The following is a 119,380-nucleotide window of genomic DNA, read 5'->3' as shown; positions in this document are numbered from 1 at the left end:
TTCGAAAGGTGTTTAGTCATGTCAGTTGTAACTAAGCCTCTAACTTCGGAATGTCGGCCCTCTAAGATTTTAAGGTATGTGTCTAATCCAGCCGTATTCTGTTACGATGTTGTGAATCATTTTTCAGAACATATTTATTTTACACTAGAATTATTCATACTTTTACAGTGCATGGTCCCGTGGAAGGGCCGTATTGCGTACAATCGTCGTCGTCCGAGGTTTTTATCGTGGTGCTATGCTGACTGAGGTCATTGTAATAATGGTTGAAATTTACTTTGTGTTAGCGGATTTTGACCCCCTGGACTCCCTTGAACTATGACTGGTGATTTTGAATGCCTGGTCTGATATTTTGAATACCTGGTCTGATATTTTGAATGCCTGGTCTGATATTTTGAATGCCTGGTCTAATATGTATCGTTGAAGAATGGTTTGGAAGAAATTGACCAGTCAGTGAAAAATATCAAGAGATTGTGGAATGTAAGCCGAAAGGCTGAACGAATTTGTTAACTTCGGTAAAGAGGGAATAGAATAATGAAAGACGCTGGTATGACAAAAAGACTTGTGAAAGTTATAGTGAGATCCAAATTCCCGAAAGGTCTGGAGTCAATGTCAATGTAGTTTTGGGAAGACAAGATTGTCGGACCGTAATTAGATCTCTTCTGTTAAGTATACGCTCATTTTTGACACTAGGTCATATAATTGACGCATTTTTAATTTAAATTTACTTTCGGGACATATGTAAAGCATATGATTTGAAGGGGGTGTTAACGGTAGGCTTCACAGTGAATATTGCGTTTGCAACGGAATGACCATGAAAACATCAAATTTTGTAAGTTTCCGATCGTTTCGTGGTACTTGACTATCTGGCATCATGATGGAATTACAATTACTGTATTGTAATCAGATTACACTCTCTAAATAAAGTGTGATAATAAAAAATGATAACAACACAAGTATGCTTTGGTTGTTGTACTTTTGTTGTTTAAATCACTTATATATTGCTAAATTATTCCATGGACTACAGTATTATTAAAAAAAATTGCGATTCGTCTGTTCAAGAAGAAGAAGAAACCGAATTGATATGCTGAATAGCAACATATATTGGAATCTTTTTAACAAAAATTATCCTGTTTTTGAAGGAATAAAAGAGATAGAACAATAGAACAAATGAAAAAAGCGAATGCAACGTTATCAATATTATAAGTCTGGGAGACACAGTTCAATGTAGGTGTGTATAATATATTCATGGAAACGAACAATATAACTGCAAGACCATACAGTGACGTATTTCCCGAGAGGTACAAGCTTTATGCTGAGAATCTCTGGCATATTTCTCACAAATCGAGATGGGTTACTCAATACAAACCATCTTACTTACAAAGTCTATCAAAGGAAGCCCAAGAACTGATGCATGGCGTGCTTCGTATTCACATGACCCGCCTGGACCAATAATAGCTTGGTGATCATCTCGCCAATATTTCGTAATCGTTTGTATTCCTTTATTGGTACGAGCATAGGTATCTTGCCAGTCGTATTCAACATGATAACCTGTAGTGAAACAATCATACTTCATAATGTTTGTAAACTAGCAGGTAAGATACCATAAGTTGTAAGATAAAATGTTCTGTATTATATTGTGAACAAGAACTTTGAGTAAAATTTTATCTTAATTTTCTGATTTTTCCAATGTTCAAGATCTCCTCTTTGTTCAGACGCTTGGTCCCAAGGCATATGTCGCTAAATTTATCAAAAATATTTATTCCTATATGTGATCGGCAACGTCATCTTTTGAAGACAAAATTCGTTCAATTCTCCCCTTGTTCGTTCTCTATAGACTTTTCGACGTCCGTCCATGCCATTCTTACCGTCAACAAATCCCATTTCATTGGCCCGTTCTATAGCCATATCAAATGCCCCAGCTATTGAATTTCCGATGACATCAGTGGTGACACTGAACGGATCCGACATAGGTATCAGAAATCCAATGCGTATCACTTCGTCGTCGTCGTTGCCTGCATTTGTCGCTACCGTTGAAGTAAGTAAACATGATAAGATTAATGCAAATTGCACAGCAAATTTAAGCCATAAAATTTTCCCCATGGTTGATATTTGGGGAAAACTAGATTGGCCAAGACGTGCAAATTATTCCACAATGATACACTGTTTAAAACATTTCTGTAGAGGCATAGCGGCACGTGATATGCGACGCGCGGCAATGCGCGTTCTCGATGAAATTGCCGCGGCAAGTTCTTCGAGAACGCGCATTGTCGGCACATATCACGTGACGCAACATTCCTCTTCAAGCCTCCGCGCCCTCGAGAGAAACACGCCTGCGCGCACACCTCCACTAACCTGAGATTTTTTACTATGTCAGGTATACTAGTCTCAGGTTTTTATCACTATTTCTTTCAGATATAATGCATGTATATTGAAGAATACTGCGATATCCCTTTAATTTAAATATGTTTTCACGTATTCGTTGGTCCATGTTGTCGCCAGGAATCTGTGTACTCTACCGACTCAAAAATTATGTCCCGTCACAAACAACCACACTATGCACGTAGGTTTAGATTGAAGTAGAAAATGATTTTACTAAAACTTTAAATTCTGGGTTCTAATTCAAGATTTTCCACCTTTTGAGTTCTAGAAGTAGTATGTTGACTTATTTTTGCTCATTTCTGCTCATTTACATAGCAAGGGAGGATGCACTAAATTATGAGGAGTAGGGCATGCAGGACTTGAATAAATAGTATTACCGTGACTAGGATTTTTAGCTCGTGTGTTCATTCGAATGAGCTATTGTGGTACTGATGTTTTTAATTCTCTGAGTATGTCTGTATTTGTGTTTGTCTGTTTGTTTGTCTGTTTAAGAATTATGACAATGTTGATGTTACTGTTTGTTTGTATACCGTATGTAATGAACTTTCTTCATTACAGATATACATCTGGATTGACCAGAACAAAGTTGACAAAACTCGCTATATAAATTGAAAATACTCTGATATAACATAAGTGAAAATTATTTAGCCTTTTTGCAAACCTAATAAGTAACTAAGGTATTTCAGAGACTTCTAATTTGGAATATATATCTGTATAGACCACCAAAGTTGACCAAATGCCATGTAGGCTACATTGACGATTCTATGATACAACACTAATATGGTCATGTAACAGTTTTAAATCTGCATTTTGGTAGTTTGCATATTCAATTGTATACCAATTAGGGACAAAAAGGAATGAAGGAAGAATATGACAAGGTTTAAGAATTTTGCTATTTTGGTTATATGATTACGTATCGTGGTGAAAGACATTTAGCATTGTGATATCACCTATATTTGCCGATTTGCACATATAACTACCTTAACTGGAAGGACTGTTATGGTAGAAGTGAAAGAAGTGATCGTGAAATTGAAGCAATACACTTCGGCAGTTTTTCCTGTACAGGGCGTGCAATAAACGTGAAACAAACATTTTGGCAAACCTGCTACATGTAGCAGCAACCGCGTACGCAAAACAAATTCCTTTAAAAGCTGTGTAGTCGAAATCAAAACTGCGACAACGGTGAAAATATTGCATCTTATATGAAACCGCGAGCAGCAAAATAGAGGCTTAGAGAAACTGTTTTAACTCTTTTAACAACTCTAAAATATTTGAAACATAGGGCCAAAGTCCCTGAAGCTACTGTAGACATGGATACAAAATTAAGTATTTCCTGACAGTATGAAATTATCTCACTAAGGTCATCCTAGGGACCTTTAAACCAAATATTAAAGCTGTCTGACCAGCGGTTTTGAAAAAACAAGCGACCCAACAGTTGACACAGCTCTGCTTTATTATGTAGAGAATAACTTTTTGAGACACACGTATTGATGAAGAAGGTGGATATCTTTGATAGCTCATTTCAGGATGGCCTGACCAAAAATGGCAAAATTAGCTGCAAAAATACAAAATTGATGATTTCATACCAAATATCAAAGCTATCAGATGAGTAACTTTTGAGAAACAAATATTTTGACCAAAAATGGCAAAAATTTACCCCAAAATACAAAAGTTGAAGATTTCATCAAATTTCAATATATCACATTAAGACAACCCCTAGGAACCTGTATACCAAATATCAAAGGCATCAGACAAGTAGTTTTTTGAGAAACACATTTTTTGACCAAAAATGGCAAAAATTGCACCAAAAATACAAAATTGCAGATTTCGTCATATATTCAATATATCATATTTAGTTTATCTGTAGGAACCTGTATACCAAATATCAAAGCTGTCATACAAGCTGTTTTGATGAAATAAAGTTTTGACCAAAAATGATAAAAAAATTCCTTAAAAATACAGATTTGCATATTTCATCACAATTTGAAGAAATCTAAGTTGGCTTATCCCTAGGGACTTGTATACCAAATAACAAATCTGTCTAACCAGCGGTTGTGAAGAAGATTTTTTACCAAAAACGCCTTTTTTGACACTTATTTGCATATTTTCAACAATATCAAAAATTTAAAAAAAATGGTTTCTCAAAATCATATTTTTCATCTATACAAAAAATATCAAATCAGTAAGTACTGCGGTTCTCAAGATATTTGAGTGGACGGACGCCTCACAAACGGACATACATACATACATACATACATACAAACAGACTGACGACGGACACCGGACGGATACCCATCCCAATAGCTTCTATAGACTATATTCTATAGTAGCTAACAATAAATGTTCTCATTATGCTGAATGATTACTTGTGTAATAATTTATTCGTAGATAACCAGTCAGGTTTCAAGGAAAAAATCATACTTATCAAACAGCTTTTATAAATGATCTTATTGCACAATATTAATGACGGTTATTGAAATAGTGTCGTCTAACTAACACTTTGGAGGTATTTAACATTGTAAATTGAGATTCTTTTGAAGATACTATTAATTTATAATTTTTCTAACGCATGTATTCGTCGGTTTAAATCTTCCCTTACAGATCGTCAGCAAATTGTTAACTATATTGGTATGGTACGGTATGTCAGGGAAAACTTACGTTAATGCAGGAGTTCCACAATGATCTATTTGAGGTGTCCTCAAATTCTACGTGACACTGTCCAAATGTCAAGAAAACAAAGGGTATTCTAATCACTCCTCCTTACAGGTTGAATTGTACAAACAAGAACTATGAATCATCAATTGATATCAATGAAACTTGTATTCCACAAGTTGTCTTGTCAAAGTTCTAGATGTAACTGTCCATGGATGTCTATCTTGGAATGAACATATTGATTGCATTTATTCAACAGTAAGCAAATGAATTTTTCTAATATCCACACTTTGTTCCATACCAAATGCTTGTTGTATTATTTTGGACCATTGCCTTATTAAAAGTACATGAAATAAGTGCTGCGTTGTTTGGGGAAATACCATGCACAGCAAAAATCTGGATGAACTTTTCATTCTGCAGGAAAGTTTGTTTGTACTCTTTGAGCTATCTATGTTTCATCCAGTTGACTTATTCTCTTCTACTTACTGTTATTTAAACAAGACAAAGAATGTATTACTTTCTTGTAATTTTAGCTTTCACTGGGATCACTTGGCAGTAACTGTCAAAGTACAATTCATCAGTAGAAAACACCTTCTACATGCCCAATAATAGAAATAAGGACTGCACTATTCCAAATCTCAGCTTATGTACTGACCAGAGAAGATTTAGGCCTGGATATTGTTCTACAAAGATATAAAAGAGAATGCACTGACCTTTTGTATGTTTTCTTAAGTTTTTTTCCTTGCCAAGTAATGTAATTTCCTCTATAATTCAGGGTGCATTTTAGCCTCGGTGAAAATCATTCTTCCGAGTAACTCTGCCGTTCATTAAAAATGTACATAAATAGCGTAAAAAGAAGTTTTGTGAATCTGTTTTTTGAATAACAGCTAGAATAAATGCTACCAGGTCTGTGGTTAACATCTATCTTGTAGGTGTGGTTTGCCTGACTTCAGTCACAGCATAACATAACTGTCATTCCCATTACAATTGTAAAAGCTGCTCTAAGACAAGTTATTGAGAAAATGTGTTAGTTGATATTCACACCATAGTGTATAGACTTCAGAGGATAAGAACTTGCACCAATAGTGTTATTTCCAAGACTATTTTCATACACTGAAACAAGGCTTTCTTGACAACCAACTTTTGAAAACTAAGTGACCTATGCAAAGAAACATGACCCCTTCACAGTTTTCCTACATTGTATTTCAGATGCACTCCCCCAACCCCAACCCCTCTCTGGAATTTGCTGGTGAAACAACCACCAAGAACATATGTCATAAAGTAACTTTTTTATATTAATTCCACTTTGTGTATCATCAATATGAAAACCTATCAATGTATGAGGCAATCTCATGACACTGATGACATGTGATAACAGTCAAGGTCTCTTCTAAGCCTACAGAATACTGAATGACACATAAAATTAGCCTTTGAATTTATGTATGTATTTATTCTTCTTGATCCTTTCACTGTACTGTATTACAGTATATGACAATGTTTGACTGAGTAACATTAATTATAGAAACTAGTGATCATCCTTAAATGACTGAACAGTTTGTTTGAAAACAACTGTACTGAGATCACTCTTTACAATTTGCACAGGAAAATACTTCACACACACACACACCCACGCCTGTCAGAGCTAAACCCAGCAATTGGGATTGGTCACACACACCCATGCCTGTCAGAGCTATTAAATCCAGCAATTGGGATTGGATCAGCCATGATTAGTGGTTGCAATAAGTATCTCTGGGTTGATAAGATCTAGCTACTCTTGCTTCTCAACCTATTCAATTTACACAACATAGTCACTGATTGACTAAGATGTTGATGGAACTATATCACTTATGAATATAAATATCTTGGATTGCAGGCCAAACCTTCCTCCTCCCTGCTACATCTTTCACTCTCAATTCCTCACAGTGTTAAGGTAGTATGCACCTCGAAAGTGAAAGACTTAAACTTTTGCTCTAACTTTCCTCAAGGAATCTTTCAATCATTCTCTTTCAAAATCAAGAATAAAAATATGGGGTTACCTCGCAAATTTTGGTCCTAGAGAAACAAATTACTAAAGATTTACCGATATTAGAAATTCAAAATGGCCGCCATCCCTGTGTTAACTCTATGGAGAAAAATCAAAATTTTCAAATTTCAAAAAACTAAGCCAGTGAAAAGTTTTCTTTCACCAAGAGCTTTAAAATGAACCCCCATATGTGGTATATCAGAAGAGAATTGTAAAAGTTTGAGAGTTCCAATGTCTGTCCCTGAGGTGCGTTCTACCTTAACCATGATTATTGTGCCAGCAAAATGAAGAAGTCTGGAATATACAACTATGGTCTGCCTTGAACCACCATAAGTTGTGTAAACAGTAAAGGTATGCAACTATTTTGAAGTGTGTTGTGCCAGACTGTCTAATCAATTTTTGACAGAATGGCAGGTTTCTCTTGCATTTCATCTATTCTGACACAGTATTCTTGCTCTTTTTGTGAATTGGAGAATTACTCAATAATTCTACTCTATTCATTCCGTAATTTGAGTTGACACAATAAAAAAATCTTAACTTTAAAGTTTAATCAGTTCACCTCGATGCACAGTGTAACAAGGTCCAAAACTACAGATGACAACAATGAGTTTGGAGTAAACCATGTTATTGAAGGGTTACAGAAAACATCATTGACTGGTGAATACAGAATATTAAACTAGATCATTCATAAATATTGAATGTAAAGATCATCTGCTGGATTTTTATCATTTGTTTATCATTGAAATCTGATAACAAGATGAGATAACTCTATGAAAGAAATGTCCTTCGCATGTCAATGTACATCTTACATAAAGGGTGTCACATGAACACTGCATGTAATATTAGTGCAGTCTTTCCAAAGCTATTACTTAATTTGCACATAACTGAAGTACAGTACACTATTGTCAAACCTACAGGTTGTGACATTCCAGGTTGTTGTTCTTCTGTTTTTTGTTCTTTTATAATTTCACTTGTAAGAACAAAAAATACACAGTTTCTTTCTTTCTTGAATTTAATGACAAGAAAAGTTACACAAAACAACATTTTGTCAAGTAAATAACATTTTACAAAATATAAATTATAATTATTTATACATATATATTCATAGTACTCAGCTCTGATCAACCTGAAGAAATGCTGTCAACCTGTGTTTTAAACTTTTAATACACTCTGAACTTTGTCTTATGTCTGTGCTGTGTGTATTATTCCAGATAATAGCACTTTATCATTTTATATGAATGTAATATTCCAATATTAAATCTAGTTATCAATGCCTTGAAGATGAATCTAGAGTAAAGTAGTGTATTTGAAGTAAACTTGTCATTTCCATTGGTTACCATTTACAAGATGATATTGCCAGGTTTGAATGAATTAATTGACATCAGTTGATGTATCTACAATCCTGATTCACCTCTCTCATCAGTTCTTTCCTATTCCATCATTTTTGTTGTCTCCTTCCAACAATTCTTCGAAAATGGACTTGATGAAATTGGATCCATTGATAATTTTTGTTGTTGCTACAATGAAATCACCAGGGCCTGTAATGGAAATGAAAGAGTGCCCTGAAAAAATTCAATTCATCTTTTTGAGCAATTCCTACTTACTTTGAAGATGATATTTCAATGTCACTGACCTAGCATTTATTCAGTAGTTAAAGCCAGTTTGTGCTATTGGCAGCGCCAAACTCAATAAGACATACTTGTACACAGATATCACAGCAATATTACAGTCATCTTGGAGCTCTACAAGGATGCCTTTACCAACTCATAATTCTCATGTCTCATTTATTGATTGCATCAAGCAAACATAGATTTATAGTGTTATAAATCAAAATATTGCATTGACAAATCTCATTATTATAGTCTTTAATGACACTGTGAGTACATACTTGATTTGACACAGGGCTTAAGAAAAGCCTCATTTTGGAGATAGGCAAAGCATTATTAGCATCTGAGTGGTATTTTGGAGTATCAAAAACGGACAAGTGAGGGACCAAGTGTGGGACGTGCAAACTGCAATATATGGCACTTTGAGGGACATCCCACACTGTGTAAAGTATGGGACTCTAAGGGAATGTCCCACAGAGTGTTAAATATGGGACTCTGAGGGACTGGGTGCCCCCAACAGTGTGAATGGGCCATGGGCCAATCATCAAGTACATGTACAAAGACACTGGTAGTATGCGCTTACACATTACTTTACACATATTTTATATTTTACAAATATTCTATATTTCGTTTTTTAGCAAAATTATTTAAAGAAAAAATAGCGACAATATCACTGTTTGCTCCCATATTGTTATCAAAACAAGCCAACAATTGTATGAAACATGGACATACATACAGACAGACTGACATACACATATGCCGTTCATACACAGGCCATTGAAACGTCTCTGAAACGGTTCTGGGCCAATACTGACACAGAAAGTTATGTGTGGACACTCCGAAGTGGTTCTGAAGCGTTTCAGATTTGAGACGGTTTAGTCGGCCCGACCAGAGCCGTTGTAGGGATTAACTCTATCCGCAAATCGCTGTGTGGACAGACTGAGCCGCTTCAGAAGCGTTTCAAACGCCCTCACGCGACAGGTATTTGTAACATAAAACAAACAACAACCAATATACAATATTCACTTTCGCCATGGCTGCCGAACACAGTACTACATCTCGCGGTATACTGGTCCGACGAAGAGATAAGCTTGCTACCAAAAACCCTATCAATTCGACCAGAAAAAAATAATTACGATTTGAAAAACGTCGAATTAATCGGAAATTAAAACTGCCGAAATAATTTAGTGGTCGAATTTAATTTGGAACGACGAGGATGAAATTTAAGCGAGACATGTTTGCCATGTTGAGACTTCTTCAAAGCATGGACTGTGAAATTTTGTGAGGTCGACAAATTTCGTAACAAAAAAAACCTCAAACGCACGTTGGTGTCACATCAAAATCAAAGTGGCCGCGATTACAGACGGAACAATCTGTGACACTGCCACCGGCCGCTCGACGGACGACACGTAAGTTGACATCGTGTGCCAGCCCTTGGAAATATATTGTAACTCCTTGACAGGCAGATGAGATAGTCTTATAGCGTTTGATGCATTGAAAGTTTGTAAAAATAATAAAAAATGACATCACCGATCATGAGAAACGTGGTGTTGAAGATAATAGTTTTTAAAAGAAGACTGTGACGACCATATTTCTGTAAGTATTATCTAACTTTAGAAAACCAACATCTGAAGATTTACTTCAACCAACACTTTTGGATTTGTTCCACTCTTTACTATAAGATTAGTCGAATTTCTGGAAAGTAGGTGTACATTTTCGATGTCTGTGTATAGTCTACACCGAAGTCATATCCAAAAGAGTATAATCAGTTCGCGACAGCGTAAACCTCTCTCTCCCTCTTTCTCTCCAGTGTTTTATATTGTCGACATTTATATGTCAGTCTGAAGTTTCAGGTCACTGCTCATTACAAGTAGTTGATGTCAATTTTTCCGTATCGGGCATGGTCGCTATCGTCACTCTAATCGTTAGTGTTTTCATGTTATATTCCATATCAAACTCAAAACACAACGTGAACAACGCTGATAATATATTGCATCTTTCGTATCGAAAACCGGTAAAGTTCGTAACTGGTGACATGTCACGGCCTGGAGAAAGTTCATCACCATCGATCGAATGTCTGTGGCGCTTTTGCTTCCAAATAGACATATTGAAATGCACAGGGAACTTCGTGGTATGGCAATTATATGAATTTTACCGTGAAGAAAGTCTGTGACTTTAAACTGGCCGTACAACCAACAATAAACATGGCGGAGCAATGATACCGATTTCAGAGACTTCGATTTTTTTTTCATTGCGACCTCGACCGCTGGTGAGAGCGAGTCGTCTATTTTTTTCCCACTGGCTATTTAGCTTTGAATTTTCAATTGCCATCATGTGCTAAGTGAAAGCTAAAAACAAGACGGGCGTTCTCTGTAAATCAATAAGCCTTTTGAATATGAAAAAAATCGGACGTCTGAACCTCAACACGCAGCTTGAAAGTTGTTCTCCGAATCAGGACAGGGACATCGGCCCGGGACATTGGTGAGGCCGGATTTCACGTAGTAGCAATGGAAACCGACGGCTCGTTCGTTGTAAGAAACCATGCGATGTACGCTCCCTTGGGCCGTGGAATTTCGCCGTATCGCCTCTACAGACTACACCGTCTATTACCTAACCATGCTATTAAACAATCACACGATAGTTCAGTAACATATATCTTCATTAATCTACCGATCATCCACCGTCGAACACTTCGAAAACAATGGTCGCGGTCACGGATTCAAGGACGTTCACAAGAAGAAATTATCAATAAGTGGCGCGCAGAATTATTTTTACTGGTTTTGAGAACTTCTAAAATAACTTGTAATCTGTATATCTTCACACATCGAACCGATATTGTATACCTATCACCGTCGAAGTTTATGTCTTTCACTGTAGAGTTCTTTTTATCCAAAACACAAATTCAGAAGAGTCCCACAGAGCAGTCAAATGAAAGGATAATTGCTTCAAGCGAATGAAATTGCACGAAAGAATGAAAATCAACAGCACACCATGGACGTGATTTAAAACAATAGCGCTTGTGAATAGGACTATTCTATTTGAGTAAAAAGTGCCGTTTTTCTCGCAATTTTAGCAACTGTAACGACCCTTTATTCTTTAATACCTTTCCATAATTGAATTAAACTAGGTTTAGGGCTTATACACACAGTGTACACTGATGTACAGAACTTTAAAAAGTATTCTGCTGGTAACGAACAGGGGTTTACACTCTAATGGGCGCAGTAAAACAATGGTCACGTCCATAGGTTCAAGGACGTTCACGGGGAGACACGATGGCAAATAGTGCAGTGTCGTAAAATTGCTTAGACTAGTTTTAAGAATGGTACAATATCTGGTCATCGGTGTACCGCTACCTGTGAATCGAAACGACAAGTGTAGACCTATAGCTTCGAAATTTTATGGGAGAGACACCACGACTGAGACCGACAGTAGCATAACAAACTATTCCCAATTGTGCGTCCGTGTTTAATAGACATCTCTGTAGGTGATCCTGGTTTCTCTTGAATCAAAAGTCCGACAATGACAAAATTGACATAAAATAAGTCCGAAAAGTTATGTTTTATTCAACTAACTGATTCATCTCCTTTGATATCCCCTATTAGCAACATGTAAACAGTCCGGAAAGACTGACATCGATGTCTCCCGGGCCCCCATTTCTTCACCGTTTTGCAAAACATCTCATCAGCTGGACGCATGGGCAATGTCTTTGTACGTTGGTCAAAACTAATGACAGTATAGGTCAGGATGTAACATCGGTCAAAGTTATATTGAATATGGAAGACGAAAATGCTTTCATTGATTGACAAAAATGAGAGGGAACGAGTCAGTAAATATCGAACCAATAAGGGGAGATCGAGACTGCCATCCCCCATGATTAATCAACTGGGAACAAAATATATATTTCGATCAAAAGACTTACACAATGAGAGACAGCATTTTATTCAGCTTTAAAATAAGTCACCGCCTTTCCTATAATAACACCCTGTTTGCGTTTCGATCTACTCTGCTCTGTCCCCAATCGGTATGGCCGTCCGGGTTTCGCCTGCCGTACTGACTGATACATGGTTATTTCTTCACATATTTTTTCATCGTTTGGCATAAAATACAGCATCTCTTTGGTGCACAAAGCAAATCAACGTTTAGAAGGAAAGTCACAGGAGGTTAGGATATTATATACCGTAGGTGAAATTAGAATGGAATGTTGAAGATGAAAAGACTTTTATCAGTCGACAAAAATTGCCATAAACCGAGAATTGAGATTGTCTATGATTAATTAATTGGGAACAAAAATATTCGATTGAGTCATTAAGTTTGTGTTTGATTCGTTTCAAAAATGTGTTCCTACATTCTTATCCGATTGTTTGTGTTCATAAAAATGTTTGTTTCACCTCGGATATTTGTAGGGAAGTTTGGATTAGTGTGGACGGTAATGTTTTGTTTGTGTGAGGAAAGCTTATGGCGAGGCGAAACAAACATTTTTATTAACACAAACAATCGGTTTAGAATGTCGGAACACATTTTAGAAACGAATAAAACACAAACTCGACACAAAAACATTTTGGATAGTTAGGTGGGGAGCCTCTTTCACATTCTTTACAGCCAGTACGACGTCGTCCATTTCAGCCATCTTGTTACAAACAATGCTTGGCCATACACACCTTTTGAACTCGAGAGGGCGCATTAAGACGTCTTAAACATCAAAACAATGGCTTAATTTTGTGTATGTGGACGCAAGTGGACTCAATCTATTAATCCCCTGTGTTTACAAATCACAAATAGTGTTGCAGAAGCGTTTCAATTTTTCCCTGTCTGAACATAGTAACAGACTGGCACAGAGTGATGACATTGGCAGCCAAGTGTGCCTTGGCCCATGGAGAGTGATAAAGATATAACAAACAGCTGAATGTAATGATAAAATAGTTAAGTATAGGCCTACAGGCACGGAGGGTGAATATGTTACAGCAATTTGATTAGTTTCTTTTCCTTTTCTACTTCTTTGATAATTTTTAAGACAATCAATCTGCAAGGCAGTTTATGTATTGACAAATATGTTATCTTTCACAAGCACACAGCAAACTGTTCTTGATTTTTCATTTTAATATTTGACATAGATTGAAATACATAACATGCAACCAATGTTTACATTTTGCCCATACACTAGATACATGGAGAGATTTCAACATACAATCATTAACTCAGAAACCCTACAGGTAAAAGTAAACATAGTTTTCTTCCAGAACAGCAGGTGCATCCACATCTGGAACAACTTACAAACTCAACCAATTACACAAGGATGATGACACAAGAGATAAAGTTAAGAAACTTAACTGTGGTGAACTTGACTATTCCTTTCAAATTCCCAATCGTACTGAAACATCGTGATTTGTTACGTTTGATAACATGATTATGTGTTTTTACCATTCACATCGTTGGGGGCGCCCCGTTCCGCAGAGTCTCATATTGAAATCTCTGCGGGACGTTCCCTCAGAGTCCCATATTTTACACATAGAGTGCCATATATCGGTATGGCAGTTTGCGTGTCCCTTGCTTGGTCCCTCACTTGTCCATTTTTGATGATCGGAAATGTCGGAAATACCTGTTTCTGGAAGTGAACACAGCTACATGTATAACTACTGAACAGCTATGGGTGCTGGTCAGGGTCCCCTAACTATGGAAAAATTTTTCAATCAATCAATCAAATGGATTTCTAAAGCGCCCAACTCCAAAACGCAGTTGTGTTCAATGGTGCTCAACAGAGTCAGAGTTAGTTGTTCAGTATGCTCTTCTAAACAGGAAAGTTTTGATATTTTTTTAATTTTTTTAATGTATTGCACACTACGGTATGTCAGAGCATTTGCAATAAGTATAACCAAAGGAAGTCAAACTGCAGAACTGTAAGTTTGTTTGAAGTCTTGTTGTATTAATACTATCATTCTGATTTGAATACTTTGAACCATGTAATTTGTTTAACCTGGTCAATGCCCTGGTAGAGTAATTTACATGGTGGTGTTAAAACTAACTTTCAAGATTGTAAAGTTCTATAGACAACATCAAGGTGATATTGAAGATAGAATCAAATGCATTCTGGAGATAACGATGTATTACCGGGTAGAATGATTTCAGGGACACCCTCTGGATTTTGAAAAGTGTGTACTTACCATCTTCCTGTTGAGAAAGAAATCGTAATGCTGAAATTTCTGCATAAGTGACACCACCAAGAAAAAACACCAATGTCACCTTTGGGTTTTCACTGGCTCCTTCAGAGTTTTGTGATTCTGTGTTAGAAATAGAAATGTTTAAAAATGAAGGTATGTCCTAAAATGTGATAGAAGTACAAACAGTACACAATATCCTTACTCTGTGAGTGTATACATACAAACAGTACATAATATCCTTACTCTGTGAGTGTATACGTACAAACAGTACACAATATCCTTAACTCTGTGAGTGTATACGTACAAACAGTACACAATATCCTTAACTCTGTGAGTGTATACGTACAAACAGTACACAATATCCTTACTCTGTGAGTGTATACGTACAAACAGTACACAATATCCTTACTCTATGAGTGTATACGTACAAACAGTACACAATATCCTTACTCTGTGAGTGTATACGTACAAACAGTACACAATATCCTTACTCTGTGAGTGTATACGTACAAACAGTACATAATATCCTTACTCTGTGAGTGTATACGTACAAACAGTACACAATATCCTTACTCTGTGAGTGTATACGTACAAACAGTACACAATATTCTTACTCTGTGAGTGTATACGTATGTCCACAGTGTGTCACATGACATCATTTTATGAACCTTTGTGGAAAAATTGATCTTACAATCATTCTGATATTTTTGTAACACAGTGAGTCTTTGGAAGTTTAATATATTCACAACATAGGGTACATCATTTTTAACAACACATGTGATTAAGTTCAATGACTCCTGCATTTACACTTGAAACAAATGCACATTGCTACAGAGGATTTAAAAACACACAAAAATGCTTTTTTGACCCCTTTCATGGAAAGCTTCCAACATGTTGATGGTAAACAAATTTTTTAGGTGGCTTAACTATCACTTAGTGGATACAACACGTAGTGGACATATTTTAATGGAGCTTGATAAAATGTAACACAGTAAATACTTAGTGGATATACTTTAATGGAGCTAGATAAAATGTAACACAGTAAATACTTAGTGGATATACTTTAATGGAGCTAGATAAAATGTAACACAGTTAATACTTTGCATCTACCATAACTTACTTTTCTTTCTGAGGCCAACAGGTATTTGTTGAGTTTCCTGTACAGTGGGACCTGGCAGAAAACGCAACACCTCTTCAATACTTCTCCAGCCTGGTCTGGCCAAATACTGCGCTAGTCGTACTGTTAGTGGAGCATAGCCACTGTACACATACGACACATCAGTTGGATTCTAAAAAAACATGAATAGCAGAATAATTACAACTCAATTATTTGGCATTCAGTATTCATAGCCTAATTTATTTTTTTCATCTGCATTGTTACCCTTGTCAAAGGCATTTCCATGTGATACTAGTTTATATTAGTATTTCTCATATTTTGTTGAATTGTTTATTTGCAATTTTGTTTTTTTCTTTAGATTATGATTTTATCCATGTATGAGTCAAACAGAGCTGGTGTTAGACAAACAAAAACACAAATAGACATGATACAATCTTAAAAATGCCACTAAACTTTGTCAGCAAATACTGATAATGGCTCTAGACAAGAAAATTAATCATAACAAATGTTGTCTGTTAGCCTTGTTGGTGAGAACTTAATGACATTAACACATAATTACACATCCTTGGTTCAGTGTTGGTGATAGTGTTACATGGCTGGCTCTATCTTTGGTTCAGAATGGGTGATTTTGGGATACACTTTTTATGGTTATTAAAAAATATATACCAGTACTGGTATATAGATGGCACAAATATTGTGATCTGATTGGTTGAGACGTGAAAATAACTGTGCGATATATTAACAATATACAGCATAGTTGGAACAAGCAAGAGCTCTCAGCTAGAGAAAAATCCCCTTTTTTGAACTTTCACTCCAGAATTTCCATAAAATGTTGTCATATAATGGCAATAAACCACCTCAGCAATGGGTATACCACTCGATTTTGACCAGTTCACTTCATATATGCACTCGCCATTGCTAGTACACATACGTCATGAACTGGTCAAAATCTTGTGGTATACCGTCGCTGGGTGTGGTTTATTGCTTAATATCCACCTCACAAGTAAATAACAGCATATCTGGTGTACAACAATGACAAATATGGCATTCTTACCTGTTCATTAACATCTTCTACAGTCAATCTCAATGACTTTCGTATCATTGAATAAGTTTTATGTGAACTTGGCTTGAGAAGCCCAACTGTCTCCAAATTGTTGAGGGTTACCATGTGTTCAAATCCATATGTCTAGAAAAAGGGTTTTTACAAACTATAAGTATGGTACTACAGGGCTCAAAGTTTAACATTTTCAGTTGGTCGCATTTTGCCCCAAAGTCAAATTTTTAGGGGCAAACCTTTAAAAATTTAGGGGCATTTTGTATTGCCACAAAAACCTTAAAAAATAAAATATGACACGCTTTATTTAGACTGCTGTCACAAAGGAAATATCAACTCATATGTGGGAAAGAGTCATAAAAAACCAAGATGAAGAAAACTGTCATTTGTTTCCCTAATAAAGACTAAATTAATGTATGAGCTGTTGTCTTTATTTGTGTACAACCCATCTCTTTTTCTTTCCTTACGTTTGCCTCAACTGTCATTGCCAGTTGATCAACTGATGTTGTGATAAGATACATGTCCATGCATTGAAATATCTCACTGTATTTAGGATAAATAGACTTCAGCAATTCTAGTATCAGTCAAGACTGGCTTGATCGGTTTCCATAATTTGTTACGTACTGTGCGATCCAGTTTTAATGTCACAGAGTTTGCACCGCTCCTCATTCAATACAACTCTGTTCTGTAGATCACTCCAAAAATTTTCACAGTACTATTTCAGAGAAGGGGTGGGGGTGGGGGCAATTAAGCCGCTAGCACTAGATAACTATTTTTCAATAAAAACTCTGAATAGAAATGCAACAACCATCAACTTTTGATGGATTCTTTGTAGACAAGGCAACAAAACTCATGATGTATATGCAAATTAAATCCCAGTGTTTGTCGATCACCCAGGTCGATCACTGCGATAAGTCCATTCAAAATAATGGCAGTCACTACCTGGCAGATTCTAATAGTGTTATGATATTTCAATAAATTTGCTTGCTACATGTATTTAGATCTAGCTGATAACGGAAACATTTATAAAATGGGCTAATCCAGTTCAAGCTTGATAAAATCGATGCTTTGATCTACTTTAAATTCCAAAGGATGATATTCAGAAACAATCTACTAGCAGGCTTGGCATCTCACATGCTACTAATGCAAATATTCACTACGCACTTGAACGCATGTAACATTTTGCAGTTACACATTGATTGGCTTGTTTTCCCTCATCAGTTACATTTTGATGACAAGTTAAGCTGAGATTATGATTGGTTTAATTGAAAATGATGTGACAGCACTCAAACTGTTTCTGATACTTGATTGGATTGTAGTAAAATTTAACATTCAATTCATATGATATTTTGACAGATCAAGATAACATCAGCAGACACATTGGCAGTGCTGTGCAGTGAAAGGGAATGTGCTGAAAACTTTGAGTAACACCACTCAACAGTACTGCTTATTTAATGTGTATTTTGGGGTCACGGCCTTTGGGGCCATTGCTTTGTGAACACTGAGCGAATACATGTTGAATTTGATCACGTACGGAGAAATTTCTTGAAAAATGTTCAGTCGCAAAATGCGACTAACCTAAATCCTTTAGTTGTAATCTTGTAAAATTTGGTCACCTATGTGCAACTTTGAGCGATTCGCAACTTTGAGCCCTGTACTACATAAGACAAATACATAAAATGGTGACATTTACTGAATGAAAATATGAATAAATTGCATATCACAAAACAAAAAGTGCTGAATATGCGAAGTTGTAGGTCAAGAAGGGATATTCTCACTACGAGCAAAGTGACATATACATGGGAAACTTTTCTAAAATCAATTATAAATTCATATCCAAAGTACTGTACAGACAACAACAAAACAGATATATTACTTTCAATGTTCAGGTATGTAACGGTCTGAAATCACCAAATTGCACCTGCAAACTGAGCCGGTGCATTTCAAAGTGCGCCCCCATTTTGCGCCGGAATATTGCACTGCCTAACCTGCGCCCTAACTCTGCGCCAAAACACCTCCTCCAAGTCACAACAACATCGAGTACTCGCACTTGCATAGTAGGACGCTTCAGCAGTGTAGACTGAACATATTTAATAAACCCTGGTTCGAGACCGCCGCAATTACGCCGTTCACACAGTCATATCTGTGACAACGACTTTTCTGCGTGACCTGAATATGCTGTTCGAAAAATGATGTGAATTTGCAACAAGTTAATACTAGTTGTTTTGGGACTACGCACATACATGTATGTACGTGGACACATGGAGGTAGTTAGTGGACAGTACCATAAGTTACTTCTCAAACAGGAGCTTGCAGTAAAGAAATTTTTGATCAATGAGGTGTGGAAAAAAATCTTTCGCCAGCAAGATTTTTGACATATTTTCAGAATAGAGTCTTGCAGGTACGAGACCATGTTATGTTTGTATATGTCTATGCATTACCTCGGCTTTCTTTTCCCTTCATTTCTCATATCTCATATTACGGTAAATTATGGAAAATAAAGGTCAATAAAACAAATACTCTATATGTACGGTGTAAACATGACATCGTGACATACTACTCAGTTTTTCGAGTGTGTTACAATGCATGTAGTACTTACTATTCGAACAACGCCACTGCGTGATACTGAAGTTCAATAAAGGTAAGTCAGTCAGTTCTTACTTTACAATCGATTTAGCTGGTGCATTTATAACTCATATAACTCCCGTTTTTGACATAACTATGTAAATACCCATCGGGATTGAGTGTTCATGGCATCCCCTTTCACTTTGACCAGCACTTTGAATCAGTCTGTGGATCGTACGTCCGAGCCTAGTCAGTCTCTCACCGATTTTTAAAAACCTGGTAAATAAAGTTCTTTGCAGTCAGATATAATATTCTTTTCTCCATTATGTAAAGATGAATGTCTCATTTACATTTTTATTTAGACGAATATATCAACTTTTTGGTGTTTGGAAATAAGTGTGTTTCAATAATTTCCATCGGGAACTAAAATGATGAATTCACTCAGACGTTTGCTCATGATACACAGCACTGTACTTCCATGGAGATCGTATCACTGTTTTAGCAGTGATTTTGATCGTAAGTTTTCATTCGACCAAGGTATGAAATAAATGCTGACAAGCACTATCAATTAATGTACAGACTGAGTTCACTTCACATCCTCACTATCGCTCGCACTTTCAAAGTGAGCACGTACACTTCAAGCCCTCACATTCGATCTCCTAACTTTGGCCCTGCACTTGTCGATTTCCGGAACCCTTACATACCTTACGACAGGAAGTCAGACGCAAGAACGGTCGCATTTGCTGTTTCCACGTTAAATGAGAGTCTCAGACCCGGTCTCAAATTCACTCACAAATATACATCACAAAGTGAAATTGGAGTCTCAACTTCAGAGGCAAACGTGATCGCACTTTGACTCTTCTATGAATTGAGTCTGTCAGAATCAGTCGCATTCCTTATCATTTGGGGTCGTACCGGTATATGGTACTTCCATGAGTTGGAAGTAGCAATTATTGGACAATTCAAAGGTTGCAAAATTAGAGCAAGAATTACGGTCCACGAGGTTCCGATCAAACAAGGGAATGAGTATGGAGTGTCCGGTTTACAGCTGCACCGCCTATTCAGACACTGAGACAGGATACTCTCACCATATACTCAGTCGAGTTACCCAACGAAACGCATAATGGCAGTGATATTTGGCCATCGAAATAGTTTGAGAGTGTAAAATTTAGCGTCTTTTTTAACTGTGACTTCAAGAATTTACCGACAAGGTTCGGGTAGAAACTACAAACAGATTCAAAGGTCGCATTACAATTTACGATGCAAATGGCACTCGACTGGCCGAGTTACCATCCCTCTTGGGTGATGTTATTACATACTTCACATACGTGTCGGAAAAAAATACTCCCATCCTCCGCATTTAAGTGGCATATTTCACCATATTCCCCATGAAAAGCATGAATATTTCTTTGAGATCGCTTGACTAAACCAAAACAGACTATTAGTAGCGTGCTTGACATTGAAACCTTGTAATGGCACAGAGTAAGGTTGCAGTTTTGGCGGCGCAATATACCGGCGCAAAATGAAATTTGAAATGCGCCAGCGCAAAATGGGGGCACAATTCGCTGATTTAAGACTGCTTACATAGCTCCAATGTTCTTGGCTTGTGTGAGGAACTGTTTATCTAATCCTTACAACACTTCAAAGACCAGTTACTATGATACTTTTTGATGGCTGGAAGATAATTATGGATTTTCATAAATTGGCCATACCAGTACTTACCTGAAGTATCTCTCGTCTATAAAAATCTAGAACCTTGGGCTTCAAACCATTATTTGTTAAACATTGCATGCAAACCAATCTTAATACCTGCATGTAAACAAATATTATATTCAAAAAGTACGCAATGTGTACAAAAGAGCAATTTACTGTAACAAGTTCTGGACACAAGTGGGTGGCCAGTGGCAATCTTACAATGTTGTCTGTAATTGAGTCATTCCTTTGTAATTCTCGTAAAACAAATCTGTGAACTCCTACAATGAATATGTGAAAATCGCAGTACCAATTATAGCAAATCTATCAAAGTGCTGTTGGTCAGTCTAGAGTATGCTTTGTATAAATTTAGAAAATGAGTTACCATGTATGAGAACACAACTTGTAAATTCCTACAGTTTGTTGAGAACTACTAAGATGCTTTGGGAGAAGAAAAAGACTTTGCTATTGAAATACAAACAATAACAGTGAACAATTCCTAAAAGTTAAAGCTACTGACCCTTTAAAAAGTCTGTGATTACCATTCTTTTTAAATTGTGTCTGGCATTTAATATGATGACATGAGTATACTTTTCATCATCTGATAGATTTTTAGTTTTAAGTCTTTTTCTCTATGATGATAGTTTATCTGATTTGAAAACTCTGAACTGTTTGTGTCTTACTGTATCTCTAATTTACCTTTAATATTATCATTCTCAGATTCATTTATTGTCACATTTTTTCAAATTGCATACCTTGATCAGAGGTTCCTTTCTTGCAATGCAGTCTTCTATGTAATTGTTGACCTTTTCTGTCTCTATTCCATGCATGAATTCTACATTGGTATGACAATGATATCATAGAGTAAAATTATGATTGACACCATGATTGACATTTATGATTGACAATAATGATTGACAGTATGATTGACATTAATCATTGACACTATGATTGACATTAATGATTGACACTATTATTGACATTTATGACTGACACTATGATTGACATTAATGATTGACACTATTATTGACATTTATGATTGACACTATTATTGACATTTATGATTGACACTATGATTGGCATTAATTATAATGATTGACATTAATGATTGACATCACTACATGTATGTATCAGGGTATTATCTTCAATGACTTCATGCACGGTCCCTCTAACACATAGAGGGACTGTGCTTCATGATACAAATTTTTTTGATAGACAATTTAAGAAGGACATTAACAAAACACATTTGGTAAGTTTTTTACTCAAATGTCATATTTACAGGGAAGACACAACAAATTACCTGGCATAAACCATGACCAACACCAAGGCAGTTCAAACTGTCATTTCAATTCACAGACAGATTCAAATAACCTTTCAAATACCTTGTTGAACTTGTAATGAATCCATGAAATCATCTAATTCTACCACTTCTTTGATTAATTCTGCTATGGAAGTATCTGAAATGAAATGAAAGACAAGTCAACAATTTGATTTAAATAAATTTAGAACATTACCATAGTTCACTCAAGGGTGGCATATAAGGATAAGATGTGAATGAGAAAAATGTCACAACATGTGTCCCTCTTCTGAAACAAGAACATCTGAGTTGTCAGAATAACAATATGAAATTATCTACAATTAAATGCAACATGCCTTGAATCAAGCTATAGGATTTGTTAAAGCCAGATTTTATATTTTCCACTACAAGACTTCGGCTCAAAATGATACGAAAGTGATTCTACCCAGTGCCATTTCATTGGTTGTAACATGATGAAAATTGACATCTGCATAGCAATTGTCAACTATTGTGAAATTTGAAATTCTGTGAATTTAAAATTCACAGCTTTGGGTCGATTTAGATCAACTTCTTTCAACCTTGATAAATGAAGTACTGAAAAGTTTGTCCTCACAGATAAATACAAATAGAGCAACAGCAAGCATCACTGTCAGTGTGTGTAATATCAATAGAGCAACAGCAAGCATTGCTGTCAGTGTGTGTAATACCAATAGAGCAACAGCAAGCATCACTGTCAGTGTGTGTAATACCAATAAAGCAACAGCAAGCATTGCTGTCAGTGTGTGTAATACCAATAGAGCAAAAGCAAGCATCGCTGTCGGTGTGTGTAATACCAATAGAGCAAAAGCAAGTATCGCTGTCAGTGTGTGAAATACAAATAGAGCAACAGCAAGCATCGCTGTCAGTGTGTGTAATACCAATAGAGCAACAGCAAGCATCGCTGTCAGTGTGTGTAATACAAATAGAGCAACAGCAAGCATCGCTGTCAGTGTGTGTAATACCAATAGAGCAACAGCAAGCATCGCTGTCAGTGTGTGTAATACCAAAAGAGCAACAGCACGCATTGCTGTCAGTGTGTGTAATACCGATAGAGCAACAGCAAGCATTGCTGTCAGTGTGTGTAATACCAATAGAGCAACTGCAAGAATTGCTGTCAGTGTGTGTAATACCAATAGAGCAACAGCAAGCATTGCTGTCAGTGTGTGTAATACAAATAGAGCAACTGCAAGCATCGCTGTCAGTGTGTGTAATACCAATAGAGCAACAGCAAGCATCGCTGTCAGTGTGTGTAATACAAATAGAGCAACAGCAAGCATCGCTGTCAGTGTGTGTAATACCAATAGAGCAAAAGCAAGCATCGCTGTCAGTGTGTGTAATACCAATAGAGCAACAGCAAGCATTGCTGTCAGTGTGTGTAATACCGATAGAGCAACAGCAAGCATTGCTGTCAGTGTGTGTAATACCAATAGAGCAACAGCAAGCATCACTGTCAGTGTGTGTAATACCAATAGAGCAACAGCAAGCATCGCTGTCAGTGTGTGTAATACCAATAGAGCAAAAGCAAGCATCGCTGTCAGTGTGTGTAATACAAATAGAGCAACAGCAAGCATCGCTGTCAGTGTGTGTAATACAAATAGAGCAACAGCAAGCATCGCTGTCAGTGTGTGTAATACCAATAGAGCAAAAGCAAGCATCGCTGTCAGTGTGTGTAATACAAATAGAGCAACAGCAAGCATTGCTGTCAGTGTGAGTAATACCAATAGAGCAACAGCAAGCATCGCTGTCAGTGTGTGTAATACCAATAGAGCAACAGCAAGCATTACTGTCAGTGTGTGTAATACCGATAGAGCAACAGCAAGCATCACTGTCAGTGTGTGTAATACCAATAGAGCAACAGCAAGCATTGCTGTCAGTGTGTGTAATACTAATAGAGCAACAGCAAGCATTGTTGTCAGTGTGTGTAATACAAATAGAGCAACAGCAAGCATTGCTGTCAGTAGAGCAACAGCAAGCATCGTTGTCAATATGTGTAAAGAGTATTTGCATCAGAGGTTATTGTACGGTATGTTACCAAATTCTGGAATGTAGATAGGCCCTTGAACTTTCATGATGAATCCCTTCCCTCACATTGCAATTGAAATAACACAATAACAAACGCTGACCATGTTTTGTCGTATTACAATGAGCATATAGACCATACATGTAAGTGAGGATATAGACCATAAGTGAGGATATAGACCATAAGTGAGGATATAAACCATAAGTGAGGATATAGACCATAAGTGAGGATATAAACCATAAGTGATAATATAAACCATAAGTGAGGATATACACCATAAGTGAGGATAAAGACCATAAGTGAGGATATACACCATAAGTGAGGATATACACCGCCATAAGTGAGGATAAAGACCATAAGTGAGGATATAGACCATAAGTGAGGATATACCGGTACACCATAAGTGAGGATAAAGACCATAAGTGAGGATATAGACCATAAGTGACGTTATAAAACATATGTGACGATATCAACCATAAGTGAGGATATAATTCATAAGTGAGGATTTAAACCATAAGTGAGGATATAGACCATAAGTGAGGATATAGACCATAAGTGAGGATATAGACCATAAGTGAGGATATAGACCATAAATGACAATATTTGGCCATCAATGTACGACGCCTCTGAAGAAAAATAACATACAGAGAGTTAATCATCACTCTTTACTCAGGAACTGTTTCCCAATTCCCAATGATGCTAAATTTCCCTGAGAGAAATAGCTTATATCTTTTACAGAATACCCATTTTCTCTGTTTACAACCTCTAAATATTTCACATCTATTGATATATCCCATCTTTCTGTAACACTTGAGGCTTTATCTGAAAACAATAGAGTCACACACACAGCCTACTTACTTTTGACATTCTAATATACTCCTTCTAACCTCTTTTTTGTGTAACAATCAAAATGACAGAGTGCATAGAGTAGTTTTTTACTCTATTTTCTTGTATGCAAATAATAAAAGTAAACCAAAGCTACATGTAAGAATAAAAATTATGAACAACAAAGTCTCAGCATCAATATAATCAAAATTCAAAATTTGCTTACGAGTTGCTAATGACACTTTTGCTGCTTGTATATGAGGTAACTTTGAGACAAACTGTTTTATTTCACCCACAGTCTTTGCATCTTTGCGTTCCTGTAACAAAATGTAAATTGAAAGGAACAATTACTTCAAGCATATTGAAAATATGTCAAAACACTATATGATATTGTTTCTATCAACTGTCCCACACAGATTAAATGTAAAGTTACATCTTCCCATTGTCTAGTCACCTTACACAAAATGCATCAAGGGAGGTTTGAATAGTCTTTATAGGATTACACAGATATACTGGTATACAGTGTCTATTCTGTTCCTTGATAGCCTTGCAACACCATGAAAAATGAATGTATTGTAATATACTATACTACATATTGTTAATCCTAGACAAAACTTTTTTAAAACATTCTTTTCTCTAATTACCATCAACCCACAGAATTTTTGAAAAGGTTTTTAAAATAGTGTTATATGGTAGAAGACAGTGTATTCAGAAATGGCAGTTTAAGTAGAAGTATTTTGTTTACTTACATGTACAGATGTCATTCTCAATGAATATGGAATATACAATTATTTTTGTTCACACACTGTATGTCACGGTTACAGAATTTTTTCTAGGCTGAAGCCGTTTCACAGTCAAATGAGCAGTTTAATGACTTCAACAGAAAAGCAATGCATGGTGCTTGATATAACTTTTGAATAGAATCGCACCAAAGTGGCGGAGAGGTTCATGTCAAGCAAATGGTTGACTTTTGAAGCAAATTGGAACCTTTTCTCATGACTTGATCATAAATAAGTTTGGACAACTTTCATTCAAAATTATTGCAGACGACAATGCCTGCCTGCATATACATGTACCGTAGTTTTCATAGGCAGAGCACATCTGCCATTTTCACAAATGGAAATATTACATGTATGTACAATTACAAAGTCAAGTTAGGCTGGTCTCCATTTGTTTCAAAGTATCTCAACTATATTGCCCTTCTGATAATTTAAGAAGTTCAGAACCAAGTCATGATGGTAGCAACAGTTGCAGCGGACAAAGTGCCATCACTACCTACTAAAGATACAATGTATGCAATAGGCAGTGTTGTTCCTTTCTTTCTTTGAGTTTCATGGCACAACAATATTTTCTTGATCAGATAAAAAAATCAAAACATTGCCAACATCATACTAGTACAGTGATGTCAAGCATACATGCTCTGCCTGTTGTATAAATTTATAAAATTTACCTCAAACTGTGCAGATAGTAGTTTAGCTTTTTTACTCAATTCTGGACCAACTGCATTGAAATTTTTATCTCTGAGTGCAGAGTAGAGTTCATCACCGGAGTTGAGAACAAATTTCTTGGGTTCTGTCGGCATTTCTGCTGGCTCACCTTCTTTCTGATGAGTAAATTTTTCAGGTGGTAACTTAACATTTGCTGAAAATAGAAAAGACACAGAATATAGTACCTGAATTATGCAATGCAGTGTTTAGCCTCAACAACATCATGATTAGATTTGAAATTTATGAACAATTGACGCTCTCTCTGATTAAGAAATGTTGACTTTGCACCTGTCATTTACATCAAAGCCTTAAGATCATTAACTTCTCCAAATGACTGCTTGAATAAATGTGCATTAGTAACTATGAAGACTACAAATATCAAGTCAATGATGAAAGTCAATGTACGTGTGGATGGTTTCTTCAAATGTGTTGTCAGTTTTTAATGACATTGAAATTGAAGGGTTTCTGGAAAAGAAGTATAAAGGCTGTATAGAAAGAAGATTCTAATCCTGAAACTCCATGGAGCAATGGTTGCCTGGGAACAATGGTTGCCATGGAGCAGAGGTTGCCATGGAGTAGAGGTTGCCACATTTGTCTACATGACAACTGCAATGAACAGTTGATTAATACAAAGGGTTTACAGGAACTGATATTGTTGATATTGCCATTGTGTGAAAGAGACATAGCACTAGGGTATGTACTGGTATGTGCTCATCATTGTATTTAATGATGTGGGACCATGGATTAAACATGTCCATTTCAAGCAAACTTTTTACATGTTCATTGCTCTTATTAAGACATCTACGGTACCGGTATGTGGTAATGTTTTCAACAGCATTACCATGATTCATGTCAAGTGTCAAGTGTTTTTGTTAAGGCCGGTAAATGCTACCGGATTCCCCTTGGTATACAAATGCAATCAGATTTATGGAAAGCAGAAATATTATCAGGGTTCCCAGATCATTTACCAATGTTCCCAAACCTTAGCAAAAACACTGATGTCAATTGTAACAAAAAGTATGAAAGTTGACTAAACCCTACAGAAGTGTAATGATTACTGGAGTGACAGAGATTTGCAAAGACAGACATATTGTTCAATTTTTTAAAATTCCGAATGTCATCACCCCTGACAAAATTTGGCAATCATGGATTTTCTATGATACCAATCTGTAAAGCAATTATCTGCTATAATATGGGATTTTCTATGATACCAATCTGTAAAGCAATTATCTGCTATAATATGGGATTTTCTATGATACCAATCTGTAAAGCAATTATCTGCTATAATATGGGATTTTCTATGATACCAATTTGTAAAGCAATTATCTGCTATAATATGGAATTTTCTATGATACCAATTTGTAAAGCAATTATCTGCTGTAATATGGGATTTTCTATGATACCAATTTGTAAAGCAATTATCTGCTATAATATGGGATTTTCTATGATACCAATCTGTAAAGCAATTATCTGCTATAATATAGGATTTTCTATGATACCAATTTGTAAAGCAATTATCTGCTATAATATGGGATTTTCTATGATACCAATCTGTAAAGCAATTATCTGCTATAATATGGGATTTTCTATGATACCAATCTGTAAAGCAATTATCTGCTATAATATGGGATTTCCTATGATACCAATCTGTAAAGCAATTATCTGCTATAATATGGGATAATATGTAATATGTAATATGTACAGTATGATGAAATCAGTATATGTTAAGATTTACTCACTGTTTGATATGCCATAGATCTCATCAATAAGTCCTTCATAGGTCAGTTGTGATGCTAATGGTGTTAACAAATCAACATTGCGATCTAACAATAAAAGAGAATCAATTTGTGGTGGGATTTGATCCTCATGTCCAGCCATTTCACGTCTCATTCTTAGCATCATATCTGTTACATGCTGCAATGGAAATACATAAAATGTAAAAATACCGTCAAGGACAGTGTGCTCACATTCGGTTTGAATTGGTCCATTCAAGAAATATTTAAACCAGAAAAACAAAAATGACAAAAGCAAATAAGGTCTGCAACTTAGTTACTGGAGGTTATCTTTAGGAACATGCATACCAACTTCTATAGCAATGGGACAAGCAGATCCTACATACATAAGCAAATGTCAACAAAAAAATTAGCCAGAGAAGGCTTGACAAAAAGAAAAGGTTGGAAGAATGGGAAAAAATGTACAAGGGATCTGGTAAAAAGTTATGCTACCTCATCAATCTTCTAGCCCCTACCCCCTCCTGAATATCAAATGTTCCATCACTTTCTTGATCATGTTTACATAAGGCGAGATGGTAGGAAATACCGGTATATTAACAACCTTGGGATTTTTAATTAATGCTATGAGTGCTATCATTCAAATGTAAACAGCACTTAAATTTAGTTACAGATAGTGAAATGCCTTCCACTGTGGGGGTCATTACGACAGCTGGAATTATCCTGGATCCAAATTTCTCGTCAGTTCTTGTGTGTCTTACATGGAAATGTTGCAAAAATTGATCCGCAATGAAAAAATTTACCTCAGCTTTGTTTTCTGGATCAAATTTTACTACAAATTGATACCAAATATGACAAAATTATGTTCACAGCCTTCGAAACTGTCTCACACAACATATCCTGAGTTGGTGTAGGTCATTTAAGGTCACAAACTGACAAAATTACCTAAAATACAATTTTGGGGCTTCCCAACACTTAGAGCAGAAAATTTATATAATAACATCCCTTGGGACTTTTGTACCAAATAACAAAGCTATCAGACAAGCAATTTTGAGAACAAGTTTTTCTTGACCAAAAATGACAAAATTGTCTTAAAAATACAAATGTATATTTCAGGACAACTTCCACATATCTACCTATTGTCATCCCTAGACATCTGTACACCAAATATTAAAGCTGTCTGTCCAGGGGCTTTAAAAAAATATTTTTACAATTTTTGACCAAAAATGACATAAATTGCCCCAAAACAGTAATTTTTCCAATTTTGTCATAAATTCAACAAATTAGAAGGGTAACCCTTGCAAACATCCAACTTAAATTTGAGAGAAACTGGGCTAGAGGTTTCAGAGAAGAAGAATTTTTACTTAAAATGAAGAAAATAACCAAAAAATTCAGCAAAAATACAAAATTCAAGATATCTTCATGATATACATAAAACTGTATAAGGTCCACCTAAGGTACTTACACACTAATTTTCAAAGCAATCAAACCAGCAGTTCTTGAGTTATTGATTTTTGACCATTTTCACATTTTGTAAGCTCATTTGCATAATTTGGGCACTGCAAACTTCATTTGAACAAAATCCCATCTACAGCCCAGGATGCATCAACAGACCAAATACCGCACTAAAAATAGCAGCGGTTCATGAGTTTTTGAAGTTGACGGACATACTGTACGTACGTACATACATACCGGTATAAACATATATACCGGTACATACATACATACATACATACATACACATACACATACATACAGACGCCACCAACTTCAGCTTATATGATAATCTCACATTGGTATAATCAAATGTGAGCTAATAAGAGCTGTTGTGCTGTATGGATTCTTGAAACTTTTCAGAATAGAAAGGATTATAGAAAGATTACATTAAAATCAGCTCATGTGAAAGCTCTGTACTTTTTTCCTTCATATCACACAGTATCTACTATACATTGTACATCTACCTACAAAACTCATGTACCGGTATTCTGTTATTGTATATTCAGAAATGCAAAGTGAAATTCTAATTCACAAGTATTTTCTTAATTCTCAGCTTAATGCCCTAAATACATTTCATATTGATATACTCAATATTTTTATGTTGGAAGATATTTTACAGACATGTACCAGTATACCCTTGTCTTTCACTCTATTTGGGAATTTATAGAAAGTTTCTTACCTAAGTCCTCCCAGTGTAACAGTGCATGCAATAGCACTGATCACAAATTACATCATTTTTTCTCTCATTAACAAAACATGCATAAATAAATATTTGTCCGCAAAGTCACACTAAATCATATGAATTTATGGCTCAGACTGCTACAACACAGCTGCGCATGCAAAAACTAAGTTTTTTCTGAATATTAGGCAGCCTTGTCCAAGGTCGCGCACGTGCAGCTTTATTTAGTGACAAACCTGAAATTGCGATCAACACTATATGTACAAATGTACGATTGATGTTGGTGTGTCAGAGACAACTTTGAGGAATCAATGCTGTGATGATGTAACATTGCGGGCAAACTGATTAGTACACAGCAAAAAACCATGTATATATCAGTTTATATGTCCAAAAGGCAATAACATGTACAATGTAGTTAGAGTTAGCCCTGAGCTCAACGATACAAAACAGAACATTACTTGTCACCTTTCAAGTACAAATGTAGCCTGGCTCCCAGCTGTTGTTTTCAGAAACGTGACTAGGCTTGTGTGCCACACTCTATGGACATGATCATAAAACCACATCCTGGTCTTACATGCACAAATGTTTACAATTTTTGCAAATGAGTAGAATACATCAGTGGTATGACTGAGAAACTGTGTCCACTGGTGTCGACTCCATGACAAATTTTGAATTTGATACATTAGACACTATACAAAAGGTAAAAACTTAAAGTGACAAATTCTTGCAAAGTGGCACTAAAAATACCATGAAATGCTATTGTGAGGGTGATTTTCAAGGCTTGTTCATAATGTCATTATACCTCATGAATACTGAATACCAACAGAAGCTGTGCCCACATACATTACATGTTGCAGTAAAAACCACAGCCTGGTTAGTCTGGTACCATAACTGGGCTAGTCAAGTACCACAGCCACAGCTGGGTCAATCTACTACCACATTTGAGCCAGTCTACTACCACATGTGAGCCAGTCTAGTACCAGATTTGAGCCAGTCTAGTACCACATGTGAGTCAGTCTAGTACCACATGTGAGCCAGTCTAGTACCAAAACATAACCAGTCTATAGTACAACGGCTGGGTCGATCAGTGTAGAACCACAATGGGCCAGTCTAGTACCACTGCTTCATGGAATAATGCTTTCCATTTCATACTTGTCTCTGATTGTTTTGTACCCATGATTTGCCATCAGTGGGCACGCTCCCTGACAGACACTGCAGTGTAACGGTACCATTGTGCCCTCTAACTCTAAGCCAATGCGGCATGCCACAGTGCAAGCAAATTCCCTGTGATACAAGCAAGTCTTTTGGTTTACATGTAAAGGTAGTGGGCTGATGCAAAGAATTTTCAACAAGTCTTCAAATTGCCATAAAGAATCCCGAAACACATGTTTGTTAGAGGGCATGCTGACCAGTAAATCTAATTAGATCTTTAATACACTGCATCGATTTTAATTCAAAATTGGTCTACCAGGCTACTTTAATATTGACTGATACCGTTTGCCAACTGTATCTGCATGATATGTTTATATTGAAGGATATGAACAGGCACTCAGCAAGGCTCCAAAATGCAAGTTACTGTGCTACTTTTGGAAGGCAAAGTATTTGATGAAATTTCAGTTGAGACAGACACTGAGTACTCACCTTAGCATTGTGACCTTTGCCATGGATACGTGGTATAACTCCAAACAAAGCTTGTATGGTCATTAATGATTTGGCAGCATAATACATACTGGTCTTGTCATTGTATAGGAAACATTCCTGCAAAGATCAAAAGTTAAATGTCTATCATAATGATGTTTTATTGCTTGCTTGTAAATATAGGATTTACATCACATTTGTGGCAATAAAAGTGTGATACAAAAATAAGTTCAAATTTTTCTTCTATAAAGATAAAGTAATACAGTATAATAATAGTAGCTAATAATAAATGTAACTTGGTATTTCTTTGTTTATATAAAGTAAAAATATAATCTGCGAGTTGTTCATGAAAAGATAACTCTTGTTTTGTTAGTAGAGACATAAGCTGATTTTCTGGTGTATCATTTGGGAAATTGATTTTACTAAAAAAGTTCTTTCTTTGGACTTTGTATTTCTGACAGACTAATAAAAAGTGTGTTTCATCTTCAATACAGTTGGTGTTACACTGACTGCAGTATCTTTTAGTAAATGGGGTTTTTGAAACAGTGTGTCTCCCTTTTTCAATTGCTAGATCATGATTGCTAATGCGAAGTTTGGTGAGTAATTTTCTTTTCTCACCTTGTAACTGTGTTAACTAGGGTTCTAATCTAAAATTATTTTTTTTTGGCGTACATTCTTAGTTTACTATTTTCATCAGTGATCAAATTTTTCCAAAAGCCTTCATAATTGTTTGTTAAATTTGTTTTCATTAATCCAGTTATAACTTTGTGGTGTTTAAGTGATGGAGCTTTATCAAGGAGAAAGTCCATTCCATTTTCTTTAATTAAAGGACTTAAACAGTTAAACCAGGATCTATTGTTAGTGTTGTTTACCATTTGCTCCAGAAAAGCTTCTTTAGCAACATTACAATGTGGAAGTTGTACAATATATAGCCAGTATTTAACAATATTGAGTTTGATCTCAAGTAGAAGTGGGAATTGTCCTAGTTCACCCCTCACAGAGGCATTACACGCTTGTCTACCGTATTACACTGTAAAATGTTCTTACAAAATTTGAGGTGAGCTTTTTCAACTGCTGATTTATCCCACTTCTTGTAATCCATGAAATCTTATCCCCAAATCTCTGAGCCATACAGTAAAACAGGTTTAATGAAAACATTGAATAAATGTAGGGGAAATTTTATCTTTTTGTTGTGCAATAAAACCCTTTTTAAACTATACAAAGATTTTGCTGCTTTATCAGCCAAATTTGTAATTGTGTCACTAAAACTACCATTTGATTTAATTGTCAGTCCTAAGTATGTATAGCTCTTAACAGATTTGATGCATGTACTACCATAGTTAAATAAGTGTTTATCTATCAAAGGAGATTTACTAAAATTAATTGCTTGGGTTTTCTGTAAATTAACATCGTTTCCAATTAGAGCAAAATGTGTGTAGTGTGTTTAACTCCACTGCAGACCTTCTTTTGAAGTAGAGATTAAGACTAGGTCATCAGCATAAAATAATGTGTTAACTGGGGTATTATTTAACTCTGGTGGTTGAGTATTTCTTTGTCTAGATTTGTTTTTGAGTCATTGACATATAAATTGAACAGACTAGGACTTAGAACACAGCCCTATTTTACTCCTTTTTCAACTTTCAGGCTGGGCGAGACAAAATTATTTGTTTTGATGTGTATTTTTGTGTTGGTGTACATGTGTTTTATATAAGGTCTGTATAGTTTGCCATTAATGTTATTTTTGAAGAGTTTATGAAAAAGACAAACTCTCCATACCGAGTCGAAAGCCTTGGCAAGGTCAACAAAACAAACATAAATGTTTTGCTTATTGTTAATATATTTGTGCATTATTGTTTTCAGGTTAAATATGTGATCTATTGTGCGATGGTTTTTGTGAAACCCAGCTTGATTATTATGTATAATATGATTGTCATATACAAAACTATTTAGCCTTTCATATAGTATGTAAGAGAGAACTTTACCTACACAGCTTCTGACAGAAACGCCCCTGTAATTTTTCAGGTCATATTTATCTCCCTTTTTAAATAAGTGTGTCATAATGCTTGTATTCCAGATGTCTGGAAAGTTGGATGTATCTAAAACTGCATTAAATAATATAGCTAAGGGTTTACATAGAAAGGAGGAACCATGTTTTAACAACTCTATACAAAACCCATAAATCCCAGCTGCTTTTTTACTTTTTAAATTTCTAATTGCTGATAACACTTCATTAGTTGTTATTGACTTATCCAGCTGCTGATTAGCCTGATTCTTAGTTTCTTCAGATGTTAAACTATCAATAATTTGCTGTTGGAAATCATTATACCTGTCATTTTCAATTACATTCATTGTCATGAACCATGTTACTGCTGAGACACAATCTCCAGTATTATTATCTTTATCATTATTGATCAATTTCCACATATCATGTGAATTGTTAGCATGTAGACTGTTTAGTTTGTGTAAGTTGTTTTGCCAGAATTGCAATTTCTTACTTTTAACAAGTTTTTAAACTTCTTTTTCTTTGTGTAATAGATAATTTTTAACTGACTGTTGTATGGAGCTTTATTGAATAGTTTAGCTGTTGCTATTACGGTAGGTCCCTTTTTGCTGCATCACAGCTTTTGTCAAACCATTTTGATTTCTTTCTCTTTAAATTTTTCTTTCTCTGTTTTTGTCTATTGAAAATTCTACTGAAGGCTTTATCTAAGATGTCATTAAATGCTTAGTGGCTGAGTTAATGTCAGATTTGTTATTACAAATATTTGTATTTAAACATAGGGCCAAAGTCCCTGAAGCTACTATAGACATGGATACAAAATTAAGTATTTCCTGACTGTATGAAATTATCTCACTAAGGTCATCCTAGGGACCTGTAAACCAAATATTAGAGCTGTCTGACCAGCGGTTTTGAAGAAGATTTTTTACCAAAAACGCCTTTTTTGGTGCTAATTTGCATATTTTCAACAATATCAAAAATTAATAAAAAGTTTCTCAAAATCATATATTTTATCCACACAACAAATATCAAATCAGTAAGTACTGCAGTTCTCAAGATATTTGAGTGGACGGACGCCTCACAAACGGACATACATACATACATACATACATACATACTGACAGTGCACGCCGGACAGATACCCATCCCAATAGCTTCTATAGACTATATTAGTCTATAGTAGCTAATAACCGAGAGTTAATTACATTCTGATTAAAGTAAACAAGACTTGCTTAAATCAAGATTTACGTCATAAAAAAAACAGCATATCTGTCAGGTTATAAAGAATCTTAAGCTTGTTATCTTTTTATCAGTATTTTCATCCTATTAACCAAGCACATTTTAACTTTCAAATTAACATTGTAAGTAAGTTCTGTTGAATAAGTTGAGACTGTACGTACTCAGAGAAAGCACACTGAAGAGAAAAATGTTTGAAACTTAAGAAGTTCAAGGTCATCAAAAGCATCATGTAACACTTTCATTGCACTGTTTACACAGATTGCATAACTGCTATAAATAGCACATGAGGAATCTTACAGCCCAGCTTTACCATAAAAACCCTATCACTTTGACCACTCTTTTAATTGACCACTCTAGTTTTTTCCTCAAAAAGTAATTTTATTTTATCCTTACCAAGTCAACCATAAATGGAAATTAGAACTTTCTCTATCTCTATTTATTTGACCACCCTATCATGACAAACTATTTTGAGCAATTTCTTTTAGATAACATACAGGGCACAATAAATGACGGTTCAGAATATGTCAAAGTTGGGATTCAGGAAAGTTGCCTTTACATGTTTTAATCCTCCAAGATGGTAAGCATTTCACTATGAACTGTCAAAAAAAGTTGAACTTTCTGATAATTCTACACTAAAATTATTTTGGCTTTGATGATTTCCTAATTAATTCAATTATTTAAAATCATATTAATTATTTTTTTCTGGGTGAATTGATAGGGTTTATACAGTACAAGAATTACATACAATGTAAGTCAAATTTTGATCAAAAATGACAAAAAAAATTCCTTAAAAATACAGATTTGCATATTTCATCACAATTTGAACAAATCTCAGTTTGGTTGTCCTTAGGGACCTGTATACCAAATAACAAAGCTGTCTGACCAGCGGTTATGAAGAAGAAGATTTTTTACAAAAAACGCCTTTTTTGGCATTAATTTGCCTATTTTCAACAATATCAAAAAATTAAAAAAAATGGTTTCTCAAAATCATATTTTTCATCTACACAACAAATATCAAATCGGTAAGTACTGCGGTTCTCAAGATATTTGAGTGGACGGACGCCTCACAAACGGACATACATACATACATACATACAGACTGACGCCGGACGCCGGACGGATACCCATCCCAATAGCTTCTATAGACCATAGTCTATAGTAGCTAAAAATTGTACAAAATCTTTCTGTAGCTCATCTGACGCTAATCTATCCGTGTAATTGAAAACAGATAACTTATCCCATTTCCATTTTGGGGCATTTGCAATAAATTCACAGTATCTTTAACACTGCTTGGATTAAAATTCGTTAGTTTAAGAAGAGTAGAAATTTGACAGTGATCTGAGAAAATTGTGAAATTGTGTATTTTAAAATACTCAAAGTTATCGATGATGTCTGTTGTTGCAAGACCATAATCTACTACACTGTTTCCATTCCAGTGGTAACATGTAAATTTTCCACAAATATCTCCAGGTAGTCTGCCGTTCATAATTCTTGTATTGCTGGTTGTACATAAATCTATGAGGTATCTACGGTACTTATTTTCAATCTTATCCATATTGCAGCGATTAAGGTGTGTATCGACAGAATATCCTGGTGGAACTGGTATATGATTTGAGAAATCATTGTTAATAAAATCGGGCAGTAATCCTACTCTGGCGTTAGAATCCCCTAAAATCATGACAGATCCAGAACAGCTACATTTTGTGATCAACTGTTCTAAACGTTCAAAAAATGATTCAGACTTAAATACATCCTGTTGAAATCTGAAAAATGCTTTTGAAAGTTTGCACCACACCATATCTTCCGGATCTGAATGAACCAATTTTACATCAAAAAAATGCAGATTCTCAAATAGTATTTTTTTCTAATTGTTTCAAATTGTTTAAATAAAACAGAATTTAAATCTTAACTAAAGTAAATAAAATAATAGACAATAAGGACTATAAAGACATGGTTCACGATCGCATTGAAGATCATGCAGAAAGACACAACATAAAAATAGCGCCAATGGCACTTGATCACAACTGGCACATTGTGAAACTACTCTATCTCTGGGTACACCTGTACATGAAATACTGAATGGGTAGGTGCTGCGGGTTTGGAGTTTGTCAGTAAATGCACACAGAAAACAAAGTCCCGAAGTAGCGAATTCCAGCCATTTTCAAACCACACTGTTTGTCAGTGGGGTAAGCAATATTCGCAAAAATCACATTTCCAGGCTAATAGACTATGTTTTACGAAATCACACGTCCTTATTACAAAATAAAAAGATCTTTGTCTTTAAATCAATGCGCCAGTAAACAGGTCCAGCAGCTAGTTATGTCATCAAGTCTGTAATGTTAAGGGTCATAACAAATGTGAGAAATCTAAAACATTAAATATGTTGTTTTTTATCAATTTTATTACCAAAAGCGCATGAAAATCTCTGATACTTTGAATCAGCCATCCTGCATATTTGTAACATTCATCAAAACCTCATTTCTGTTCCACAACTCATTAAATAGTCCACAATGCAGGATTGGTGTACATTCCAAAACTACATATATGAAAGACCCCTAAAATCAATTAGTTAAAGGGGGTTAGAAATTTCCCAAAACTATCTAACCGCTGCTCTGTTTGGCTCCATTTTTCGGAATCGGAACCTTGGAATTAGTCTGAATATCTCTACCAAATATCAATGCAGTCTGTTCAGCAGTACAGGTATGTTGGGGATCAGAAATCGACAGTCTGCGCCCCCAATCTGCGCTAGCTCATTTCAATCTGCGCTATTGGTCTGCGCTCCCATTCTGCGTTATCAATCTGCGCTCCCGTTCTGCTCTCTCATTCCATGAGTGTTTTGATTTTAGTCATTACGGTGGCATTTGTGACACTGCCGCGATATAGCCGCCTGCTAGATAATAAGACATGGCATGGTTTAGTGTTGAAATAGATTTGTATTTTTGTACACCATACCGACGAGTGTCAGGAAGACTGGTTATTGAGTAATGTACGATCGAATGCGTTTCCGAATCAAGCGCGACATACAGTTATAGTCTCATGGATCTTAGGGATATGAAGAAGACATTCGATGAATTTTCTTTCTCATATAAAAATGATCAAGTACATGTAGTAAGCGCAAAGTCAAGTACGCTTACAATTATGGTAGACCTTGCTACAAGTCGAGGACGACTTAAGACGACAGCCTAACAACGCACAGCAGAGGGAGTGGCAGGGCTTGCTACCAGCCACTGCAGCAACCTTGCGACATTGATTGAAGCAGTTTGTAGGATGGCCTACGGAAGCGCAAGTGGATACAAACTTTTGGTTTGGGTTACCGTCAATATTTAAAACCCTTTTTTACGATTTCTCTGTCGATATTGAGCATTTCTGTTCATGTTCAGAGAAACGTTTGAGCCCGACAATTCTGACGTTAGCCAGTTCGCAATGTCCGTGATGATGATTGACAAGTTACGTCCAGTGACGTCAAGCTAGCTGAATACACACGTTGTGAGTTTGACTCCGATTGAGGATTTAATGAATTTCTCAAATAAAGATGACATCACTAATCTGAGAGATGTGACATCGAAGAAACTGATACTATGACGGTGAAGATTAGGTAAGTTGATGCCATTATAACACATCGCAGAAGACAAGTAAAAACAATGATATATTTTCTTGAGATGTTTTCGATTTTTCAAGATTTGCACTTTATAACAGGAAGGCGATTTACATGTAGTCCTATCATGCAAGAAGTGAATGCCTGTGAACTTGGAACGCTCTGATTTGTACCAGTCATTACAACTTCAGTGGTTGGTTCGAACTGTAAATATTTTTTCAATTGTCCACAAGGACGACCACGACTAAAGCTACATAACTTTTGTAGCGCTTTCAATGCTGCTCCCTTGTTTTCATGTATGATCGTAGATGGCATTGATCAACAAATTATGACATCCGTTCTAGCTTTATGTTTATATCATGCAAGGAGGTCAGAAACGACAACGTACTCCCTTGTCACCGCATCAACCTGTCCCGATATAATCAAGGCAAGGTGGTGTCACGTCTGTAAAGATAATAAATTACGTACCATTATTCCATAGACGCACACTCACCCATAAATGTACGGCTGACTCGCAGCGTGTTTGCAAGGTTATATCTGATTGGTCGATTGTCACTATTCACAGCCACTTAGGGAGTCTATTTGTATTGTTTTCATTATATTGGTAAGATTCAGCCACCCAATTGGATAACAGCTTCGAAATCGCTGCGAGTCGGCCCTAAATGTATGTGTGTGCTCCTTCTCTTCCGATTGTTGAGACCATGTTCATACGGAACGATTGAACTAACAAGCACAAAAATTGCGATTGAAGTTCCGCTGTTGTAAACAATGGTCAGCCGTAAATCTTTCTCTAGTCACGATCCCTCATGAGCATGTCCCTTTAATTTTAATAATTTCACAAGCTGAGCATCTCTATCAGCTCATTTTCAACCCAACTATCACTATTACAGAAGCTAAACTAATAAAATAGTTAATTTGAGTGGTGAAAACTAAATAGATTCGTTTGAGATTACTGCAAACTTTGGTTATTTACTGTCCACTATCGAAGTTTGACGTCCCATATATTTCTGTTATCGATAGATATACATTTCTGTTATAGATAACAGACTTGGAATATATGTTGAGTCCCATATCAATACTAGACGTCACCACAACGAGGTACCTTGTATCTGGGCACGCTGGGTCTGCGTGATCGTCGATTATCCGATTTTTATCGGCGATGTTCGGACTCTAATACCGAGACTACACTTGTCAAAATCGCTGGAAATTCTATCTGATAAATATCAGAGATTTCACCCATGAATAGATCTGGCTCAGCCCGGCGTTGTCAGTCTAACTCTAACTTTGATACAAGCACTGTGCGAAAAATCACATTTGTCATATGCTTTACCTGGGTGATACTAGACTTGTCAAAACGCAGGTAAGTATATCCAATGTAAGTGCTACCGGAGATTTCGGGCTGCTTCAACCCGACGTCGTCAGTCTGATTTTATTTACAATACTAGACAATACTAAAGACTTGTCAAATCACGGGTAAATATCCGATATATCGGAGATTTCCCCTCTCCTCATACCTGACTTAACAATCCTCATTTCCTGAAAATATCCGATATCACATAAAAGTGCAATGTCGCAGTATCCTAGTGTCTACTGTCTATATCACTGAGCATGACGTCGTCGTCGTGTAAAATATGATTCCAGGTTTCGGCGGATGAAAGCATATACTGCTGCATATGCGGCTTTGTTTGACCAGGAAACATGACGAGATACATGTACGACAGTTCTAAATTACCATGAGGGATACCTCTTCTGTTTTTAGCTCCATGGTATTACGAAGCATCGTCTTTCCACAGTTTGTGGAGGGACAGTGTCAAAAGTTATGACAGAGGGACCATGATACAAAGCGTAAAAGTTCTCAGAAACTCATGTCGATGCGATTTGCAATGATGACCAGATACTTTTACAGACCCAGCAAGCTAAAGAATTAAATTCGGGACTATCTCTATTAGTTTTAGGCTACTGATCTTCAGAGCAACAAGCGTTCGTAGCCAAATGAAGAACGTCAAAAAATTTTGGGATAGACGTTAGTCGACGTAGTCTTCTCGTGAACGTCCTTGAACCAGAACTGCGACCTTTATTTTTGATGCGTTCCGTTGTGAAAGGATTCATATATGTATTGAAATATACATATTCACGTGACTGAACTAGTTTCGTGGTTGGTACAATTTAGCTATTCGAGGTTTTGGGGGTCAAAGATAAGCATTACGTAAATGATTCTATTTTGTGGAGATGGTGAAACATCACCTGCTGTACCTTCTGTTCTGAATGAACCGCCGGTTTCCATAGCGACCATGCGACGTCTGAGCTCTTGCCCGATTTTCCCATCGGGTTTCTAATACATGTAGTAACTGACTCTCTTGCTCCATTGCTAGTATTGTTGAAAAAGGGGATCAGATGTACGAATCTCTCTTTTATAAAATCATTCTTGACAAAGACTACCAGCTGCTTTCTTGTATGTACGTCTCACTTCGCAAACGGGCTCAATTTGAAAATTAAAAGCTAAACACCAAGGGTGTAAAACATTTTACTGGGCACTCTCGCCGTACTACCAGCGGTAGCGAAGACAAATTACACGGCGTCCTTGTATGATTGCCTCGTTACGTCGTGTGCACTGTTGACAGTACAGTGGTCATGACTTTCTCTACCGCGAGTTCCACATATTGTCCATTTATATGTAATATTTCACGCAGGAACCTGTCTGAAGGGGCTTCGCTACACTTCAGCGAGATTTTTCCAATCATAACTTAGTCAAAGGGGGTCTTTTTAAACCTCCATGTTTCGATCAAATTTGCCTTCAAGTTGCTCTCTATTTTCGAATTGAACGTGCCCTGTCGCGCAACCGTTTTCCTTGCTGTAAAGCTAATATTGGTAAAAAGACGTCGAGTGCAGCCGCAAAACGTAGAGTCATGTTTTGGCTAGAGTTGGATATTTCGTCTTCACATCTGTGGCAATATTTCAAAATTGTGCAAAGTCGCTCCTTCATGTGGAAATACCCGATCGGTTACGTTGTGCAGTTGACTTCCCCGATACTTTGGTGACTTATAAGTCATTTTGGAACTGGATTTTCAACATAATGACACGTCAACGATGACATTTAATTTAGTTTTTTGTTCCACAATGACAATTCTAGCTTTTCAGTGACCACAGTTTAGTCCCGCAGTGTTCTACCTTTCTGAACACAGTTCATGCGTACGTCTGTGCGAAGATATTTTTGAAAACAGACACGACAGTCAAATTCGGTCTTCGCGTGTCTCAGCAAGATGTTGTGCCGATTCGGAAAATTCGGAAACTGTTTAGTCCGATCTTTTTGACTGAGTTAAAGCAGATCTTAGTAAGAAATATAAGTTAGCCAGTGAAAACACTTGCATTCACCCATGCACTTTTATTTGGGGACATTAGGTTGACCTACAGTGCGGACACATATAACGCAACAAACCATCTACCACTAAGTTAACTATAGACAGTTTGAGCAAAGTCGTTCGGGAAAAAGTAATGGACAAAAATACAAGTTTTCAAAACAATAATGTAATATGTTGTCCTTTTTACCTTGGATATTCTTTGAATTCTACTCACTCCATGATCTGTACCCTGAGAGTTCGAGAGTGCAGAATGGGAGCGCAGATTGATAACGCAGAATTGGAGCGCAGATTGATAGCGCAGATTGAAATGCGCTAGCGCAGATTGGGGGCGCAGACTGTCGATTTCTGACCTCTCACATAGCTCATGACCTATGGTCATTATGTTAAAAAATACCGCCAATGGCGCTTGGACATAATGACCGCCTAGTATTATCGGCATTTATCAACAACCACACTCACTGTGAATTAGACAGACCACGAAGTCAATGAGCAACATATAGCTGACAGACTATTTTTCACATTGCGATTTTAAGCTCATTTTCATGAGAAAAGAGACATGTATATGTATATGGAGAAAAAGCAGAAGACATATTTGTAAATTGTTTGTTAGTGACAATCATATATGCATCTCTTGAAATTTTGTGGTTATAAGGTATAACAGTAGTGTAAGAATAATGAGGTAGAATAAGTTAGTAAAGCTAAGTGACAGTAATTAAGATTACAAAATTATACACTAAGCTGGGGAAATCTGATTGAAATAAATGTTGAAAAGTAGCAAAGTCATGGTCATCTTTTGTCTAATACCTTGTGTAAGTTCATGAACTTTACATAAATCTTGCCATAGATTTGTTGCTAATGGGCAATAACTGTGTTTCAGATCATTTGAGAGCAATCTATCCATGACAAGTTTAAATTGTAATATACTTCTATTTAAAGGAGAGAAACTTCTCAAATAATTTTTTTCCCTGTAATTTGATGTGAGAACACATGGACAGATGCTCAGGACTCTATGCTGGTGCTACCTTGATAACTAACCTACAACTTGTAACGTCATTGTCTAACCTGTTCACCCCAATTTCCTGTAGACAGGTCCACACTCTCCATTGATAACAATGGGTTTGGGCCATACCATTGTAGTGAAAGACTGTAACATGTGAGGTTGTGGATACTTAATCTCTGGAATGTCAAAGTCTGCATATTGACTCAAGGATGTTTACTTAACAAATGCCTAGGGTCATCTCAAAAGTGAGAATCTAAACTATGAAATATGTTTTTTTAATGCTTTTGATGCCCAAAAGACCATAGAAATCTCTTATACTTCGAATCAGCCATCCTGCATATTTCTAACATTCATCAAAACCTCATTTCTGTTCAACAACTCATAAAACAGTCCACAATGCAGGATTGGTGTACATTCCAAAACTACATATATGAAAGACCCCTAAAATCAATTAGATAAAAAGGGGGGTTAGAAATTTCCCAAAACTATCTAACCGGCGCTCCGTTTGGCTCCATTTTTCCGAATTGGAACCTTGGAACCAGTCTATGTATCGGTATCAAATATCAACGCAGTCCGTTCAGCAGTTTTTGACTTTTTGTCGTTTACGGAAATGGACGACATCAAACACCGGTTGAAACCACCTCTATATCACAACTTCCAGTTGTGATAAAAAGGTGAATATCATTGGCAAGTTGTTTTTGAAAATTTTTTTTTTCAGCAAAAATAGTTATGACATACCTTAAAGGAGTTTTCCATTTCCATTGACAGTAAATCATTGTCAAATGGTAGTATATCCAATGCATATTCATCGATATTGGAGAACGTTCCATAGACACCAAGTTCCTACATGTGAAACAAAATGTTGTCAATTTTATGATTGTTTAAAGATGTAAAAATGTATTTGTTTGAGGTGAGAATTCTATGAACTGTATCCACTTGAGAGTCATTGTTGGTAAAGGACAGACACTGGACTGATGGACTTTGTGAATACATTCACTGGATTGGAGAAGAGAATAGGCACTTTGTGAAAATCGAATAAAGTTATTGTCATGTTGGTCTATGGAAATGGTGATCCAACAGAAATTATTTGCATGGTTTTGCACTTCACAGACACTGAATACTGACATACTGATATATATGCAAGTTTTGACAAGGGCTAAACAGTGAATAAAAACATGGATCAGAGTTATGATAAGTAAATGTAGTGGAAATACCGGTAAGTATCATATTAGTACAAGAACACTAGCTACATGTACCGGTAGGCTTGTGAAAATATTTTTTTTTCTTCTTTGTGCTTGTATAAACAGATGCTGTGTACCCTGAGGTTGTTTGAGATAATTCAGGAAGCAGTAATGGCTAAATCTATAAATCACACAGTTCATGCAGCGGGTTTGAGAGCAGAAGGTAAGATAGCGCTTGATGAGAGATCATCCAGCTATCGTGCTGTGATATACCTTTAAAAATACCGCAATTATACGGTGTCACTCACATTTGATCAAAATTGGTATATACCAGTATGGGTACCAAAGATCAACAATAAATGTTGTTTCTATCTGTTCAGTGCAGGAAAATTCTACGTTGATGTTATGACAATGATTTCTGCACAGTACAACCAGAAAAACAACACGAAATATTTAAACCAGAAAAACAAGAATGACAAAAGTAATTAAGGTCTGAAACTTTAGGTACTGGATGTCAACTTTAGCAACATGCATAGCAGAAAGGCAGCTAGCGCCCTCTTAGTTTGACCATAGACGGTCTTCCTCCCCTCTACTGATGGTCTTCCTCCCCTCTTCTGTCTATGGTTTCAGCAGGTCTGTTAATATGTAACAATTCATAAACAATGACAGGAAATGAGTCAAGTCAGTGGAGTTAGCCTGTCTTTAATTGACATGCCACAACTCCTGCACATTTGCAGGATTTCCCTTTTTCTTACCTCATTTGCACATTTTTGACACTGATGTGTTCATTTGAACAAATTCACATCTCAACCCCTACATCTACCTGTACACCAAATACTGAGACGGTAGCTTTGGCAGTATGGGAGCCTTTGTGTGTGACGGACATACATCCGCACATACCCACAAATATACAGACATGAAAATCAATTCAGCTTATATGATAACCTCACATTGGTATACCAAACGTGAGTAATAATACTTTCCAAACTGAATGTGAATGTTATTTATATGTAGAGACTGTATAATATACAATAGATGCTAGTGTGTGTGTGTGTGTGAAATATTTGATCACACATGCATAACTTTCAATCTTTTCTTATACATTCACTGACACTAAGAATAGCAAACATCACTAGTGTTTCAAACAAAAAAAGTTATTTCAAGATTAATTCCACGCATGCATTGATTCTAACTCAATCTTGTGATACAGCTTTTTATCAAAATGAATCCTATGTTACATCCATAGACAGTGGAATATAACTACTGTCACAGTCTATGGTTAATCTGCAGCATTGTGACTGCTAATGAATCCTATGTTACATCCATAGACAGTGGAATATAACTACTGTCTATGGTTAATCTGCAGCATTGTGACTGCTAATGAATCCTATGTTACATCCATAGACAGTGGAATATAACTACTGTCTATGGTTAATCTGCAGCATTGTGACTGCTAATGAATCCTATGTTACATCCATAGACAGTGGAATATAACTACTGTCTATGATTAATCTGCAGCATTGTGACTGCTAATGAATCCTATGTTACATCCATAGACAGTGGAATATTACTACTGTCTATGGTTAATCTGCAGCATTGTGACTGCTAATGAATCCTATGTTACATCCATAGACAGTGGAATATAACTACTGTCTATGGTTAATCTGCAGCATTGTGACTGCTAATGAATCCTATGTTACATCCATAGACAGTGGAATATAACTACTGTCTATGGTTAATCTGCAGCATTGTGACTGCTAATGAATCCTATGTTACATCCATAGACAGTGGAATATAACTACTGTCTATGGTTAATCTGCAGCATTGTGACTGCTAATGAATCCTATGTTACATCCATAGACAGTGGAATATAACTACTGTCTATGGTTCTATGGTTAATCTGCAGCATTGTGACTGCTAATGAATCCTATGTTACATCCATAGACAGTGGAATATAACTACTGTCTATGGTTAATCTGCAGCATTGTGACTGCTAATGAATCCTATGTTACATCCATAGACAGTGGAATATAACTACTGTCTATGGTTAATCTGCAGCATTGTGACTGCTAATGAATCCTATGTTACATCCATAGACAGTGGAATATAACTACTGTCTAGGGTTAATCTGCAGCATTGTGACTGCTAATGAATCCTATGTTACATCCATAGACAGTGGAATATAACTACTGTCTATGGTTAATCTGCAGCATTGTGACTGCTAATGAATCCTATGTTACATCCATAGACAGTGGAATATAACTACTGTCTATGGTTCTATGGTTAATCTGCAGCATTGTGACTGCTAATGAATCCTATGTTACATCCATAGACAGTGGAATATAACTACTGTCTATGGTTAATCTGCAGCATTGTGACTGCTAATGAATCCTATGTTACATCCATAGACAGTGGAATATTACTACTGTCTATGGTTAATCTGCAGCATTGTGACTGCTAATGAATCCTATGTTACATCCATAGACAGTGGAATATAACTACTGTCTAGGGTTAATCTGCAGCATTGTGACTGCTAATGAATCCTATGTTACATCCATAGACAGTGGAATATAACTACTGTCTATGGTTAATCTGCAGCATTGTGACTGCTAATGAATCCTATGTTACATACATAGACAGTGGAATATAACTACTGTCTAGGGTTAATCTGCAGCATTGTGACTGCTAATGAATCCTATGTTACATCCATAGACAGTGGAATATAACTACTGTCTATGGTTCTATGGTTAATCTGCAGCATTGTGACTGCTAATGAATCCTATGTTACATACATAGACAGTGGAATATACTACTGTCTATGGTTAATCTGCAGCATTGTGACTGCTAATGAATCCTATGTTACATACATAGACAGTGGAATATAACTACTGTCTAGGGTTAATCTGCAGCATTGTGACTGCTAATGAATCCTATGTTACATACATAGACAGTGGAATATAACTACTGTCTATGGTTAATCTGCAGCATTGTGACTGCTAATGAATCCTATGTTACATACATAGACAGTGGAATATAACTACTGTCTAGGGTTAATCTGCAGCATTGTGACTGCTAATGAATCCTATGTTACATCCATAGACAGTGGAATATAACTACTGTCTATGGTTAATCTGCAGCATTGTGACTGCTAATGAATCCTATGTTACATCCATAGACAGTGGAATATAACTACTGTCTATGGTTAATCTGCAGCATTGTGACTGCTAATGAATCCTATGTTACATCCATAGACAGTGGAATATAACTACTGTCTATGGTTAATCTGCAGCATTGTGACTGCTAAATCATCAATCATAGCATAAGCAATATTCCAAATAGTGTATGACAGGTATCAATTCAGATCACCATACACGTACAAATCCGCCTTCTTCTCCATTAATGAAAGATAAATAACTGCTTTGGAAATTTGTGTCATAGGTGAGGTATGTAATTGTCTCGAAACTGACATTGTACGAGCAGAAGTACTGGCTCGTACTTTCATATTACGAGTGACGTATGCAAGCTATAAGTCACACATGCCTTTTGACCTAATTTTTTATGAATACGCTTAGGACTGTGTTGTATTCCATGGATGAAAGATTTTTGTTTATGTGAAAAGGAATTAACGACAAACGAACGCTTAGACACATTTTCTGTGTATATTCGAAACTCGGATGTAGGAGCGGGTGTGAACTTCGTATGATTATTTTTTTGGTCGTGAGAGCGGGTTCAGTGCAGTGCGGAGGAATACTTTTAGGCTTTGACTTTCGGACGAGTCTGTACGTACGGGTCAAGACTGGAGACGACGCGACACTCTCTGACTTATTATACGCCACGATGGTAGACTTTTTTAGAGACGTTGATTGTAACATTAAGCTGTTAAAGAAGAACCAAAGAAGAGGTTGCAATGTCCGAACATCAAGGAAGAGACCTCGATTGGTTGTAATGCACTTGAACCTACCGCCGTTGTAAATCTTTTTTACTTTCTCGAATTCGAAAGTGCAATGATTTCAGAGACATAAAACCTGCGTGGCTCGCGAGTCAGCTTATGACCTCGAAATAATCTGATCACCACAGTGCACATTATGTTAATCACAGTGTACAATGAATAATATGAAGGATTTTATGAGTTGGCGGGTGTTTTTGTGGCACCCGTGTGTACCTCATGTTGTACAGTCTATTTGAAAATGACCTCTACTCAACAATGATTTTAAAGACTAACATTTTTCTGACCTCGCATTCAACTTCAAGTTTTGAAAAAGCACATTATCGGAACCACACTATTATCGGAACCACACTATTATTGATGTGTATTGTTGAGAATACGGCCCCGCCTATTGAATAATGGTATAGTCAGGTCACTGTGGGGTCAACATTCCTGTTTGTCATCGCGGAACTTGCAGAAGCCATACAAGATATCGATGCTCGATACTTCTATATTCAATTCGTTCGTTCGCGCTCCTGAACAACAAAAAACATCACTCAAAACCAATTCATCACATTCCAAACTTACCTAGCTACACTCAGTTTGGTAGATAAGTTCCAGGCATCAGTCGTAGTATAAATGCTGACGTCGATTTGTCGACATCAATGAAGTCGGCGTCGACGTAATAATGTATTTTTACAAATATATTTATTTATTTGGCGTTAATTAGAGGAAAATCACATCAGAGGGTGGATGACGTATGTATTACAATATCCCGGGTAGGCTAAACTGGCCGTTTTGTTTATCGCTATTATTGCCCACTCCCACCGTACTGCCCATCATCTGTAACTTGCACGCAATGTTTGCACACGAACGAACGCCCAATGCCAGTCACTCAGAGTCGTCGGTTTTCTTGCTACCCAAGTTGAAATATATGCAATGATGAATGTCATTTTTGAAAATTCACTAATGCATGCAATACCAATTACGATGAACCCACAATTTATTGTTGTTGAGATTTTGTCAACAGTGTTATAAATATAGTGCTGCAAAGTCAGTAGTAGCGTCACTCGTACTTTGAAAGTACGGCACATTACGTCACTCGTACTTCGCTCGTACGAGCTCGTAGGTCTGCTCGTAGTTCGTCCGTTTTGAGACGATTAGATAAATGCATAGGTCAAAGGTTACATCAACCAGACTCTTGGCAACACTGCATTCTCCTTGAAGGCAAAATATCTGCAGAATAATAGAGGGGTGGGGGCAAGGAGAGATGACCCAAGCCTTCAAATAAAGGCATGAAATTCTTCAATGAAGTACACATAGTACATGCATGTTCACAATTTCTGTATTTCTTTAACTAGACAATCTTACACTATCTGATCATATATAAGATCTAGTTACACCATCCTCTGAGGTTTAAAGGGACATTATTTGTATCTTTTGACCTTATATTGTTGCAAACGAGCAGTTGATAATGTTGTTTGACTAACTGAAAGATGTCTAAAAAACGGTCGACCGTAGACAACTTCCATCCCGTTTGCGTACACTGTATAGAAAAACCTTGGGTCAGGGGTCAATGGTGGGCTACTTTTAACCTCAGAGTTGGCAAGGTTGACCTACGATCAGATCAAACTGCTATCTAGGCCGCTGTAAGCATCCGCATGTAAAAAAAATAAACCACACGAAGTGAAAGTCGAAAACGCAGTATTGCAGTTTCGGGATTCCCTATTACCGATCCCGTTTGCTCCGTTACATTTTGACGGTCAGTTTTTCATGGAGATCTTGAAGGCCAATCCTGCTCTTAGATACACACTTTGCTGCTAGAGAGCACATTTTATAATGGGCATTTCAAATGCCTACAAGCTGCAAGAAGCCGACGACAAGGCCTAGAATGGTGGATTTTTTTCGTCTCGTTTGTTCCTCCATATGCATATGTAGACTTGCCCAAAGCCTGTGGGCATAGAAATGTGAAAACAGAGTAAACTGAAGGGATAAACTTCAGTAGACAGTCACGTTATTGTCGAGGTGATCGCGAAATTGAAGCAATGTACTTTGGCGACTGACACGTTCATCATGTACATTGTTGGGTGAAAGCTAGCTCTGCGTGGCAGGGCTGTGCCAAACCGCTGGCAGCACCTCGGTTGCGGCGTGCAGTTTCTCCACAAAAAACAACCCATTTTTAATCCCAAGCTTGCATTGAGTTTCGTTTTTGAGCACACCCACCTCGCCTGGGTACACGATTAGCCCAGCGTACAGGTCTGTGTGTTCCCGGCGTTATACGGCCCACGCCGTATAACGCCGGGAACACACAGACCTGTACGCAGCGTCGCAGGGCTTAGGTACATGATGTGCTCAGCTGCGCTTCTAAACTTACGTAAAAGCCCACTTTTGGGAGTCGGTCGGAGGCACGGAGGCCGTAAGCGATCGGGTCTAGGCAACTGTCATTGCGATGTTCTCACTTTTGGTTCGAAATGCGATTCAACTGTTACAAATAATTACACAATGCACAGAGAATAACAACATTCAAACAGATCTTGTGTGTCGAGAGGTGACTCCAATCGCGAGCAGTATCAATGACAGTACAGTACCCGCCCGGCGCGGTGTCACGATGTCAGAGATGCTACACCGTGTACTGTTCAGTCCGAGTGCGATGTTTCAAAGTTCAACCAGTGACCATGTCGTGTTTGTAAAACGAACCAACGTAATGGGAAGAAAATGCCCTAAAAATCTTAAAAGTTGACGAAGATTTGCTAACGATCAAATGCACAGAGAATGCATTACTCTGTACCTGTTTCACTATCACCACATGTACAGCAATCTGACATCGTTTTAGTTTTACCATTGACCCAATGTTGCGTCTATGGTTTTATTTGTTTCACAGTCCGTGTCATCGATACTAAAATCAAACTTACAAGCAAATGCCCTGCTTAGTTTCACTATTTGACAGTAGTTTGTGAGACATGCATTTGTTCATGCGCCATGTGCTCCTCGATATCCATTGGTGTGTAGGTCACAGGCCGTTCACGTTCCAGCTGTACTTTGATGGTTGACGTATGCGTAGTAATATTGGTCATGTGCTTGGGTTCAATAATGGCGGTTGGTTCAAATCGCGCCGACGCCCTTACCAACATTGAACCTTGCCGTAAAGAGCAAGGAGGTAGTTTTACATATCCTTGAAGCCTTCCATAGTCACAATTTCGGTCTCTCATTGACTTGACCGGGGATTTAAATCATCAAAAAAATGAAAAAAAGTCAAAAGATACAAATAATGTCCCTTTAAGAATTTAACCCCAAAAAGTTTCAAAACCCGTTTTTCATCGTTCAATTTAATTGAAGATAGCAAATTACTTACCTTGAGTCGTTTTTCACACAGTAGACTTTTCCTTGGCACAAAGAAAATATGATACTCTTTTCTGTAGCCTCCAAGTTTTTCTTCCTTGTGCACATTTTGTGCAACAAAATCCATCAATTGTAGTATTGGTCTAGTGATGAATATAATGTTCTTAACATTGCTTGGTGGCAATCTACCTGGCCTTAATGGAAACATCTTATCCACTTCATGATCCTATAAATAGCGCAATTCACACATTTCTTTATATGTAAATTACAAAAATATAATCAGTGATGACGCAGTTCCTGCTATTTACATAACAATTATTTAAATATTTGTCAATGTCAATTGTGAATGTAAATGAATAGTGCTGATAGTGATTTCAGATTTGTTACTAAATATATTAGCTGCATGTGTGTTACATGGGACACTACTGCTTGAAATTCGGACGAATTCTGATGTTGCATGTGTGGCTGTCGTTGCAGCTTGTAGTCTGAACCATGAATTAGTGTGACCTCTGTAGCACTAGTAGGTTTTATTTTCATCACTCTTTCGAAAAATACGACCAATTATTTATTTTTGAATATTACTGAAACAAAAATGACATCATTTACGATCAGTGCTATTCAGTCAACATAGTCTTTGACATGATCAGCTTTCAAGAGTTACTCACCTACATTTAGTTAAAATGATAATATTCTAATGATATAAACTTACTTTCAGAAGAGAGTATTCAGCAATCAATCCAAACGGTCCTGTCAGCTGTTCATCCCAAACAACTGCCTGTCAATATAAAAAATATATTTCATATCGGTTAATAATACCATTGATGAACTATCTGAAGTACAACATCAATAATAGAGGATGACCCCCTCCTCTCTCTCTCTCTCTCTCTCTCTCTCTCTTTCTTAAATATATATATAATATCAGGGTTCTTCAAAAGGGTATTGTGAGGGGTGGGCCGCCCCTCTGTATTTGGAGCAATCTATGTTAATAGTCACGCCAGTGGCTTACTGACTACGCATGCGCAGATTCATAGTATACTATGTGCAAGTAACCGGAAGTGTACCCTACTTTCATGAGCGCCGCCATGTTTTTGTGAGTACTTGTAAATAAGCAAATATGAAACATGCAAATTATTATCTTCTAACATGCCATTTATAAAATATATCTCTTTTATAGCCAGTTAGTGTTATTATCCACCTTGTCGCTGATACAAAAGATCGTTAATATCACGCATAAAAAAATAGAAAAAAGGAAGAAAATTATCGTGCATATGAACCGGGGGGGGGGGGGGGGGGGGGCATACGCAAAGAACACTGGGATTGAATTTTAGAAAAGCACCGCCTGTGTCAATAACTAGATTCAAAAATTGCCAGTTTTAGATGGAACGCTATAGTTTTCAGCTTGCAAATGGAAGGTGGGCAGTGAGGTTACCATTGCAATGATAATGATGGCATAATACGTCCCTTGTTTAACACATTAATAGGCTAGCATGGTGAAAATTGCCAATTATGTCAAACATTTATACAAATACAGAAAATCTATACCTGCACTGCTGCAGGGTTTGGCGTCGTGTACTTATGTGAACTGCTTTCATCAGAGGGAAACTGGGCATAGTTGTCATACAAATGTGTACAGTAAGTAACAATTAATTCTATTTTATCATGAATCAATACAAATAACATTGCCAATCTTAACCCCTGGTGCGACACCAAGGGCTGCGCCCTATATTATGTATTACAAGAATATATTTTCAAAACTAAAGAATATGTCAATTGTGTTTTATGTGAACTAGCTGCCCCTCTGACTTTGTATACTTTGGTGTTTTATATATATATATATATATATATATATATATTATATATATATATATATATGAAAGATTGCAGGATGCATGAAACTTAATTACTTTGTACTTGAAGTAATTTGTGAAAATATATATATATATATATATATATATATATATATATATATATTATATAATATATATATATATATATATATATATATATATATATATATGCTAACACATGACTGTACTGTACTTATCACACACACACCCCTTTCTCATTGGTTTTGCAGCATACAGAGCTCATGATCAAGGCGGTGGTTTATCTCTTTGTGTGGAACATTCATTCATTGACGGTACATTCATGATTTCTCGTACTCACCTTACTGCCGATACATTTGTCAAGGCATTCGAGAAGTTCTCTCCTCTCAGCCTCTCTTAACAGTCCAAGATTTAGTCGTCCACTGCTCAGATGGGCTGCCATTTTGAACGTTACTCCCTAGGTAACACTAATATATTGGTATTGTTCTCGGGGCATGTGGCTAGAGGGTCCTTTCCTAAACGGAAATAGAATTCCTCTGAAGTTACCTTTATATTCATATTCAGACATGTTGATGTTCACGCTGTAGCCAGTGGTTCAGTTGATTAGTTTGACCTTATTGTGATTTTCATGAATTTAAAAACAGTCCGAGTGGTGTGATGTTTGCCATTGATATCAATACTAACATTTCACATGGAAGTAGTAGGAAGAGAAAGACCCCTTCATGCCTTCATATCATGATTGAATCATTATGCTCTTTGTCTCATTCTCATTCTAATGTCAGTTTTTCTAACATGACACGGAGGAAGGTATGGAAATGGTAAACTAGCAAGTAGCACTTGCGATCGTTCTTAAACTTTCTGGGGGAAATACCACTGCTCAGGCGGCAAATACTCTTGATAAGCAGGAAAGGCGACAGGTTCGAAGATAACCGTTACTTGGTAGGTGCAAAATAAGAACCCAACCTTGTCCGGCGTGACAATGAATGAAAGTTGAACGTAGCGCTGAGCGCCGTCAGAGCCGTCAGGCCGTGAACACATGTTGGCCTGATGATGACATCAAGCGAGAGATTGACTAGCTGCAGTACTGTAGCTCGAGGTTTTGCCTGGTTATGTGGGTCGGATGGCAAAACCAGACCCACAACCACAGGCAAAACCTGGAGCTTCTATACTGCAGCTAGGTATGGTTGAGATTACCCCGGGGATTACCCACATCTGGTCACAGGCGCACGACGTCTTTTAAAATCACTTGTCGTTAATTTTAATGTTGAAACTTGCTGCGGATCCGTAGACCTACCACTCCCTTTGCTTGTTGTGTTGGGGGAATGGGTGCCACGGTTCAAACACTGTAGAAAGTGCACAGTTGTGCGCGTTTTCAAAAATGCGGCGAGAAAGTGAGCGTTTTTCTTGCAATTCTCCAGAAAAACAACAAAAAAACATAATCCGGAGTCAGAGTGCATCGAGTGCCTACCTATGGAAGGATGCCTACGTTGATGTCCATTTTCCTCTCCGTTTAGTCACTTTTTCGTGTTTCAGCAAGCGGGTGATTTGGAAAAATCCGCCATCGTGGATGTTAAACCGTTGACCTATGACGTCACATTTTAACATCGGGATCTCAACAAAAACGAGTTTTCTTGGTCGATACTTTGTTTATAAGCCAAATTCAGCTTTGTTATCAAATAGACTCTCCAACAACATTTTTTCCCTCATTGTAAATTGCTGAAAACGTGTTTTGTTGAGATCCGATGTTAAAATGTGACGTCATAGGTCAACGGTTTAACATCCACGATGGCGGATTTTTCCAAATCACCCACTCGCTGAAACACGAAAAAGTGACTAAACGGAGAGGAAAATGGACATCTATGTAGGCATCCTTCCATAGGTAGGCACTCGATGCACTCCGACTCTGGATTATGATGTTTTTTGTTGTTTTTCTGGAGAATTGCAAGAAAAACGCTCACTTTCTCGCCGCATTTTTGAAAACGCGCACGACTGTGCACTTTCTACAGTGTTTGAACCATAGCCCCCACTCCCCCAATACAACCAGCAAAGGGAGTGGTAGGGCTACGGATCCGCAGCAATGTTGAAACATGCATTTTATTAAAATCTGTGCAAACGGAAATCGTGCAGGCAGCTATTGAGACATATAGTGAACAGTGCCCCGTGCACAGCTGTGGCCGCTCAGCTCAACTGTTAATGTTACTAAGTTTATACAAATGGCAAATTTTAAAATCACTCGTCTACAATTTTAATGTTGAAACATGCATTTTATTGATAACTGTGCAAACGGAAATCATGCAGGCAGCTTTGAGACATACTGTGAGCAGCGCCCAAAACACGGCTGTGGCCGCTCGGCTGTCTTGACACATTACTCTAAAGGTACGAAACTATTTGGAAAATAATATTTAAATTAGACAAAATTAACGGTTATTGGCCATCCTCGAGATTCAAACTTCAACGTAATCAAGGGAATACTTACAAAACTCGATCGATCGGCTTCCTAACTTGTAAAGTCAACATCGGCCCTATCTACGGCTGATAATTAGCGCAATGTTTTTTTACGGACAAGTCCCGTGCCAGCACCATTTTCAAAGTGTGCAGCTTGAAGTTGACGCATGCGCATACTGTATATTCCTTTTAAACCAGTACGTCATTGTTATTCGTACTGAGGAATAGCCTTCCAGGGTTCGAAATACCCGGTGGTCATGCGTCAAAAGACCACCAATTATCTAATTTGGACCACCAGATTCTATTTTTGGTGGTCAATCTTGACCACCAAGTTTTTGGAGCAGTGTTTAGGCTGCGCGATTGCGCGATTCCCCCTCTTTGGTGTGCTGCGCGCCGCCAAGTGTACATAGAAGGGGCGACCCATCGCGCACTGCACTGAGCCGGCTGGAATGGCATGTCCAAAAATCATGGGTGTCACACTTCGATGCTTTTGACCCATTATCGGCACCTGTTAATACTTTGGCAACAGGCATTGTATAGTGTAGCAAGAACATTTACATGAAAGGAACTAATTTTAGTTCGATTTTGATACTTTTTGTACTTTCCGTAGCTGATTTTGCATATGAAAGCATGTCAGCCCATTGAGAGTTACGTTCACAAAAGTTCATTGCCCTTGTCTCATTATCTCTGTACGATCGAGAACAGGATCGAGACAAACTGAAGTTTTTGTGCATAGTATGAATGTCCGTAACACTATGAAAATAATTCTGGTAGCAAAAATTGACTCGGAAATTTGACTCTACTGTTACAGAAACGTTTTCAGTTCAGTGAATGGCATTGGCACTGTGACGCGATTGCATGCAATGAGAGTCACAAGCAAGCTGTAGTGTCAATGGGCCCGGTTTTTGAATTCAGTGAACAAACATTGACTTATTTTTCGGGCGAATAAACCCTAAAGTTAACTGTTGATGACAACCAACATTTCTGTTTGTTATTTTCCCACTGTAAAATGACTGACAAAAAGCAATCGGAGCGATTCTGACATCGAGAAACTCCACCGTCAAAACACGGCAGACAGAGACCTCCTAAGTTGTTCGTTTTAACTTTACTGAGTCTGCGCACAGGACTACAAGACCAGCTAGGTCACTAGAAAAATACAGCTAACAGGTTTGTATAGGGCAATCTTGATCCAAACTCTGTTGTGGTTAGGGATGATATAAGCACAGTAAAAACGTGACAAACAAATATATATTATTTTTTCAGAAGATAGGAAAGCATTCCTTTATAACTATTAAAGATTTTTCTTGCTTTGTGTAAGTACACACAGTTCAGTTAAAAATGAAAAAAATCCCTTGAAGGTTCATGTACAGTGGAAATGGCTAGCTGTTAACAAACATACAGAATATTGTAGCATACAAATTACGCTACGTTTTCCAGGAATATTAATGCTTACGAATATTAATGAGCCATCCGCCACTCTTCTAAGCTCTACATTTATTCACAACAGAGATACTCAAATTTGTTGACTTTTGAAAACATCTTATATAGGATGGTTTTTGCAGCCAGCATCTTGGATTGTGTAAGCAAGTGATTTATGGTTTGTAGTATGTGTATCACAAGTGACATCATTGCAACATTAAAAGTTACCTGTAAAGCCGTGGTTATATGTTTTAGTTAAATCCCCCCAAAATTTTAAAATCCCCCTCAAAAATTCCTGCAGAGGGGGACCAGTCCCCCCCTGGTGTAGCATCCTAGATGAAACACTGTTGGAGGTCACAATAGTGCACTGCAGAGCTGTAAATCTTACATGCCTCTCACAGTTTATTGCTAGGAGTATCCAGAAACAATATATTGTCCTCAGAGATAGATATTTAGCAGTTATGTAGTACACGTCTTGTGTGTTCAATCACAGTCTCTCCACTGTTATTCAATGTCAGTCCTTCAACCCCACTCCAATCTACCCATGTGAGGTGTTCATTTGGATAGACAATGTCTCTCTTTGTTTTACTGTTTATATACTGCTATGATTATTGTGATAAAATCTGCAAACGTTGAATAACATCTCCTAGCAAATTTCGTCTATAGTCATTAAAGTGACACATACAAAACTTCATAATAGTCCAAAAAAATGCAATAATTGTCATGTTATACAAGCAGTAATTGTCATTTCTTTATTACACAGTAATTCTGTCAAAACTTAAAATCTGTAACTCAAGTCCTTTGCATATAACCAGTCAGTCAGTCACTCATGCAGTAGTCAAGTTGATCTGTAAATGACTGAAAATTTTCCAGTGGATTTACTGGGCATCCACATACATGTAAACCAACTTAACATGTGTAGCAGCATGGTGAAATGGTTCCAAAACAGCATGTACAGCCCACTATTCACCCCCATGGACCCCAACCTCCACAAGAATTACACTCTGATATTACTAATTTTTTGGACCACCAAATTTTGCAATTGACCACCAAAATTTGAATCTGGTGGTCAAACTTGACCACCAAACAAAAAAATTAATTTCGAACCCTGCCTTCAAAATGGCGGTGTCAAGGGAGTTGTCCGGAGGTATATCCGGTATGTGCATGTAGCTCTCAGGGCTACAAGTTTGCAGCTACACCCAGAAGTCAGCGATGTGTTCCTGGCCTTGTACGGCTTCCCACAGGCCATACAATGCCGGGAATACACAGCGTCGTACGCAGTGCTAAAACTCATCCTATTGTTGACCCTAGAAGATGGGATGTTATTAATTTTGCATTTATACACTTGTTACATATAGAATTAGCTGCCATACAGTAGCTCAAGCTTACCCACAACCCCAGGCGAAACCCCCAGCTACTGTACTGTAGCTTTAAAATAGAAAATGCCTTACAACTTGTAGGTTTCTGTACAACATACCGGTAGACACATTCTTGCTGTGATCAGATCATAGCATTAACACCATGGACTAACTGCTTCATTCAGTTGTATTAGTTTTGTAGAGGAATGGATACAGATTGCAGCAGCAACTGAGTTTGGTGCTGAATTGTGTCTTTTGCTGTCTATGTTTTCTAAACTTACTATATTCCCTATGAGAGTTTAACTAGCAAAACATGATAAAAGACAGCTAAAAAACATTTATTTTGCCAGGTCAAATTATTGTTCTGAAGTAGCTCATTTAGATCCTCCCAGGAAGGAAGAAAAAAACTTTTCCAATAATATGAATTGGGAATATATCTGATAATTAGCCCAATCTCAATATATTGGATCTAATTATTGTTCTAAACTTTCTAAAATAGCTCATTTCGATCCTCCCTGGGAAGAAAGGAGAAAAAATTTTCTAGCAATTTATTGGATATGACCAATAATTAGCCCAATCAAAATATCATTTAGATCTTCCAGGAAAGAAAGAACAAAAACTTTTTCAACAATACTGTAAACCAATTTATTTTAGTGTGGAGTAAATTGCATTATTTTCGCGGAAAACTCAAGAGTCGTGAAAATACCGAAACCAGGACTGAAGCCAATGTAGCTGGATGTATCCAAATCATGACGTCGTGCTGCGTCACCACTCATAACATACACAACCTGTCGCGCACTCATGCATGTACCAACATTTATTGACTGAGTATTTTGAAAAGGACTTTAATAAATTCCATCAAAAACTGTTCTGCATCCAGAAAACTCTGCTGACCATTCAAATACCAAATAATACAAACAGCGAAGTCTGATGGTACAATATAGTGAACTGTGAAACGGGAAGTAAAACTGCTTACGCTTGAAAGCTTGAGTTCAACCAGACCTTGACTTTTCGCACACATGCAGAATTGCACTCACACTCAGTCAAATTCACACACACAATACCAAAATATTTTTCAAAATAAAGTTAAGTTTCTTTATTACTAAATTGTATATCATGATTCATACATGTAGAACAAAAATATACTTCTAGTACAATGTTACTTGTACCTGAGCATTGGTTGTTGGGTATTGCATTGTACTAACATGATAGATAAAAATAATCACATTGTTAAAGTCCAAGTCTTTTCCTTTAGAAGAGATTTTTAGCTCCGCTGTCAGCGACGCGGAGCTTTTCAAATAGGTTGATTTTCCGTCGTCGTCCGTCGTCGTCGTCCGTCGTCCGTCGTCGTCCGTCAACAATTGCCTTCTCCTCTGAAACCGCAAGTCCAATTGCTTTAAAATTTTATATGCAGTTCACTTAGGGTGACCTCACTTAAGTTTGTTCAAATCGTGGTGAAATTTGCATATTTGTATTTTTGGGGCATTTTTTGCTGTTTTTGGTAAAAAATCTTCTTCTCTGAAACCGCTTGTCCGATTGCTTTAAAATTTGATATTCAGTTTACTTAGGGTAACTTCAGTCAGATTTATTCAAATTGTGGTGAAATTTGCATATTTGTATTTTTAAGGCAATTTTTGTCATTTTTGGTAAAAAAATCTTTAAAAATCTTCTTCTTCAAAACTAACAGTCATATAGCTTTGATATGTGGTACATATGTCCCTAGGGATGATCTATTTCAGATTTGTTCAAATTGTGCAGAAATATGCAAATTTACATTTTTAAGGCAATTTTTGCCATTTTTGGTCAAAAATGTGTACGTGTATTTCCAAAACTGCTCATCTGATATCTTTGCAATTTGGTATACAGGTTCCTACAGATTATTTAAATGATATTTATTGAAATTATGATGAAATCTGCAATTTTGTAATTTTCGGGCGATTTTTGCAATTTTTGGTCAAAAAATGTGTATTTCCAAAACTACTCATCTGATAGCTTTGAAATTTGATATACAGGTTTCTATAGATGATCTAAATGATATTTATTGAAATTATGATGAAATCTGCAATTTTGTATTTTTGGGCAATTTTTTCCATTTTTGGTCAAAAATGTGTTTCTCAAAAAGTACTGGTCTAACAGCTTTGAAATTTGGTATACAGGTCTCTATAGATGAACTAAATTTGATCTTTTGAAATTATGATGAAATCTGCAAATTTTATTTTTGGGCAATTGTTACCATTTTTGGTCAGAAAATTTTATTCTCAAAAAACTACTCATCAGATAACTTTGGTTGACATGTTCTTAGGGATGGTCCGATGTGATATATTCAAAGTATGATGAAATCTTCAATTGTGTATTTTTGCAGCTACTTTAGCCACTTTTCTGGCCACTGCATTGAGCTATCAGAGATTTCCACCTTCTTCATCAACATGTGTCAAAAATAGTTATTCTCTACATAAACACAGCGGAGCTATATCGGCCGCTAGGTCGCTTGTTTATGGAAAACATGAAAAAATTCTGGCTCCTCAAAATCCCTTGCAAAGTTGCTCTTTTCCATGAGTCAGCGATGCAATGACTTTATCATCAACTCTTTCATGGACCACTGGCTTCACAGTTTAAAAAACAAATAGTGGACCTTAGACTTGCAGCACATAAAACAACATTCTTGCCGTCAAAGGAGAGAACCATTTCCTCCTCCCTGGAGGTGCTTACTATACTAAATTAGAAAGTAAAAAAAGATATTTAGATCTTGCTAAATATTTGCTATATCAGATATAGCTGACATACAAGCCGTAAAAAGATTGTTGGAGGGGGGGGGGGGGTTGTTGCAAGCTAAATTATAAGTTCTGAATATATCCAATATAGCCATGAAAAAATGTCTGAGATTATTGTGTGTGGAGGAACTGTGTTGTAAATGAGCAAAATCAGAAAGTTTAAAAAAGTATTTAAATTGTGTTAGATATCAGATATATGTGATTTAGCTGTGAAAAAAATATCACATACAGTATCATTCCAAATACGCTACATTGTAGCTGAGAAAGTTTAGAATGATAGTTAGACAGATTAAACAATGTCTAAACTTGAGGATAAACTATCTAAACTTTGATAGTTTAGATTAAGATTGAGACTGGGGGTGCAAAAAAGTCAGTGCACTTTTTTTTTGGGGGGGGGGGGGGACTGATTTTTTCATTTTTGGTCAAACACCATTTCATCAGGTATTGCTAGTCTTACAGTTTCTTCCCAGGGATACCTTCATGTAGTTGTAGGAACACTATCAGAAAATTTTTCAGGATATTTTTCTTGTTCTCATTTTATATTTAAAATTCTTCCTTTCTGAAACTATTCCTCCAATAGCAATCAAATTTGCTTTGTAAGTTCCTTAGGATGGCCTCATTCAGTTTTATACAAATGGTCATGAAGTTCGTATACATTTTTTGTCAAAAATAACAGCTTCTTAATACCATTGGTCTTACAGCCTTGAAATTCAATATTCAGCTTTTATGGGGTTGTCGTCATTAATTTATGAATAAACTAGTGTAACATATTTAATTTTTGAGAATGTTTTTGTTATTTTTGACCTACATGTAATTTCCTTGAAAATTTTTTTGTTCGGAAAGTGTGTCAAATAGGAATCAAATTTGTGTATGTACAAGGATGACTTCATTCATTCACATAATGGTGAAATTTGCAAAAAAATTTTAATTTTTGCTTAAAACATTATTTTCTACACCACTGATCTTGAGCTTTGAAATTGAATGTGTAGCTTCATAGGGATACCATAATACTTGTTGCGGTCACAATCACTACTTTATCATTTGTATCAGAGATTATAAATTTGTGCATTTTCTCAGTTCATCACGTTAAAAGTGAATACCACAATCAGTAGTGTACCGGTACACTACATTACATATCGGTATCAGAATGCATATCTGTAGGTAGCTCACTCTTCCCATGCAATGAAATTATGCACCATTTGACTTAACTAAGTCAAAGAAAAATGGCAATTTCTCATGTCAGTTTTCTTTCTATTTAAAATTGAGTGCTGTGCAGTGATTCTTTTATTTGTTGTTCTCACTCAGCAAAAACTAATAGTGGAGCTAAACTGGTTGTTAGGTTGCTTGTGTATCATTCTCTTTATATTTGGTCAAGAAATTGAAGTCATTTACATGATTACTTTAAAGGTCTTTATTTCATCTCTCTTACTTTTCAGTACCCGGTATACATAACTTCATCCAGTGATAGAAGTTTGCATAAAGAGGAAGAGTGTATCGTCTAGTTATTTGAAATGGATCAAGCAGTAAAAATTCCAGACTTCAAGGATGATGTCACTGATATCAAGGATGATGTCACTGATATCAAGGATGATGTCACTGATATTAAGGATGATGTCACTGATATCAAGGATGATGTCACTGATATCAAGGACAATGATCCTGAATCTAAAGATGAACTGTTGATGACAGTAACTCAGAGTCAAGATAAAAATGAAAGTTCTACAGACCACAAAGACAATGAGAAATCTGAAAAAGAGGAAAGTTCTTCTTCAGATATAACCCAATCAAATGAAACAAAGGCACCTGATGGTGATAAAGAGAAAGAAATAACAGATGATGTGCAATCAGTTTGTTGTCCTGTTGAAGATGATGAAGACCTTATGAAACAAATGGGACTTCCAGCAACATTCTCATCATCCACAAAGAAATCACATCAGGTAGCACTATTTGACAGTCAGTCCTTTGTCAATGAATTTGAACTTATCTTTGCATGCAATATTGGCTAAATTCAAGCTCCAATGGCTTCAAACTACATGCTGTCTGAGTATTTTCTACGATATTTTTACCATGCAAGTTCTTTCGTATTGTAGTAAGCTTACTGCAAATAAAGAAAGATTATATGTAGGTAGATTTTTCAGTGAATGTATTTTCCAATCAATTTCCATGTACATGTACATGTACGTCCAGCAATGCCATGAATTTTACTCAGTTCTCAACCATATTTTTATTCATCCAGGGTCAACAGGAAAAACCTTCAAGCAAAAGCAAAAAGCAAGATTCAGCAAAGAAGGAAAAATCAGAAGTTCCACATAAGTCTTATTATATTCCAAAACAGTATAAACAGGAAAGTAATACTCAAACTACTGGAAAGATTTTTTCAAACAAGCAAAAAGCAGTTACAGAAGAATCTCTTCCTGCAAATGCCAGGAATAAAAGTTGGGAAGAATGTTGGGCCGAGTATGGTGAAGTATTGATGTACAAAAACTGGCTGACCCGACACCCGGAATTCAGAGTGCAAACACAAGGAAAGGTACACAGAAGAGAGAGAAGAGAAGTGAATGAGGGAGTGAATGATAACACAGGGAGAAGGGAAGAAGTAGATAAAACTTTGGAAAAAACTACTAAAGGTGTAACCCCAAAGGAAAATACTTCAGAGAATTTGAAAGCTGATGATAGTGATTCCCCTTCACCAATTGTTGTATCTGATGAGTCAGCTTCATCTCAACAAATTAAAATTAATGAAAAGAAAGAAACTGAAACTGAAGTTAAATCTGAAAAGCTAACTGATAATGGATCTCAGGATAAAACACTGTCTAAATCTCAGATTAGTGAAGATGCATCAAGACCAACCAATGCAGCTGGTGATGTTACTATATGCGGTACTTCTGGGAAAGACATGCATGAAACACGGGAAGAAGCCCAGAAATTTATTGCCAAAATATGGAAAAATGTCAGGTGGAAAAATGCATGGGAAAAACATTATCTTCATCAATACTGGTTCTATCATCAGCGTTATCATCAACAAACAAACAGTCAACAAAGAAATGCCAAAGCCAGCTCATCAACAGCCAAGAAACAGAGAGACAACAAACCACAGAGGCTGCCATCACAAATTGACAAGCCAAGATCACAGACTGGCCAAAGACAATCAAGTCATTCTGGTTATCATCGATCATCTCCACAAGCACGACAAAATTATGGTGAAGTTACCCAATACCAACATTATTCGAAGCGTCACCAAACTGGTCCAAAATATAACCAACAGCCAAAGTTAGCGGAACCCAGAGAATATCAGAGCCAAACAAACCAGCCACTGTATCCACTTCCTGAAAGTTACCAACAAACTCAGCTTCTGCTTCAAGTACAGCAACTGCAGCTGCTGACTCAAGTGCAAGGTATGTTTTTGAATATTCTACAGTCACAGCAAGGAGTATGTCATAGTTACCCAAATGAGGACAGAACAGGTCAGCGCCAGCGCCGTGTGCCAGATAGACAGCAACAAATGTATCAGAGTTACCCAAACGAGGACAGAACAGGTCAGCGCCGTGTGCCAGACAGACAGCAACAAATGTATCAGAGTTACCCGAACAATGACAGGACAGGTCAGCGCCGTGTGCCAGATAGACAGCAACAAATGTATCAGAGTTACCCAAACAATGACAGGACAGGTCAGCGCCGTGTGCCAGATAGACAGCAACAAATGTATCAGAGTTACCCAAACAATGACAGGACAGGTCAGCGCCGTGTGCCAGATAGACAGCAACAAATGTACGGTGAAGTGCATGGTCAACAACGTCAACGACAACAACCAACCAAAGACAAAGATGGAAGACCTTGGCTTTCAGCTGAACAGTTCTTTAAAACTACTAATAGAGGCCAGAGTTATATGAATGTAGAGTCCTCCATGGCATTTACAGGTGAATACGAGGGGCAAGAAGATGTTATGCGTCAAATGGGTCTTCCAGTTTCCTTTCAATCTTCAAAAATATCATACAAGGTAAGATTATTGTGTGATCAAAATATTTTTGTGTCCCTGTGCCAAGAGGAATATTTTGCAGTTTTTTGCTGTCCAACATGACCGCTAGTAAAGCTGTATTCTTCATTGCATGCACTTGTTTCTTTCCATTTATATTTTTTCAGTTATGATCCCGCCTGGCACTTTGACAGAAAACACCCATTTTCAGGGTTATTTTAGGCATACTTATGTTGGACTACGATGATTTTTACATGCCCATATACAGGGGAAGGTGCTCAAGGTTTTCTGCAGAAAAAAATTCAGGTCATTGGCTTTGTTTGCCGGGGGGGGGGGGGGGGGGGGGGGGGGGGGGGGGGGTTATAACTCTTGCTTTGACATTCTGATGCCAAATGTTCTGATAAGTGGAGCCTGTAGGCTATTTGGGGCATCAACTACATACATGTACATGTATGGGGGTTACGAAACCACACAAGCACTTCTTGATGATTATGTGTGAGTGAATAATATATATATGGCCCAGAAACAGAGAGACTGCAAACCACAAATGCACCCTTTTCACTCCATAGTGAATAATATAACAGGTTTTCTGAAGTCTAAGTATGAATAAAAGTTGTATTAATGTTTCCCCTCCATGCATGCTTAAATTGCATATCATTCTATACTGATGAGTTTATCAGGTAAAGTGTAATCAGTTGACTTATTTACCATTATGAGCAATACATGTAAATTCATGATTGATATTTTTACACATTCAGAGAATAATTTATCACTAGAATGAATCAAATCACAGGTCTTTTCAATCTCAGCAATTTAAAAAAATCTTGGTTTGCTTCACAGAGGAATCCACGATGGCTGAATCTAACAAATCAGAATTCAACAAGGTATCAAGCTTGTGACAAAGGAAGCCAAGCAGAGTCTGAGAGAGATTCCACTTTAACAACAACAGCAGTGAAAGATGACAACTCTGTTCAAAAGGAAAAGGAGATAGACCCAGGAGAAACTCAGACAGACTGTGGAAGTGATGCCATGGGATGGGAAAAGTACTGGAATACAAATGGAGAATGCTTGCTATGGCAGAGTTGGGAAGAACGCCATCCTGAATTCAAACAACAGCATGTCAAAGACAATGAAACTGAAACCAGTGACAGTGATGGACATCAGACATCAGACTTTGAAGGAACAAAATCTCTTGTGAAAGAGGAGGCAAAATCCACAGAGAGTGTAGTTGAACCATGGAATGATGAGAAATGGAAAGACAAGTGGGAACAACACTACTCGGAACAGTATTGGTTTTACTATGAATGGTATCACAGCTGGATTAGCTCTGCAACAGATACATTAGAGGACAATGACAAGGCAGAGTCTGGTCAAACAGGACAAGATATTGATTCATCTTGCACTGATGTAGGTACTCAACAGGTGGATGTTACAGGTGGTTCACAGTCTCAGGCATCTGGCATTACAGACCTATCAGAAGCTGTGAAAGATAACCAGGATTCCTTAGATGATAACGCTTCAGTGTCTGAGAATGATAATGTAACACTGGAAGATGAAGGAAAGAAAAAGACCTGTGCAAGAATGGACAGTGAAGCTGATGACAAGACAGATATGACAAAGAAAGGTAGAAGAAAGCAAACAAAACACAAGAAAGGAAAGAAGGGCATGAAGAAGAACAAAGGTAAGTTACAAATGAGGTGTGCACCAACATATTTTTTATTTTGTTTAACATGCGCATTCTTTGAAAAATACTGCAGGTATTCTATGTTCTCTTCCAATTGTGGTGAAATTGTCCAGTGACATCTTTTATGTTGTTTGTCAATGAACGTGAAAAAAACTACTTGTCTGGTTCCTTTACAATTTTGCATTGAGGCATTGTTAAGAATTTGGAGACAATACACATGTATATTGATCATGATGATTCAAAGTACCAGAAACTGTTAGACTGCTGATTTCAAAATCTAAACATGCTTAGATTTGTTTTCAAAAATTGATGTTTATTCTCCACTGCATAGCTTCTACAAAACAAGCACCCACAAGTGGACAATGTGAACCTGGAAGTGGACATTGTGAACCTGGAAGTGGACATTGTGAACCAGGGTCTGGACAATGTGAACCTGGAGGTGGACATTGTGAACCAGGGTCTGGACAATGTGAACCTGAAAGTGGACAATGTGAACCTGGAAGTGGACATTGTGAACCTGGAAGTGGACATTGTGAACCTGGAAGTGGACATTGTGAACCTGGAAGTGGACATTGTGAACCTGGAGGTGGACATTGTGAACCAGAGTCTGGACAATGTGAACCTGGAAGCGGCCATTGTGAACCTGGAAGCGGCCATTGTGAACCTGGAGGTGGACATTCTGAACCAGGAAGTGAACATGGTGAATCTGAATCTGATAGTAACCATTTTGACCCTGAGGAAGGACACTCTGAACCCAGCAACAGTCACGGTGAACAAGAGAAAAGTGGTGGATGTGAACAAGAAAGTGAAGGAGAATGTTGCAAATCAGTAAGGGAATACAACGTGCCTGGCAGTGGATACCATGTGCCTGGAGGTTCTCAGTGTAGTAAAAGTGAAGTAGAAGAGGTCAAGGGAGATGTTGAAGAGACAGAAAAGAGAGACAGTCACATTGCAGAGAGTGAAGAAGACAAGTTATGGAGAGGAAAAGAGAAAGATATTGAGAGAAATCAAGCTGAAGTTACAGAAAATGTCCAGGCAGATGAAAGAAATACAATGCTTAAAATGTAGGTTTTGTCCATTATGATGTCTCTGTAGTTGTAGAAAAAGAAGACCTGATCTTAAACTTTGTCATCAAACATGCACAAACCCATCTGTGATAAAATTAGCACAGGGAAAATGATGTATTTTCACTGTCCCAATATAAAACTCCATTAGCTATAAGTTTTTATGTAATTCTGTGTTTTTGTTCTGTTTCAATACTTTTTGTTGTTCCATTCCCAAAATTGAGTCAGAATGCCCAATGTTCAACCTGTCAATACAGCTTGTATGGGTTAAATGTTTTATGTTGTTGTTGATAATTGAATTCTAGTCTGGATTAGAATTGTAAACAATAACTTGTGTACTGTGCAAAATGTTATGTATCAGTCCATTGTATGATATTTTTGGCAACAGGAAATTTTAATCAAATCACAAGAAAATTCATTTGATAGAAATTGAATGTTCATTTGAATGTGTAGCTATTCTGAAGCAAGAGTTAGATGCAGTGAAACCAAGTGCCAAAACTTGTCATGTGTTGTATAGATTGGCAGACAAATTCAGGTGTTGTATACATGTAGATTGGCAGACAAATTCACATACTCACCGTCACGGAAATGACCGTCAAACTATGTAAAGTACCGGTGTTTACCTCTACATTTTCAAGATCCCATAAGATATGATTGACCCCCACCCCATCCAATCATCAGGTGCGATTGTATTTAAGGTCGTGAGAATTGTTCTATAGTTGGATAATAGCTCTGGTTCCAGAGGATGGCCCCATTCTGCAGAAGAGTATTTTTGCCATTTTGTGTCAGGAAAAATATCAAATTACAAGATTTAAGTCTCATAATCATGAGCTTTTAATCTTTGTAATTATTAGTTTTTATTTCTCGTAATTACGAGAATTAAAATCTGGTACTTGCAAGAATTAAAAACTCATTAAAAACATATTATTACAAATGTACAAGTTTTAAATTCTCATAAAGTTTTTAGTTTTTGTAATTGTGAGTTTTTGATTCTTGTAACTATGAGCCTTGATTTTCTGAGTTACACGACTTAAGGTGGCGCTGCACATAACACAGCCAGTTTTGCTCAAAATAACTTTTTTGCAAAGATTCATTCAATTTTAAGTAATTTGTTAACCCAACATTAATCCTTTTTCTCCCAAGTGGTATTTATTTTTTATGATTTGTCTATGGAGCCTGGTAGAAACAGGATGAAAATATTGGTTGGGTTCACCTTTTTTCTTTTGTCAAGCAGTCATAAGTTGCGTGAGAAAAAAGCGTATATTTATGTAAATCAGCCAAATTTGGGGCTTCCCTTGTCTCCCAATTTCGAGATATCCAAACAATTTAACTCCACTCAGGCTGGGTCAAATTTTCTGAAATGTTTACATCATGTTCTTGAAGTATTATTTAACAAAATGACTATTTGTTTGGCAATAAAGTTCTTACATTTTGAATAGGAGACATTTTAATTTTTCTAATCATGATTTTAATCATTTTTTTGAGTGTCAGTCATTAAACCCTTGCCATTATAGAATGAGAACAGATAATGCAAAACAAAATAGTAGATTTTTGCTACACATACTCTTGTCTAAAGTGAAACATTTTATTTCAGAAAATAGTATCAAGTTTTTTGACTTAAATTAATTTTTATCATTAATACAAAAATTGAGGTTTTCTACCCCAAATATACACCTTCATCCTTCAATTAAACCATTACTACTATACTAAAATTTAGATTCTCTGCTTTTTGAAAAAAATATGGTACAAGGGAGTTTCCTTGCCATCTTTGATGAGAAATATTCCTTTGAAAAAAAACTTGGTTATGTGCAGCTTCACCTTAATCTGTAGTAACTCAGTCATTCCATATAGTTCAAGCTCTTTTATTTTATGACTCTCGTGTACATATTGTTTGGTATTGTCTAGTGGATATCAGGGTTTGCAATGAATCTTGATTTGACAAGGTGTAGTAAGCAATTATTGCACACTCATAGATGAAGAAATAAATGAATGGACTTTGGACGGTGACACAGCTACAATTGTTGATATTCAACAAGTTATCAAGCAGATAGCAAGTCATGCCAAGTATGACCTGTGTATTTTGGCTGGCTGGATACACAGTATTTTTGAAGCCAAATATATATTAGGATGCCATTATGCTAATATTTGATATCTTTATTGGGGTCTTCTCTGACAAGCTACAATGGTGAATTTATCACAGGTTTTACTGAGTAGATTAGTGAAAAATGGGATCTCTTAGGAATTCCCTTGATAAGTTGTTTTGAAATTAGCATAATATTAGTTTCACAAGTTTTGCTCAGTTTTCTTCAAGATGTTTTTTAGACCGAAACTGTTTGTCCAAAAGCAATCAAATCTTGTTTTAAGTTACCAGGGATTACAACATCATTTGCTTTTGTTCAAATGACAGTGAATTGGCAGTGAATTGACAGTGAATTGGCAGTCCAATTGTTAATGCAAGTTCTCTCATATTTAGTCAAAACATTGTGATAGTTTCCCCTGATAGCATCTATCTCACACCTTGGAAATTCAATATGTGGCTTCTTAGGGATTCCCAAGTTTACTGTACTGGTATACATTCATGTAAGTGCCAAGGGTCTAGAACTTGTAGTCTTTTCAGAAATTTTGAGTGGGCGATTGACTGGATGCCACCCTGACATGTGAAAAAAATAACAGAGTTTGGTAGCTGTGCAAATGCAAATAACTGTGGTCTTTACCTGTCAACACCGACACTCTACTTTACAAAGTTCATTTTCCTAACTTTCTGTCTCATCTGATACAGTATTTTGGAAATTTTGTCATGCCCATTTCTGCCTAATTCATATTTTTATTTTGTTGTAAAGCCATTCACTGTTATCATTACTACACAGTGAAGACAGAACTGTGGCAATGACTTATGCAAATGTTGGAATGAAAAGAAAAAAAGTTAACAAGAAGCGTTCCAAGAGAAGAAAACCAGCACAAATGAGATTTAATAATGAGGAGAAATTAAGTGACTCTCAACCAAGCAAAGTTCTTGAGAGAGTGAAGGACTTCTTGTCAAAATCTGAAGCAGAAGAAAGTGAACAAATAAACTTTGAATCAAAAGCACAAAGTGGATCAAGTCAGCCTATGGAAGATGAAGATGCCATCGCGTGCACAAGTGCAGCTAAGAGTGAAAGTGACAGTGAAGAGTCTGATGAAATAGATAACATTGAACATTGTTGTGATGAAGATTTGTTTCAATCTTTCAATCAGGATATGCCCTATGATGATTTATTACACATTGCTTCAAAAAATGCAATAACTGAGTTCATTGAGTCAAATTGTAATGATGTTGACAGTGATAATTCAAGTGAAGATGAACAACCACAAAATACATCTTCAGCTAAACAAACACACTTACCAGATGAACTGAAGAATGAACCTGGAATTGAAAAGTATTGGGCACAGAGATATAGATTGTTTTCCAAGTATGACCAAGGAATTCAAATGGATATAGGTAAGTCACCAAAGATAATTTAGTATGGCTGTTGGTGCAAATAGAGTAAGATGTCACATAAGTGATTCAGATTGAAAATGTCATGATGTAGTGTGTTGAGTTTTGGTGAAAATGTCATGATGTAGTGTGTTGAGTTTTGGTGAAAATGTCATGATGTAGTGTGTTGAGTTTTGGTACTCATAGGTATGGTTTGCTAATTGGCTGTTTCCTTCACTACAGTAATGGGAATGAAGAGTTCTGTAATTTAATTCTCCATACGTAAAGAGCCATTAACCCTTTGCACCCTGACCCCCTGGTACTCTATGACGTCATCGGACATTTCTGTCCGAGCCGGGTTCAAAGGGTTAATGGACTCAAACGTGCTAAACCACATTAGTTTTGTTCAATCTTGGCACTGCAGTATACTGTACAAGTAACTTTTCCCACTAGTTTTTTGCTCCATTGACAGCAACACTGAGCTTATCAAATAGGTGGATGTCAGTTATTGTCTGGCGCCCTATGTCCTTCCTCAACTTTTGCATTCAAAGCTGCTTCTTGAAAACTGCCTGTTCAATTGCTTTTATATTTGGTACAGATGTCCCTAGGGATGACTGTTAGATTTGTTGAAATTGTGATGAAATAAGGCCATTTTTGGTAAAAAATCTTCAAACCATTGGTCAGACAACTTTGTTTTGTGGTATACATGTTAGGAGGGATGGCCTAATGGAGATTTGTCCAAATTATTATAAAATTGCTTTTCAGTCAGTGTTTTCAAAAAAATCTTCTGTGGATTGTCCAATAGCATTCAAATTTAGCTTAATCAAAAGTTTGCTTTCTCTGTACCACTGGCCTTACAGCTTTTACACTCAATATGCAACTTCTTGGGGATACCTTATCGGTTTTTGATAAAATCCATGTTTCATATTCAATTTTTTATAATTTTTCCTGATGTTTTGCTCAGTATTGTTCAAAAATTGTTTTCTCTAAAAACGTTTCGTCCATCATAAATCATTTAGTTAGTATGCTCCTTGGGATAACCTCATTCATTTTAATTTCAATGATGTTGAAATTTCCAAAACGACAATAAGGCAGATTGTTAATAACACCGTTGTTCTCCCATAAAAATACATATTTGTCTGCATTTTAGATTATACTTTTAGAAATTAACCCACTTAGAAGGTGATTCCCAGTGTAACTAGAATACTAAACGACATGTTTATGGGTCACATTATGAGCTGCAACAAAATGCATGCAAATGAGACCCAATTTATACACATTTCAAGCAGCAGTGTTCAATATTGCATGTGTGTAGCTATATTTAGTAACAAACCTGTAACTGTGAAAAGTCTTATTGATAGCCTGCATGCCAAGAGTATATGTACTTTACAAAAAACTGCAAATTCTTCCATTATATATTCAATGCTGACAAAATACCTCTTGTACAATTGTAGAAGGTTGGTACTCGGTAACACCAGAGAAGATAGCTGAACACATAGCAATGCGATGTCAGTGTGATCTGATTGTAGATGGATTCTGTGGCGTTGGAGGAAATGCCATACAGTTTGCATTTACCTGTGAAAGAGGTATTGTACGTTCTAGGGATTATAACATAAACTCTTTGTACATATTTATTTTACAGTTCCCGTTTTGTATTTTAGAGCTTCCGTGCAAAAGTTGTCAGCACCCTAAAAAGCTCCATATATCTGAAGAATTTTCAAAATATGTGGTATGAAGTATTACATCTGGACTGCTTGTTTGTATGCTATTAGTAGTTCAGAAATCAGTATTCCCAAGAATTGAAACAATTCCATCTTATTATTCTCAGTGGCATACTATGGATACTGGTCTGCACAGAGTGTTTTATAGCTGGAAAACTTTTTCTCAACTTTGATCTGGAATCTATAAATTTTTAGAATTTGCATGTCATGTAATAATCCTGTAATTGGTCCTTTGTGGATTTACACAGTCATCTACTAGGCAAACGACTATTTTGAATTTACAAAATATTACAGTAAAATTCATATAAATTTTCACTACCTTGGTATTATTGGCAAACTCTCTAGTTATAGTCTCGTTTTTTGTTTTTCACAGTCATTGCCATTGACATTGATCCGGTGAAGATTGCATATGCCAGGCATAATGCTGAAGTGTACGGTGTAGCAGATAGGATAGAATTCATAGTTGGTGACTATCTACAGCTTGCACCATACCTCAAAGCTGATGTTGTCTTCCTAAGTCCACCATGGGGTGGACCAGACTACTTGGATGCTGAAGTCTTTGATCTAGATGCTATGATGACCACCAGTGGATATCCTTTCTTTCATTAATATTTTGTCTGCTAGTGGCTTGAATTTGATTGTGTAGCCACACTGAACTTTTTCTCGAAAAATTGTGAATGTGTTCCAACCTTTGTGCTATACAAATAATAGCATCCTAAAAAGTTATTTTGAAACCAGACAAACCCTGACTATCTCATCGGCTTACAGGTATGTGATTCCTACAACTGACCCATTTCTTAGCATCCCACATCTCCATACTTATGATATTTTTCAACATATTTTTAAGGAAACTGTGCTTTTACTTCTATGTATCAAACTTGTAGGCACAAAACTTCACAGATTTTGTGTCTATTCAATTTTACATTAAGACAAATGACTCCATGACATTAAGGTTTAGCAGGTTGATGATTTCAATATTGTGAATGTCTTTGATAGCATGATGTTAATAGGAGTGGCCTAGCTGAGAAATACAGTAAGTAGTGTACATATTTCATTGTGCTTATTCAACACACAATGTGTAGTATTCCTTTTCTCTTTGCAGCTGTTCAGTTCAGTTACTTTTGTTTCTTTTAAATGAAACATTCCTGAATGATACAGATGAATACTTACTAATAGGATCTTGTGTAAGAATTACTTTAAATGTTGTTTAAATTCTTTAACCTTTCAAACCATCAAGATATTCCAGAAGACAACAGACATTACAAGCAACATTGCGTACTTTGTTCCAAGAAACACAAACATTGAACAGGTAAGGAAGGCTGTTATGGAGGGACTGTTAGTAAACACCTATTGCCTGGTCATGAGGGCTATAGCGCCTGTCTATTACCCCGAGGGGCCGTGTGTTACCAGAAACACATCGCTATTCCCCGAGGCCGTAGGCCGAGGGGTATAGCGATGTGTTTCTGGTAACACACGGCCACGAGGGGTAATAGACGAGCCCTAGTGCCCGAATAAAGACCAGGCTATAGGTGTTTTATAACACACCACATGCTCATGATGTATTGTTATATAGTTCCTTAATGTGTTTTGATATTTTGCACCGCAACAATCCATTGTGACAAGTTTACTGGGCGATGTACAGCGGTTTCAGTTGTATGTACGTGGTACCACTTTCTTTCAAAAAATATTCTAAGCATACCTAATGACATCCTTAGTTGCACTTTAATCTTTTCCGTCGATTTCAAGTTCCTACGCTGTTGGAATGTTGGATAATGTTGAAAAATCTGTTTTAGAGAACGTGTCGTCACCTATCACGGACGCACATTACGTCACCCGCCATTGTTGCAAAGCTGCAGACAACACTACGGTCACGTGACCGGGCACTTTTCCAAATTTGGTCAGGACTATTTCCCTAGGGAAATAGCTTTTCAAAAAATACCCTCTGACGTCACTTTTGTCGATCTGGTGGGGACTAGACGTATCTATTTTCTCGTCACGTGACGTATTCTGGCGAATCGCGACACGAAATGAGCATGTGGCGTGTTATAAAAGCAAACAGTGTACCACAACAGTTGTCAGCGATGCGGAGCTTATCAACTAGGTTGATTTTCCGTCGTCGTCTGTCGTCGTCGTCCGTCAACAATTGCCTTCTTCTCTGAAACCGCAAGTCTAATTGCTTTGAAATTTTACATGCAGTTCACTTGGGGTGACCTCACGTAAGTTTGTTCAAATCGTGGTGAAATTTGCATATTTGTATTTTTGGGGCATTTTTTGCTGTTTTTGGTAAAAAAATCTTCTCCTCTGAAACCGCTTGTCCGATTTCTTTGAAATTTGATATGCAGTTTACTTAGGGTGACCTCATTTAGATTTGTTCAAATCTTGGTGAAATTTGCATATTTGTATTTTTTAAGGCAATTTTTGTCATTTTTGGTAAAAAAATCTTTAAAAATCTTCTTCAAAACTACCTGTCAGATAGCTTTGATATTTGGTACATATGTCCTTAGGGATGATCTATTTCAGATTTGTTCAAATTGTGCAAAATATGCAAATTTGCATTTTTAAGGCAATTTTTGCCATGTTTGGTCAAAAAATATATTTCTCAAAAGATGCTGGTCTGATAGTTTTGAAATTTGGTATACAGGTTTCTACAGATGAGCTAAGTAATATATATTGAAATTATGGTGAAATCTGTAATTTTGTATTTTTGGGGCAATTTTTGCCATTTTTGGTTAAAAAATGTGTATTTCCAAAACTACTCATTTGATAGCTTTGAAATTTGGTATACAGGTTCCTACAGATGAACTAAATGATATTTATTGAAATTATGATGAAATCTGCAGTTTTGCACTTTTGGGGCAATTTTTTTCGTTTTTGGTCAAAAAATGTGTATTTCCAAAACTACTCATCTGATAGCTTTGCAATTTGGTATACAAGTTCCTACAGATCACTTGAATGATATTTATTGAAATTATGATGAAATCTGCAATTTTGTAATTTTGGGGCAATTTTTGCCATTTTTGGTCAAAAAATGTGCTGATAGCTTTGAAATTTGGTAAACAGGTTTCTATAGATTAACTGAATGATATTTATTGAAATGATGATGAAATCTGCAATTTTTATTTTTGGAGGCAATTGTTGCCATTTTGGGTCAGAAAATTTTATTCTCAAAAAACTACTCATCAGATAGCTTTGGTTGACATGTTCTTAGGGATGATCTTATATGATATATTCAAAGTATGATGAAATCTTCAATTGTGTATTTTTGCAGCTATTTTAGCCACTTTTCTCTGGCCACTGCATTGAGCTATCAAAGATTTCCACCTTCTTCATCAACATGTGTCAAAAATAGTTATTCTCTACATAAACACAGCGGAGCTATATCGGCCGCTAGGTCGCTTGTTATAAAAACTGAAAACTTTCATCACATTTTTCCTTTTGAAGTGTTCTGTTTTCACTGCATGACACCCCTACCATTGATAGTGTTCTGTGTTGACTTCATGACACCCCAACCATTGGTAGAGTCCTGTGTTGACTTCATGACACCCCAACCATTGGTAGTGTCCTGTGTTGACTTCATGACACCTTTGCCATTGGTAGGGTCCTGTGTTGACTTCATGACACCCCTACCATTGGTAGTGTCCTGTGTTGACTTCATGACACCTTTGCCATTGGTAGGGTCCTGTGTTGACTTCATGACACCCCTACCATTGGTAGTGTCCTGTGTTGACTTCATGACACCTTTGCCATTGGTAGGGTCCTGTGTTGACTTCATGACACCCCTACCATTGGTAGTGTCCTGTGTTGATTTCATTACACCTTTGCCATTGGTAGGGTCCTGTGTTGACTTCATGACACCCCTACCATTGGTAGTGTCCTGTGTTGACTTCATGACACCTTTGCCATTGGTAGGGTCCTGTGTTGACTTCATGACACCCCTCTACCATTGGTAGTGTCCTGTGTTGATTTCATTACACCTTTTCCATTGGTAGGGTCCTGTGTTGACTTCATGACACCCCAGACATTGATAAGGTCCTGTGTTGACTTCATGACACCCCTACCATTGATAGTGTCCTGTGTTGACTTCAGGGCACCCCTACCATTGGTAGTGTCCTGTGTTGACTTCACGACAACCCTACCATTGGTAGTGTCCTGTGTTGACTTCATGGCATCCCTGCGATTGGCTGTGTCTTTTATTAGTCTCTGCGGACGCAGACAGGTGGGTACTTACAGGGTCCCATCCGTCCGTCAGTCCGTCCATCAGTAGCAGTTTTTCTGTCACTCGTGTGCCGATTTTTTTCAAACTTTGTGCAAGAATAAAGTATAGTGGCATACATATGCACATCAATTTTTTTCGCAATATGATCCAATATGGCCGCCGGGTGGCCATTTTGTTGCAATTTTTTTCATGTTTTTGAACCATAACTGAATTATTCCTGGACTGATTTTGTTCAATGTTGGTACACAGATAAAGTACTATGGCATGTACATGCACATGAATTTATTTCGTGATATGATCGAATGTGGCTGCTGGGCGGCCATTTTGTTGTGATTTTTTCATGTTTTAGAATCATAACTCAACATATATATGCGTGTCAATTTATTTTGCAATACATTCCAATATGGCCGCCAGGTGGCTATTTTTATTTTGTGATTTTTTACCTCATATTTGGTTTTGTATATAAATACCAAAAAGAGCTTATATGATGAGTCGGTGGCGTCTGTATGTCTGTATGTATGTATGTGGGTATGTATGTGTGGATGTATGTCCGTCACACACAAAGGCTCCCATACTGCCAAAGCTACTATCTCAGTATTTGGTTTACAGGTAGATGCAGGGGTTGAGATGTGAATTTGTTCAAATGAACAAGTCAGTGTCAAAAATTGTGCAAATGAGGTAAGAAAAAGGGAAATCCTGCAAATGTGCAGGAGTGATGGCATGCCAGTGACTGTCATTGTTTATGAACTGTTACATATTAAAGGTATACAGTCACGTGTAATCTAAATATGTCCATACATGGTCAAAGGGACGTTCCTTGGTAATGAAAATGCCCATGTGAGGGTGCTGTTTAGCTCATATTTGGTTTTGTATATAAATACCAAAAAGAGCTTACTGTATATGATGAGTCGGTGGCGTCTGTATGTCTGTATATTTGTGGGTATGTATGTGCGGATGTTTGTCCGTCACACACAAAGGCTCCCATACCGCTAAAGCTACCAACTCAGTATTTGGTGTACAGGTAGATGCAGGGGTTGAGATGTGAATTTGTTAAAATGAACATGTCAGTGTCAAAAATGTGCAAATGAGGTAAGAAAAAGGGAAATCTTGCAAATGTGCAGGAGTGATGTCATGCCAGTGTCTGAAACAGGCTTGAGTCATTTCCTGTCATTGTTTATGAACTGTTACATACCAGCTCAAACCATAGACAGTAGAGGGGAAAAGACTGTCTATGGTCCAACTAAGAGGGACTAACTGTTTCTGCTATGCGTGTTGCTAAAGTTGACCTACAGTACCTAAAGTTTCAGACCTCATTTACTTTTGTCATTCTTTTTTTTCTGGTTTAAATATTTCTTGTTGTTTTTCTGGTTGTACTGTGCAGAAATCATTGTCATAACATCAACATAGAATTTTCCTGCACTGAACAGATAGAAACAATATTTATTGTTGATCTTGGGAACCCATACTGGTATGTACCAATTCTGATCAAATTTGAGCGACACCATATAATTGCGGTATTTTTCATGTTTTTGAACCATAACTCAACTATCCCCGAACAGATTTCATTTAAACTTAGCACACAGACATGTATTGTAGTGTGCATTTGCATGTCAATTAATGGCGCAAATGGGGACTGTATCATCAGCGATGACTTGTTCACGTATATAATAGGATGTGATAGGCATAGATGTCATTGGATGAGAATGGGGCATGGATGTGATATGATGAGAATGGTGCATGGATGTGATATGATGAGAATGGTGCATGGATGTGATATGATGAGAATGGTGCATGGATGTGATATGATGAGAATGGTGCATGGATGTGATATGATGAGAATGGTGCATGGATGTGATATGATGAGAATGGTGCATGGATGTGATATGATGAGAATGGTGCATGGATGTGATATGATGAGAATGGTGCATGGATGTGATATGATGAGAATGGTGCATGGATGTGATATGATGAGAATGGTGCATGGATGTGATATGATGAGAATGGTGCATGGATGTGATATGATGAGAATGGTGCATGGATGTGATATGATGAGAATGGGGCATGGATGTGATATGATGAGAATGGTGCATGGATGTGATATGATGAGAACGGTGCATGGATGTGATATGATGAGAATGGTGCATGGATGTGATATGATGAGAATGGTGCATGGATGTGATATGATGAGAATGGGGCATGGATGTGATATGATGAGAATGGTGCATGGATGTGATATGATGAGAATGGTGCATGGATGTGATATGATGAGAATGAGACACAGATACCGATATTTTTCATGTAGCGATGACTCAATGTGGAAATGTGATGATAACATGCAAAAAAGAAATGTTATAATGATTTGCCAAGAAAAGATATTGCTGATGATTTGCTGAGACAAGATATTGATGGAATGCAGATTTGATGGATACAGAAAGTTATGCAAAAGGTTTACAGTAGAAGGATGTTGAATTTTCATGCCTACCAGACTGAGCAAAGAAAGTTTTTACCATCCATTGCAACTTATGCTTTCATTTTTGTGTCTTTCAGCTTGCATCTCTTGCTGGTTCTGGTAACAAAGTTGAAATAGAGCAGAATTGGCTAAATCAAAAGTTGAAGACAATTACAGCTTACTATGGAGAACTTGCAAATGTATCATCCTAAAGAACAGATATCAGCTGTTTTGAATTATCAACTCAATTTCTAAAAGAATGAAAATATCAAAAAGTAATCTTAGTTCTGGATGATTTCATTCAATTTCATAATAGAAGTAACCATTCATTTGAAGATGTTTTGTTTATTTTTTTCTCCAAAAATTATCTGAATGGCTACTTTAGTAATGGTATTCAAATGTTGTTTACAGGACTTCATGCATTGTTATCATTCGACTTCAGCTTGTTCGGTCAAAGCACTAATTTTGTTAATACTGTGTAAAAAGTTTAACATTGCCAGAAATTTCTTAGTTTCTTCTTCTCTTAGTTTTTTCTTAGAATGTTAGTTTGGCACCAAGTGGATGACCACATTCAAATTTGCTCAAATTACATCTACATTGACGCGTTTGCAGTTTCTATTATTCTATTATGTGGGAAAAAACATTTTTGACATTTGTCAATTTAGTGAAGAAGTTTGTCTAGTAGGTATATCCGGATCAATTACATTTTTTTCAAATTGTAGCAAATTGTTCTGGTAATAATGATTATCTTGTCAGTCAAAACAGTATTTTTTTTCAGAACCTGTTACTATGTAGTCTTCAGTATCATATTTTGAAGTTTTGTTTATACTTCAGATTTATATGATACATGTATTTATCGTACCTTCTTGATAGCTCACCAGATGCACTTGATCCTAGATTTGATAGCTCACCAAATACACTTGATCCTGGATTTGATAGCTTACCAAATACACTTGATCCTGGATTTGATAGCTTACCAAATACACTTGATCCTGGATTTGATAGCTCACCAAATACACTTGATCCTGGATTTGATAGCTTACCAAATACACTTGATCCTGGATTTGATAGCTTACCAAATACACTTGATCCTGGATTTGATAGCTCACCAAATACACTTGATCCTGGATTTGATAGCTTAGCAAATACACTTGACCCTGGATTTGATAGCTCACCAAATACACTTGATCCTGGATTTGATAGCTTACCAAATACACTTGACCCTGGATTTGATAGCTCACCAAATACACTTGATCCCGGATTTGATAGCCTACCAGATGCGATTGATCCTGGATTTGATAGCTTACCAGATGCACTTGATCCTGGATTTGATAGCTTACCAGATGCGATTGATCCTGGATTTGATAGCTTACCAGATGCACTTGATCCTGGATTTGATAGCTTACCAAATACACTTGATCCTGGATTTGATAGCTTACCAAATACACTTGATCCTGGATTTGATAGCTTACCAAATACACTTGATCCTGGATTTGATAGCTTAGCAAATACATTACTTGATCCTGGCTTTGTAATTTTCTTAAAGTTCAATCTTTTTATCATATTGACCTAATTGTAGGTAGCCTTTCAAAATTTAACCAACTATTAAGAAATACTTTGTATGCATTCAAGTGCTTACAAGATCAGGGTAGTATGATGTACGTTGCATAAAGCATGATGTATTTCATTGCAGCTGTAATGATATCAATTGCTCAAAAAGTAAACCTTTTCAGTGTTTTGTTTTAGTGTCCATTATTTCTGAAAAATTGATATTGGTTTTTTCATGGCAATGTCAAGGAGATTAAAATGCTTGAAGTGAGTAGTATACTCAAATAAAGTATGTTATCTGCATGATTGTCACAAAGTCCCAGTCTAATTTTTTGTTCACTTGTATAATTATCATGACTTTTTGATGTTATCATTCAGTTTACAGATTTGTTTCAAATGTGGATAAATAAAGCGAACATTTTACCAGGATATCTGGCATTATTTTGTCACATTTCTTTTGTCACACCTGTCATCTTTGAAAACATTTAACCTGTTCACCCCAATTCCAAGTAAATAGGTCCACAATCACCATTGATAATAATGCTTTTGGGACAAACTATAATGGTGAAAGGGTTAAAGTTCTCTTCACTGTAACTTTTGATTTTCCATTGTTTATGTGCTGTTTGTAAAATATTATTTATTTTTGTCCTCCAAAGATCATATCAAAATCGTGATGTTCAGCATATCAACACAGCTTGTACGTTTTGCAGTGTCAAATATATGGTGTCAGCAATTGATTTTCTTTATGAAGATTACTTAATTTGACAATAATCAAATCGCATACTTGTTTACATAATGTCATGTTTACGAGGCTGATACTTCATCTTTTGATATACTTTTAGGCAGAAGAAGTAAAAAGGCCAGAGATTGGGACTAAGGTGTTAAAAAATGATAATGAGGTGTTTCTGTCTTGTATTGCTGTCCTTTGAAATTGCAGTCATGATGTATGTCACTAGATTTTTTAGACAAAGTCTTAAGGAGGGGTTTAAACAATATTATGCAACTAATGTAGTTGTCAAAATCTACATATTTGAAGGCTACCAGAGAAAAAGATGTTATATACAGTGAGAAAACTAGTGATAAATATTTGCATATGCAATTTTTATTATCATTTAAACAAACTGAATGAGATCATCCTTTGCAACTCACAAACCAAATTTGATTTGATACAGTTTCAGAGAAGAAGTTATGAAGAAAATTTAGCAAAATCTTTTTTTTGTAAATTCAAAATTTACTCATGCAAAAGTTTTACATAACTTACTTAGGGCCCTTTGGCATTCTTAAGAAGCTACAAATCAAATTTTAAATTTTTGAGACCAGTGATATCAGAGAAAATTGTTTTGACGAAAATGAAGAAAGCTACTTGAACTGTACCTTGAAGAAATTTACATCGATCAACCCTAGGTACCTTTATACCAAGTATCAAAGGAATTGGACTGTGGTAGAAGCTCGGACTGTATGAAGTTAACATAGGACATGATGGAAAACCATCTATTTGATAAGCCCTGGGTCGCTGACAGGGGAGGCCTAAAAACATTACAGTTTTTGTCCTGTATAAATGAATGACAGAAAGTACTGCAACTCACCATTTAGATGTATGAGATGCTTATATCAAGTTTATATCAGTTAAATCACTGAAAAATGCTGCAAGTTTATTTGAAACTGCAGCCATTATCAAAGACAGCTAGTTGCTGTCATACTGGAAAATACACTATTGCAACTCCACAGAAAATTACTCTGAGAACTCACAGCTGGGGCTCACTAATGTGGTGGTTTGTTATTTGTTATATATGAAGGAAAATATTTCAGGTCGTCATAATGAACCTAACTTTTGACTGAAAAATGGTTTATGTATGGTACAAATGTGTAATGATCAATCAATCAATCAAGAAAATTTATAAAGCGTCAGTATCCAATAAAATTGTTCAAAAGTGCTGTACATAAAAAAAGTCAGTAAAAAGGTTATGTAAGCAAAAGGAAAAAGCTTAATGAAAACATGGTGAAGTAAAAGATAAAAAATAAAAATAAATAAAATGATTTAAAATCATTCTGTAATAAATAAAATCATTCTTTAAAAAGGGTATGTAAGCCAAAGGAAAAGCTCAGTAAAAACATGGTGAAATTAAAAATAAATGAAGTTGCATAAAAAAAATCCCAAAAGGTAGTAAACAATTAAGAGTCGATCAATAAAACTGTCTACCAATAAAACTGCATGTTTATCAAATGTTAAAAACTAAACAAATCAACGAAGTGCAACAGCTGTGGCAATGTCAGAATGCTCTTGAGAAAAGAAGGTTTTCAGACGTTTTTTCAGCATGTTGACAGTAGGAAGTGTCCTTATTTCAAATGGTAGTTTATTCCAGAGGAGTGGGGCAGCTCGTGAGAAAGCACATTCTCCACAGGTGTGATGTCTGCAGTTAGGGACATGGAGGAGCAATTTATCGGATGAACGGAGTGTTGAAAGAGTGCCTGATCTAATACTTTAAATTTGATCAATGAGTGTACAATGATGTAAACCCTACTCTGAAAGTTTTTGAGGCAAAGAAACAAAGTTACAGGATTTATGTTTGAATATCTGTAGGTGGGAAGGGATTTCAATAGAAAAGGGTATACAACAAAATGCCCTTGGACTTTTATGTTTTAAACCTTTTGAGGTACATTACTTGGTATTAATGCATCTTACAGTTGTTTTATGCAGTTCAGGTTACCATAGAAACGTTCAGGACTTCAAGAAATAAGGAAGACCGTAACATAAAAAATTGGATTTTGACTTCATTAAAGCTTTATTCATGTGTTTTACATTGCTGCATAACAAAAGAGATACCAGTACCACTGTGTCTTAAATTGTTGATCAACATTCTCCGATCTAATTGTGTGTATTATCATAGACCCTAGAGAAGAACAGCGGAGCCAAAATTTTGGAAAATTAAATTAACGATCAGAATAATGTTAAAGAACATTTGTGATAATTTTTTTTCTTTGATTCTGGGGTCAGCAAAGTTACAAGAACACTGTAAAAGCAAAAGTCGCTGTGAAGATAAATCAGGCATACAGCAGAAATGGCAAAGTGTAAATGGAATTAGTACAGATTAAGCAAACTGCCCGGAAATGACATCGTATGGTGTGATCAAATAAGTAACAACTCAAAGTTGACAAAACGTGTTTAAGTAATGTTGGTCAGAACAATTTTAGTAATGGCAGCAATTGTAATCATATCAATCAATTAGCAAAGACTTGAAAATTAATGAATTAAGTATATCATGTCACGGCAAGAACAGTGAAGAAGGAAGCAAAAATTCTGTTCAAGTCTTACTTTGGACAAAGTTATCTTAATAAAGATATGGTATTCTTTGACAAACACTGAATTCATAAGTTTAGCGTTTGTGACCTTGAGATTTAATTAAGCAGAAGAAAAGTATCAAAAATGCTGGATAAGAGACGATTTTGCAGAAAAATGCTAGATCAGTGTTGTTGAAGATGACTGAGATGCAATTTATATTTGACTTTTTTGATCAACAAAGAAAAAGTTTATATGAAGACTTAAAATTGCAAAATAAAAATAAGAGCACTGTAGGAGCTTGATTAAAATATAACAGCTACGATCTTAATCTTCGTATCTTTGTCACCAACACAACGACATATATTAAACCACTTACTTTTTATAACAAATATAAATATTTGAATAGACACTTTGATATGCTATATTTTCTCGGTATCTTTCTCTCTTTTTTATCTATATCCACCGATTATATATAGGAACGTAATAAAGTTATCGGTATGAAAATGGAAATATTTTTCAAATCAGATGGCATACAGTTCCCCATTTGTGTCTAATCACAGTGCCTCCCACTGTGGTCTAATGAATGTGTAGTAATTGTCATGAGATCTATACACAAAGTTTTTTAAGGGGCAGTCTTTCATTCCTGGTTCTCGGCATTATTTCTTGTTAACTATTAGTATGTAAGCTTACATGGTGTTAGTCCTTTGTTTTCCATGGAAATTTATATCGAGTCGATCAATTTGCTTTTATTAAAGGTGATAAATAAGCTGCCCCTTTATAGAAGTACAAATTGCTCTTTTCAGTGTTACAGAGTCATAAATGGCATATGTACGGTGTACCAATAGATGAGATGCTTTTTACATAAAGAGATTGACGTCATCTTGTAGCGATCTTTTCATAATGACTAATTAAGTTTCGATGGTAGCTTTCACAATGCTTCCCTTCACTTCACTAGCCCATTCCGTGTGATGACACTACCAAAGTCACCCCATTGTTATAAACGGCGGTCAAGAATCACAGGTTTTCGGATAAGCATCTACTCCGTCTCCGTCTGGCAAGTTACAGTGTAACATTTGCTTTATCGCTGTCTCCACAAATTTATTCCAACTGTCTATCACTTTTGGCGTATACTGCATACCAAACGTTTGATATCAATTATCGAGGATCGAACGCGGTTCTAGGAATTCGAAGCGCTCCATAGCGAGAACGCTTTTTCATATAACCAAAATTGTACCCGGCATATTTTTCAGACCAAAAGTCGGGCGGGGGACCTAGGGAGCCGGCATTATTTACGGCCTGGAGGTCGGAGGAATGTGAGGGGGGTCACTCAAAAAATTGAAAACTTCAATGGGGTCACTCAAAATGTGGAGAGGAAGAAGGGGGGTTACTCTGACAATTTTTTTGCGTGCTAAATAAATTGAAACACCTCTCAGATTGCACCATTGCACACATCAATTTCTCAAAATTTTCGATGCGAGAGGGGGACACCCCCCTCTTGTGTTCTCCCCCTTGGGTCTTTTAACAGTTTTACTGGTAAAAGACAAATTGAAAATACCTCTCAGATTGCACTAAACTGCACCATTGCACACATCAATTTCTCAAAAGTTTCACAGGATCTAAGGACAAAACTGAACTCTTGTGGATTCATCCTTTATTTATATCACAGAAACATGTGTTTTAATTGACCTCAGTTCAATGACCATTTTGACAATTAAACATACCATATTTAGGCTTTTCATTAGAAGCTGGCAGCTGGAGAAATGACACAAGAAAGTCACAGATTTTCCATTCCTGCATATCCATTTGTCTTCAATCTCTGGCAAACTGACGAATTGTTTTTCAAAAAATGTATTGTCATTGTTTGGTTGTTGAATATTGTGACTCAAACACTGATCATGCAAAAAATGTAAAAAAAATATCAGTGTTCGAAGTCATTTTCAAACAGTTTTACCGAGTGCAAAATAAATTGAAACACCTCTCAGATTGCATCATTACACACACCAATTTCTCAAAATTTTCGATACGTGCTCTCCCCTTAGGGTGTTCTAACAGTTTCACTCAGTAAAAAAAAAACTAAAAACACCTCTCAGATTGCACCAGACTGCACCATTGCATACATCTTTATATTAAAACTTTCGATGCATGACAGGGGGAAACCCCCTCTAACACTTTCCCCCTCAGCCTCTCGCGTGTTCCCCCGTGTACTTTCAAACTCTGCCTAGTCAAATATCTTGGTGAAAAGCCTGTCATGATACCCATCCGAATTAAAAAATAATATATATGGTTGGAAACTGGTTATAGTGTGAGCATTTATATCTTTATTTTGTTGTGACTTTTAATTCCATTTTGTTGGTATCATTTTTTTAAACCGTCATGAGATAACCGATGATAGTCTAGCAGGGTAATCAGGATTTGAAAGGTCTTTACTGTTGCTGTATTTTGTAAATTTTACAATTATTTTTTACAATGTATTGGTATTTAACTTTTCTAAGTTGAAGGGGGGCAGGGTCAGTCAAAATTTCAGAGTTAGAAGAGGGGGTTACTCAAATTAATCAAGGTTATCGGGGGTCACTCGAAATTTCGGAGTTTCCGATGAAATTCCTCCGACCCCCCCCCCCTCCGGTCTTAAATAATGACGGCTTCCTTATTCTTCGTTGTCCAAGTCTCCTCAGTTCTCTCATTTCACCGCTATTTTGTGGATCCTCAAACCTTCGCCCACACCAACACCTTGGAAGGCATATGGATGCATGCCAAGCGAACTTGGAAGGGCTCCACATCTTCAGACTTATTTCCAACTTATCTTTATGAGTTCATGTTGCGGAGGCGTTTCGGCGTCACTTGTTCAACGTATTTCAATTCGTTATCCTTTGAGTTAACAGCCCACTTCATCGAGTCAACACTGCACATAACACCATATTGTGCCAAATGTTTTGAGAGGGTCTAAAAACAAATGTCACGCCAATAACTGCCAAGGAGGCCACTGCCGGCGCTGTGTGACACTGGGAATGCACAAATCAGACGAAGAAGTGAGTTCGTTCTAGTGACAGTATATGGACCCTAAATAATAATCGTTATATTATCCACATCAATGCTCGTAGCTTACTACCAAAGATTGAAGAAATTAAGATTTTAGCCAGGGAATCTAAGGCAGCAATAATTGGCGTGAGTGAAACATGGTTAGATAACTCCATAACGGATAGTGAGATTGATGTACCTGGGTATGAAATACAGAGGAATGACCGTAATAGAGAAGGTGGGGGAGTTTGCATGTACATTCGTTCCAATTTTGCTTTCCGACAGCGCTCGGATTTACAAAATGATACCTTAGAGGCCATATGGATTGATTTGCTCCTGCCAAAGTCAAAGCCAATTTTAATTGGTACTTTATATAGACCTCGAAAATTTTCGAACTTTTTTTCGAATTTGGAAGATTTACTCACGACACATTGCATTTCCGACCAAGAATCAATATTTATTGGTGACTTTAATTGTAATGTAACGTTCGATGACAACTGTCTAACTAGACATTTTTATAATTAGGGGCCCAAGCCGACCGGCTGGGACCCTATTGTTATTGCTCAAGTTCTACTGACTTCCTCTTCTTCTTCTTCTGCCGTTTCTTTGCTCACCTAGATCTCTCGAACGGCTGAACGAAAACTTCTCAAACTTGCAGGGCTAATAGGAGCCAATTAGTACTCGTGCACCTGACCCTTAAAAATTTGATTGGTCACGTGACCTGGCGGCCATATTGGATTTTCCAAAAACCTAAAGATGGCTTCTCCAGAAGTCGTAGGGGTCTAGTCGATTTGAAATTTTTTGTATAGCAAGCATAACTTAAGGTCTTTAGAATTTGCAAATAAAATCGCATGCGGTCACGTGACCTTGGCCGCCATATTGGATATTCTAAAATACTCATTTAATTTTTAAAAATCTTCTTCTCCAGAACCAAAACACCGATTGAGCTCAAATTTCACTCATGTCATCATTACAGTGATCTCTTTCAAGTTTGCAAAAATCATTTTGATCGGTCACGTGGTTTGGCCGCCATATTGGATTTTGTGAAATCACAATTTAATCTTTAAAAATCTTCTTCTCAAGAACCGGTTCACCGATTGAACTAAAATTTTACAATATCATCTGAAGTGTGATCTCTTTCAAGTTTGCAAAAGGCGTTTTGATCGGTCACGTGGTTTGGCCGCCATATTGGATTTTGCAAAAAATCGTAATTTAATCCTTAAAAATCTTCTCCTCCAGAACAAAAACACCGATTAAGCTCAAATTTTACTCATGTCATCCTAACAGTGATCTCTTTCAAGTTTGCAAAAAACATTTTGATCGGTCACGTGGTTTGGCCGCCATATTGGTTTTTGTAGAATCACAATTTAATCTTTAAAAATCTTCTTCTCCAGAACCGATTCACCGATTGAACTAAATTTTTACGTCTATCATCTGAGTGTGATCTCTTTCAAGTTTGCAAAAGGCGTTTTGATCGGTCACGTGGTTTGGCCGCCATATTGAATTTTGTGAAATCGCAATTTAATCTTTCAAAATCTTCTCCTCCAGAACAAATACACCGATTGAACTAAAATTTTACACTTATTTTCCTTAGTGGTAGTCCTTTTAAGTTTGCGAAAGGCATTTTAATCAGTCGGGTAATTTAGCCGCCATATTGGATTCTGTGTAAATCTCAATTTAATCTTTAAAAATCTTCTTCTCAAAAACCAATACACAGATTCAACTGAAATTTTACTCATATCTTTCTTAGTGCGAGCTCTTTCAAGTTTGCGAAAGGCATTTGGATCGGTTAAGTCGCCCCAATGTTCATAAGGCTGTAGTTTAAAACCTCGTCAGTCAGAAGATCGATCAGTGATATATGTTATATTGTACACTTGAAAGTCAAAGACGACATGACAGACTGCAACGCCCGCTGTCTAATTCAGCTAGCAGTCCCACGAACCCTAATCTCGGCCCCTTGTGTAAGGCTACATTGATGTCAGGTTTTGTACGCCAGGTGACGTTGTCAAGTATACTGCCACAGAACATGGATGTAAAAAATAGAGAAGTACTTAGAGGAGTGTGCTCCTAGCTTTAAGGGGTGGCCGACTGCTGTGATTGACTGAATAAGAGCGGGACAAGGTCCCGCCAGGGTACAATTACTGGGGTCTACGCACAGCTAATATGTGAGTGTCAAGGATCATAAATGAAGCTGTTCGGGTAATTTTATATGTAGGTGTCTGAATGCATGCTCACTTGTTCGTCACGAGTAAAAAAAGAAAGATACATGACATTGCAAGGTGTGGTGATTTGTTTTTGTTTCTCTATCTGACATGCATGGAGTGGCCCTGGTGTCTTAATGCATGGAGTGCCCTGGTGTCTTATGTAACTGAGAGCATGTAGCTGATAAAAAATGTAAACAAGAACACATCAAGCCAAGCTCTTAATGTCTAAAAATCGCTGATACATATCCATTAAAACAACACCTTGTTCTGCAGCTTGATCGAATGTCACTGTAATTGCTTTGTGCCATTGCACGCCCGGTCTGTGAAATCGCCGAAATTTGCCCGATATTTATCAGCGATTTGGGACTCTAATATCGATACCAGACGATACTAGAATGACTTGCCCTGTACCTCCTTACGCCGGATCTGTGAAATCTCCGATATTTACCCGATATTTATCGGCGATTTTGGGACTCTAATATCAATACTAGACGATAGTAGAATGACTTGCCCTGTGCTTCGGTACGCCAGATCTGTAAAATCGCCGATATTTACTCGATGTTTATCGGCAATTTTGGGACTCTAATATCGATAGTAGACAATACTAGAATGACTTGCCCTGTTCCTCGGCACGCAAGGTCAGTGAAATCACTGATATTTACCAGATACTGTATATAGATATCGGCGATTTGGGGAGTCTAATATCCAAATCAGACAATACTAGGTTCTGTCAAATCGCGGTAAATATCCGATATATATCGGAAATTACACCACCTTACAGATCTGGTCAAGCCCGACTTCCAAGGACTGACTCTTACTTTAATTCTGAACGATATAGATTCTGTCAAATTGGGGGAAATATCCGATATTGGAGATTTCACCACCTTCTGACCTTGCAAGTTTTGGTCAAACCCGACTTCCAAGGACTGACTTTAGCTTCGATACTTGACGATATAAATTCTGTCAAATCGCGGGTATATGTCTGGTATGTATCGAAGATTTCACCACATTACAGGTTTTGCCAAACCCGACTTCAAAGTACTGACTCTAGCTTCGATACTAGACGATACTAGCTAGATTTTGTCAAATCGCGGGTTAATGTCCGATATATATCGGAGATTTCACCACCTCACAGTTCTGGTAAAAACCCGACTTCCAAGGACTGACTCCAGCTTCGATATTAGACGATATAAATTCTGTAAAAAAACGCGGGTAAATACAAGGATCATAAATGAAGCTATTTGGGCAATTTTATGTGAAGGTGTCTGAGTGCAGCCGTATTTTTTTAACAGAGATAAGGCGCGCAGGTTAGACTGCACTGTATTGGCTTCTGTCAACTTGATCTGGCATTTTCTATGCAACCCACAATCCCAGCCCCTACGCAGTGTGAAAAGGCGTTGGTCAGAAGCATTGATAATAACTTATAACAAGCTATATGCATCGATTATGTGTTTTACGTTCATATCAGAGAGTAAAGTCTGTCATCGCGCTGTAAAATCTGGTCCATACTACAGCAAAAAATAATTGTCGCGAGCTCATTTTTCAGTTATTGATGTTTGTCATGTGATGATTAATATATCATTACAATACCCACGACAACAACTCGCTGGAGCACAGTCGTGGTGACGATTGAAACTAAAATGTCAATATTATGAAGTAAGGGTGTTTTATTGGATAAACATTATAGGCTGTTTGTCATAAACATTTTGAAACCGGAAAGTGAGAGGTAAAATAATTGTAGAAAACTGTATTGCGTCATTGTTGCTGAAATCACAGGCTATCGACTCAATGCCGGCGATTTGAAAAATCGTCACTCACAGCCTGCAGGTAAAATGGAAGGTCTATGATCAGACCTGGACGCTCTTGCCATTGTTCTAGGTCTAAATAGGTGCGACCATATCAGTTGTTAGTGTAGCTGTTCAGAATGTTTGATTGCACAGCTTATTACAATGGGAACACACAGTAAACATGCACTTCCTCAATTCCAAGGTTTTGAATATTTACGAATTGGTGTGTGGACTTGAGTGAGACCAAGTTCAGAAACAAAAATGCTAGAAACGTTTGCTCCAAGTACTACTACTGTCACTATTTAGTCTCAACGATCAACTCCATGACTAATTTAGCACTTTCCTTGTGTGTTTTATCCAAACACTCTACATTGGGTGCCACACAATTAATTCTTTGTTTGCCGTTCGCGTGCGGGTAGGATTTTCAATGGACGAAATCTGAAAAACAAACATAAATCGCCTGCTTGAAAATAAGGCGCGTTGCCCTTCCTGTGTTCGCAATGACGCAGGCAGTGTTTCCGCTGCCTGCTCGCAAAATCGCAAATGCGAGAAAAAAGTAGTGTTTGCCGAGAAAATTTAGGCAAAAATTAGCCAAACTTGCGAATCGAAAATTGCAGTATGACGTCATCACTTTGTCTGTCCACGCGCTGTCCTGCATTCAACTTGAGACGTAATCATGCTTTATCTCTGTGCATCCCTGACCTTATGCGTCAGAAGATAGAATTTGTAACACATACAGTAATGAATAAAATTGTGACGAAATAGCTCACAATCCAAAAGTACCCATATGTTTACCATGACTATTTGACTACAATGTTACTAAGTTTTGGTTGGACAACTTTGCACAATGTGCCTACAGATTACTGCGTGCACTGTGCAGTACAGTGTCGTCGTCAACACTGAAGGATCGAAGTGACGGTGAAACTAAGCAAAAACGGCAAACTTTCGATTTTGACTTAAGCAGCTCAACCAATATTGGAGAGAAACCACCCCTAACGCAGGTTCTAAGCGCAAGTAAAGATATGACATGGAAAGAAAGATTATGATGAGAGTAGGAAAGTCGACTGGAATTTGTAAAGTTAGGAACGGCATGGTCAAAGCATACGGCTTTTTTTCAACGTAGAGCGAGTAAGGCACTCCTGAACGGTGAAAATGTTGGTGGTGTATTGCTGCAAACAAGAAAATATCTTTACTGACATTAGGAACTTGTGTGAATTGGCTTCCTTCAAAATTTCGCAAAAATTTTCAGTGTATTCTGACGTGATATTGTAAACAGATTTTCAGAGAAGGCGCTCGCTCGTCCGCCGAGTACAGTCGACGTACTTCCGCATTAAATATTGTGCAAATGCGCAAGTCTTGTCGCGATACTTGAGCATTTAACTTGACCGTCAGTGAAACAAAAAGATGTTTCTCCATATCAAATCGTTATGTGCTTTATATTTTAGGGTTCTCTTTACATAATAGACATGAACATTTGGATTTATGATCCGTGATTTCCGCGATCCTTGGCATGATTCAAGCTGGCCGTGAACTTACGCACTGACGTTTTTGGTGATGATCCCTGACCCTGTGCGCTGTCCGAGCATCGCTTGCTAAATTCATGGAGCTACCAAAGCTCCATGCTAAATTCAAGCGTAAAGCAAATGTATTGAAAGTCTAAAATGCACACATTTCTCAAGTCTGAGAATATTTTACTTTTGAACTGCTATGAGAATGGATATATATAAATTAGTTTGAAAAACTGGCATGCTGAAGCAGGTTTCGTGCCGTTGTCTATAGCGCGATATGAACAGTACTGCATTGAAAGCGATTACAGGTTTGTAACTATTAAATATAGCTGCATCGCATACGCCTAACTTTTGACAAGTATAACTAGCCTTTAAAGTTACAGCTAAGGGAGCATTTCACTCAACATAAACAGTGCTCAGGACAAGTATTATTTGACACTTAAAAGAAGGAATCGTACTCAAGGCTGTTATGATTTGTTCAGCGACCCACTCTTCTTACCGTAAAAAATTGTAATCTTATTAAACAGACTGTAGTTTTAACTTTTACCACGATGTTTAGCATTTGTTTCCTGAGTGACAACTCCATACTTTGTTATTGCCTGTAACTTTTGCAGTTTAATATTTGGACTTTTCAGGTTTTGAAGAACACCTTTTTGTTCTACCCAACAGTTTGAAATTCATAGTGTACAGGTCATCAAAACAACTAGTACGCCAAGAAAAATAAAATGTTTCTTTCTTATCCTAGACATATTTCAAAAATTATGTGGTGACGCAGGTTTCATTTTTCATTCTTCAATCAACAACGCGGGAAAAAATGACAACAACATACAAATGCACGCAGAGATAAATGTACAGCAGTGTTGCTTTATTATTTTGTACAGCAACAGTTCAGCGGTTTGACTTTAAGTGCAGCATTTGCAAAATTTTCACAGAGTAATATAAGAGTGAAATACGTGTACAGTTCTGAATGGAATGTTAGTGTCAATTATTTAGTTTACGGTTCTGTTTTATACATGCACTATCGTGATGTATTTTTTGCAGTTTTTTTCATTTATTTCCTCATGAGCAGAAAATAGGTGGACGCAGCAGATCTGAATTGACACGCGCAAGGATAAGAAAAAAACTTTATTTTTCTTGTCATCACATCAGTCTGTATGGCTTACAATCAGTGGAAACTTATTGTAATGCTATGTCCCCTTTGTCTGTGACACACTTTTCAAAGTCATGTAAATGGGAAATGGGGAAAACGATCTTTGACACGAAGTTTTCATGTATAACAACTAGTTTAAGGATTTATCAACACATAGGACACATGGTAAATTTCCAGAATGAGCTGTGATGGTATACATCAATTGTACTTAAAATTCTTGTTCGCCTCTCTCTCTGTCAAGCATACTTTTCAAAATCATTTTAAATGAGAATTGAGATACGTGGGCTTATAAATGTATTTTCACATGTGTTAACAACTAGTCTAAAGATTTCTCTACACTAGAGACACATGGAAGCTCAAAATTTGCACATTGTATCATCAATGCAAGTACTTTCAACCATGGCAACCGCTTGGGCCCCGCCAACGCTGCTTGCAGCTTTAATTTTTGTAATATTTTTGCTTTACAACAATTGATATGTGAACCTACTAGAGTCACTAAACATAGTTCTACTATCATTGACCTTATCTTGACCTCAGATCATGACAAAATTTGCCAGTCTGGCGTTTTACCAATCGGTATCAGCGATCACTATGTTAAATACTGTACCAGGAAAGTTAGTAAACTTCAATTTGAGTCTCACAAAACGGTCAGGATAAGATCAATGAAAGGTTATTCCACAGGTTTATTCACTGAAATGCTTAATAAGGTCGATTGGTATCAGGTCATTGACTGTGACCAGGCCGAAGAAGCGTGGATTACATTTAAATCCTTGTTTCTATCTGTTGTAGACAAAATTGCCCCTATCAAAGAGATTCGTTTGAAACAAAGGTCGGAACCGTGGATTAACTCTGATATTTTAGACGGAATTAAAGAGAGAGATCGCTTATTTAGGAAATTAAAAAAACACGGGGAGGACAGCCTATTTAGGCAGTTTCGCCTTCAGAGAAATAGGGTTTCCAGACTTATCAAACGAGCAAAATCCGAATTCTTCAAGAAAAAATTAGTCAATTGTGGAAATAACAGCAAAGGGAATTGGAAAATCTTGAAAAGCTTGGGAGCTCCCCTTAAAAAAGTTGGTTCTACTTTCACAAATATTGGCTTGGTTATAGGCAATGAGGTTTGTTTTGATAAAACAAAAGTTGCACAAAGATTTAATCACTTCTTCAGCACAATAGCATCTTCACTTGTTGACAAACTACCTCCTATGTCAGGTAAGTTTGGCAAAGACCATGTCAAACATTTTTACTCTAGCAAAGGAGTTGTAGAAAACGATTTCAAACTGTCCCTTGTTAGTGATTATGTTGTCTACAAGCATCTTTCCTCTCTTGACAGCACTAAATCGACAGGTTTAGACAATATTCCAGCCAAATTTATTAAAGACGGCGCTGAGCAAATTGCTGCTCCTCTAACTCATGTTATTAATTTATCAATTCATCAACAAGTTGTTCCGAATGATTAAAAAATGCCAAAGTTGTCCCAGTTTACAAAAAGAATGACAAAACTTTTGAAGGTGATTATCGGCCAGTTTCGATTACAAGCATTGTTTCTAAAGTTCTGGAGAGAATAATTTATGACCAGCTAGAAGAGTACCTTTTGAAAAACAACTTACTGTATGAATTTCAATCAGGATTTCGACCAGGGTACTCTACTGATACATGCTTGATTTACATCACTGATCACATTAAACACCAGATTGACCAGGGTAAACGAACAGGGATGGTGCTTATCGACCTTCAGAAGGCATTTGATACCGTGGATCATACGATCTTATTAGATCAGCTTAAAGCGTTAGGCCTGAGTCAATAAGCTGTTCGTTGGTTCAGTTCTTATCTGACTGGCAGACAGCAAGTGGTCAACGTAAATAATCATATGTCATCATTTAATCAGATTAATTGTGGGGTGCCTCAAGGATCGATACTGGGTCCGATTCTATTTTCAATATATGTTAATGACATGTGTTCTGCTGTAAATTGTAAATTTCTTTTGTATGCTGATGACTCAGCACTGATGGTGTCTGACAAGGATATTGGTAAAATACAAAACGAACTAAGCTTAGAATTGCAAAGTTTGAATGAATGGTTAGTGGATAACAAATTGATTTTACATCTGGTAAAACTGAGTCAATTCTTTTTGGCTCGAATCATTTCTTAAAAGAACAGTCTAAACTGGAAATAGTCTGTAACGATACCAATGTCATCGCCAAGGACATCGTTAATTATTTGGGTGCCAATCTGGATCAAACACTATCAGGAGAGAGTATATGGCCACACAAATAATTCAGAAGGCAAACATTCGTCTGAAGTTTTTGTTTCGCAAACGTCACTTTTTGGACAGGAAAACACGTATACTTATTGCCAACAGTCTCATTAATTGTCTTTTTGATTATGCCTGTGCCTACTGGTATCAAGGTTTGAAGGTTGTCAGTAAACATAGACTACAAACAACTCAAAATAAAATAATAAGGTTTGTTCTAGATATGCACCCCAGGGAACATATTGGGCCAGCTCACTTTGAAAAACTTGGGTGGCTTTGTGTAGAGCAAAGGGTGTCGTATCTGAAACTGAATCTCATGCATAAAATAATACGGGGTCAAGCTCCATCCTACCTAGCGTCAAATTTTATTACCAGACAAAATGTACACAATTATAATACACGTTCTGGCAATAACTCAGTTTTTATCCCAGGAGGAGCTAAATTATTTCAAACAAGTTTTCAGTACTCAGCTTCGCAGTTATGGAATTGCCTTCCACGTAGTATAAGGAATATTGATTCCAATTACAATTTTAGAAAAAGTTAAAACGTCATTTGCAAGATTCTTATGTCGAACGTGTCAGGAGAGATTTCATTTAATCTTTGGTGTGATTTGCAGAGGGTTTTAGTCCGTTTAACTTATTTTTGGAAGTGCTTGTTTTATTCTCTGTTGTCGGATTTCTCACTTTGTACTTTTTCCATTTTTTTGTTAATCTTTTGTTAATATGGACCACAGTGGAAATAAGTCTTTCGACTTTTCTGTGTAATCCATGCACAATTTTGTTCATTTTGTGGTGTTTTATGTATCATTTTGTGCAAATAAATAAATAAAATAAAAAAATATAAATATTTTCTATTAATAGATTATTTGAGGTCTTGGTTTGACCAAAGCTTTCTTGAGTTAAATGTCGGTAAAACTAAAGCACTTTGTATCATGGGAGCACAGAAGCAAGTTCCGGACTCATTACTTTGACCGATAACTAAAGATAGGAAACAAATTGAAAGAGTGTCAATTTTTAAATATCTTGGTACAATTTTAGATTCGAAATGTCGTTTTACAGACAACATTGAATTTATTTGTAAAAAAGCACAGCAGCGCTCATTCCTTCTCAGGAAACTGAGAGGCTTTAATGTCAGCAAGAATATTTCAGTAACTGTGTATCGTTCGCTTGTTGAGAGCATCTTAACGTTTAATATTGTATCCTGGTACGGGAACCTCTCAGTTAAGGACAAAATGAGATTAACACAAGTCGTCAATCTGGCAGGAAAGATTGTTGGTATAAAACAACGGCAACTTTCAGTAATATATTACCAATCTTTGAAGAGGAAAGCCATTCAGATCCATCAGGATCAAACACACCCACTCAGCACAGAATTCAAAATCATCCTGTCAGGTCGACGACTTAAGGTACCTTTTGCGCGTAAAATCTTGTACAAAAAGTTTTTTATTCCGTTAGCTGTAGCAGTTTTACACTGGGGATTTTATACGTAATTTATTGAATTTTTTCAAGATTTTGTACATGTGTGTTTTTATTGTAAATCAGAAGCTTTGTGGTGCCCAGAGAAAATGTGCGTGTTTCATTAATGGACAATAAAGTAATTTGAATTGAATTGAATTGAATTGAATTGAATTGAATTGAACTGAATTGAATTGAAAAAGCGACTAACCTAAATCATTTAGTCGCAATCTCGTAAAACTTGGTCGCCTATGCAACTAAAATGGTCGCAACTTTGAGCCCTGGACCGTTGTACGAACCATTGATGTACAAAAATAGACATCCATGTACGAACAGTCATAGTCTTTCTCAATGGTGAAATTAACATAAATTCATTACAATATTTTACGCAATGAGTTGCCTGTGCATTATAATATGTGCATTTGGAAGCAAATTTGCAAACTTTAAAGACATTCGATGGTGATAACTTGCTCCTGGCTGTGACATGTCACCAGGTACAAACTTTGCCGACTTTCGATACGAAAGATGCAATATATTATCAGCGTTGTTCGCGTTGTTTTTTGAGTCTGATATTAAATATGGCAGGAAAAAAACTAATATTAGAGTGACGATACCCGACACAGGAAAATTGACAACAACGTTGCATTGAGCAGTGACCTGAAACCGTTAGATAAATGTCGATAAAATACAAACAAAGATAGGCCAGAGAGAGAGAGAGAGAGAGAGAGAGAGAGAGAGAGAGAGAGAGAGAGAGAGATTTACGTGGTTGAAAACTGATCATAGTCTTTCGGATAAGCCTATGTCAACTTACGCGACGTCCATCGAGTGTCCAGTGGCGAACTGTCACAGATTGCTCCAGAGGTGATCCGTAAAACCACTGGACACTTTATATTAATATTATTCAGAAGCAAACAGAAGGCAAAACAAACTTGAATATTCATTTATAAACGAACAGGTCGGAAAGGAGGACCTCCCATGAGTACGTGGTATGTGTTCAACACACCTTGGAAACGTATCGGAGGGGTTCATACTCTTCCGGCTGGCCAGGCAAAAACCACGTTGGCCGACGTGCCTAACATCACATCTAACTTAAGGGACTGGTCAGTTTCTTCGGCCTGGGGGTGGGGGCGGTGGATTATTTTTTGCCGACGTCAAAAAGTGGCTGAACCCCATTCCAAATTTCGAAAACAGGGTGACCCCCCCGGCACGCGACAACTGTAAAACAAAAGGTGGACACAAATTATATATATATATATATATATATATATATATATATATATATATATATATATATATATATATATATATATATATAATATAGTATAGTCTCCTGATGAGTGAGTTTCGCGACTCACGAAACAACGTTGTAGAGATGACATTGTAAATCAATTCTCCAGCATCCCTTATATATCTCGCTCTACTTTTGTATTGAGCACTTTGTATCGGACAAGTCGAACCGCATACTTCGTATATATATATATATATATATATATATATATATATATATATATATATATATATATATATATATATATATATATATTTTACATACATTTATATCTTAACAGTCATTCTGTGTTTTAAAGAAATTGTTGACATGTCAGTTGTAAGATAGGAATTTCAAAGTGTCAAACTCAAAGTTTGAATATAGTACATTTTGAATGAGCTGTGAATGTATTTCATACTTTCTATGCTTAACCAGATGTCCTGAACTGTTGTACAGAAATGGATGTCAATCATTAATATCAAAGAGGAAAAAGCAGTAAATCAAAAATTTTGATGGGCCAGCCATCCAATTAAATCTCCTGAGGAGCCATAGAGATGCATTTTAGCCAAATCTGATGTGTGCAGTGTCTGAGATGACCTTTCCCTGTAACATTGAAACCATAAAAGCACAGCTAATAATGACAAAAACTGCCTTTTTTAACTGTTATTTTGGTCATAAAAAAGCATCATTCTACAGAAAACCTGAGACACAAAGGAAAACAGTTGCATCAATGAGAACGAAAGATATCTTGTCATTTTTCTATCTCTAAAATAAGTCACTGTATCAAATATATATTGTGAAATATTTGTGCATGTTGCTTTCTCATACTGAATTCTCATAGAGAGAACAGAAAAGTATCAGGAATTTGCCATGCTTTTCATATAAATTGCAGATTTCATAACGGTACACTTTCACTTAGCAAACATCAAGATATCTCTGGCATATATCTCTGATGTATTAAAGTATGGCGCCCAAAGGGCGCGGAGAAAAATATGAAACATCCTGATGTCTCTGATATATATGTCTTGCATATTAAAGTCATGCACAGGAAGGGTGTGCTGAAAAATGTCTGATATATTAAAGTAATGCGCTCGAAGAGCATGCTGAAAAATATTGAACATACAGATATCTCAGATATATGTATGCCTGATATGTTAAAGTTGGACGTGCTGAAAAATATGTCTGATTTCTAAAGTTACGCGCCCGAAGGGCGCGCCGAAAAATGCAACTGAATGATGAAATTTGAGGCTGACACGATGCGTTTTAGGCAATGATGAGCCTGTGTCAAAATTCAAACACACACTGACCCCCCTATTGGGCATTTCAAAAACATGGTGACCCTCTATCACCAAAGTCAAAAACAGGGTGACACCCCCCCCCCCATGAATCCACCGGCCCCCAGGCAGAATAAACTGACCAGTCCCTAACCAGGCTTCATGGGTACACTGAACAATTCCGTGTAAGTCAAGAACAAGAACGGAAACGGCTTTATTAGCTCCAACATTTGCCTTCAACTTGTACAGTTTATCAACTGCGTTCTTGCAACAGTTGCAATCCCTATAAGCATAGACAGTAGTTAAACATACAATCACGGTCGCTTCATGGAGGGACCGTGATACAATGCAAGTTTAGAGAGATATATCATATATACCGTTGGAGCGAGACCCTCTCGCTCCCTATGCTCGACAATACAAGCAGGGTTGTCGCTTGGTGCCTGCAGATTTTAAACACCGCGGTTTTTTTGCTTTGAATTTTCAACTGACCCCGTTTGCTAAGTTAAAACAACAAGAAGAGTCGAGTGCTCTCTCTGCAAATCAAGAAGCATTTCGAACACGAAGGATTCGGATATCTTGACCTCAACATTACTAAGCTACGCAGCTCGAAAGTTATTCTCGGAAACAGGACGGGAACATTAGTCAAAGCCGGATTTTGCATGGAAACCAGCTTTTCTTTATCAGAAAGCATGCAATGTACTGCATACTGCTTATGCTCCCTCGAGCCTGAGACTTTCGCCCTCTCAACCATAAGGCTGCGCTCACAAAAAATGGTGGGGGGGGGCGGAGGAATTCGGGGGGGGGGGGGTTCCGAAAATTTTTGGGGTAGTAGAGGGTGGACTTGAAAACTTTGCTCTGCCTGTAAGGGGGGGGGACTTGAAAATTTTTTTGGTTCCCTTTTATGTTTTCCATTTTCCAATTCCAAGTTTTTGTAGGTGATTCAATGAAAATGAATACCATTTTTATGTCATCAAATTGTTTTAATGTTAGTAATCATTTAACAAAATCTAGAACCATTTTGTCACATTTCATGACTTTTATCTTGAAAAAATCGAAACGTGTGATTTGTCATAAAAAAACCCAAACGACCCCAGTAACAGGGCAGAAGCTGCAACTGTTGATGATTTTTGCAATATTTCTATGTAATATATCAACTTCAGTTTCTTGCTGTCTCCATACAGCATAATCAAACACACAATATTAATATTTCGACAAAGCCTGTATATATAAATATGTATTAGGTGATAATTTAATCAGTGACAGTCAGTTGTCAGTGATACAAATGCATGGAACACATACACAGGCTGTGATAGCAAGCTGAATAATGCTGTAGGGAGTAGAACAAGAACACAGTTGTATAAACTGAACAAAAATATTGTCAAAATTATCAAAGTTAATACAGCTACTGCCTACGGGCAGTGTCACTATCTGATACTGCCCTGCTACTGCAGTGTCACTGTCACTGCATACCTGAGCAGTGATAGAGATACCTCTGACTCTGATGTACATGGTAGTTGAAGACGATCTTTGTGTCAAGTGACGCTGATGATAGTGAAACATACTTATACACAAGATTAGGCCGATGGCAACACATGGAAGACCAGGAGACTTTCTGGCATATGAGAATAATATTAAAGAAAAAAGATTGGGTCATCATGTTCAATTTTCTAAATTTCCATAGCCACGGCATAAAATAATACAAAAGTAAAACTTTGAACAGTAAAAAAGACTAAATGAAAAAATATCTGACTAAATGGAATTGTTTATTTTTTAACCAAATTTGCCATTATTACACTCAAAATTTCAGAGATTAAAACATTTATTTGATGGAATATTTTAACCTTACAATATTGTCAATTTTGAGTAGCATCTAATTCATACATGTCTTGTACTTTTGAAAAAAAATTTGGTGGGTCACTGTGATCAGTTTTTTACAATATGGCAATCAGTCAGAATTCACAATTTGCATACTCTCTCAAGATCGTCATTTTGTGTGCTCTTCGGCAGGAGCAATTGGCCTGGCCAGATTTGGATTAACTCAAGTTGGCTTAGACTGATAAATCCAAAAAGTTCACTGATGCGTTTAAAAATGAATAAATTTAAGAACTTGCCTAAGAAATATGACTTTACAAAGTACAAGTAACAGGTAATGTTAAACATCTGCGAGAGGAATGACGCAATACGTGTTTATTTTGTCTGCGCGCACATCCTTTACAAATATCCGTGCTTGTGATAGTTGGGGGGGGGGGGCTTAAAAATTTTGATCATATAGAGGGGGGGCATTTGAAATTGTTTTAGGGTATTGAGGGGGATCTGAAAAATAATAAGATTTCAATCGCGATTCCTCCAGGCCCCCCCCCCCCAATCGTTATTTGTGAACGCAGCCTAAATTGTTGTGAGCTACCGAGAACATGATAGCCCAGTTGCGTGAATGTGTTGTACATTTTGATACATTAATCTCTCAATCCTTATACTCAACTACCGAACGCAATCACACAAGGGTCGCAATCAGGTCCTTAGGACGTTTGCGAGGAGACATAATCGATTAGTGTCGCAGAAAAGCGTTTTCGCAATACAGTACGAGTGGTGCGACCGTGTAGCTTGTGTAATCGCGTCACAGGCGTTATGTTGACCGGGTAGTTTGTAAAAGTGTAGTTTGTGTGACGTTCCGACGTACATGTATTACATATCAGTAGGTCGGAACGTAGCATAAACTCAGAGCAAAACTACACTTTTACAAACTACCCGGTCCACAATCGCCTGTGGATCGCGGTATAATAGCCCGTAGACTTGAGAACCTTCCGACTTCTGGATGTTTGGTGAGAACAAATGCATGTCCAGTCGAAGCAAATATTGAGAGCGGAGCACATAGTGAAAAGAAGTGATATAATAACGGAGACGTAGAGCAAATTATTAATTTACTAGTTTTTATTGAGAGCTAAAACGCCAAGCGGCTAGTGAAATAGTAACTTCTATTCATCAGGCATAAGGTGTCAATCATGTCTTCGACATGTGACTTGAACTGTAAGTCATGTCAGAGACGTCGGATGGTGTCATTTTCACAAACATTGTGATCTTTTGTTCTACTTGATTGTGTTTGACCATTTAACTATGAGTCCAAGACCCAATGGCAAGGCCACAGAATCGCCCCGGGTTATTTGATGACCTGGGTCAAAATTATTAGCTCATAGGGGGTAGGACAAGGGAGCGACGGGGGAGTCCAAAAGAGAGGAGGCAACTTGCAAAGAAAATCTTGTCTTCCGGCTGACTTAGGGTAAGTTGGACCCGAATGCCTATCGGAATTTTCCGATTAACAGAAGTACCTTTACTGCGTGCTATACCTTTCAACAGGGAGGAGAGTTGCTTGTTGCCGGCAATGGGGTTTATTTACTCTGGAGGTCATAAGCCATTAATTGGGTAACGCGGAAATTTTCCGCCTTCAGGGGATTAACCTATGTTTTCAATTCATAGCTTCACTTATCGTTGGTAGTATTTTCATCCATTCACAACAATGTGTCTCTGCCTTATGTTTTTCAAAAGCAATTTCGCCCTCTAGATGGCAGTTGTATTCAAATTGTAACAAATACAGAGCAAATGATGGTTTTATGTTATTCATTTTCATTGCGTCACTAAATCGTTTTGTTATAAGTATGAGATGATTGTAAATAACTTGGGCACTTGTGTTTCAAAACAGTACATCATGAAGGCTGGGTCTGACGACAGAAAAAGAGACTCTTTGTAGATTAAAAAAAAAGATGTCAGGTAATTTACATGAGTAAAATAACTGGTGTAATGTTTCATTATCATTGCTCTTAAAGAAGAAGCATGGGGTGTTTGGACCACATCCCGTCTGCAGAGGTCAAAGTTCGTGTACAAGATACCGTTAAGAAGTTTAAATTGAAATCTTCTCCAGCTCTTGTATCTATACCCACTTTGAAACGCAAGGAGTACGTGAGAGACCATGGCTGATTGAAGCTGTATACTCTTTCATAAGATGGCTACTAATAACTCAGTGGTACTGGGTCTTCTTGACTTTGGAAGGCTACTATAAATAACTCAGTGGTACTGGGTCTTCTTGACTTTGGAAGGCTACTAATAACTCAGTGGTACTTGGTCTTCTTGACTTTGGAAGGCTACTAATAACTCAGTGGTACTGGGTCTTCTTGACTTTGGAAGGCTACTAATAACTCAGTGGTACTGGGTCTTCTTGACTTTGGAAGGCTACTAATAACTCAGTGGTACTGGGTCTTCTTGACTTTGGAAGGCTACTAATAACTCAGTGGTACTGGGTCTTCTTGACTTTGGAAGGCTACTAATAACTCAGTGGTACTGGGTCTCCTTGACTTTGGAAGGCTACTAATAACTCAGTGGTACTGGGTCTCCTTGACTTTGGAAGGCTACTAATAACTCAGTGGTACTGGGTCTCCTTGACTTTGGAAGGCTACTAATAACTCAGTGGTACTGGGTCTTCTTGACTTTGGAAGGCTACTAATAACTCAGTGGTACTGGGTCTTCTTGACTTTGGAAGGCTACTAATAACTCAGTGGTGCTGGGTCTTCTTGACTTTGGAAGGCTACTAATAACTCAGTGGTACTGGGTCTTCTTGACTTTGGAAGGCTACTAATAACTCAGTGGTACTGGTCTTCTTGACTTTGGAAGGCTACTAATAACTCAGTGGTACTGGGTCTTCTTGACTTTGGAAGGCTACTAATAACTCAGTGGTACTGGGTCTTCTTGACTTTGGAAGGCTACTAATAACTCAGTGGTGCTGGGTCTTCTTGACTTTGGAAGGCTACTAATAACTCAGTGGTACTGGGTCTTCTTGACTTTGGAAGGCTACTAATAACTCAGTGGTACTGGGTCTTCTTGACTTTGGAAGGCTACTAATAACTCAGTGGTACTGGGTCTTCTTGACTTTGGAAGGCTACTAATAACTCAGTGGTACTGGGTCTTCTTGACTTTGGAAGGCTACTAATAACTCAGTGGTACTGGGTCTTCTTGACTTTGGAAGGCTACTAATAACTCAGTGGTGCTGGGTCTTCTTGACTTTGGAAGGCTACTAATAACTCAGTGGTGCTGGGTCTTCTTGACTTTGGAAAGCCACTAATAACTCAGTGGTACTGGGTCTTCTTGACTTTGGATGGCTGTTAGTAACTCTAATAAACTCTAATAAAGCCACTTCATTTGAGTTCATAAACTCACCGCCATAGTAAAAGTGATCTGCCTGTACTTCCGGTGTTTCATAAAATTCTAGTTCTGTCGTGTGCAATTCAGTTGTGACGTGTGCAAAATTCAGTTGAAACTACACCACTTTTCAAATTTATACATGAAAAAAAAACATTTTAAATTGTCGCTTGCAATGATTGTTTGTCCTATTCTTCATTGCCGGCAGCTGTGCAGCTGTCGTACTCCCTAATATTAATCACTGTGTTCAGTTGGTTTTACCGCTAAAACACATCAACTTGTAGTTTGCAGTAAAAATAGGGTAATTTTTTCACGATGTAAAATCTTGCATGAGCCGCTTTTCATTTTGTCAAGGCTTCCTTTTCTACTGATTTGACGATGTAAAATGAAGTATGATATTACGTGAGTAGACATCAATCATCGATGGCCAGAGTTTAATCTGTCCATGCCTGTGCCAACTTCTGTTGCACGTTGTATTGTTCACGTGATTAATTCGCTACAGTAACTGCAATTCATTACAACCGCTCCATGGTAGCATTTCAACGAACCTATGATCTAATTTCTGCAATAGTTCTTTCACTGATTTTATTTAGCTTCAAGCCAATAGTCCATAGTCAAAACACCTGTTGTTTTCACCAAGTCAAGGTGAGTATTATGTAAATATCTAATTATCATTTGTTATCAAAGAACCGCGGGTACAGTAGGCATTGATTGTGAGAACCAATAGACTAAAACTGAGGGTAAATTTATACATACCAATTCATCATTCACTGATTTGGAGAGAGAATGCTTCTATATTTCATTTGGATAGAATTCTTGCCACAAATCATATGCTGATTTCATATACTAAACATTAAAATTATATGTCGGGGTTATTTCCTGATAAAGATATGGCGGAATAATACAGAGTAATTCACCAATATATAATGTCGCAAGCTATGGTTAGATGTCATCTGTGCCATTACATCTCTAATAACAGACTAGATCACAGTCAATGCGTCATATTTATTTGAGAAAACCAGATCGTGAACATTGACTCCACTGCTCCATCTCAAGATGAAAAGATGAACTGATTGACACTGCGTTAGTTATATGCTAGATTAACAAGGATTCAAAGGCGACATAGAGTTCGTGAAATACATAGCTCTGTAGTAATAAAAGACATCATCGAAAATTTTATATTATGGAAATCAGAATACTTTATGGAAGATCGCTGTACGAGAAAATGGTGGTTTTTACGGTGTAGTGCTGAATACAATGTAATTGGTGACCTCGATTTAATGCCATAAATGAGGACGAGGTAGTGATCAAAACAAGATGGCGTCCCTAATATGTTAATGATTAAAGTAGACGGCTCTAAGCTTGTATTGATTGCATTAGTGTTGTTAGCTATTGGAGTCCAATGGCCGCAACATGCGTTGTACATGAGCGATTTATGAGAGCAGTCTGCTAGATTTCAAATACGAGTATTCATTTTTGTTGCTTTAACGAGTGCAACACATGTAATATGGATTAAGGTTTTTTCCATAGACGGATAGAGTACAGATTCGCTGATGTGAGTTGCTAGATGATTTGTTTTGTTCCCAGTCACGTGAATCTAGGTATATGATAATCACGATTGCAGTCTTTCAGATCTCACTAATAATGATATTTTTAATCAGTGATGAGATCTTCGAGACTTTAATTAAGTGCAGTAAAATTAGGTACAGGGATTGATTTATCGGCTACATTTCCATGTTTATACGGTTAACTTGTTTGAAATAATTGCTCCTACCATTTCCAGTACTGATAATAAGACTGATCCGCATACCGTCAAAATTTCATATTACCTGATATCTGATGCAAAATGTTAATGTTTGTTCAAATGTTTATACTAGACATGAAAATAGTACATCGGGAAAATGGTAAGTTGTGACTATTACTATTACGAAGTGAAACCAAAAAATATCAGGCCGTCCGTCCACTTACACAAAAACAGAAAACAAAAAAACCTACGTCAGAGACAAATTATCTTCGTAACACAACCAGTCTATTTAATTTATTAGATTTAATTTATTAGTATGCTTGTACTAATACAAGTATAACTTGTATTTCCAAGCGTTGCTTACAACGTGCTTATTGTAGGGCACAAGAAACAATGCATTGTGAATGTAATAGTTGAGCTTTTATACTTGTGACCATGGGAAAGTCAAAGTTTGTGCGATTGATTTATGTTGTTGTTTTTTCTGTGTTTGTTTGTTTGTTTGGGTTTTGGGATTTTTTTGCGGGCTGGCTGGTAGGTTTTTCAAAAATCCAAGGGCGGTTAACTAAGAATTTTCTTCACATGGCCTAATGCTAGATGCGTGTAAAGTGATGGTGATAAACCATGCTGTATGTGTACATTCTTTGAAAACCAAACATAAAATCCTGACATGATGTTACATCGTGACGTCGGCTACTGCTAACTTTCCAGGAAAATTGCAAGTCAGCGAACGAAGGATTTGATACACACTCCTCTTACGACTTTACCGGACTTCATCATACATTAATGGCGTCAAAAGATACGGTGGACACCTGTGATGCTCTTAAAAACTTGGAATATATTTCAAGTCATCAGAAAACAGACGAATTTTCTGACACACACCAGAAGCAAAGACAAGCGAAAGATCTTGGCGCACAACAACGAAGAGAATCTGTTTCACGTGATGCCGGCCGATATGGAGGTTATTGTGTTACCAAACCATCAGCATATTCTGAACAAGCTTCTTCAAGGCGTTGTAAAAGTGAGGTCAATTTTCGTGTTTCATATAACCTGACGACGAAAACTCCACTCTTGAGCGACAGAGATTTCGAAGAACTTTTGCCAGCATAGCTAAAACACGTTAAACAACCAATAACCAGCACGCGCAATAATTTGTATGAAGACTTACATCCTAATGTAGGCCTTACATAGAGCAAAACTTCAAGTATTTGATACATCCTTCGCATATGCTCATGTATTCTTACATAGAATGTCATATTATTTTATCATTGTAGAAAGTACAGCTCTGTACGACTACTCTGAAGTTCTTCATAAATCAATTTTGTTCTACGAAGCCCAACGATCTGGACAACTTCCAGATTGCAACAGAATTCCTTGGCGAGGTCATTCATGTTTAGAGGACATGGGTCACAATGGAGAGGATCTGTCAGGTGGTTGGTTTGACGGTCAGTTTAATCACATGATACAAAATCAAAATCACCGTACCATTGGCACGTGAAAATCCCCTTTGAATTGATTAATTAAAGAGGAAAAACAAATGATAAGAAAGCAAGGGCAATTTGTAGTACTTGTCAGGTCTGTAGGAACTGTAGCTCTAAAAACTGCTTTTATAGTATTTGAACTTGAATGACAGATTTAACTAAACATGCAACCGTGACAGTATCATGCGAAATATTTTGAAAGATACCATGACATCAAGTTAAGGAATATCGACGTCGATGATTTATTTTGCGAACCCACAGCGTGCGTATGTGTTGGCGTTGCTCATTGCAACTGTTTATGTGCTCTGTGGCTAATTATAAATTCCATTGCAGCTGGAGATTATGTTAAGTTTGGCCTTCCCATGGCATGGAGTACCACCGTCTTAGCATGGGGATTAATTGCATACAGAGATGCGTACGAAACATCCGGACAATTGCAATATATGTTAGACTGTATTAAATGGCCAGCTGATTATTTCCTGAAAGCTCACACCAAAGAAGATGAATTTTATTATCAGGTAATCTTGCTTTGAATTCTCATTTGTCAAGATGATCTATCATATGTTGCTTGTTTCTGTTTTCGCCTCAATCTTAAATAAATGGCAGTTATTCCCTTACTTAATACGAAATTGTTTGTTCAATCGACAATTTAGTTGCACGATGAAAATATGGATTTTGTCGAAGACTTTCTTCGCCTGTTTTTGAACGTAAGGCACAGAGTGTGTTGTTATCGCAATGGGGCAAATATTTGGACTTAAAACACATTATCACGTAAACACTGCATATAAAGTATCTTCCGTTTCATATCTGCATGTACACACATTTGGAGTTGCGAGACTTTTAAAGACAGCAATGTTTACATAGAGAAAATACGATAAATTGTGAGTGACACAAAAGAAGTTGAAGGAATAAGATCAGAATTGTACATCTTCTCGAAGGAACATAGTGCGTGTGCAGTACCAATGATTTCATCCTAACAGCTGTTAATTATTGCGTCTTTCTGTCAAGTATTCTGAATGTCCTAGAATTAAACTTAAAAATCATTAGTTTTCCAATGCAAATTTGACTGATGAATACACGTGTACCTTGGAACAGGTAGGCGACCCTGAAATAGACCACAAGTATTGGGGACGTGCTGAGAATATGTCTCTACCACGCCCCTCCTTCAAAGTTGATCCAAGCAATCCAGGATCAGATGTTACTGGAGAGACTGCCGCCGCCCTTGCTGCTTGTGCCATTGGATTTAAAGATATAAGTACACATATTATTTTTTTCTTTTCCAAAAATCCTTCGTGTTTGATAAGGTTTCCTTCTTGAAGTAGACAACCAACTCAAACTGTCACATGAATTTTAACAAATAAAAGAACAATTACTTTTCCAGGACCTCTCGCAATAATTTCTCGACATATAAATAATTTCAGCAGTAAACATGACCTGTCACTATCCTGTACACTACTACCGTACTTCTAGCCTCGTGTATTATGAATTCTGACATTTTCCTTTGCACACATTTTTTCTTCCATTTCATTTGTCCATCTTTGGAAAACATAATTACAGATACATCGTATGCGTCTCTGCTTTTGAAGCATTCCAAACAGCTGTACAACTTTGCTAACACCCACAGAGCCAATCGACCGACCAGAGGCCCTTACAAGTAAGATAAATTTGCTGGTTAAATATGATACCGATCCACTTCCTTATCTCAGAAATAAAGGCTTTTAAAAGGTCCAGTAATTTTGAGGGAAACGTAAAAACTCAATCATTTATACATGAGCAGCGACAAAACGTAACAATGACTTAGATAATAACATTGCCACCATCACCTTCACCGCAATAGACAACATCATCACCACCATCATCATCACCATTACAACCATCTTCACCACCACCATCATCACCACCATTACAACCATCATCACAACTACCACTATCATCATTACCATACAACCATCATCACAACCAACATCATCATCACCACCACCACCATCATCACAACCAACATCATCATCACCATTACAACCATTATAACTACTACCACTACCATCATCACCATTACAACCATCATCAACACCACCATCATCATCACCATTACAACCATCATCACAACCACCATCATCATCACCACCACCACCATCATCACAACCAACATCATCATCACCATTACAACCATTATAACTACTACCACTATCATCATCACAACCACCACCATCATCACAATAACCATCATCATCACAACCACCATTATTATCACCATTACAACCATCATCACAACCAACATCATCATCACCATTACAACCATTATAACCACTACCACTATCATCATCACCATTACAACCGTCATCAACACCACCATATCATCACCATTACAACCATCATTACAACCACCATCATCATCACAACCACCACCATCATCACAACCACCATCATCATCACAACCACCATCATTATCACCATTACAACCATCATCACAACCAAAATCATCCCAACCATAATCATCACCATTACAACCATCATCACGACCACCACTATCATAATTATCATTATAACCACCATCACCTCTACCATGATCACAATCACAGCTACCGTCACCATCACCATGGAGGGGATTTAAAAATGTAATCATGAACACACAAACAGTGACACAACATAACAATAACCTAGATACTCTTACAACAACTATCACTGTCACCATCACTGCCACCGCCACCACCAATATCATCATCATCATCACCACCATAATTGTCACAACAACCACCCTGCAACACAGCCACCATCACTGCTACAATCACTGCTACCACAATAATCATCACAATCAGCACATTACCATATGTCGATCGGAAGTGACGTTTCAAATGAGGTATAATCATTGAAAGATGTGAGACACATAGACGTATTATAAAAGATTTTTTCCTAGCTGATATCCTTTGATTTATCCGAAATTAATTTTATATGTTTAGAGTAAATCAGAGTTTTGGCTACATGCTGGCGTGGGCTGCAGTTTGGTTATACTTTGCAACCAGCGATAAGAAGTTCCTTGACGATGCCAAGTTACATTACCAAGAATTTCATTTACATCGAAGAGCGTGGTCTTTTGCTTGGGGCAACCCCGCTCCTGGAGTTCAGGTACGTAGCCTTTATACAGTAGCAAGAGTATTTTTCTATTTCAAACTTGATTTGTTATCCATTGTTATTTTTATGCTGTTGACATGCACGGGTCTCTTTCGCTAAATTCAAATTATTTATCGATTGTTTTCTGTAGCTCTTGTTATATATTTTAACACGGGAAGATATGTATCGCGATCACTTTGTAAATTATTTAGACGGATGGCTTCCTAATAGTAGACTGGCATATACCCCTAAAGGTTTGGTTTTCCGAGCAGAATGGGGAGCTTTACGATACGCAGGTGAGATTCATTTCAATTCAATTCAATTCACTTTCAATTCAATTTCGGTTACTTTTGATTTATTACCAGTCTACATCCTGTAATATACACTTCGGTACATCGTCTTTACAAGGCATGAAAAATGTTATTTTATATGGAGAAATTACAAAAGTGTTGTAAGTTTGATAACAAGCATATAAAATCATTTCCCTCGGCTATGAATTGTAAGTTTTCCGTTGCCGCTTTACACTTTAAATGGCGGCGAAATTGATTTGAAATTGCACGGCATCACCGCGATGAAATACAGTAGTATTGCGTTCGTTTAGTACACATGAGTGGATAGAAATAGGTTTGAAATTATAAATAGAGTGGTTTTTATAAAGCATATTTGAAGCCTTCTAGCGATATTTTGGTTGATGTGATGAATTGCCGTACAGTTGTCTGCAGAGTTTATCAAGTAGAATGTAAGGAAAACCAATTATACTTGCAATGGTGGTACATCTTACGGGTGTACTGTAATGTCGAATAATTTATAATCAGTAATTATATCGTTAAATATAGTTTTAACTGGATGGAAAGGTGTCAATACGTGCCGGCTATTGCCTTTTTAAATTTACCCCAGAACAGCAATGAAACTCTTTTTGTGACGATTTATATGGGGCTACCTAGCCTACCTAACCTACTTACCCACACTACCTGTACATTTTCGTGTCTTCAATAACTCGGAATCTTTGGCAATAGACAGCGATAAAAATATAGAATCGTTGCAATAATTTTCATGTCTGCAATACTAACAACAATGATAAAAACAACAACAAAAAACAACATTAACAATAGAACTTTGTGTAAAATTATCATGATTAGGATGATTTTGGTTTTTCTTAATGATACTGAAACAAAACTGCTGAGTGGATCGCCAAGTTGACGGTTGTTAATAAAACACAAAGATGTTTATGATTGTAAACACTCACCTCAGACTGACATTGTACGTCATCGTCTTGTTGCTTGCAGCCAATAACGCCTTTCTTGCGTTAGTGGCGGCAGATCATGGTATTAAAACCAAGGCCTACAGGCAATTTGCCAAAAGTCAAATTCACTATATTCTTGGAGACACCGGTAGAAGCTTTGTCGTTGGTTTTGGTAAAAATCCACCAAAGAGGCCACATCATAGGGCTAGGTGAGTCTTATTCAAGTGTGTTTGATTTAGCATACACCGGTAGAAGAACTGAGAAAAATTTCCTACACTTCTAGCCGGGGCTACATTTAATCAATCGACGGGACCGAATTCTCTATGAAATTGTTACAACGATGGGCTAAAGTTAATCATGACAGCTTTATTTGTTCTTGTACGGGAAACTATATATCAATCCTGTGTATGTAGGTCACTGGCTACTTTTGTCTGCCGACGAAAATATTTGGTTTACTAATTTTCAGCTGAAAAATGCGGGAAATATACATTCCCGGCAAAGACAATATTTTCCTACCGATAAAACAATTGAACTCCACAGTGTTACTGATAAATTACACTTGGCATACAAAAAATTGTTGGGCCGGTAGGAAATGTTTTGCCGACAATTGTTTTCGCTGACAAAATCACCTTAACGGAAAAAGTTGCATTATTTGCTTGATTTGAATAGATGATTTTTTTCTTAAGACCATACTTAAGAGATAAACGTGATATAAAATAATCACTGCATACCAAAAATTAAAGATTCGGTTGCATGCTAAAATCTTTAGATGTTTTGGTGATATCGTCAAATTACGTTAAAGCGTTTAGTGTACCGTTTTTTCAAGCTCTTGTAAAAGGTAAAATGCTCCCCTGGGACAGATTTTCGGACTCTCAAGGTTTTACAATAATTTTTTTGGTCTACCACTATTGTGAGATCATTTTGAAGCTCATGGAATTAATCAAATCTTAACCTGTTTATTTTTGCGAAAAATAAAAAAAACTTTTTTTCCCAAAGGCCAATTAAAAGTGTCGATAAATGTTGGTTAATTTCATAAAAGGTTTCTCTGGAGCCAAAATTTGAACGGTGACTCCCGCTTTTTACCATTGGTTTTCAGGGAAAATTATTGAAAATTTTGTTAAGGAAAGTTTGGGCAAAAGTTGAAATCTTTCATTTTCATTAATTTTAATTACACTAAGGAACCTGAAGTGGGGTACAAACAGCGCTCAGTCTGTACAGCTAGCTTAGCAAGCGCTAAAGAAAGACGATGCATTAGGGCACCGCTTACCTCTTGATCGCCAAGCAAGTTCTTATGACTGTCACACAGCAGGTTTTGATACTCGGTGACGCGCACGGACTAGGAAAAATAGTTTTAGCCTAATGTATTGAATAGCTCTTGCACTACTTCAATACTGTATTGCAGTTGAACACGATTGGAACTAATTTAGAATGATTGGATGGTGAAGTAATGTCATTAAAATCTGCAAATGTAAGCTAATCTGCTTTTCTTTGTACATTACATACTTGTTTTTATGAGTACTTTGTAATATTGAGACATTCAGCTATATGGCACCTGAGATTTTTGAGAAATTTGAAAAATATGTAGATCCAATTATCCCAAATAAGTTTCAATCGTGTTGCTCGTACTTTTCATAAGTCGCAATTGTAAGCTTATTATGTATAGTACTGGCATAAACTTGTTACAAATTAAACTTCAGACTTTAAAAGGAATGTTGGAAGGGGCTATCAGTCGTTCAAGGTCAGGAGGCATCAAATATTTTGTGTGGACTAGTGAAAATATCTAAGTATTTTACTACAGACCAGTAATAATGATGCACTTATTTTGTAAAAACTGTATGTAGGATATCTGCAGCACCAATAGATTAGACTACATAATCAGTAGATTAGACTGAGTGACGATCAAATTAGAATGTCAGACGAGGATGACAGGACCAGCAATTAGAATGCAGGACCAGTAGAATAAACTGCAGAACCAGTAAATCAGAATGCAGGATCGGCAGATTAGATTAGACGGGAGACTGTTTGATTTATGTATTTACTGGTCAGTGACTACTAGATACCCTACTGGTCAGTAACCACCAGGTACCATACTGGTCAGTGACCACCTGATACTGAGTGGTTTTAACCACCAAAAGATGAAATTGTTTACTTATTATCGATGACATCATGGTTTGTGATGCCATGCCTGTGTCGTTAAATAACTTGCAGTGATCCTTAATGTTTGTAATATTCCATTCAAATTATCGATTTACTGCAATTTCATCTTCAATGTATATCAAGGTTTAAACATATGTCACTTCTGTTTATATTGATCAACAAATATTGAAGTAAATACATTTTCTTTTGTATTGTGTCAATTTGCATCGATTTCTTTGTCCGTATGTCTGTCAATTGCAGGCTCTCCTATCTTCATGTTTATCTAACTACTGGTATATTTAATAACTTGATCTTTCAGTTCCTGCCCAAGTCCACCTGCCAAGGCAGGTAATAGTCATCTCCTGAGAGATGCACCAAATCCTTATATATTGTATGGTGCTGTGGTCGGAGGTCCTGGCAGATTCGATAATTATGTTGATGATAGGAAAAATTATAAAATGAATGAAGTTGCTTGCGATTACAACGCTGGATTCCAGTCTGCCGTTGCAGGTCAGTTGCATTTAGTTAGGGATATCAGTTCGTGGAATATGATCCTCTCGACATTTACTTCCGTTGTTAAAGCTTGTTCAAAGTCATAAAAATTATTATAGCTAAGTTTCAAGTTATATAAATTATTATAGCTAAGTTTCAAAGTCATATTAATTATTATAGCTAAGTTTCAAAGTCATAAAAATTATCGATGATAATTTGTAAAGAAGACATTTCTCATTTCAAGACAGAATCATTTTGTGCAATAAAGAACGTCTTGTACACATTACATGTTTCTGTAATTGATGTGTTGGTGTTTTGATTTATATATATATATATATATATATATATATATATATATATATATATATGTGTGTGTGTGTGTGTGTGTGTGTGTGTGTGTGTGTGTGTGTGTGTGTACATGCTCTGTATACATTGTGTAAGATTAGTGAAAAGTGGAAAGTCGAGGCTGTATACATTGTTCACGATAAGTGGAAAGTGGGAGCGGAAGGTAAAGATCACGACTTATGCCATCATTATGTAACTAAATAAAATGTTAATAATTTTGAAACTTTTCTCTATCATTACCTACTAGGACTAAAACATTTAGACGTTACCGGCCAACTATGATGTCTTCAATCAAACGTACCAATCCAAAGGCAGTACAGCTATTTCATACAGGAAATTTCGGCCTATCAATTTACTCGATACGACTGTGGATGAACATGAAAAGAACATGAAAAATCACCCACGGCTGTCGAATCGCAATTCATATTAAAGAACCAGGTGTTTACGACTGTGGAGTGTATATGAACATCTCGTTTATCAAATATAAATCAAGCTATTTTATTATTTTTATAATAATCGAAAACACTGAACTCAAATCCTCATTGCCAGCTGTAAAATGTAGTATCCATGGAGTACCGTTAACTGCACCACTGATTCATTGTGTATCATATGAAATCACGTGATGTATGGTGTGAAATCATGTGATGTATGCTTAGTCTAACCACACAGTGCATAGTGGACAAGAAACAAAGATGTGTGATTAAAATGAATACAGCGAGAAAGGTTGAATGCTCCCGAGGAAAAGCTACAAAGTTATCACAGGGACTCGATCAACAAAAACAAACACATAATTCAATATGCTTTGTTAACTCTCTGCTCAAGAGTTATATGCCATTCCTTTGCCATCTGGATCTGATACCTACCACAAACATTCAATTTTACGTTGCAGTCACTCATCAGCAAAGCGACTTCGACGTTTGAAATACACTTAAAAGTATTCAGTTTTTGATGTCATATAATATCAAAACGTGTAGTATCTCATTCTATTTGAAATAACTTTAAGTTGCTTATGTTGACCGTAAAACCTGATTATATATTTCATGTACTTATTTAGAGTAGTATTCTTTGTAATACGTTTGTAGACAATGAATTGACAAGAGCATAGTCTCTAACTAGAATAGAATTGACTTTCAAATATCATCATCAACTCAGACACTGGTAATGACACTTCTTACTTTGTAGTTTTCTGAGTATTTTTACCAAAGATGCACTAGTTGCTAGAATCGTATCGGCAATTGTGAAAGCTTTGGTAAATTAGTAAACAACCATGCTACTTATCAAAAACTGAATCAATGTTGTAGTCGATTTTTCACGATTTTCTTCTTCGTTAGCAGTTTTCCAATTCCCAAAGCACATTCCAGACGTGGACTGTTGTGTTGACGTTGTCAATACGGAAATACTGTTATCAACAAATTGGCGAATTTTTAATGGTTCAAACAGTAGATGAAAAATAGAGATTCCCATTTTATAAAAAAATCAATTTTTAAGTAAAAACACTTTACAGAAACGAACAACGATATAAAGTGAAACTCATAGGTTGAACATCGACGTCCCGTGCAACAATGGAAGAATATCAAGTGTGTGACATCACAGGCGGTTACTACACGTCATTCTTACTTTTTAAATCGAACTCTATTGTGACGTTTTGAAATGTTAAGTTTCACTAAGCGTCTCTGATCACTGTTTTCATGTTGATTTAGATGTACCAGTAAAACATGACTGTTATTCAGTAATCTAGCGATTGTTAGTTTACTCTTGGCGGTAATATTATTAAAATCTAAATGAGCAATATTTGCGTTTTGACTGAGTGAATAACAATGATTAAATCTGTAACCAATTACAGTGATTAAATCTGTAGCCAATTACAATGATTAAATCTGTAGCCAATTACAATGGTTAAATAAAACTAAAGCCTCTTTTGATTTCAAGAGTTAACGTGAAAATAGACAGGTTCAAATGTAATCCGAAACCAATGAGGCCAATGTCAAAAATTAACTTTACTATGCTATAATTATTTACAGGGACATCGTTTGTGTATTTTCAGAAAAAAAAATCTATCGTCGAAACACAATCATACAGTCATGTTTGGATTATATTTACATTTTCAGGTACAATTTTGTGTCTATTTATTGATATGAAACATGCAAACGGGTCTTCCTTTGCGCGTTTTAACCAAAACTGACATGATTAGGAAACGAGCCTGTTAAATTTAATGTAACTACTTACACAATTGTTTAAATTGAATTAAATTGAATTAAATTGAATAATTTGAGAATGTCGCTCTATTGCCCTGTACACCGTCCCTCCACCCACGTGCCCTGTACAACTTCTGGATTTGTCTCATCGTTTTGCTATTGGTTTAACATTACAACAGCTGATTTCTCAGGATCAAAACATTATCAATCAATATTTAAAACTGCTCCAGTCTCCAGACAC

General features: G+C 36.9%; 4 protein-coding genes across 6 annotated transcripts; 3 read left to right on the top strand and 1 right to left on the bottom strand.

Moving 5' to 3' along the window:
- Positions 1-6,454: 6,454 nt before the first annotated feature.
- Positions 6,455-54,430, bottom strand: LOC139132753 (vacuolar protein sorting-associated protein 33A-like). The gene is made up of 15 exons (XM_070699021.1): positions 54,260-54,430; positions 52,803-52,868; positions 52,107-52,319; positions 44,387-44,491; positions 32,460-32,576; positions 28,652-28,826; positions 26,876-27,066; positions 25,652-25,742; positions 22,627-22,701; positions 22,000-22,079; positions 21,275-21,361; positions 16,988-17,119; positions 15,937-16,105; positions 14,820-14,936; positions 6,455-8,592 (listed from the first exon to the last, which is right to left on the bottom strand). Exons 1-15 carry the CDS (start codon positions 54,359-54,361, stop codon positions 8,474-8,476), a joined length of 1,839 nt encoding a protein of 612 aa, XP_070555122.1. The 5' UTR covers positions 54,362-54,430; the 3' UTR covers positions 6,455-8,473.
- A 266-nt stretch (positions 54,431-54,696) lies between these two features.
- Positions 54,697-82,450, top strand: LOC139132752 (uncharacterized). 2 transcript variants are annotated; one of them, XM_070699020.1, is made up of 10 exons: positions 54,697-54,858; positions 63,349-63,849; positions 64,149-65,909; positions 66,726-67,566; positions 67,901-68,633; positions 71,501-72,111; positions 73,542-73,673; positions 74,182-74,398; positions 75,039-75,117; positions 80,572-82,450. In XM_070699020.1, exons 2-10 carry the CDS (start codon positions 63,424-63,426, stop codon positions 80,683-80,685), a joined length of 4,914 nt encoding a protein of 1,637 aa, XP_070555121.1. In that variant the 5' UTR covers positions 54,697-54,858; positions 63,349-63,423; the 3' UTR covers positions 80,686-82,450. The 2 variants fall into 2 exon arrangements, with proteins under 2 accessions (XP_070555121.1, XP_070555120.1); XM_070699019.1 differs by having other exon boundaries at positions 54,709-54,858; positions 71,474-72,111.
- On the top strand, positions 81,321-82,046 carry LOC139132645 (melanoma-associated antigen C1-like). The gene has a single exon (XM_070698914.1). The coding sequence runs from the start codon at positions 81,321-81,323 to the stop codon at positions 82,044-82,046; it is 726 nt and encodes a 241-aa protein (XP_070555015.1).
- A 24,364-nt stretch (positions 82,451-106,814) lies between the features above and the next one.
- LOC139132762 (endoglucanase F-like) lies at positions 106,815-118,735 on the top strand. Of its 2 annotated transcripts, XM_070699025.1 has the most exons (11): positions 106,816-107,043; positions 108,851-109,160; positions 109,414-109,584; positions 109,954-110,138; positions 110,716-110,875; positions 111,178-111,274; positions 112,578-112,743; positions 112,880-113,024; positions 114,015-114,180; positions 116,427-116,617; positions 117,192-118,735. In XM_070699025.1, the coding sequence occupies exons 1-11, from the start codon at positions 106,927-106,929 to the stop codon at positions 117,224-117,226; spliced, it is 1,743 nt and encodes a 580-aa protein (XP_070555126.1). In that variant the 5' UTR covers positions 106,816-106,926; the 3' UTR covers positions 117,227-118,735. The 2 variants fall into 2 exon arrangements, with proteins under 2 accessions (XP_070555127.1, XP_070555126.1); XM_070699026.1 differs by lacking the exon at positions 109,414-109,584 and having other exon boundaries at positions 106,815-107,043.
- Positions 118,736-119,380: the final 645 nt, after the last annotated feature.

This window comes from Ptychodera flava, chromosome 5 (assembly GCF_041260155.1).
Source record: "Ptychodera flava strain L36383 chromosome 5, AS_Pfla_20210202, whole genome shotgun sequence".
NCBI lineage: Eukaryota > Metazoa > Hemichordata > Enteropneusta > Ptychoderidae > Ptychodera > Ptychodera flava.
This window is presented reverse-complemented; position numbering and strand designations above follow the sequence as displayed.

What these genes read in the sequence shown, in the direction of transcription:
- LOC139132752 (XM_070699019.1), top strand. Translation starts at nt 63,424, where the DNA reads ATGGATCAAGCAGTAAAAATTCCAGACTTCAAGGATGATGTCACTGAT. An exon ending in CCACAAAGAAATCACATCAG is followed by an intron (nt 63,850 to 64,148) that starts GTAGCACTATTT and finishes TTATTCATCCAG; the next exon opens with GGTCAACAGGAAAAACCTTC. An exon ending in TGCATTTACCTGTGAAAGAG is followed by an intron (nt 73,674 to 74,181) that starts GTATTGTACGTT and finishes TGTTTTTCACAG; the next exon opens with TCATTGCCATTGACATTGAT.
- LOC139132753 (XM_070699021.1), bottom strand. Translation starts at nt 54,361, where the DNA reads ATGGCAGCCCATCTGAGCAGTGGACGACTAAATCTTGGACTGTTAAGA. An exon ending in GATCTATGGCATATCAAACA is followed by an intron (nt 27,067 to 28,651) that starts GTGAGTAAATCT and finishes TTCTATTTTCAG; the next exon opens with CAAATGTTAAGTTACCACCT. An exon ending in TGTTGGCCTCAGAAAGAAAA is followed by an intron (nt 14,937 to 15,936) that starts GTAAGTTATGGT and finishes TTTCTAACACAG; the next exon opens with AATCACAAAACTCTGAAGGA.
- LOC139132762 (XM_070699025.1), top strand. Translation starts at nt 106,927, where the DNA reads ATGGTAGCATTTCAACGAACCTATGATCTAATTTCTGCAATAGTTCTT. An exon ending in GTCAGGTGGTTGGTTTGACG is followed by an intron (nt 109,585 to 109,953) that starts GTCAGTTTAATC and finishes ATTCCATTGCAG; the next exon opens with CTGGAGATTATGTTAAGTTT. An exon ending in ACCCCGCTCCTGGAGTTCAG is followed by an intron (nt 112,744 to 112,879) that starts GTACGTAGCCTT and finishes TGTTTTCTGTAG; the next exon opens with CTCTTGTTATATATTTTAAC.
- LOC139132645 (XM_070698914.1), top strand. Translation starts at nt 81,321, where the DNA reads ATGTATTTATCGTACCTTCTTGATAGCTCACCAGATGCACTTGATCCT.